The 142,988-nt window shown below is 47.6% G+C and overlaps 3 protein-coding genes across 3 annotated transcripts; 2 read left to right on the top strand and 1 right to left on the bottom strand.

Moving 5' to 3' along the window:
• Positions 1-26,547: 26,547 nt before the first annotated feature.
• On the top strand, positions 26,548-54,222 carry FAM53B (family with sequence similarity 53 member B; the record flags this gene model as incomplete). Its single annotated transcript, XM_080348012.1, has 4 exons — positions 26,548-26,616; positions 29,346-29,397; positions 37,463-38,190; positions 52,515-54,222. The coding sequence occupies 4 exons, from the start codon at positions 26,548-26,550 to the stop codon at positions 52,842-52,844; spliced, it is 1,179 nt and encodes a 392-aa protein (XP_080204138.1). The 3' UTR covers positions 52,845-54,222.
• A 4,470-nt stretch (positions 54,223-58,692) lies between these two features.
• LHPP (phospholysine phosphohistidine inorganic pyrophosphate phosphatase) lies at positions 58,693-134,863 on the bottom strand (the record flags this gene model as incomplete). Its single annotated transcript, XM_080347838.1, has 7 exons — positions 58,693-58,815; positions 110,139-110,230; positions 118,382-118,474; positions 119,621-119,684; positions 122,130-122,283; positions 122,645-122,832; positions 134,748-134,863. 7 exons carry the CDS (start codon positions 134,861-134,863, stop codon positions 58,725-58,727), a joined length of 798 nt encoding a protein of 265 aa, XP_080203964.1. The 3' UTR covers positions 58,693-58,724.
• Positions 134,864-138,783: 3,920 nt separating this feature from the next.
• On the top strand, positions 138,784-140,592 carry NKX1-2 (NK1 homeobox 2; the record flags this gene model as incomplete). Its single annotated transcript, XM_080347791.1, has 2 exons — positions 138,784-139,015; positions 140,018-140,592. 2 exons carry the CDS (start codon positions 138,784-138,786, stop codon positions 140,590-140,592), a joined length of 807 nt encoding a protein of 268 aa, XP_080203917.1.
• Positions 140,593-142,988: the final 2,396 nt, after the last annotated feature.

Below are 142,988 nucleotides of genomic sequence, written 5' to 3'. Positions count from 1 at the left end.
CAGAATACTACTATTGCTTGAAGGGTAGGGAAATGAAGTCTCTATATGCCTTGACAAACACATTGGCAGGTGACAATAAACTTGTTCTTTCATACATTGAGGAGGCCCTATTAGGCAATCAGGTTTTGTTTCACAGGTAAGGTCATGTTTGCTTATTAGAGAATTCCTTCTAGTTTCCTGGCTTCTCCTTGTTCCCAGGGTTCAGGAGATTATTAAGGGTTGAGAAATACTTCTGGTCCTTTCCCAGGATAGGAAATAAGACATTATTTGCACAGTGGCGAGTCCTCCCTCTGTGATCCATCTGGTGATGTCTTCAAGGTAGGAATCCTAAATTCTTCCCTTTTTTGGGGGGGATATACTGGTTCCATTGGCAGAATGGTCTTTCAGAGTGGTAAGAAGGTTTAGTTCCAGTGAACAGCTCTTTGCATATTAGGTCAAGCTTGGGTTCCTAACTCAAGCGTCAAGACCACGGTCTTGTTATCATTTGCGTAACTTAGTACAATTGGCTTCCAGCGGTGAAATGTGAGTGGTAATTCAGACAGGATGTTTTTTTGATGGAGTAGTACAAAGAATTCAAAGCACACCACTGATAACAACGTCAATAAAAAGACTACGACATTTTTGTAGGAAATTTGGCATCAGGTGGAGTTAATACAAGCAAATTTTAATTGGCAAGTATGCTGGCAGGATGTGTTTAGGGCATCTGTTTTATTCCCATCTGTAATTTTTGCTAATGAAAGCATGATATGTATTTAATCATGGAATGAAAATAAATTTATGGCCGTCATGGATTTTCTTTTAATCAATTAGGAGGAATTTAACTATTGACACTCCTTGTAAGGTTCAGGGCAAATATTGTTTCCTCCTCTTTGTATGATTGATTATTATTATTTTGTTCGCTAGGCAATACGTTTATATCAGTTGTAAAGCTAAAAATAAGCTTCCTAAAATGATTACAGATAAATTTCAGCATCAGAAATTGTGTAAGTGTATCATGCAATTGTATGATCAACCACTTTCAATTAATGTTTTTAGCAAGACATTTTGAAGCAATGATAGTAATTCACTATTTTTATATATATATGGTATTTTATTATATTAAAACCTGGTATTTTTTAAATAATGAAGTCCAGGTAACAGCTCTGAGACCAACTTAAGCAACAGCTCTTTACTGATGAGTAGGATTTGGAAATGACAATGTCAAAGAAGGTCCTTGATTTGGGCAGTTCACCTTGCTAGTGGTTCTTCCTGGAGCTGTGATCTCTAAATGTTGATGCTTTTCAGTGAAAAACCTCTTAAAAAGTAAGAGGCAGATGAATAAGCAGTGAGTTGGGAGGAGTGAGTCTTGGCTTGTGTTTTGGGGAGTGCTTCATGGAGGCTGGTACCATCATCTCTACACAATGGTTACTCCTGGTTTCAGCTGCAACAGGAGAATAAAACCAGCCTTCGAAATACGTTCCACTCCTATTTTGCTATCCAAAGACTCTGTATGTGATTTCACTGTCAAACGTGAGGTTTGTGTGTAGTAAAACTAACATGTTCCATGGATCTCAACAGCAGTTGAGCCCACAGACTTTTCCCGCGGTGCCGCGTTCAGGCTGGATGACGCTGCAGAGCCGGCGTTACCTTTCTGGATCTGGGTGTAGTTTTGCATAAGATGTAGGCAGAACAGAAAGGGTTTCTGTTCCCGTGTTGATCCACAACAAGCCAAGGGATGAAATTCTCTTAGTGCCAGTGAGCTTTGCACCTGGTGGTGTGAGCCCGATGCCAAAGTCCAGGAGATGCCTGGAGAGGGAAGGGAGGTGTTAGCCAGTGTGCTCCCGAGCCTGGCAATGATGTCTCTCCCTTTCTCCCGAAGCAATTCAACCTCAAGATCGGATGCAAGCGAGATCTCATATTCTCAGTCAGGTGTTTTCAGTGGTAGTCTGTGCAACTCCAGTGATATTACACACGAACTGCTTGCAACTGGTAAAGATGGACGATGGCTTTTAGCACATCGACCCTAAAAAGCAGCATCTCCACCAATGTTTGTGTTTGATGCAGCTCCGACATCCCATACCCGACTCCTGGTACCTGCTATTGCCAAGCAAACTGCATTTAGGCATTCTCTTTTTTGAGGTACTTGCTGGGAGAGGCTGTTGTATTTGTTGTGGGGCTTGTGCTACTGAATAAGCTTGCAGCATTTTACCCTGGGTTTTTATGGGGTGTATCGGGGGAGTGAACTGTCAGGCTGAAATATCTGAAAGAGGAGACCAAGTGAAATGAATGAAATCAGTATTGATTTCAGATGTCAGATCTAGGGGAGTTTCTACACATGGGTCTCTGCCAGAGTGGAGGGTAAATGGGTTCTCAAGACAAAAAGCCTTTGCTCTTCCAGCATCACAGTGCTTTCTCGATGTAAATACTTCTATCATCATGTTTATATAAATTAAAAAGTGAGAAATACCAGACATGAAAATCATGAGACAACTGAATGAACACAGAAAATTCAGAGGGAAGGATAATATTCACTTACTACTTGACTTTCCTTTTGGTGACCAACTTGTTATTTACAAGAAAGTGTGTTCATTGAACAGTCCTTAAGGAGCAGGAATAGCCAACTGCAGTGCTGTCTGTAGGCTGGTTTTTTAAATGCTAAGTTTTTTGGAAGGCTTAGAAAATATGGACTTAATATTCTGTTCTTGAACTTCGGTATAATTTTGTGGCCTAAAATGAAGAAATTCTGGGAGCTACAATTTTTTTTGAAGAGCTGTTGGGTTACCTCAGAAACACTAACAGAATTATGGCAGCTGCTCTGCCAGACAGGGCCAGCAATGATGAAACATGTAATTACAGGCTTTCTGTCCCATCAGGAGGATATTTCTTCAAATCCTTATCGAGAGCATCAGGTTGAAATAACTGTTTGCATTACGGGCTCACCCTCTCAATTTCAAAACCAATGTTGCAGCACTATTTCTGAACCCAGGAATGGCAATAGCTGCCTTATTGTATCAGAGGATTTGGGGTATTTTATACCTATAGTAAAAGGAGACTCAGCTATTCTACTTCTTATTTTTTCAAAACATTTTTTAAAAGGAGCTTTCAGCTGTTTGGGTTTTTAATCCTGCTGTTGCTCTCTATGGGACAGCTGCTTGTACCCGAGTTAAGAAGCACATGTCCCACCATGCTGGTCTCAGAACAGCAAATAAGGAACCCAAGAAACAGTGCTGTGAGCAGACTGCCCCACACATTCGGCACAATAATACGGTGTTTCAAAGCCCAGCCAGAGGATACTGGTGTGGAAGCTGTGCCTGCAGGACCGGATTTGCTGTACAGAACCTGCGCACTCTCATCTGCACTGACATCTTCACTGGGTTTGCATTATCCTCATAAAAGATCCTTGTCTGAGGGAGCATGTCCATGGCTAGAAGTTGAGATGTTCTCTCATATCATTCCTATCCAAACTGTTTCAGTTCAGCACAGGTTTCTGGTGCAGGCCGTGATGTTTGTAGGGCCAAAGGGTTGAGGGCCTGAATGGGCAAATGAACCGAAGCCAGTCACTTGAAACAACTGGGCTTTGTGTCCAGGTGTACAAGGTGAAGCCACGTGTGCATGCCACATAGATACCCGTGAAGGGCCAAAGATGGGCTGACACTGATCTTGGAAGCTTCTTTGGAGTGACTTTTATATAAGGATGAATTCTTGACTAGCTTTTCTGGTACATTAGGCACAGCACGCTTTTCTTCATTGCTGATGCTGGCTCCCATGTATTTCCATGTTCCAGGAATGCACTGGCAGCACTGTAGCCTTTGTAAGGAAAATCTGTGTATGTCTACTCTGCTATGTCCATTCTACTGTGTTCCAGAGCGCCTGGTAAAAGACTGCCAAAAAAATATGCTATTTCATACTAGACCAAATCTTTAAGCATGGTATTTAGCAACATACAGCAACATTTTCAGCGTTTTGGCACTCAGATCGCTTTCCTGATCTTGGCATGCTGAAAGGTAAAGAACACGACTCGCAACAACACTAACTGCTTTATTTTATAGGCCCTCTAAGCATTTTAACATATCGTCTCCTGTAAAATATGTGGAGAGCAAATATAGAAAATAAACGGGCCAGGACTTTGCATCGCCTTTGCGTTCCTAATCCTCGCTGCTTTTTCTGGGGTGGGAGTGGACATTACCTGCCCCTTGGCTTGAAGGGGTGGTGGGGACACCTCTATCTTGGCTGGAAGCACCTTGAGTGCAACTTAACCCTCGTGAGTAGCAGCTAAATTGAAGAACAATTAACACCCAGGGCTTTAGGTGAAAGGGGATGAGGTGCTATAACCTCAAGACAAAGGAGGAAAAGGAACGCTGGTGTGTTTTATTTGACACAAATAAGGGAAAAGCTAACCCGTGGCTTAATTTCCATTTGTTAGGTAAGAGTATAGCTTGAAATGAATGTGTTTTTAGGTTACTGGAAATGAAACTGAGTGCTGTCCGGCAAACAAATGATGTAGCCGCAAGGTAACATATAAATTCTGGATAATCACAAGTGCATATGCCTGTGCTGGAGAGACAGAACTAATAAACACCACTGAAATGAACCTCTGCACAGTCACTCCAGCGGCCAAGTATTCATGGACAGTGTCACGTGTCAAGCAGAGATGGGAAGAATGTGCATTATATCGAGTAATTTGAAACGTCGATAGGGTCGCGAACTGAAACCTCTCATTAGCAGCAGGGACGTGCACGCCTGGTGCGATAAACCTGCACCCAGCCTGAAACACTGACCAAAAAAAGGCAGGCTGAAGGTTTGCCAGTTAGATTTTCTGCGAAGCTTCCCCTAAAGCACGAGTTGGTGTTTCGAGCAGAAGGATCTATGCTCTTTCGTGCCAATTTGCAGTAGTGATTAGCCTCGCTGACTGCTGCCCTACCCCAGGGCACCCACACTGCGTTTCTGCTTGTCCAACGTGCTGCTTTTGGGCACGTCCACGGTCGTCTTGGGTTTTATGAATGACAGACAAACTCTTGGCTTATTTTAAGCCGATTCAGACGCAAACATGGCTGACAAAGTGATTAGCGCATTCAAGCGAGAGGAAGGCTCACATATGTATTTCATGGTCTATTTATTTTATCCGTCGACTGTTTCCATCGCACCCAGACTGGGGCTCGGCAGCCGTGCGCTCTCCCAAGGTGGGGAGGGAGGCAGCAGCAAATAACCTGTGAAATAAAAGGATGATTTTTAGGTTTGGTGCAAACCCCATTGTATGCCAAATGTAGTAAATACTACGCTCCTCATTACAACCCTGTCTGCACAGTGATGCTTCACTTGTTTAGAGTATCAGGTCTCCTTAACTCAGGTACTCCTTGACCTAGAACACACCGCTCGTATTACAGAGATGTGCTTGTTCCCTGGCTATGAAATATTGGTTAAAATTCTGCTGGCTGTTATTTAGATTCTGTGAATTTCAGGATTTCCCCTGAAACTGGAGTGTGGGTTCTGAAACTGGTCTCCACTTTGTGCCGTTAGAGACCTTCAGCAAAGCCAAGATGTCCCTGTGAGTACATGGTACCCAGTGCAGCTGGGACATCAGCCCGCGACTGGGACATTCCACCTCTGTGCCCGTCCCTGGCTGAGTCCCTTACCTGGCGAGAGAAGCAGAAGGACAAAACCACAAATAACTGGGATTACTCAGGTGCTCAGAACAGCGCAGAGTTGTAGGTCATCGCGAAAAGGACGCTTCTGAAATTATTAGCAACCGCGGCGCGTATGACTTGAATAACAACAAACTGGAGCAGATAGCGAAGCGTTAGGCTGCACAGAATGCAACCACATCCTGTGCACTGGAAGGGAATAGTGTTTATCCCCAGTGCTTAGCACTGTAACATCTAAATGTTTTAATGACTTGGACCCCAGTATAATTTGAGAAGGATTATGGGGATCGTTAGCTTTTTTCCACTTTCTGTCTCCATAAGGAAGGCTCCTTGTCAGTGGGGAGCAAAGGTGCTGACATCCGAGACAAAAACACAAATCAGCGCAGAATTAACTGAATGAGTTTTCTATCCACAATGACTCAAGCACAGCTCTTCAAAGCTTTATAGCGATTTCCGTCTTTTTCCCTTCTGACAAAGGTTTTTTACGCTGTCACCAGCGCAGGGACGTTTGGCCAGCCTTTACATTTAAACGTTGCTGAAAATACTATCTGTGCAAAACAGGTTTATGCTTTGGCGAGAGGCTTCCACGCATGCTGGTAACGCACCACAGCCAACTCATCTGTTGGAAAGCACAGTATGAGAGATAAAAACCGCCGGGTTTGGACGGAGCTGCAGACGCAGACAGAAAGCAACCTTCATGTGGTTCTTGGAGCCCAAGCCTGCACTGCATGAGGCTGCCACGGGAACGGAATCAATCCCGCTGCAGGCTTTCTTACTGAAATATTCAGCTGGGAAACCATAAGAAAACCTTTTCGAACTCGATTCCCAAAGTTCTGGAAAAGGATTTTGCAAGTGTTTTATTGCTATCCGTGATTTGTGATAAGAAAAGCAAACACTGAGTGGGATGGAAGCTTGATGCAAAAGCCCCTTCACATCACCAAGTCCCCTTTCCTGCTTGTATCCTCCTCATAGTGGTCGCTCCTGCCTGATTTTATACACACCGAGTATGAAGCCACTTTTGTTGAGATCAGCCCTCACTACACTGGCAGCAGCTGCTCCCTTGTTAAATTTTCTCCTGCTGCTTCTGCTTACTTAGATCCTTTCCCCTTTATTACATGAGATACTGATTGTCTTCCTCAACATTTATTTGGTGTCTTGGGCTGTGCAGAGGGACAGGACATCTGAAGCGCTGCCGGGTCACACAGCTAAAGCCTCCCGTGCCTGTCAGGGCACACGTGCCCTTTTCTCCCACTCGCCATCCCCAGCAGCATACATGCATGAAATTTAGCCTCAGATTCATTCCTGATGACATCGGCGTTGCCTGCTTACATAATGTCAAGATTAATGTTTAGGCTCTATTTTGCACTGAGTTCTAAATCTTCCTTTTAGCTGTCACAGAGTTTCCTCGTTCGCTAATTACGCTGGCTCGCAGAAGAAGCCTACGTGCTGCGTGCAGTTCAGCTGGGAGGGATGGAAAATGTTATTGTTGGAGCCGATTGCTTCTAAAGGCCACTTCCCAAGTGAAGCCAAGCAGATGTGTCTTTGAATAGTGCAGAGGACCCAAGGCCGCATCCAGCCGGGCAGTATTTTGCTGAGCTTGTGTTCTGCCAAATGCCTCGTCCCAAAAGAAATCACAGAATGGTTTGGGTTGAAGGGACCTTTAAAGATCATCTAGTCCAACTCCTGCCCTGAGCAGGGACATCTTCACCAGCTCAGGTTGCTCAGAGCCCCGTCCAGCCTGGCCTGGGATGTCTCCAGGGATGGTTCATCCACCACCTCTCTGGCCAACCTGGGCCAGGCTCTCACCACCCTAAATACTGGAAAAATGGAGGAAAATTAAACAGTGGGATTTTTTTCCCGAATCCCACCTGCGTGCACCGTGTTTTCTATCTGTGATGTATTAAAACTTCAGCGCTACTTCTTATCGGGGGGAGGCTCCCAGAGCTGCGCAGGGCTCATCGGCTCGGGCCGGCCGAGCCACCAGGAGTCACCCTCGGCCACCGAACGGGCCGCGGGACCCACGCGTGGCCGCTCCGCTCCAGGCCGGGCTGCGCGGCCGCTCCGCGGGCGCTGCCGCAGAGCGGTGCCGGTCACCGAGCCCGGGCTCCCCATCATCCAACACCTCGCCTTATTTTTCATTTAATTCCACCCCCCAGGTCTTCCTGGGCGATGTTTAACCCCCTCAGGGCGCCGCCTCCCCCCCGCCTTACCTCGCACCGACACCTCCAGTGCGCGGCTGCCCCCACCGCCGCCTCCCGCCCCGGGGCGGAGGCTCCGCCGCGCTCCGCAGGTGCGGGCCGGGCCCTGGCTCCGCCGGCCCCGCTCAGGAAGTGACAAGCGCATTTCCTCCTCCTTCCCTCCCTCCTTCCCTCCGCCCGCCCCGCCCGCAGCACGGCGGCGGCGGCGGCGGCCGAGGGAGCGCGGCTCGGAGCGGTACCCACAGCCGGCCCGGCCCGGGCCGCGCCGCCGCCACCACGGTAAGAACCCGCGGGGCGAGCCCTGCGCGGAGCGTAGCCGCGCTGCGCTGTCACCCGCGGCGTGTGCGTGCGTGGGGGTCCCGCCGTGCGCTCCCCGGGAGAGATGGGGGGGGTGGCGGACAAAGGGTGGCGGTGCGCCCCGTCCTGCGCTGCCCGGGGTGCGACGGGGGGCAGCGGTGCCCCCTGCGGGGGTGGGACCCCCCTCGCCCAGCGCTGCGCATCCCCGCTCCGCCCGGGCGGAGTGGGCTGGGGGCTGCCCCCGCCTTTGTGCCGCCGGCTCCGCGCTCCCCCCGCCGGCGCTGCGCCCCCGGGGACGCGCAGGTCGCGCTCAGGGCACCCCCGGTCCTGCGCGGTTCGGCCGCGGGAGGAGCCGCCTCGAACGTGCGGAGGGAGCGCGGTGCGGCCGGGGTGTCTGCGGGCGTGGGGCCGGGGGCTGCGTGCGGGATGCGGGGCGCTCCTGCCGCCGGAGAAACGCGTTTCGGGACCGTCTCGGGTCGCCTCTCCAAAGCTCAGTGTGCGGGGAGCAAGCGTCCTTCTGCTCCTCAGGTTACTCTGCCTCTGTAATTCCTTCCTCCAAATGGATCAACACGTGCTTTCCTTTCTCTGCAACGGGAGTGATATTTAGTGAGGTTGAAACTTTGGCTGTCGGTGGGCTCGGTACAGAACTCCCCAAGTTTGGGGTCTGACGGGGGGGCTGCAGCCCAGGGGAGCAGTGGACGTGGTTGAGCATCGCTGCTGAGATGCTGTCCAGCCATCTCACACGCTCCCCACCGTGCCCTGCCGCGGTTTTCACACCTGGCACACACAAGGTGATGAGCGAGGGCTGCGAGCATGTGCTGTGGGGCTTTGCCAGCCACCCTGTGCCCCCCGCGGGGATCTCCAGCACCGACCGCTGCCGCAGCGAGGGTCAGCATCTCCTTGTGTGCGACGCACCCGGGCAGCTTAGTTGTCCTAGAAAGTCTGCAAACCCGTTTCTCCGTTCAGCAACGTCAGGTTGTTGAAATTATACGGCACATGAAGATTTCATGTGTGGCTGTATGCGAAGATTTCATGAATAAGGGTATTCTCCTCAGTGATTTTAAGATTTAATTTACTTGTCAGCGAGAGCGGGTTTGCAGCAGCGCAGTGCCTGTCTTGGGCTGGTGCCGCCGCCTCTCTCCGTGCCGTGCGGTCTCCACAGACGCTGGTGTACCTTGGCAGCGCGTCCCCTCCTTAGGAAATCCTCTGGAGTAAAAAGTAAGCATAATTTGTTATGAAATAGGCTGATAGACCCAACTCCACTTTGCGATTGAAACCAGATGTGCATATTTTCCTTTTGAATCCTCAAACAATAATAAAAGTCTGTTTTGACAGATTAAAAACTACTTGCAAATTGCAGAGGTAGCAGTGTCTTGCAATAATGTTGTAAAAACAGGGGGGAGCTGGGAGCATCTCTGCTCGCCTCTCACCGATATCGGGTATCTCCGAAAGCAGGAGCTGTGTTCCCTCTGATGGAAGAGCACAGATTTCTTCAATCTGCCTCCGGTGAGGGCAGAAATATTTACCAGGGCTTGGCTGAGGGCTGAAAATAGAAATAAAGAAACCCCAAAACAATGCAGATAATGTTTCTAGAGAAAATATTTGGGGTGGGTCACGCAACAGATTAATTAGAGTGATAGTAAAAAACCTGAATTTCAGAGTAGTTTGCTCTGTTCTTACCTGTCGTGGCTCTTTGTAGGTCTGAAGAGAGCTTCTGATTTATTTCTTTGTTTCTAAAAGTCCTCCGCAGGCTGAGGATGCTTGTGGTGGTGGGTGTGTTAGACCCGGGTTTAGCGAGGCTGAGCTCCGGGGTGCAAGATTAGGGCTGTGCTGGACGCAGCCTCCTCGCTTTCAAAGGTGGAGGGGGGGAAAACCCAACCAGAAAAACCCAACCAAAACAACCTGCCGTGGAATGATTTCCTTCTCTCCACTTCAAAGGGGAGGAGGATGTCCCGTGGAGCACGGCCACGCGTGCCGGCGGTTTTGCAGCCTGATCCCTGCATCCAGATTTTCTCGCTTCCAGCTTAAACCCAGAGGAGGGAGGGAAACTTTTGCGACTTCCAGCTCCCCACAGGGCCAAGGTCTCCAGGAACCGCTGCAGTTATAGAAAGCAGATGGGCCTTCGGGAGGAAGAGCGGTAAAAGCTCAGGCTGACAAATCCAGAACTTTGCATGTAAAATCAAGGCAAATCGATTGAGTAGATAAGTGATTTCTGTGGGTGAGATCCAGTTTCTTATGTACGGAGATCAAGCAGACTGTGGGACAGAGCCAGCACCGATGTAGGTTCGTTTCCAGTTATGGATACCCACATATATAAATACATGTGCATGAATATGCACGTGTGCAAATAGGTAAATATATACCAATATAAATCGCTATATCTGCTTTGGTTAATTACATTTAATTATTTTTTCTTAGTATCAAAGGCTTACTTCACTTTTGGCAAAGGTGTGGGTAGAATGAGACATACAACTTTTTGCTGAAACACCTGTATTTCTGTGCAGAACAAACGGACTGTGTCCTGAGCGGGGATAGAGAAGGGACAAGGTTTATCACATTTGTCCATGTTATTATTACGGGTCGACTTCAACTCAAATGACAGCTGCATGCTTTGAGGCTGTTCTTCCTTTCTATTGCTTTCTTGCAGTCTTGTTTAGAGGTATTTTTCCTGATCTTCGCTGGGATGGAGTTAGGTTATTGCCTTGTAATATCTCAGGTAGAAAAGAGGACACCCCAGGTCGAAAGGGCTGAGTGTGGTTTTGTTCGCTTCCCCCTCCCATCTTAGATGATTTGTGGAATGATTTTGCTGGGAATAGTCTTAATATTAATCCATGGCATAGCGGACTTTGGACCAACAGGCTGGGACAGGACGAGGTGCCAGAGATGCTCTTGGCAGAGGGGAAGCAGAACCTTTGCATCAGGTCTGTTCTCCCCCAAACTTGGCTTGAAATAGTTGAAAATACCTCCAGAAAGACAATCTCACACTTTATTCCCAGCAGAGGAGCCAGGGAGGCTGCTCCTCAAGCAAGTTCTCTTAGTGGCTGACTTTCTTCTTTTTGCTTTCTCTCCCAAAACGGGGTGGAGGAGGAAGAGGAAGCAAGGCTGCTGACTCAGGGAAACAGAACAAATAAAGAAGTCCGATGGGTAGCGGAGGGCTGCGACTGTCGGAGGTCTCACGTGTCTGGCCCGATGTTCTGGTGGCAGCGATAGCGGCTTCTTGGCAGCCTCCCCGACACGCGGCCGCTCGCCTCGCGGGGGTCCCGTACAAAAAATATCACCAAAACAACAGCTCCTCCAGCACGTCTGCTCCCCGGAGAGCTAAATATAAACTGATCGGGCGAAGAGAAGGGAATTTTCCACCGTGCTACTCATCCGCGAGCCTGGAGAGTCATTATAGCCTGTTCCCCCCGGGGAACCCCCTTTGCTCCCCATTGACTCTCTTTAGAGACAAGACCTTCCATCAATTCCTCAAAAGTGGTGGGCGCAGCGGCAGACCTGAGCCCCCCGAGCTCTGGTTTTGCGCGGCCACGTTATAATTATGAAAAAGGAGTTTTCCAAGGTCACGCTACGTGTCCGCAGTCACAGCTATTTGCTTAGAGCAGCAATGCAGAACGTGGCTCTGGTGACAGCGAACCGGGGAGCAGATCCTCAGGCTGTTTTGTTTTTCCGAACTTTTACGAGCTGGCTGCCTTTAGAGGGACAAGAATTCCCAGGCAAGCGCTTGTTTTTGAAGCTCTGCCAAGCTGGTGCGAGCTCTGATAGTACAGGCTGTGGATGCGCGAGCTTTTGCTCATCAACAGGTGAAGTGGGTATTGAAAATTAGGAAGTGTCACAATGCAATTAATTTACAGCCAGCATTTCGTCTGGTTTCAGGTGGTTGATCCGTGAGTTGTGAAGCCAGTGACGTCTGACACGTTGCAGATGTCAGATATCGCGTCTTGCGCAGCTGATATACGCTATGTAAGATAAATAAGGTTTGATGTGTTAGAAGTTTCTGTTGAAATGCACGGAAGGAAGGAACTGCATTAAAGTGAGGAGCAGCAGCACCGCAGGCTGGGGGGCCCTGCACAGGCAGGTGGGGTCACCCAGGTGAGTTTGGCTCCATAATCACTGTATTTGGGTAATATTGTAAGAACCGGTTGAGTGAATGCAAAAGATCTGGTGTATTGAGTTTCTATACCTCCCTCCTAAAAAAAAATGCCCAAGGGTGACTTGGTCACGGTTTTTGCTTTTAGAGGATTAAATATAGCAGCATCGTTGGTGTCACTCCTCCGTAGCCCATTTGAAGCATCCCTTGGGCTGTATCATTCTCTGTATTTGTGGAACCTGGCCATAGATCTTGCTTTCAGCAGCCAAAACTCAGGTTTTACCCCATGCGGTAGGTGCGGGGTCGTAGTGGAAGAAGAGTTTTACTCTGTGGGTGTTTTGTGCTTGTATATCATTACATCTCCTAGGGTTTGTAAAGAAAATGCAATGTGGCAGACTTTGATCTGGTAACTGGAAAACCTGCCCTCCATCTCTGCTCAAAACCAGCCCTTGAAGGGAAGGACCCAAAGTCCTTTCCTTGGGGGAGGAGAAATGGGGCTTGGGGGTGATGGAGCAGAACGACGCTGCTGTCGAGGTGCATCAGCAACTTGTTTTGGGCTCAGCCCCTAGTCTGGATGGGGGGATTAAGGAGATGTACCCCTCATCCTGCTCCTAAATCCACGGACAAGTTAAAGCACTCACTTGCATTGAAGAAACTGCTTTTTTGTCCTTGTCCCCATGATGACTCTCTCAGGGGCCCTAGAGCAGCCTTCGTACTCCCAGTTGTACAACCATTGTCATCTATTCCTCTGCACCGCTGGGAGTAAGGAAGGAAAACAGCGCTAAAGAGGATGAGTAGTTTTATCTCTGGTTAGGCCAGACTCACAGCCCAGTTAGGCAAGACTCACAGCCCAGTTAGGCTAGGTGGTGGTAGCAATTTTTCTTTTCAAGTGATGTAGGAAAGGCACAATAAGTCTGAATTTTGTAGTTGTATGCTTACCTTAACATTACTGAAAATACCTTCCTCCTGTGCTGGGTAATAGCTGTTGATGCTATAAAATTACTCCCATTATATATATTATTAACCCCACTATTGCACCCCTTTTTGTGTGTGTGTGTCCCCCAGCTATTACAAATGAATATTGTATAATATTTTTGAAAGGACACGTCCAATGCCAAAAGCTGTGTGCAGAAGCTGAAGATGCCTTACAATTATGAAGTTACAGAAAGCGTTAAAAATATCCACATTTGGTCTTTGTAGCCTCTCTGTTGAATCACAAAAAGATTATCTCTTTGTTGGGCTATCAGTTGTGCTATAATTGAAATACAATGCGATGGATGGTGCTTCTCGGAGCACAAGCATTGTGGTTAATGAAGATTTACGGTTACCGATAGCTTCGTTTAGAAACTATCACCCCCGGTTTCAGTTGCGCATGGTTGATGTTGCTGGTAGAAGATTACTTTTCCCCTGGAGGTTTTGGGTGAATTGTGAAGTATTTTAAACTTGATTTAAAAACAAAATAAAATTCCAAATCACCAGGTTTAGTAGTTTTCTGAATTATTTCTTGCTGGAGAAAAGCCATCCAGAGCAGAGATAAAAATGCATTTGCTGATTGAGAACCCACCACAGTTGTTTATTATGCTGGTAATTTATTGCGATGATTATTGTCCATGCTGTTCAGGATAAAAATTGCACTTTGCCCTGACTCTGAATCTGCGTAATTTCGACTTCTCGTGGTGTTGGGGGTGTTGTGCTGCTGTTCTGTTCCATCTGAAGGACCTGCTGAGCACCTGGGGAAGGGGCTGGAGCACAAGTGTGATGGGAGCGGCTGAGGGACCTGGGGGGTTCAGCTGGAGAACAGGAGCTGAGGGGAGACCTTCTGATCTCTGAACTGCCTGAAAGGAGCTTGGAGCATGGAGGGGTTGGTCTCTGCTCCCAAGTGGCAAGTGATGGGACAAGAGGAAATGGCCTCAAATTGCACCAAGGGAGGTCGAGGTTGGATATTGGGAACAATTTCTTCCCAGAAAGGGCTGTCGGGCATTGGAACAGGCAGTGGTCACCATTCCTGGAGAGGTTTAAAAGACACATAGATGAGGTTCTTAGGGACATGCTTTAGTTAGGTTATGGTTGGACTTGATGATCTTGAGAGTCTTTTCCAAGCAAAATGATTCCATCTCCTTCCCTCTCTGAAGGTGATCAGGACATTCCTCAGCAGTTACCACTCCATGTTCTCCCATCTTGCACTGTATCCGTGTCTTCAAGTCCCTCACTTAATCCTGGGGTCTTCTCCAGACCTTACTCAGACATGGCAGGAGGCTCCAGATGCCCGTGGTGGTTGTGGAGTGCAGAGCACAGAGCCAGGACCGTGTCTTCTTCTGGAGATCCCAAATTTATCCAGCCCATGGCTATATCTCCCACGTGCCTTGGTGATGCAGTGCAGGAGCCTGGGGACATGTCCTTGCCTTCCAAGCAAAATGTCTTTTAAGCAATTTATTTTGTTAAGGCTTATCTTAACATCTCAGTCAAACCCTGTGGTGGTTGCTTCTCTGTTTGGTATTGTCAAGTTGCTCTTCTTTGTATTTAGTGCTCTGCCAGTCTTGAGTCACTTGCACAGCACTTTTTTTTTTTCCTGTTTTCCTCCCAATTAGCACCAGAAATGTTACCTGTCATAAGGTGAAAGGCAAGTTCCTGTTGAAGCCAATATTGCCCGTTTATTTGCGGGTCTGTTTGAGACATGTCAGCTAAATATTTATTGATAACTGTCACCCATTCCTCTACGCTTCAATGAAGTCTGTTTGACCAGAGCTCCCTTTCACCGGCACAAAGATGTTGAGTGAGATGAGAGCTCTTTTCTCACTGTTATTTGTGTTTCCTGACCGAAACCTGAGCTTTGGAGGCTCATTTTCTTGGGGCCATCCCAATGACCACGCTGGCTTGTGCCTGTCCCAGCAGCATCGGCGGTGGTGGCTCAGAAGACTTTTTGACGCGATCTCATAAAAGCCATAGGTGTAAATTACTTGGAGCTGTCGTTTAAGAAAGATCTATATTTATTGCCTGCTGTTTAATATCATCCCAGATTACTCCTGACAAAAGACTTTATTATATCATTTTACTTTCGCATTTAAGGATGTATTGACCATTTCTCCCTTTTCTGCATCATTCTGCTGTATTGTTGTCAGTGGGACTTCTTGTTGTCCTTAATATCTATAAAAAAACCTGTATCTTGTTTTCTAACAGAGCCTGATATCTAACTTGCAGTCTTATGCATTTTAAGGTGGTTTCATTCTTTTAGGGACTTCATAATGATTGTCAAATTCTAGGATTCATTCATTCCTGCACTCATTAGTTGATACATATTTTTCCATGTGATGTGGACGATTTTGCTGCTCTGTTTGTACTGGGCAATCCTTCATATTTGCGCACTGACAAAATACCTGGTGCGATACCCTTCCTGGTGTCCCGCTGGCAGCGCTGGAGCCGGAATGGGATGCACATGGAGGTCGGTTCTCCTTGGGATGCTGATTTGGGAGGGCACTTGGTGGTTCACACCATGCTGGGACCGACCCCTCTGTCCTTTGCGCTTTCACGGCACAGAGAAATCTGTTTCTCCTGATTTTCACTTGTGGGGTGGGAGGAAGAGGGATATATGGAGAATACCCAGAGACAGAGACTAAAATGCAGATTTCCTTTATTTTCCCCTTTTACTGCATGTTCACACTGTCATAAATGAGCTCGAGGCAGGCTGGGCAAGATGGTGATTCTGCCAGCCCAAATAAAAGCAGGGACTGTTCTCATTTCCACTTTTTAAAATTTCCTTTTCTTTTCTTGTCTCCGAAAGAGGCTGCAAAATCTGGGCTTTTGTGAGTGCCAAGCTCTAGTGGGGCTCATCCCGCCCCGCTTCAGCTACATGGGAACTGGGCATCTCTAGGGGTTGGAGCATCCCAATGCTGGGGGAATTATTGTTTGTCTAGGTGATTGTGTGAATGGGATCCCTCGCTTTGGGACAACAAGAACCAGCTCTCTGGAGCTGTACCCCAGCTCTCTGGAGCTGTACCCATGGTTTGCAGTGCTGTGGGGGGAACATTTTGTTTCCTGGCCCTTGGGGAGCCCCCGAAGGAGCCAAATCTGCAGGAGGTTTGGGCTGTACGTGCTGCTGACACCTTGCAGGAGCTGTGAGCATGTTATAGCAACAGATTCTGTATTATTCCAGCCTCGCAAGCGTCGCCCTGCGATATTAAAAACGCCGGCTGAAGCCCAAGTCCAGCCTCTCAATGAATGACTCCGTGGAAATGCTGTCGGGCGCGTTTTGGTGGTGCTTGGCTTTGATTTAAATGGGTAAATACGGTGAGTGGGTGTTTGCTTTGACTTCTTCCTTGTAGCGAAAGGATTCCTCGGGGGGAAGGTGAAGCCTCCGGTGCTGTTCCCCATCACAGCATCACAGCGTTCTGCCCATGGCTTGGTGTTGGCGATGCCGTCCGTGCTGCCTGATTTGCCCAGCAGCTGTGGGAACCCCAAATTTCCCTGGGTACGGGGGATGCCTTGTGCCCAGGGCTTTGCTTACGGGTATGAATAACCCTCAAAGAGCCTGGGTTTGGGGACAGACTTTTCAGCAGGGCCTGTTGCAATAGGATAAGGGTGATGGTTTTAAATGAAAGGAAGGAGATTCAGGCTGGACATGAGGAAGAAAGTTTTGCCCCTGAGGGTGGTGAGAGCCTGGCCCAGGTTGGCCAGAGAGGTGGTGGATGAACCATCCCTGGAGACATCCCAGGCCAGGCTGGACGGGGCTCTGAGCAACCTGAGCTGGTGAAGATGTCCCTGCTCATGGCAGGGGTTGGACTAGATGATCCCTTCCCACCCAAACCATTCTGTGAATCTCCATCTGAATGCAGCGTGGTCATCCCACCCAGCTGGGATGATGCTGCAGGACACCCTTGGCTTTTGAAGGCATCTCCCCATGCTCTTAAACTCCGTGCCCCATAAAACTTCCTAAAATCACCTCCAGCTTTGACTGCACCAGGTTTATGTGTTGGAAATAGCCTTGCCATGCAGTGGGCTTTGCTGGAGGACACAAGGTGGTCGCAACCCATTGTCTCCTTGCCCTGCTGCTTAATTAAGAGCCTATTCTCCTTCCCTCACATTCCCCCATCTCCACCAGAGCTATCAAAACCAGCTCCTTGGCAGCCTGTGCACGTAGGAACTGTCTTCTGGTAACAGATTGTTATGTATTTAATGAACCCGAGGAAAACAAGAAATTTGAAAGCTGCGGGGCGATACAAGTTTGCTGTTCAGTCTGCCAAATTCACGCTAATTCAGACAACTCACAGATGTTTGGCTCCTTGTTCGTTTTAAGAGATTTATGTGAGATGCAGGGCTCTGAAATGTATTCCTGGCGTGTGGGCGAGACGGAGGTGGCAGCGTGGGCAAAGGTTTCCCAGCCCCGGAGGATTCCTCCCCTATCTCTGCGGATGCGCTGGGGCTGGACCTTCCTCTTGCCAGCGCAATGTTGATGGCAACAGATGGACAAACAACAGGGAAATGTGCCTTTCAGTCGCTAGGAGGATTCATAAAGGCTCCAGGTTCATCTTTCAGGAGCCAAGGAGCTCTTTGAAAGCTATTTCTCAGCTGAGGAATGAAACCCCAGAGATTGCCCAAGAGCAAAAGTACTTTGTTCTAATGCAAACAGTGGGCTTGTAGGGTTTGCAGGTGAGGGTGGGTACGCGTGGTGCCTTGTGTGGGCACAGAAACCGTCTACTGAAAGCATTTGAAACTCTTAATATGTTGCCTGCTTAGTTCAGGTAGGAGATTGCAAATTTTGGAAGGTTCTAAGTCATCATTTTGCTGGGCTTCATGTGAGGTTCTGCAATCTCAGGGTATTTATCCATAAAGGGAATGTGTTAGGGATGATGTGAAGCCTGCAATTGATGCATACATCCAATATTTCCCTGATTTAAATTCAGATATTTCTTTAGAGGACATCGGCCTCTACCGATTCTCCAGCTCAGCCTTGAAAAAGGGAGAAATCTGACTTGCAGGCAGGATCCAAATCTGTTCATAGAGCGATGATGGTGCTCTGGTGCTTGACAAGCTTTCCTCAATTACACTACAAGATGACCCATATCTTGCTTGTTCTTGGTCCGTGTGGTGATTTTTTTGGTGGTCACTGATGAGTTTAAAGCGTTACGGTCGGCATTGCAACACTGAGCTCGCTTTGCAGCTCTGAGATGTGCTTCTCGTGGAGACCCCAAGAGTTGTGAGCGAGCAAGGAAGCTGGCCAAGAAGCCTCCTTAACCCTCAGAGCATTATTATCTGGCTGTAAGTAGGTGGATGCCGTGTTAGAGGTGGGTATTATTTTAATATGCTGTTATTATATGTGCTATTTGAAGTCAGTTTTGCTTGAGAAGTGAGTCTGTAGAAATGGCATGGTGGGGCGGTGTTTACCGTCTCTGTCTTAGACATCTTAGGTTGTATATGGGAAAACAATATAAGGAAGAAACAAGAATTGTTTTTTGTGTCTGTTTACTAGAGCAGCACGCTCTGAGCGGTAATTAAAAGTAAACCTGGACTCTGCTGGCTCGTTCAGCATCCCTGGTTGTTGAGATTAAGCAGCCAAAGCAATTCTCAATTCAGCAATTCCTCAGCTTTTGGGAGCGTGGCCAACACTCACAGTGTCTCACAGACCATTGCAAATTCTTGTAATAAATCTCACGACTGGGGAAAAAAGCAAAAAAAGCAGAAAGGTGAGATGGTTTGTTGGCCCAGCGGGTTGAACTGCTGCTGCTGCTTCAGCTGTTCTTCTCCAGAGACAGCCCTTGGGCAAGTATTTCCAATATTCCTTCGAAGTAGTTTTCCTTGGGAGTAATATTTCCAATAATCCTTGGAAATATTACTCAGAATTAGCAGCAGTCCCCTAATGAGTGGATTAGGCAATGATTACATGTTTGCTTGAAGAGGATGTGCCATTTCTGGAGTCATTGGGACTAAGAGCATCCTATAGGATGTGTCAGTACGATCCACGTGATGCTCTACAGAGATATTGGTGGTGTCTGTCCCCAAACCAGTATGGCTGTGTTCTTGGGGACAGTCCTGCTGGGGATGAGGACGCTGGTCTTGTAGGGCTGAGCTCTGCCACGTGTGACTTTGGGCTTAGCTGGCCCTGGAGTTGCTCCATGGCAGAGCGATGTGCTGGAGATGCACCCTCATCATCCTACAATGTTCTGATGCTGGTCCTCCACAAAAAATGACGTACAGGCTGGATGTGCAACCAAAAGATATTTAAGACCCAATGTCAATGCTCCAAATGTGTGTGCTCTTCTCTTTAACTACCGCACATGAGATTTTGTGCAGTGAGCTGGGTCACTTTGCACATCAAATTGACCAGCAGCCTCCTCGCTTGCCGGTCGCTGTTTTGCAGTTACTAATTTTGCTCTCTTCTTTTCCTTTTCAGTTGCCAGGGAGGAAAAGGCAAAGTCACTGCCAGCACCATTTTCTTCGAGCTAAGATGTTGAGACAACGCACCTCTGTCCCTGCCCTGTCCTTTCGGTCCCTCTCCGCCGCTCGTGTGTACGGGAGTTGTTCCCCTGTCACTCCTATTCCTTGAGAGCACGGGGGCAATAAACCTGATGTGGTTATTCAACTAGGTGGTGTGTAACTTTCCTCAGTTGCCCTTATTTCTTTTTGGTGAGAGCTTGCCTGCAGACGAGGTCCAACCAAACGTGTAGATCTGCGTGTGAGCTTGGACTTCAGGCTCTTTTTAGAGGCTGGGGGTGTTTGGATGTGTGTTTTGGGGCTCAGGGTGCTGGGGACACTCTGCCGTGCGTGATTTTGGCGTCAGGTTGAGGCAGGACCCAGGCACTAGGAGCAAGAGATCGGATTGAAATAATAGATTTTTATTTGCTTAGTAATTAATTTATGGTTGTGGGCAAGACCCTGGTACATCTGTTGCTCTTGGTAGCGAGCGTTCATCTCGGATCTCTGTAAGCCAGGTGGCCGTCCGTGGTGGCTGCGCGTTGTATTTTCTGTTCCTACCACAGTCCCTCGAGATGGGTGATGTTGCGGTAAACCTCAAGCTCCTTTTGGCCGTCATTTGGTTAGCGTGGCTGTAGAGGTTGGCTCCGTCCCGGCTGTCCCGTGCCGGAAGCTCCGCGGCACCCGCGAGCGCTGGGCTGCCTTGCTGAGAACCTCCGTTCCTGTGTGAATCTGTTGGCCGTGAGCACCGAGGTGATGTGGTTCTCAAAGCCGTGCAGACGTACGGGAGCGATGCTCGTCCTAAACACAACCCATTACTGCTTTCCCCTTTGCTATGCTAGCCTTTAAAAATGTTAAGCGTAGGCAAGCCTTTCATGTATTAATTAATGCTGAAACTGTGTCTTTATGGTGGAAAAGTCTAGTCTAGCTGCAAGCAGGAGGTGGAGGAGGACATGTCTGTCTGCTTTTCTTTGGCTGGTAATTACCAAGTACCTGGAGCTTGGAGTTGGGCACCATGTGGGACGTGTGTTCTCCTGCATCGGACCCTTCTCCTGCCTCTCGCCCTTCCCGGAGCAGGAGGAGGTGACCGGAGGCTCAGGGTCAGACGGAGCAGCGCTCCAGCCATTCTGGGCAGCCCGGGGCAGCTCTTTCCTCTCGATGGAGTCCCAGGGGATGATCCCGACGCCGCTGCATCCGTGGAAATTCTGTCCTTTGAAGTCACGTGCGCTGACTCATGATCCTGTTTACTCAGGACTTAGTCCGCGGGGCATTTTGAGAGCGTAAAGGCTTCTTCTCAGGCCCTGAATGGCATCTTTCACATTTATTGGAGGTTTTTACCCCATAATAAAATCAGTGTTTGCTAATGACATGGAAGAGCACTCATGCAAGGGGAGCAAGCTGCCCAGAGCTCAGCATCTGTCAGCCCTGCTGCAGAAGGCAAGTTATTGCCCAAGTGCAGAAATGAGCCCACGTTTAGCTACATGCAAATGATAGCCTTCAAGCATTTTTCCCAAATTAGTAATGCAATAAATTAACAAATTGAAGAGGTACCCCTTGGTATTGTCCAAAGCACTGCAGGTGAGTCAGGCTGTGCAACAAGGAGACTTGATGCAGCCCCAAATCCCTCCTAAGAAGTGGAGGGATGGGGTGGGGGGATATGGTTTTGAGTCTGGATAAAAACTGCAATGTGATAGCCTGTAGAAAGCCTTAAACACCACAATTTTCAATAGCAGTAACCAGTTTTGGCTGTCTCTGCCAATTCTTTCTAAATCACCTGTAGCGTTTGGAGGGGGTTGGCTGGATGTGATGTGCCCGGGCTCCGCAGCAGTCTGTCCTCATGGAGAAATAGGGATCTGCGCAGCAAGAAGGGAATTTCTGTCTAATTAGTGGGAAGAGGAGGGTGTTTAAGCCTTTGAAACATGCTCAGGGTATGGCCTGGAGGGATTAGGTTTGTTCTTCAGACATGTGGGTCTAAACTGTTAAATAAACTTTGTGATCAGAGTGGCTCTTTGCTCAGCTCATTTTCTGCTCAGAGGAGGCGAGGTTGACTTTTTCCACTGCCAAGTTACATGTTCTGCTTTTCCTCTCGGAGAGCCATTTATATCAAACTGCTGCCTCTGTCCTTACTCGGATTCGTTGCTCCTTTGGTGGCATTCACAACTTCTGAACCGGTGTTATTGAGCCTGCCCTGGTATGAACCAGTGGCTCCAGCAGATGCGCTCAGCTGGGGGGCTTGGCTTGCTCCAGCCTTGCTCCTGAAGCACCTTATACCTTTGGGTAGCATTTTCTTTGTTGGTTCTCCAGAGACAGTGAGCCAGAATTTGGCGATGGGAATATTTTTCTGCTGAGCCAGAGCTTGCTGTCAGTTGCATTGTAGCATTTTGGAATGATGCTGCTGGTACCGGTGGAGCCAAGTCCTCAGCTACGCCGAGGACAGAGCCTGGCGTTGGGTGTTTGTCCTTCCTCTGTTTTCATGGAGTTTGGGAGCGAGTTGGAAGTGGCTGGAAATCCTCTGCCCGGAGAGGGTTTCATTCGGAAAGTTAAGGTCAGCACTGCTTCGCCTTTTCCTCTTGCAAGGGATTTAAGAAAACTTTCTGGGTAGTCAAAAGGGAGCCTGGATGCTTCTCCATGCACAGCACAGGGTGCTGGGGTAGCACACAGGGTCCTGTGTCGCTTGTTGCTTTTCCTAAAAAATTCTGCAGAGGTGAGTGATTTATATTACAGCAGTGATCCACTGTGCAAGGTGTATGAGTGTGCAAGATACGGCTCCAGCTCCTCGTTCCCGTGTCCTTTTCTGCTTGTAAATAGGTTTGATGTCAGATTATGTGTCCAGGGATGGATTATTTGGGCTGGACGGGGGCTGAATGTTTTCTGGACGGAGGGTGATGGTCTCACAGCAAGTTGAAATCTTGTGATGCTGATCCTCAGTCGTCTTCATGAAGAGTTCTGCTAGAGGCCGGATATATAGAATCATAGAATCATTTGAGGATCATTGAGTCCAACCGTAACCTAACTCTAGCACTAAAGATGAGCAGCTCTAGGGCTGTATTCCTTGCTGGCACATTTTATGGAGCATATTTGTTCACAGGCATTACCTTTCAAGTCCGTGGATGAAAAGTTGAATCATCTGACTTACTCTTCTTTTGCAGTGTAATTGTTTTCCAAGCCCAACACTCAGTTGCTGTGATACTGTCCACAAAGCGGCTCTAAGAGAAACCTCTCCCCACCTCCGCAACTACAAAGATCACAGAAACTTCTGCTCGGTCTGTGTTTTGAAGCAATACCCACGGAAAAAGCAAGATTTGCTCAAATTTGAGGGTTTCCATGCACTAATGCTGCTTATGGGTGCTCTGTGCAGCTCAGGAGATTGAGTTCATCCCAGTGGCGGTGCCTCAAGTCTAAACTTAACCTTGACGGAGGGATGAAGATACTTGCTTTATCTGATTCAAAAGAGGAAATACATGTCTTAAAATAATTAATGGTCCCTGAAGAGTATCTTTTTATTGGCATGTGTGTGCGTGAAAGCCTCCAGTCTATAAATACACAGTAGTTTCCTCCTCGGAGTCAATAGGGAGAAAGTCCTGGATCTGCAGAAGTGTTTCTGTCTCCCACTTGTTTGCATGCAGAGGACATGCCGAGGCAGGACTGCACTGGGTCACACCGTGCGTCAGGAGCCCGGTGAGGCAGGATGAGGAGCCAAAGATCACATTTCACTGGAAAGCTGATTTTTTTTCCTTTTTATTGCAGTCGCTTCATGGGGACTATTTCAAAATAAAAATACCCCAGACCCGAACATCTGGGACTTGATGCAGGGTGATGCTGGCTTGCAGCATGGGCAGTGTTTGCTTGCGTTCTCGTTAGGGTTGTGTTCATTGCAGGAGATGCAGCGGGGAGGTGCGAGGTGTCCGGCTCGAGCTGGGAGCCTCTGCCTGTACTTGCCTGGGTGCGGGTAGGAGCCTGCCGCAGCAACATTAATCATTACCTTAGGGAAAGATAATTATTCGGGGAGAAATCATACCCTATTAACGAGGAACCATGCTTAACTGCTTTCATGCTGCTCTGAACGCTTGTTTGATCTTGGCTTCCCATGCTGTCGCCTTGCTGGCGATGGCCCCGGAGTCCAGCCCTGTGGCAAGCATTGCTATCTCTGCATTGGGATCAGGGACAACCGAGGTTGTGGCAGATAAAAATATAATCCTGCATGTTTTTTAGTCCTTGTCGTGTGCTTTACCCATCTATAATATGGTGCAGGAGGGCACCACCAGTTCTACTCCGGGGGTTACCCCAGCGCTGCAGGGAGGCTGGAGTCTCCCAGATTGCCTTCTGCTCCTCATCCTTGAGCAGGACATTAAACCCGGCTTAGTTCCCCAGCTCGGAGGCACGCACTGGGGTCTAAGTACCTCTTGTCCACTGGGCATGCCAGTCTCTGGGAGGCTGTTGGCCCTGCAAGTTTGGCAGGAGGGGATTTTTCCTTGGTGAATGGGACCTCTGATCTGGCAGATCTGGGCTCGGACACCAGCGAGAGCAGCCGCTGCCCTGCTCCTCATCCTTGGTCTGTGGCTCAACCACAGTAGCTGGTGGGGCTAAAATTGCTGTCTTCATTTGGTCCTTGCTTCTATGCATCTTTTTGTTGTCCCCATCTGTCCTGAGCTATGTGCTGGTGTCACCGGCAGCCCTTTTTTGGGGAGTATCCCCTCGCTTCGTGTTTGTTCAGAGTCTGACATAAACAGCCATCCCTCCTGAACAGGATCTCTGGGTTTTGCTGCATACCAGTAAATTGGATGGAAGGACTGTCAAAATGCAGAAATGTAAAACTCTCGTGGAGGTTATTAATGACTGTACAGTGCCTCTTTCTGCTTGGAAAACAGCCCAATGTCCCCAAGTTGTCCCCAGCACAGGGCTTGGGGAGCCTCCTGAGTGTAACCCGGGGGATCTATGTGCTGTAACAAAGGTGTCTGAGCTGCCTCCAGGATCACTGGGGGTTTTGCAGCCCCACCGTGATGGGGACAAGTTGCTGTGTTTGCCAACTGGTCCTCCAGCCACCCCATCCTCCTATACATTGTGCTCTGCTCACGTAAATCTCGGCTATCCATAGTACAACTATATGATCTGCACTTGCAAATTATGTTTCATTTTGATGGTCTGAAATACTTTGCTTTTCTACTTGACAGTTTCTATTTGGTCATTGGGTTGCCCAGAGGTTTATGATGGAGCTATCATTAAATTGTATATTATAAGCCCATCAGTGTCCTATAAGAAGCTGGAGACTGTACCACGTGCCCTTGGGAACAGTAAATCTTTGGAAAATGTATTGATTTCCCCATCCTGGCTTTGCACTCTGGATGAACTTTGTCCTCACAAAATAATAGAAGGTGATTTTTCTTTACCAGCCAGCTGGCCTTCAAATGAGCTACTCATAACACCATTGCGAGCTCCGATCCAGGTGAACATGGAAAAGACTATTTACAAGCTGGAAAGAGGGGCTGTATCACTTCCTAATGAGGTTTAACACTTCGTGGCATTTTCGCAAACATTGTCCTTAAATATCACAGTTGGGTTTTGACTGCGTCTTACAAGATCGGTGTTTTATGCTCTTTGGATCGTGCAAGTGATGGTTTTGTTGTTTGCATCAGCTGCAAGGCAAGGAAATAGCGAAACAGGATTAGAGGAGTGGTTTGGGGAAAACACTGATTTCTCTAATCAGATTTGAATTGCAATCTGTCTGCTTTTACGTGAGAGTAAGTTTATTGGAGAGGTTGCCAGGAGGTGAGGCAGACAAACTGGGCAAACACTCGTGCTCAGGTCTGTGCGGTGCTCTATCAGTCTGGCGTGCAGCTTGTTTTTTTAATACACGTTCCTCTTTGTGCCCACTTTAGCTTTTCCTACCTAAAACTACCTAAGAAACAGGTAAGGATCAAGATGGATAGTGTGGCCCTTAGGATTTCAGGGCAGGGAGCTCTCTCCTTCCTTGCAGGCAACTCTTTGCCTTGTTTATTCCCCAAAAAGCTCTTCACAGGTTGGAAATTGGGAAGTAGCTGGGGTGGGATAGGGTCATCCAAGGGATTTCACAGCCTTAATGATGCTGAAGAGGCTTTTTCTGCTGGACATCTGCTCCCTGTTGGTCTGGGGGCAAGGACTTGTGTGAGATCAACCCTGGGGCTTTAACTAGCCTTTCCTTCAAAGCCTCGATAGCTTTGGTATAGGAGATGTGAGTTCCCTTTTTCAAAGGAAGAATTCAGAGGAGACTCTACTTACCTGTTTATTTCTCAGTTTATTAATTAATTTATTTATTCATTATTTATCTATTTATTTACTTATTTATTTTCCTGGTGTACTTCTGTCCCTCCAGATCGCCTTGTGTACCTTACGTGCTTCCAACAGTTCGTGCGAGTGCCTGTCCCGCGAAACACCTTCGCGCTGATGGGCTGCAGGGGCCCACCAACAATATTTAAGACCCTAAAATAAATAATTCCCTGGAGTAACCACCGTTGGGGTGTTTTTCAGGCAGTGCTCGCCCATTGCCCACCTTCACCCTGCCATAGAATCATGGAATGGTTTGGGTTGAAGGGACCTTCCGAGCTCATGCAACCCCAACATCTTCACCAGCTCAGGGTGCTCAGAGCCCCGTCCAGCCTGGCCTGGGATGTCTCCAGGGATGGTTCATCCACCACCTCTCTGGCCAACCTGGGCCAGGCTCTCACCACCCTCAGGGGCAACAATTTGTCTCTCCCCCTCTCAGGTGAGTCCATTAACACTGTTTCTCTCTGTGTGCACAGGGAGTTTTCCGTGCTCGGAGGCTGTTCCTGTACATCCCCCCAGGAGCCGGCGGGGCTGAGCCTTTCCCAGGGGAACATGCACTGACAGAGGAGCTTCCCCAGACCTTGGCTGCCGGCACCCTTGGCCTGGGCCCTGATGGACTCCGAGGCAGGACTGCGTTACCATGGTGATGATCTTAACCAAAACTTGGGAAAACAAAGGTGCTGACTCCATAACATGCAGGACTGAGCTGGTAAGCTTTGAGAAATCTTCGTTCAAAACTTATTTGCTGCTGAGAGCTTTGCTGTAGTGTTATAATATGAGTGTTTTTCAGGGCCAGATCTTTAGATGGTTTATATCGCTGATTTCTACCAAGCTGCATTAATATCCAAGGCGCAGGCGACTGGAGTGCTGTTGGTTTTGCATATGTGAATTTCAGTGAGCACGCAATGGAATAAAGAGCGGAAAAAAAAATCAGTGCCGTGAATAACACAAGCGAGAAGTTGCTTCACCAACAGTGAACAGATGCTCATCATTAATAGGAGGATGAGCAAGTGGGGAGCAGGATTAGGTGGGAAATGGCGAAGGGCAGTGCTGTGGTACTTAAGGGCCTCCCTGGCAGCCTGGAGGGATGCAAATCCAACCACGCTGAATGAGCAGGCAGTCAACAGACAGAAAAACAAATTAGGGGCAGCAAACAGCCAAAATGATGCTGCAAGGGGTGAGTGAGGCTGTGGGGCTGAGGTAGTGTGACATGAGGGGCAATGTATTGTCTGAGGACGGTGTCAGAACCGGCGAGGATGGGGAGTAGGAGTTATGGGATGATGGAGAGTGATCTGAGAAAGCCCAGAGCAAGGCTGGTTGTGGATGTTTTCTCCTCTGTCTTCTGGGAGAGATGGTCATAGTCTGAGAAGACATTAGACCGAAAGGCTCTTCCTCGCAGGGTGCGCTGAGAGCCTCAGATAAGGGCGTGCAGGAACAGGGCAGGAAGCATCTGGCAAGATTAGCCATAAATGGGCATTTTGAGCATAAAAAGAAATATAAACGCCTAAGTTTGCTGAGGATGATGGACTGACTGTCCAGGCTTCCCAGGCAGATAACTCAGCATGCCGGGGCAAAGGCAGGCTGACCCAGCACAGTGTGCGGCAGAGAAGGAGAGCAAGCCATGGGTGCTGTTAAATCCTGCCTTAAAAGGGTAATATTTGGGAAGGAAGGATATTGATAAATTAGAAAGTCATCCTTGTTTTAGTATCGGCTGCTGCCAGGAAGCAGCATCTCCTGTGGCTGCTGCTCAGTGTGGCAAGGGGGCGAGCCTGAGCATCCCACACCAGCTGTACCCCAGGAGGTGAAGGGGAACTTACTACGGAGAGGTGGACGAGGAGTAGTTTCTTCTACTACTGCGGGAAGGGATGGGCAGCCTGGATTTCCGATGGCAGGCACTGAGGTGAGGAGCTGTAACGCGAAACTTTGCCCTCACGTGTTTGCCAAGCGCCTCCCGCAGCCCTGGGGCTGGGTCAGTGCTGCAGTGATCATCCTGGTTATTGACTCGAGTGGCTGTTTGTCCAGGCTGTTAAGTTGGGGCAGGTGTTCACAAGGAGACTGATCCACCAAAGAAAGCAAGAACTTTTCAGTTGACTTCGTGGAAAAAGCCAAAAAGCAAAACCTAAAGGAAATAAATGTCTGAGCAGTGGGACAGTATCACCTACCAACACCTGATGGGCTCATTTGGTTCAGTTCCCAGTTTGGCAGTAGGCGAAACTCTTAGGAAACGGTAATTGTACTCAATATGAGACGTATGTCATCTAAAGATGTTCCTCTGAGTCCCACACTTGCAAGCAGTAGCTGGTCTCTGGGGCTTGTCCCACTTCCATCTTTGCTCCACTTGGGCCACTCTTTGGAGACAGTTGCCCATCCTCGCTGTCTTCTGAATAATTCTACCTGCTGCTTCATCGGGGGGGCCTGACAGATAGAAACAGCCTTGCTTACCTAGAAAAGTGCCAACATGCTCTGGAGAAGGTGACCAACCCTTATTTACCTTGTTTCCATCTGCACCCCATCATTGTTTTCTGCCTCCACATCCCTCTATATTCAACATCTACAATATTCTGTGTATGAAGTGAGATCCTTTTATTGGATTGCTCTGTGCAGGGAGGTGTCAGCCATTGTTATACCATCATTATTATTATTATTATTATTATTATTATTAGTGAGCAGGCAACCTGTAAAACATGGATCAGGAAAGAAGGTGCAAATGTGATGGCCGAAGGCCAGATAAAATACAGCTATAGCAGCACAGATGAATGGGGAGGTCATGCTGATGCTTCCCCCATGTAATGTAAAGCCTCGGTCAAGACGGGCCGACGTTGCCAGGAGAGAAACTTCAGAAGCAGAATATGGGTATTTTTGTGGATAATAAAATAAGAATTAGTATGGAAGTGTGTTTTTGCAGACATAGCTGAAATGGCATGAGGCTGCAGATGACATATTGATTTATTGTATATAAAACTGTCCATGCCCATTTTTAGAAGTCTGATGATGTCTCTTACGCTGTCAAGAGAGAAATTCTTGGGGAAAAAAAAAAAAAAAGAGTGTAAAAAAAGCATCCAGGATTATTTTGTATCCATATAGCGGCATTTTTCCCTATTTTTAGCACAAATTAGCACAATCCAAACACTGACTTCCCAGAAGTCCTGGGATGAGGGTGCCTTGCCTTAGAAACACACTATATGTTAAAAAAGAACAAAAGCTGCTTTGTACCTAGACAGGAGACTTTAATGGGCTTGGGTGGGGGTCAGATAGCACTGATGCAGAATTACTGCTGAATTTTACCTCCAGGTTTAGTTTCACTGAGAGAAGGTGACGGGTCTGTCCCCTGTTCCTGCCCTAAGGGGACGGTCGCGGGTGGCTGAGGCTGGAGCAGGGTGGTTTCTGGTGCCACGGTTGAGTCTGTGAGAAGTGAATAGCTTTTCTGGTTGTTTGCAGCACACTCCAAAGATGAGTCAAGGACCTACCCTCTTCTCTTGTGGCGTGATGGGTAAGTAACAGAAACTTCTGTCTGTATTTACCCCGCCTCCGCTCCCACTTCCTTATAGTGATGGGTGGGAAGATGACTTGCTGGATCCCTCCAAAAAACGTTCCCCGTGCCACCCGCCTTCCCAGAGGAGTTTGTCCTGCCCTGTTGCCATTGCCAAGTGAATTGCTTATCTCCTTTCCCCTCCCCTTTGATATATCTGCTTATTTTTAGAGTAACTCATACAGCTGAGGCTATAAGCATTTTGGGTCTGAAATAGTGTTTGAGTATCCAGTCCATGACCATGGCTTTTTATGTGGCAATAAATATCAGTATTATCACTGAAATATTCTGCCACTTTGCACAAAGTGTTTGGACAGGCCTCAAACAATAAGGAAAATGTCTTTTTTTTTTTGCCTTAAATGATAACCGTGGTATAGGATGTTTAATACCTATCATGTCATGGGTTTGCAATTAATTTTTATGCTGAGCAGCCACCAAAATTGATGGGAGATTGGTGCCTTGGCCGGTGATTCTGAAAAGCAGATAGTGCTGGAGGATGTGCTGTTATATTGCGCTCTTTGGGTTTTGTAGGGGGGAGCCATTCACTAGGCAAAGTCTCAAAACCCAATTAAAATTGTAGGTCAAGTTTGAGCCAAGCTACTTGGTATGAAAGCCAATACTTTATAGACAAAGAGGCTGCCCCTTTTCTTCGTGGACACAACTCTCATTAGCGTTAATGGGACCTGAGCACATTCATTGAGAGGAGATATTTCCCAAGCTCTCTGATAACTCCGGTCGTTTGGAGCGGTGGGGGAAGATGGAAAGCGTTTGGATTTTTTTCAGGTGAAAGTCACAAGCTTCCAAGTCAAGAAGGGATAGAGACAGCCTGTTCCCTTTCTCCTGCCTGTCAAACATGAGTGAGGAACAAAGAAACCCAATCAGATGGTTTTGTCTTGCGCTGGGGCACTGGCAGGCACTTCAGCAGATATGAAGAGTCTACTTGTAATTGAAAAGCAGCTTGTCATTAAGAGCTTTTACAAAGCCGCCTGTGTCTTTGTAGCACTGTGCTGGTCTTCCTTGGCTGCCAAATTATCCTCTTTCTGAGGGAACCAAATCTCATCTCCTTGACCACAGCTTCTTGCGTCATGGTCTTCATCAGTGTTGGGCCCCTTGGGGTACTGGAGCGAGTTGAGAGAAGGGAATGGAGCTGGTGAGGGGCTGGAGCACAAGTGTGATGGGAGCGGCTGAGGGACCTGGGGGTTCAGCTGGAGAACAGGAGCTGAGGGGAGACCTTCTGATCTCTGAACTGCCTGAAAGGAGCTTGGAGCATGGAGGAGGTTGGTCTCTTCTCCCAAGTAACAAGCGACAGGACATGGCCTCAAATTGTGCCAGGGGAGGTTGAGGTTGGATATTGGGAATAATTTCTTCCCCAAAGGGCTGTCGGGCATTGGAACAGGCTGCCCAGGGCAGTGCTGGAGTCACCATCCCTGGAGGGGTTAAAAGACATGGAGATGAGGTTCATAGGGACATGGTTTAGAGGTGGACTTGACAGTGCTGGGTTAATGGTTGGACTTGATGATCTTAAAGGTCTTTTCCAACCAAAGCAGTTCTATGATTCTATGCACAGTCAAGAGGAGCCAGGCTCTCCAGCATGCAAGGACGTTGGTTTGCTTGGGTTTAATTTTAGGCATCTTTCCCAAATGCTCTTTTCAGTGTCTTCAAACGTGGGCCATGATCACAGAGCAATCCAGCATCAAAACTTGCATAATGTTTTAAATAAGTCCTGTGGTTATAATGGCACCAAATGTGAAACTGGGGGAATATTTCAGGTCAAAGGACCAAGTCCCTGTTGGTGGAGATCACTGAGATAAATAAATACAGTGAAGTTTGGACTGGCAGTGGAGCTGATGTGAGGCAAAAAGTCGTCATCCCATGGACAGTGTCAGGGGGATGAAGGGAAGTTGGCTGAATTTTCTCAAGGAAGGAAAAGGAAGAAGTTGGGTTAAAGTCCCAATGGATGCATAATGGACCATGACCAAGAAACCCATCTGGCCCAGGAGAGCGAGCCTGTGGTCCTGCTTACCCATGGCATAACGTGGGGAAAAAGAGTAAACTAAAACCCATGTATTTCACATGTAAATATCTCATAAGGTACTAAACATCACGAGAATCTGAAAATCAATTCTAGATTGTAACAGAACTCAATACATGAGTAAACGTTATTAAAGACTTGGTATGTAGGATGACACATGTTAGATCTACTTCTCAAGGTGAACTAAATAATATTTTGATTTTTAGATTTGTGAGAAATACTCCTGACAGTGATATATTAATATTACTGAAAAGATTGGTCTTGTCGTTAATCTTCACAGCAAAGGGCTATATAAAGATGAAATGCATAAAACCATAAATTCAACAATTTTGTTTTTTCTCTTCTGCTTGATGGGCCCTTAAAACACCTGGAAGTATAAGGATTGTCTAATTGTTGGATAGGGTGTTTTCCCCTTTTTTCCACTTTCTTGCTCCACAGTCTCCATCATATGCCCCCAGTGAAAATATCGGTGACTGTGTTAGAGGAAGGAGGCGGCATAGTAGAAAGTTGGGGCGTTACTTTTGACTTCGTATATTGAAATGTTTCAGGCTTTGGGTGGACGGCAGAAGAAAATGTATGCTATTTTAACAAGGCCCTGGCAGCATCGCCTAATCTCCCCTTAGCAGGTATTTATGTGTCTCCCATCCCTGGAGACATCCCAGGCCAGGCTGGACGGGGCTCTGAGCAGCCTGAGCTGGTGAAGATGTCCCTGCTCATGGCAGGGGTGGCACTGGGTGGGCTTTGAAGGTCCCTTCAACCCAAAGTATTCTGTGATTCTTTGATGGATGAAGCATGCAGGTCAGCTCATTCGTCCTTTGGCGCAGTTGGGCAACGCCAGTGGTCCAAGAGGTGATGGTGCTGGTGGGGTTGCAGCCTTGGGTCTCATCATGGCACACCTGCCTGGAAAATGACTTTTCACACCGTGTGGGTGATGGAGAAAAGCCAAGAAGCCCAAAGGAAATCCAGCTGGGGGGTGATGCCCTTCGATCGCATCCCGAAAGCGCCCACCTACTGCTCTGCCTCCCAATACAGGGCTCGCACACTTTCTGCTTCAGAACCGGGATTTCCTGGGGTTTCAGGGATTATTTTTTTGGAAAGCCACCAGTGTAGAAAAGCATCTTGGTGCACGTTCAAGCACAGTCGATTTGCAAAGAGAAAAAGCCGGGCAGGGAAAGCCAACAAGGCACAGCTGGAGCGAGGAGACCTCGCCAGACGATTGTGTTGAGGTGCAGGGCACGTTCTGCCATCGAGGTGGGGAATTTCCCTCCCCCGTGCAGGCTGTTGGCACAAGCAGCCCACAGCCCACTGATGTGTTTATTCTCCGGTGGTAGATTTGGGGCCCGCTGTTTTATTTCCCATTGAAGCACAACTCCACGCATCATATTTTAATCTTATTTCTGCCGTGGGAAGGCTCTATGGCACTGCCATCAGCTTATTATGACCATTAAATTTGTTCCACGTTTAGAAATCATCTCTCAAACATAAGCAGGGGACAGTGGAAAATGCAGACTGCTTTCTTCCTCGTGCACAGAGACTGAGAGACTGAAATTCGGCTTGAACAACATGGGGAAAAAGGGAATTGGATGCACACCCGTGTGAAGAGAAATGTTTGGGTTAGGATCCAAACAGAATTTATCTGCCAAAAAGGAGAAGAAAAATTGATTGAAACCTGTAATTGCTTTACAAGTTGCCGTAATAAATTATGTATTAATGTAAATTATTTCACGGGAAAAGAACGTAGAGGAAACTTGAGCAGAAGGATCATGCATTATGTATAAAAAGGAGCTGTAAAAATATTACAGCAGCCCATTTGTGTTGCTGTAGTTAAAGTTGTGTCAGCGTTTTGGTTTTACACCCTTCCCTGTGGTTATGCATGTGGTCATTAAAGTTGACTCTGTCACCAGAGGAGCACGGCAGTCGTTTGAAAAGCCTGCGACCGTCCCGAAGCTCCAAGGTACCTGGCACGTCCCTTCACTGCTCCTGCAAAACCTGGAGCTCAGCGTTTGGAAACGTGGCTGTGATGCTGCGAGGATGGAGCCTGTTCTCCGTGGGGCTGTGCAAAGCCCTCAGAGATATTTGGAGGACAGCACCTTGATTTTGGGATGTGATTTCAGCTTGTGAGTGCACTGGACCACTGGGCTTGTTTGATATGGTGAAGGTTGCACCAGAGAACAGATGGATGTTGTTCATGAGTTCAGAGAAGGGAATGGAGCTGGGGAAGGGGCTGGAGCACAAGTGCTGAGGGACCTGGGGGGTTCAGCTGGAGAACTGGAGCTGAGGGGAGACCTTCTGATCTCTGAACTGCCTGAAAGGAGCTTGGAGCCAGGGGGGGTTGGTCTCTTCTCCCAAGTAACAAGTGACAGGACAAGAGGAAATGGCCTCAAGTTGCGCCAGGGGAGGTTGAGGTAGGATCTGGGGAACAATTTCTTCCCCAAAGGGCTGTTGGGCATTGGAACAGGCTGCCCAGGGCAGTGCTGGAGTCACCATCCCTGGAGGGGTTTAGAAGACACATAGATGAGGTTCATAGGGACATGGTTTAGAGGTGGACTTGGCAGTGTTGGATTAATGGTTGGACTCGATGATCTTTATGGTCTTTTCCATCCAGATGGTTCTTTGAATCTGTGTTCACTCCCAGCAGTCAAGGTCTTTTTTGCCTAAATGGAAGAGATAATGGTGCTGATGGTGTTGGAGCATGCTGTCGATGGCACCAGGGCAGGTTTTGCTATGCTTGCATACAGGTGGCTTCTGCTTGTCTCTGAAAATAGGAGAGAGGGGCAAATAGAATAAACCAGGTGAGGATCACCTGGCGGGCAGAGCCTGGGGCTTGCTGGGGCTTGTCGCCGCTTGCCCAGCCCGGCGAGTCCCACCACATCCCTGGGCCAACGGCTTTGCCACCAAACTGTCTCTGGGGCTAAATCAGAGCCAACTATCTCAGCCTTGCTTTGGAAAGCAGAAATAATTTGGGTTTGGGTCCTCCAGAGGATGGGCAGCCTGGGAGCTCGCAGCTGTAACCTGAATTTAACACTGCTTTGTGCTGGTCTGAATTTCTCGCTGCTCCATGCGTGGTTTGCAGGAGGGCTCAGGCTGCTGCTGCCGTGGCCAGAGAGGGCAGGACGAGAAATTCGGTCCTCCCCAGGCTGCCGATAACACCCCTCTGTGTCTTGGGAGCTGGAAAGCTGTTTCACAACCAAAGAGATGCCAGAAAATTCACTTAGTGTTGCCTCGCCCTGGAAATGCAGGTTTGCAGATCAAAATGTCTCGAAAGTAATTTGCTGGACGTGCTGATTAAGTGACTTGAAGTGTTTATTTTTGCAGTTTTAAGTTAAAATCCAAAAGCAAGACGGTATTTCAGCCAAGTACACTCAGAGCCGTGAAAGACCTGTGTAATCAGGAGTAGAGCTCCTCGTGCCACACTTACATCATTCTATGGTTGTAAATATGCTCCTATCATTTTTCCAATAGGCAAAGGAGAGTTTTCCAGCAAAGCAGCTCACTTGTGAACTGAGGGGTTCTCATGGTGGGTTTTATCCTGGAACAAATTACTGCCTGGGGGTAAACCGAGCTGGGGTTTGTAATGTAAGAAAATTAATACATGTTTAACTGCAGCAGTATTAGTGGCTCCACTGCAATTATTGTTATCAGCGTGCTCAGGATGTGAATCTTAGTCTTAAAAAAATTGAACAGAAAACCAGCTGTTTTTCCTCAATAAGGCTTTCCCAAGTCATTGAATTACACCCTCATCCCATGGACTACTCCCTTTTCAATTTAAGGGTGAACAGTTTTCTGTTTGCACTTAAAAAACCCCTATTTTCTGGGTTATTTGGTAGTTTGGGACCAATTACGGGGGCTTGGGGGCCCATGCTGTGCCAGGGTCTCTTCCTGGGGTGCTCTGACCCCTACCAAAAAAAACCCCAGCTCCCACAGGACAAGGGGAAAAGCAAATAACCCCAAGCTGGTGCTGGGATAACGGTGCGATTACCAGGCTCTTTGCAAAGTTTTGAAGATTTATAGCTGTTTGTGCTGAAGCAGGGGTGAAAGAGGAAGGTGTCCCGTATCCTCCTCACCCAGGCCTTTTGTACAGTGCGACATCTCCGGCCGGAGGTTCGTGGCAGCTTGCCATGAAAAAATCAGCTTCTATTTCTGTTTCTTTTGTCTGCTGACCTGACCCGAGAAATCTCTCTGCTGGCAACATAATGCAGAGGGGGAAAATAATAAAGATCTAAACATAGATGTAGTTGTTTAGCACAGGTTTCTCACTTTTCATTGTGTTTGTTAAAATGAGGCCAGCGATGGTTAAAATGCCGTGTGTTTATTGAGGGCAGGGCCAGGCTGGTTGTGGCTGGAGCTGTTACGGCGGCATCTGGACACAGGGAGAAATGGGAAAACTGGCCAAGAGTGGTGTGAGGAGGCTCCAAATCTCACCTCCTGACTTGAAACTCAGCCTTGGTCACAAACATTTTGCACCGTTGCACCATCCCTGTCAGGCTGGTACCTCCAGCTGCGGGCTGGGTACGGCTTTGAATTCATCCTTTGGAGTGGAAAAACCCCTAAACCCCTAAAAAAATAGTGCATGATTTAGATACGATCACACGAAACTTGGCAGCAACGGTTAGCGAGCACGATTTGCCTCTGTTTGCAGCAGCCGATGACAAAAACAGTCACCAGAGGTCTGGCGGGTGATGACTTTTTTCCATTGCAGCAACCGATGGGGTTGTCCTACCATGGTTTTCCTGTTGAGCTTCAACCACGTAGCTGCAGAGAGCCTGCGCCGGGGAGCCAGACCGTGATGATGCTTTGCTTCCTTCTTTTATCATCAGTGGGATGTGTGCAGAAATTAAATCATCACCTTTAATCCTCTCTTTCGACACGGTCACCAGGGGGGATTAATGGATATTGTAGCTGGGTTTGCTGCCTGTAGTTGTCCACGCTTCAGCCCACGGACTTTGAAGGTGCAGGTTTCTCAGAGGTTTATCGAGGGATCGCAAAACCCATCTGATAAAAGGAATAATTTTATAATGACCCCAAAACCATGCAACAGGTCACCACCGTCTTTTGCTGTGCTGCGTTGGAAGACTGTTAATGCAAGGCAGATTTGCAGGAGTTAAAAATTCCCCTGTAAACAAGCGGAATGAAAGAGGGAGAAAATGTAAAAAAAAAAAGTGAACCTATTAAGCAATTTATTCCTTTAAATAGATGCTTCAGTGTTATGTTTGTTACAGAAATGCAAACAAGTGGCTGTGCTAGGTACAACTGGGATTTTCAAGGCAGTCCTGAAGAGATGCTAAGCCCAGGTTGCTGCAGAAGAGTAGGAGGGTGTGGGTACCTGGTGCTGTGGGCACCAGATTTTGGGGACGATGGGGAGAGGGGTGATGAGCCTTACAACATGCACCTAAGAACAGCAACTTGCAAAGAACCACTGGAGGTTTATTGTCTGTTATAGCATCAGACATCTTAGAGGTTTTTATGTTTACCGACTTTAGTTAAACTCAGTATCTTTGAGTTGGTTTGGAAGAGATGCTCAGAGCCCCAGTGGGAATACAGTGTTTTGTCCATCTCACCCAGCAGTGCCACAGCTTTATGCTCTTCATGTCCAGTTTTTGGGAACCTCTTGGGCAATTGTGGAGCCCAGGACAAACCACACGCATCTCAGACACGACTTAACACAGCGATAAGGCAATGGCCATGTCGTTTCATAACACTGAATTTCCCTTAGCTAGTGCAACGTGGATATTCAAAGGCATGTTTTTATCTTCTTTAGCAGTTTTGCTCCTGCTGCGATTATCATTTTCTCCCTCCATCTACGCCGCAGCGACCGTTCTGCTGGCAGTTTGGAAAACCATATTCCACGAGTTAATTAATTTGTACTGGAAAACGCCCCATATGCTACTCTTTTTGTTTATGGACGTCGAAAGCGAATCACAGAATTAATTAACACTAATGCCTGTGCATGTGTGGGTTTGTTGTTTTTTGGTTTTTTTTTTCTTTCTGAACCAGAAAATGACAGATGGAGGGATCTCAGCAGGAAATGTCCACTTCAGCTCGAGCAGCCGGGCACCAACATCTGGGACTGCCTGTCGGACAAGGGCGAGGAGAGCTTGCGCTGGCCGAGGGACACGACCAGCACCTGTTCTGTCACCAACCTGATCAAAGACCTCAGCCTCAGCGACCCCCACGGCAACCCCTCGGCACCCCCTAGCAAGCGCCAGTGCCGCTCGCTCTCGTTTTCGGATGAAATGTCCAGCTGTGGGACCTCCTGGAGACCTTTAGGCTCGAAGGTTTGGACCCCGGTGGAGAAACGGAGATGTTACAGCGGGGGCAGTGTCCAACGCTACTCCAACGGCTTTGCCACCATGCAGAGGAGCTCCAGCTTCAGCCTGCCCTCGCGCTCCAACCCGCTCTCCAGCGAGCATCCCGCCCTCGGCGGCCGCCTGGGATGCCAGGCCAGGAAATTGGCCGCTGGCGGGCGCGGGGGGGACCGGGTGGACATGCAGAGGTCCCTCTCCTGCTCACATGACCACTTCTCCTCCTCCTCGGAGTACTGCGGGCCCTCGGCCAGCAGCACGCCCGCCTCCACGCCGGAGCTGGGGCGCCGCGCCGGGGGGCTCTCCCGAAGCCGCTCGCAGCCCTGCGTCCTCAATGACAAGAAGGTCGGGGTCAAGCGGCGGAGACCGGAGGAGGTTCAGGAGCAACGGCCCTCGCTGGACCTCGCCAAGATGACCCAGGTAAGAGGCAGCGGTGCCATCCCTGCGAGCTGGGCTCAGCGGGGAGGTGATGGTTTAGCTAAAAAAGCTCTGCTCTAAAGCCTTCAGCATCCTCCCGAGGCACCTCTGCGGCACGCAGGGTCACACGGGCGTTGTGGGCAAGCGCGTTCTGTGCGAGCAGAAAACCCGTTCACCTCCAAATGGATTCCTTTCATAAAACCCTGCACTGATTTTTGCACGCTGAGTCCGCCGTGGTGTTTCCTTCTGCCACGTGTTTTAAGAAGGAATATGGTAAACGCCACATTCTTGAGTTCAGGAGAGAGGAACCCCAAGCCTACCGTGAGCAGGTGAAGGCAGCACCCTGAGGCACCTGCCCCTGGCTCCGTTAGGAGCCAAATTTGTACCACTACGGGCTTTACTTGCTCTTTGCCTCTGTAATTTTCCGCTCTGGAGATGTTATCACATTTCATTTTCAGTTACAAACACAAAAAACAACCTCCCTCTTCAATCTGCCGCACAAAAGCCAGATTACAGATCTGAAATGCGAATTGGGGAGGATTTTGCTCCCAAGTCCTCACCCTGCAAGACCGGGTGATGGGACTTTAGTGAGAGCCAAAGTGACACTGGCACTGATCTCCCTTGCTCTCCAAGGATGCTGTGGGGCAAAGCCAGTTTCTCCGTCATGCCAGATCAAGGGGGAAAGTTTTTGGCTGGGAAGCAAAGGGCTTGGCCAGGGAGATGCCCGAGAAGTCAGCAGGAGCTTCCCTTTCCCTCTGGTGGATGCTGAGCCCAGGCTCACATTAATACTTTGGGTAGCCATGGCTTTGGTGTAGGGAAGTGACCCAAGGATGACAAAAATTGAATCGTTCATACATCTGAAAGCAGCTCAGTTAATGTTCCTGGAAAAACTTAAGGAATGGTTGTATTTTCTCTGGCTACTGTCCTCCACATCAAAAAAATCCTGCAAAGTGAGAAAGCGACGCCTGAGCATCCTGCGTTTCTTGGCTGCCCTTAAGCATGAGATTAGACAAAAATAGTTGTTGGGGTGGTTCGTTCTCTGCAAGAACTGATATGATAAGGGAAGGATCCCAAAGCTCCAAGCACTGTAGGAATAGGGAAGGGGTTGCCTGGGTGCAGCATCTCCCCAGTGCCGGTGATGGGGACCTCCCTTCTCGCCCCCTGCTCCAGGCTGGGTGGTTGGGGCTGCTGCCAAACACCCAGGTTGCTGGTGCAACCATCCAACACCACCATCACCAAGGAACTCCACAACCGGGACCCAGCCCAAGGCACGTGCCGTGGAGCATCCCTGGTTCCCAGGGAGGAATCCCAGCCGGGTTTGAGTGCCCACAGTGGCCGGTGCATCCCTGATGCAGGGATGTGCTGCTGGGACCGGAGCAGAGTGGGAAGAAAGCGAAGCCTGGAGCTGTGTGAGGGCCAGGGTTTTCGTAGCTGCTCAGTTATGAAAAGCAGCCCTGGCAGGCTGCTCTCTGCGTGGGAGGACTGGCACAGAGGGACGAGCAGGATTAGGCAAGTTCTGGGGAGCATTCTTGCCTTTGGTGGGGCGTGGGACATGGCCAGAGCCCTCCCTGGGATGAGAAGGCGGTGAAAACCAATGGATTCCTCGTGGGCAGTGGGAGACGGGGAATAAATGTGCTCAAGAAAACCCTGCAGCTTTGGTTATTCCCTGAGGCTGCTTTTAAAGCTTCTCTGGGAAGGAGACTGGAAAGCAGGTGCTTTCAGGTGAAGAGCTGAATTAACGGCGAGGTGTCTATGTGGCTGGCTTTGTATGGGGTAGAAACAGCTTGTGTGCAATGGTCTTTGTGATACGAAACAAAGGAAAAACCAAAGTGTGCTTTCCACTAGATCTCAAGGCATTCACTTTACAGATGGGGAAACTGAGGCACAGGGCATGCTGAGAGTCCCTGGGGGGACCAGACCAGGGGTACTGGGTGCTGGATCAGCATCCAACTCTGGCAGTAGATTGTTAATTTTGGCTTATGCTGGTAAGCACATGTGTTACAGGCCTGAAACCCTGTACCGTAATCAAAAATAATTTGACTTGAAAGCAATGTTTTCTACATACCAGTAGGGATATGTAGGCCAGGCAGGAGAGGAGGGAGCTGCTCCTGGAAGCAATTACATGGCTACATAACTAGGCTAATTAAGAAAGAGACCTAAATGTTAAAGTTCTTCTGGGAGGGAGAATACTTGGGAAAATATTGCCTTTAATTCCTCAAAATCCCGTTTCTGTCTCTTCTCTGCAATTCCCATAGCTCAGACAGGGACGGTGAGCCCATATCACTCCCCTTCTTATTTACTTAGATGATACCAAAGCAGAGTGTGTCTTTAACTTCGGGCAGAAACCAAACCGTGAATGCCGTTGTTTTTGAAATAGCGACAATGTTTGAAAGCCGCAGCGCTGCATAAATCCTTCAGCTCTTTTTAAACGCACGCCAACGCTCTGCTGTGTGCTGCTGTGCCTTCGAACTGGGTGAAAACCCGTCGGGTCGTGCTCAGGCACATGGGTGACGATGATGTGTCATTTAATGATCCCCAGTGTCCGGAGGCAGGTGAGATGCGAAGAGGCCGGTTTCTGTCCTTCACTCCACGCAAGTTGGGTTTTGGGTACTGGGTGAGCTGCCTGGCATCTCCAGCCACCCTTGTGCCCCTTAAAACAAGGACATCAACCATACTCTCATTTTGGTGCAAGGCTTGGGCTTGCTTTCCACCTTCCATGTGAAGCACAAGCCCAAGGAGGACAACATCCCACCTCCGAAATCCCAGCAGTTCATAGAATCACAGGATGGTTTGGGTTGAAGGGCCCTTCCCAGCTCCCCCAGTGCCCCCCCTGCCCTGAGCAGGGACATCTTCACCAGCTCAGGTTGCTCAGAGCCCCGTCCAGCCTGGCCTGGGATGTCTCCAGGGATGGTTCATCCACCACCTCTCTGGCCAACCTGGGCCAGGCTCTCACCACCCTCACTGTCAAAAATTCCTTCCTCAGTTGTTCTGACAGCACATTAATTAATCTCGTGGCAGCGAGCTCTCCTTTCCTAGGCGCAGTCTCGATTCACAGCTCTGGGGACCGTGTCCGTACTGGCAGGCTGGGACCAGGAATGGTTGGGATCAGATTTTTCTGTGAATTGGTAGGTTTCTCAAAAAGCTGGTTTTATTTTGTTGATGCGTGTGTGTGCCTAAAGTATATGGTAGACGAGCGATGTCACGAGGGTGGCAGGATCCCTACTAGGACACTGGGACCCCATCTGTCCTGCCTGGTGGGCTCATTTTTGCAGGAACAGGTGGTTTCACCTTTTGCAAGGTGTATTAAGTGAGAAAACCGGATTTTTCTAAAAATACAGAGTCTGCCAGAGATGCTGTGTAGTATAGAGAGCTGTGTGGTTTTCCTCTCCCATAGACTGGTGTGGTTCTTCTCCAAAGGCGCCTCACTGCGCTGGTGACATGGGGACTTGCCATCTCCCATCTCTGCGTCCGCTGCTTTTCAGCGTCTCGGTGTTGATGTTTCCTGCAGGATTTGGGGCGCTGCATGCTGAAACGCCTCATGAAACACCAAACACAGGGTTTGGTGGCTTGGTTGAGTCATTTAGGAGAAGCCAAGCCATGGGCCAGCGTGTGTGCTGGCGGAGCACATTGCTTCCCTTCACATGGGAGCTGCAAGGGACACGTGGCACATCTGTGACACCGACCACGGCCACCCCGAATGAGAATTTGCAGTCATCCCCATCAGTGGCAAAACGAGCCCTCGCTATCTCTTGCCCGTTCTGTTTCCTGCCTTGTAAAATTCTGATACAGTTGGTACTGAGACATTTTAATTTCTGTTAATGCATTTCCCAACTCAGCTATCCCTTGTGCACATTTTTTTAAGTGAATCATTTATATATATGTTTATAGATACGATGAGGTTCTTAGTGCCAGAGTTAGGTTAATGGTTGGAGTCATTGATCTTGAAGGTCTCTTCCAAACAAATGATTCTATTATTCTATTTTATATATATATATATATATATATATATATATAATTGTGGGTGCCTTAAAAATGGGGGAAGAGCAATGTATATGTGTGTGTGCCTGGCCTGGGTAAACCCTTTGACAGGACAAGGGGTGATGGTTTTAAACTAAAAGAGGGGAGATTAAGGCTGGACCTGAGGAAGAAATTGTTGGCCCTGAGGGTAGTGAGAGCCTGGCCCAGGTTGGCCAGAGAGGTGGTGGATGAACCATCCCTGGAGACATCCCAGGCCAGGCTGGACGGGGCTCTGAGCAACCTGAGCTGGTGAAGATGTCCCTGCTCATGGCAGGGGGGGCACTGAGGAGCTGGGAAGGTCCCTCCAACCCAAACCATCCCATGATCCTATGATACTCTGAAGCACTGAGTGTGCTTGAGAAGGAAGAGTTCTAGAGAAGACTTTGTACCTGAAAGACACAAAGTTATGGGGAGGATGCTGAGATGTTGGAGGTGGATACAATGGGACTATTTGCGTGCCATTCATGGGGTGACTTGACTGTCCTCTGAGGAGCAAATGCCTTTACAGGATGGAGTCATCCTCACCGGGAATCACAAGAAATGCAGGCATGTGGTTCTTGGTGTTTTTCAGGATGAAAACCAGTTTCAGCCTGGGCTGGAGATGCAGGGGAGCTGAGTGTGTAATGGTCTGGATGGTTGGGGGCCAGGCTGTCCCCTGCCTTGTTGTCCCCTCCAAATTAAGGAATAATGGCAGTTTATATGTGGATCCATGCCGGAGGAGCCCGGACGCTCCCAAAGCTGAAGTAAACATCTCACCAGCTTGGAAATGTGTTAGGCTGGTCTTGACTCTGTGTGGGGGCAAGTTTTAACCTGCAGGATGGGAGAAGTGACTTCTCTGGTCACCCAGCTCTTTCCTCCAGGGGTAAAATTCTCTAAATTTCCACTTGAGAAGATTTTCTGCTTAAATTCAGGCAGCTTTCAGGCTCGTCAGTGGGGGCAGGAGGGGCGGCACCCATCTCAGTTGGCGTCAGCGCCCACTCGAGCTGGTGGCAAATATTGCCAAAAGGTAGTGACAGGGGAAGAAACTGGACGTTTTAAATTCCAGTCGTATCCCAGGAAATAGTTTGCTATTGATGTAACTTCTGAGACAGATTCCAGCTTCCAAGCCCCAGTGTTCTTTAAATAAACACGAACTAAGGGAGCTTGCAAAGGTCAATTTGTGGCTTGGTGGGAAAAAGCCGTCAGTTCGGGATCAAAAGAAAATAACTCGGTTCGGAGGGTGCAAAGGACCTCAGAAGCCAGTTGGATTTAACTTTGGTCAGACTATTCCACGTGCCACCATTGTTATTCGTTGCCCTGGTTTTTGTCTTTTTATTTAAAAAATACGAGTAGTTGAAAGAAATTCAAGTCAATATTGGAAATTAGGTTCATAATGATGTTTATTCCTGGCATGAACTGTTAACGTGGGTTTTTTTTTACTTACCTGCTCCTTTGAGAAACAAATCTCTATATTTGCTGAATTAGAGGAAACCTCCCCTTGGCTGGTGGCCACTGCGGCAGGGTGGACCAGTGGTCCCCATTGAGGTTGCCTGCTGGCACAAGCCCGTGTTGCCGCCATCCTCTGCCTGCCATGCCAGGGAGAATGCTCGTCCGCTGCGAGGAGCTTCACCCCTGAAATATTTCTGTTGCTTTCTGAGATGTTTTGCATCAGTTTTTCCCTGTGCTGCGCTAAAAATATAAGCTTTTTTTGGGCCATCATAGATTGTCCTGGTCTAAGAGTTTTAACAGATCCAAGTGCATGGTTTTTAATGTGTACAGGGCAAAATGTTTGAGAGGAGAGGATGTTTTTGAAGTTACAGCAATGGACTGGATCTCATATGCATTAGCTCCGTTTCTGCCTCTTCTGCAAATGTCCTTTGAGCAGAGTTTTGCTGCCTCAGTTTCCCAAATGGAAAAATGAAGGCAATGCATTTTCTTCACCTACCTCTGTCCGTAAGCTCCTGAGGCTGTGCCGGCTTGGGCAGGATGTAATTTGGGTGCTCCCCACAGCAATAAAACCTTGCTCTTGGGTACTGAGTCATATCGCTGCCAGAAGTAGCACCCCAAAAAGTTGCATCTCCTTAGAAAGGGCTGATTTGTTGTTGTGGCTTTGGAGTGACCATTTCAGGCAAGGTACTTTGGTACAGTCAGAGGATGCTTGTAGGAGATGATTTATTGTAGCAGCTCTTATTTTAGTCACCCGACAGAGCTTTTAATAGCAATAATGTATAATGCAATGACATCTATTGTTTTGATTTTACAGTCAAAACGGTCCCATCTGCCCCAGTTATAAATTGGTGACTCACCAAACACAATGGGCTGAAAATAACTGCAGCTGTGGAAGCAGAAGCGGGCTGTGCCACTATTCCTGCCACAAAATCGCTTTTCCAGCGTGGGCTGGGACTTGTGTGCGTGGGACGGGCTCCTCCAGCAGCATCCTTCATCCGTGCAAGGGGTGTCTGAGTGCCAAAGGGCCCCGTGGTACCCAGGCACCGTGTCCTGCCACCATCTCCTGCTCCTGCTCCATCCCATTGCAAGGTCCAGGGGTGCGGGGTTGGGTATTGGACCCTATTTCACATTCCCAGGGCTGGAAACACAAGCAGAGCTTGGCAGTGCCTGTCCCAAACACACACAAATCTGATTGTATCCCCAAGACACGCATCTGACTCACCACTTGCTATTTAACCCTCTGGTCTCCAGGCTCTTGCACTACATGGAACCAAAGAGCAGCTTTTATAGAGCAGAGATTCATCTTTGAATGAATTGGCATGCTCAAAAGTGGCAGCCAAAAGCGATTGTTCACACTGTTTTTAAAAACACCCAAACCCTGGCATTCTGGGAGATTTCCAGGCTTGCTTCTCCCTCCCACGGCGCCGGTGGATGCAGCGGTGGCAGGATTTGCAGATGGTGGTTGAGTTTTAGTCCCCTCAAAGGTGCTTCATCCATCACACCTTGTTCCAGAGGATTTCGGAGGCGCTGGAAGGCTGGTGCAAGGTGCAGGTTTTGGATCTGTGTCTAAGCCCAGTGCAGCAGTGGGAATGGCTCCTTTGGGCACAAGGCAACGTGGCCTTTCGGGCAGATGGTGGTTTTTTTTGTAGAAAATATTTTTCCAATGCAAAATTTTAGTAGTGATGGTCGAAAGTTACTTGAGAGTCTCTTGCCTTGCGTAACTCCCGCAGTGTTTCAGGAAGCAGCGCTAAATAAACCAGGAGGGCAGCTGAGTTTTATTTTCAAGAGAAAGATGCTCAGGGTTAGTCTGGAATGGAGACTGGGTCAGAAAATGATGTGTCCTTCAAGTCTGCAGTTGATTTGCAGGAGGCCATGGAGCTGGGTATGGAGGTGGGTGTGGGTGCCCCGGGAGCATCTTTAGGGACATGACTCCACATTGCTTCCTCCCCTTGCCTTTTTAATCCAACCCAACATTAATTTGATGCCTGGGGAAAAGCAGGCTGTGATTATCACCTTAAATTACTCACCGTGTGCTAAGCCTGCTCTGTTTATGTTGCGGGAGGTGAGAGGTTGGCGCGGGGAGGTGTTTGGGATTAGGTGTACCCTCGCACCTCCTGCCTCACGTTTGTTGTCCCAGGTTTACACCTTTCCATAAATTCTGGATTTATGGTGAGCCACAACATTATTTTTTTTCCCTTTACTCACTGTTAGTTTCTTTAATGGTGGTGTCAATGAGGTGACGCTGTCCCTGTGCTGGTGACAAGATTGGTGTGGGGTGTAATGCCGGGCACACTTTGGTGCCTCTGTGTGAATTAAACCTGCAGAAATCAGGTGGAAGTGTTCAACTGGAGCAGGTTTCCACTGATAGGGGCCGATTCAGGGAGATGAGAGCGCTTCAGAAAGCATTTTGTTAAAGGAAGTGGTTGATTTATTCTTGGAAGTTTGATTTTAACTTCTATAAGGTAATTTAGGGCATGAAGTAAGGCCACAATAGCAGAATAGAGCTATTACTTCTGTATTGAAATGATGCAATAATATCAAAACGGAATAGGGCTGAGATTCTCAAAAAATATGTTTAAAAACATTTCTATATTAATGATGTTTCATCCTATCTTGTAACAAGACATCTCCCCACAGATAAGCCCCTCCAAACCCTCAGGTTTTGCCAGCTCTTGGGACAAGTCGGGTTCCAGCTCACCATTGCTCATGCCAGAACCATTCCAGTTAGATCCATGACATTGCAATAGCATCACTGGGAGATCAGACTGGCCCTGATGGTCTCTGCTCCGAGCTGTGGGATGCTATGGGATGCTCTGGGATGCTGCAGGATGCTGTGGGAAGCTGCGGGATGCTGTGGGATGCTCTGGGGTGCTGCAGGAAGCTGCACGATGCTGTGGGATGCTGTGGGAAGCTGCAGGATGCTCTGGGATGCTGCACGATGCTGTGGGATGCTGTGGGCTGGTGCGCCCAGGTGGGACAATCAAGCCCCAGAGAGCATCCCCGCTCTCTGGTTCCATGCATAGCCATGCCTGCTGGATTTCTCTGTAATTTCTGGGATTCCTCTCTCCAGCATCTCCCTGGGACTCTCTGGCACCAGGAGGATCCCTGTGGGCAGGTCATGTAACAGCTTTTTGTTTTGCATTTGGGGAAACCCACTGTCATTGGGGCAGCTAGAGAGAGAGGTCCAAAGACAAGAGCAAAACTGCGAGTAAAATCAAATTAACTCCACAGGATCCAAACACAGCACTAATATTAATGACTTAAAGCCTCTTTCTTTTTTGTTTGTTTAATACTGTGGTGCGAAGTGACTTGGTAGGATAATAGATATTTCTGAGCCTGCTCGTGAAAGCTGTTTTTCACACCAAACAGAATACAAGCAAAATTATGTGCTAAAGCTGTAGACTTCCAGTGCACCGTCTAAGTACTGGTGCCTGCTATTGCAAAATTGGGATTGGGGCTGTGTAAACACTATGTAAATATTCCTCTTGGTTGGCGGCTGAGAAGGGGAAGAGTGGAGAAGGCAGATCCTGAAAACAAGGGTGGCATCGTGGTACCCGCGGGGATGCTGCTGCAGAACCGCTCCATGGCACGTCAGCCTGAGAAGGGTGTAGGGGTGCCTGCAAATTTCTCAATGCCTCCATAGATAAAATTTTAAAAAATATATAGAATAGCAGATGAGTCTGAGCTCCCTGACGTGGCACCGCTGAGTGTATAACCCAGCTCCAGCTCCGCACCAGGCACATGAGCTCTGTTTGCATTTCACGTACCCCATAACTGCCTCCTGTGTTTGCCTTCCTCAGGTATTTCAGTCATTTCTTTCCCGACACTTCATCCATTGCTCAGAGGCTCTTTCTGTGGGAGGACAGGGTCGGTGTCAGACCCACGGCCCCCCCTTCATGGCAATGTTGATCTTGGCAGCTGCTGAGCTGCCTGCAGCAACTTGGGGATGGAGCTGGAGAAGATTGTGGGTGCCTTAAAAATGGGGGAGAGCAATGTGTGTGTGCCTGGCCTGGATAGAACAAGGAGTGATGGTTTTAAACTAAAGGAGGGGAGATTCAGGCTGGACATGAGGAAGGAATTGTTGCCCCTGAGGGTGGTGAGAGCCTGGCCCAGGTTGGCCAGAGAGGTGGTGGATGAACCATCCCTGGAGACATCCCAGGCCAGGCTGGACGGGGCTCTGAGCAACCTGAGCTGGTGAAGATGTCCCTGCTCATGGCAGGGGGGGCACTGAATGGGCTTTGAAGGTCCCTCCAACCCAAACCATCCTGTGATCCTGTGATTCTCTGAAGCACTGAACGTGCTTGAGAAGAAAGAGCTCTAGAGAAGCCCCCAATGGAAATGACTTTGCTGGATGGAGAGGGCTGGCAGAGCTGCATCGTCCCCACATGGAGCAGCACCGCTCACATCCCCCTTTCCTTCTGGCACCGGGTTATTTTCAGCTTTATGAAGCAACTGTAGCCCAGTGTGCGAACGGGAGGTGATGACAGCTCGGGAGGTCGGGCCGGTGGTGCTGACAGCTCGTAGCGTTACACCTTCCCCGGGAAAATCGCAGCAATCACCTGGCAGGGTGGGGAAAAAAAACCCAAACCGTGTTTACGCAGAAGCCACGATCACCACAGGGATCATGGTCCTGCTAATATTTGTTCTAGCAGATCCACCGTGTTTACAGAGGTGTGTTTCAGGGAAAAACTCAGAGCTGGCTGTTTTATGAGGGGGAGAGTTATATGAAGAAATGTTGCTGAGGGATTTCTCCGGCTTGCTCGCTGTTTGGGCTGCCAGCCCCTGTTCCCCATGCTCAAGGGGAAGAAAAACCTCTGGAAAAGGATGGATGTGGGGCTGAGTCAGCTCCTGCAACCTCCCCGGCTTTTAGCTTTGGTCTGTGCATGGTGCAGAGCACCGTGAGAGCCCCGTGGGAAGTAGATTCACCCTGAGCTTGGTTACCACCACTCGGCTCATTCCAAGTAGCCAAGGATTTCTGATTTGTATTTTTAAATTATTTTTTGGGGGGTTTGCTTTAGTAACGTCTCATTTTCTTCCTCTCCTGGAGAGATCACCCAGTGTGCTCCCTGGGCAGCTGGTTTGGGGAGAGCCGGGGGATGAAAACCCAACACTTCAAATGGTCAGAAATGGGTCATAGTGGCTGTGAGTGAAGGTGTTTTGGGTGGAAGGTACATGACAGATGCTCGCTGGGTGAAGGCAGGGTGGCCACAAACATCTCCCGAAAGCCACCCATGTCAGATTCAGGTGGGTGTCAGGATTCCCCATTGTTTCTTTGAGACCAGCAGTGTTTTTGGTGCCTGATGCCCCTTTGGCGCTGAAGGACGAGGTTGTGAGAGGCTCGGAGGGGGCCCGGGGCTGCCTGGTCGTGGAGAACAGGCACCACATTGTGCCACCAAAACTGCTCTTTGGCTGCTATCAATGGGGGACTTGACTGCCCGCTTTTGCCAGCTCAGCACTTCAGCACGCGCTAAATTCACCCAATAAATAAAGAACGAGTAGAAAAGCTCCCGAAGGGTTGAGAACAGATGTTGTATTGATGGTGGTGGCTGATCCACCACTGCTCCATGGCCAGCACAGGCGATGCTCGCTTGGTTTTCCCCATCTTGGGGGGACCCTTCTCCAAAATGTTCATCCCCCACTGGGAAGGGATTTTTCAGCAGCTGGTGCCTGTGAAAACTTGCTTTCTGAGCCAAACTCTGGCAAACCCGGGTCAGAGGGAGTTCCTTTCTCCACGAGCAGTCGCTGCCTTGCTGGAAGCTGCAGGACCATCAGAAGGGTTTTTCCATCCCGTTACAGGGAAGGTGAAAATATTACCCGGAACGACTCAAGGCAGTTCGTGGAAAATGTTGGGTTGCAGCATGTGTGGATTTGAGCAGGGAAATGAGGCCGCTGGCTCGGTTATCTTGCCAAAGTCCCATAAAATGCAAAATTTCCCTGAAAGTCAAGTACATTCACGGCTGTTCTTGGAGATGTTTCCAACCTTGGAAACACTTGTAATTTGGATGGGAAGAGTGCGCCTTGGACCTGTTTAGTTGCTCTCCAGGTTGCATCCTTCTTCATTCATCATTACAGGCATCACCCATCTCTTTCTCTGAAGCTTTGCAGAGCATCTTCCACCCTCTGAGGATGCTCTGGCCCACCTGTATCAGCCCGACATGCTCACACCTGGGTACTGAGCCCCGGGAAGCGTCGCAGCCCGGAGATGAGCTTGATTAGCAGAAGAAAAATCAACATTCTCTGAATTGCCAGCTTTTTGTTTGTAGAAAGGATTTGCACTTCTGAGACGGCTGTTGACTTTCAGGAGACTCAGGCTTTCAAGTACCTAAACCGCTTTTGGAAATACGCTTGCAAATTTTTGTAAGTACTTAGAGAATATTTCTCCTGTGTCCTCAGGGCTTCTCCAAGAGCAGCGGTAATTACAAGTTGTCCATTAACCACAATGTGCAGATCTCTGCTTGAAGCTGTTAGAAGACAGACCGCATGGAAAGGCACAGCTTGGATTTAAAGAAAGCAGGAGAAGGATGACGTGGGGATTGGGTGCAGTTGGGTTTTTAGAGGACAAACGCTTGGTTTTTCACATGGACTTGTGGGTTTTTGGAAGGTTTCAGAGACTGAAGGCCACGTGAAATGGAGTTTGGGCAGCAGCAGCTTCTCCTTTCAGATACAACAGCCCTTGCATCATCTCCTGCTACAGCTCGTTTTACCTTTATGCGTTGTTTAGCCTGGTGGCCAAAGACTCTAAACAACATGTGGTCAGTGGGTACAAATTCAGCACAAGTACTTGGGATTTCTTAAGAAATTATTGGAATGCAAAATAGCTGGGGCTTTGACCTGCGTCCCTCAGGGGGGATATGTAAAGGGATGATTTTTGCTTCATTTAGAGCCTGGGGTAAGTTATTTCGGTGGAGTTACTTCCAGCTTGGATTTGAAAGGAAAAACACAACTAACCCTCAAGTAAATGTGCATTAATGACTCGGGCGTGTCTGGGGGGATGTTTGGACACCCATGTTAGTTTAGTGACATTTGCCTGACCTGTATTAACAGGTTCTGGTGATGAGGTTTCAGAAATTCGTAGCCATGCTCTGTGTTGGAAGCACAGTACACCCTCCTACACATCCCTGCTTGCTGTCTCCAGCCTAAACCCCCTTCAGAGAATCATAGAATCACAGAACTGTTTGGGTTGAAGGGATCTTGCAAGCTCATCCAACCCCTGCCCTGAGCAGGGACATCTTCACCAGCTCAGGGTGCTCAGAGCCCCGTCCAGCCTGGCCTGGGATGTCTCCAGGGATGGTTCATCCACCACCTCTCTGGCCAAACTGGGCCAGGCTCTCACCACCCTCAGGGGCAACAATTCCTTCCTCATGTCCAGCCTGAATCTCCCTCCTTTAGTTTAAACCATCACCCCTTGTCCTTTCACACCAGGCCCTGTTAAAAAGTCCTTATTTGCCAGGTTTTTGCTGCTCCAGGCTCTCAAAGAGCTGCTGGTACCTGTGTTTGCAGATTTAACCCATCAAACAGCTTGTTTGAGAAAGTGCTGATTGATGCCAGGTGCTGGTGAAGCCTCAGGGGAATCCCACCTGATCCATATTTCCACCGAGCCATGAGCTGCCCTTAACTTCTCATGGAGTTTTCCTCCTTTAGAGTAGATTTTCTTCATCTGCTATAGATAAAATTTAAGCCATGTACCCATGCTGCAGTCTCCTCATCACTGAGGTTTCTATTGACACTACATAAACCTCTCCCAAGAAGGGATTTTGAAAAGCCAAGAATCTCCTAAGCAGGAGTCCCAGCTCATTGTAAATATGCTTCAAGTTTCCTACTGCACGTAAACCCCACGTCAGGAAAAGCAGCTGTGAGGAGAAGGGGATTTGCGTGCTCATACCTATTTATTGGTGTGATTTTGGAGGATTTGGGATCAGGTGAGCATCTTCAGCCTGTGAGGGGGCTGCCTTCCCCCCGGGTATTTGTTGGATGCATGATCAGGCCCATGGGGTGGGATGTGGCCAGGACAGGTGTCTGTGAAGCGGGTTCACCATCGCACACGTGTTTTGCACGCTGTCTGTTGTGAGAAGCTTGCACGAATTGCTGAGATGCTCCACGCTCTTCTGCTCAGAGCACACCAGCAGGATGGCCACCTTATTTCCATTGGCATTCGCTAATTAGGATTTTGTTTACTCCTATAAAAAACAACCCAGGTAGAAGGCATGCCCTGTCAGGTAAGCACGCTTGTGGTCACACAGCATCTCCAAGAGGTTGTGTCTGCTCTGGAGGGGTTTGAATGCCTGTGAGCTCCTTATTGCTGGAAATTGAAACTGTTTTGAAGATGTGATGGTACATCAACTAAATCAAGTTTCTGGCCAAGGCAACCAGCTGTGGGCCCTTTTCATTAGAGAGACAAGGGACAGAGAACTGACCTGCATGGTCTTTAATGAGGGAGGACACCCATCACAAAAGAGGGTTGAGCAGCACACAAGCTCCAGCTGCTTAAAGAAGGGGCTGGAGTTTCTTGTAGCTGGTTTAGTACATGGGGTTGTTGGAAACACTCATTTATTTTGGGGAGAACAGCTCTGTACTGCCTTCCATGTGCAACTGGGAGGAGCATGGGGTGCAGGTGGTGGTGGAATCATAGAATGGAGGAGCTGATCTGGACCGGGGTGGGCCTGGATTGGATATTGCAGGCGTGGGAGAAGCGCAGGAGCTGCCATGGGGAGGCCGGGTTTTGCTGCAGCTGCCCAGCTCCTGGAGTTGGATGTTTCAGCTCATCTGCTGGGATGGGGGGGTTGCAGGTTTGGGGGACTCTCGCCTCATCTGAGGCAGCCTCAGGATTCCCTCTGGTCTCTGTCCCCGCACGTCTCAGCTGTTTTCCCCCCTTGTCTTTGCAGAACCGCCAGACTTTCAACAGCCTCACCTGCCTTAGCGCCGCGGCCGAGGACGGTTCCCAGCGCCTCCCCGGCCCCCAGCCCTGGACCGCGGCGCCCCGCTCCCCGGAGGTGATGCCAGGCAGGACCCCCGCCTGCACCCCGGTCCCGGAGCCGCCGCGCTCGCGGGCCGACGAGCACCGGGCCAGCAGGGACGACCTCTCCTGCGAGGAGGAGGAGGATGGCGGCAGGAAGGAGGAAGACGGGGTGGCGTGGCGGAGCGGCGGGGCGGGCGCCGAGAGCCTCTTCCAGCTGGATGGCGAGATAGATATTGAGCAGATTGAAAACAACTGAGGAGGGAGCGGGTCCCCTCGGCCCGGGCTGGGGGGCTGCCAGCAGAGCCACAGGGCTCCCCGCGGGGTCTGGCGGGTCCTGTCACCGCTCCCCTCCCGCCGGCTGGAGGGGACGAAGCAGCTTTGCCAAAATTTCATCAGGTATTCCGAGCAATTTGCGTGCGTGTGCGAACCTTGAAATTCTTTGTAACTACTGTAGCCAGACATCAGCTAGTCAGGAGAAACCACCTGCCCGACTGGGGAAACCGGGCACAGGGACCGCCAAAAAGTCGCATTTAGCGAGTAAATGGCTTTTGCCGACTTTGTATTGGAGACGATGGGGTTGTCCATGTTCCCCCGGTTCCCACCTGTGCTTGTTTCTTAGGGGATGCACAAGGAGAAACCAACACCCATGGGACTGGAAAAAGTGGGGGAAAACCAGAATATTGAGATTTGCAAACCAAGCGCTGGCTGGTGGCTGCAGGGCCGGCTGCGGCGCCTCTTCCCCGGCTGTGTCCCAGCAGCATCCCTGGCAGTGCCATGAGAAGGAAATGGCAAGCGAAGTGTTTTGCTTAAATTTAATAATGGTAAGAGCTGGATTTTTACTTTTTTTTCTTAATTTTATTTTCCTGATGAGGAATTAAAGGGACCCACTGGCCCCGCACAGCTCCAACGCGGAGCAGCATCCGCAGCAGCGCTCGGCGGGCGCTGCCCGAGGATGCTCAAATCATCCCTCTATTTTTCCATACCAACCCCTTCTTTGAAACCCATCAGGAAAAGGCCCGATGGGGCTCGGTGCCACCCTATCTCGGGTTCCCAACACCCGATTTTGAGCGGGGCTGGGCTGTTTACCCAATTCCCAGCGGCTGTGCCCTCTTTGCTACCTGAGGCACAGCTGCCACCCTCTTTTTCTTTTCCCTCTGTCTTACTGTGAAGGGGCTGCACGCCCGAGACGCCGCGGGGTTACTTGACAAAAAATCAGCTGGCAAAAAGGCTGAAAATCCAGGTAGCAGCACTGAAAGCTTTTCCTCTTCCTGTGCCTTTTTTAAGCACAGATCAAGTGGTGACCATTACGTTTGTACGTTAGGAATTCTCTTTGGTAAAAAATAAGCTGTCTGCTTGCTAACAGGTTTAGAAGGACATGTATTTTTATTTTCTCCCTCTTTTTTTTTGTATGTGTTTGTCTAAAGCTCTAGGAAAGCTGTACAAGTGGCTTCCAGCATTCTCTCAGGCTCAGGGTTTACTTCCCGAGCTCTGCAAAAGCAAGAAAGGAAAAGAAAAAGGTCATCTACACCAACAGTAATTGAAGAAGTACCATTTTTAACAGGGTTCGGCACCATCTGTAGGAGTCCGTAAATCAGGAGGGGCTGAGAGCCACTGGTACAGGTGTTATTCATAGTTTCTGGTTATGTTAGTGCACTTTTTTCCTGCGGTGGTTCGGGATGTGTCTCCCATCCCAGCAGAACCCATCCGCTGTTCTATAGCTTTATCCCCCTCCTGGCACCGCAGAGGTTTAGTCTGCTCCCCCTAGGCCAGGCTTTGGTAGGCAGCGCCAGTCCCAAATAGTCCGGGAGGGGACAACAGGGATGTCTTTTCATTTCGGGGAACCCTCCAGCTCTTTTAAAGTGTTGCTTGAGGCATCATCTGGAAGAAAACACATCTTGGCTTCATTTTTAGCCCTCCTGTTACGGAAAGCGCTGCCCGTCTCAGACGTTTTAGGAGGGTCAATCACGACACGATTCTCGGCTTTGAGTCTTCCTGATGCTCGATACCCCCGACACGTCCCCGCTTTCGGGGTACACGCCTCCCACTGGCACCTCCTGCCTGACGGAAAAAAGGGCAAATTCACCCCAAATCCATGTCCTGCTGCAGCCGCAGGGTTCCAGGTGCATCACCGGGGCTGTAATTCCCAAGGGCTCCTGTTTTCTTTCCAAGGGCTGTGACCGGTGCCATGCGACCCCCGCCCCCAGGCAGGATGGTGACCCATGGACCACTACCCAGCTGTAGTCGCTGTAGCGTTCAGTTTACACACAGCACAACCCGTTTGCCTTACTAAAGACGCTTCTCCAATGAGTCATGGCCTTATCCTGGGCTGCACAGGCTGCAGGTAGCGATGGTTTGGGGGCCAGAGTGGTGTTCTGTTGGGTTATTTTGTTGTTGGGTTTGTATGATTTCATGTACTTAGTTTAAGAAAGCCTTACTTTTAAATTTTTTTTCTCTCTCTCTGTAGAGGTTAAAAAAAAGAAACCATTTGCGGATTTATATATATATAAATATATATATAAATAAAATAATTAAAAAATATTAAATATAATATAGTATGTGCCTCAGAGTCAGGGGGACATCCTGTTGATTGTAAAGTCCGAAGTGGTTTTGCTCCCTGGTGTTGGGAGCTCTGGACCCTGCGACCATCGCCCCAGGGGAAGGGTCTTGCTCGTGGTTTTTAAAGGACTTTATTACACAGATGCTTCGGTAACCTCCCCCAGCAAATTCCTGCCGGCTGCCAGAATGTGATATTAAAGTAATATACAGGCAATGGATGTTACAAAACAGGCTCAATATTGTGAAGAGACTCGGTGGCTTGTCCAAGGTGCGACCCAGGATGAGCGAGCTGGTGTTGGCAGCACTAAGGCACAAGTCCTGAATAAAAGGAGTTTAATAAGAAAAGTCTTAGCAGGTGCATGGGGGGTTTGTGTGTGTGCAGATACAGCTCTTCGAGCCTGTCCTATGAAAGTTTATATCTTCAAAAAGAGACAGAAGTATTTGTAAAATAGATTGTAATTTTTCCACGTTATAGCGTAGCCCGTTCGGCCCATAAAGTCGCCTTTCAAGTGCATTGTTGAAAAAGCTCCTGGCTGAACCAGGAGCTGCCAGACCGAACGTAGGATGTTAGAGGATTGTAGCGGTGCTTTTCATGGGTTTGATGTTCCAGAAATCAAAAGGAGAGGATGGCCAAAAAATAAGTAAAAAAATGTAAAAAAAATTAAAAGAAAAAGCCTTCTGAAGCTCTGACCTGTAGTAGCCAAGTCTCGCTGCAGTTGCACAAGCGCAGCGGGACGTGCGTGTCCCCGGGGAGGGGCTGCCCACTCGTCCCCCCTCCGTGACTTGATATTGCACTAGAGCAGCTCAGTCTCAGGAAATTGCTTGTTACTTTTACTGTGTAAATAAAGCTTCCTGGTTCAATAAGCCCCGGCTGGCGTCTCGCCTCTCTCTGTGTTGTCCCTGGGGCCGGGTGGTGCTGCTGTGGGGTTGGGGACATTGGGGATGGGGGTCACAAAAATTGATGTGGGTTAGGAAAGCCCCCCCCAGTTGGGACCCTGCATTTGGGTGTCTGGGTTAGAAATGGTAAAGGGTGTCCCAGCCTTGGCTTGCACCAGAAAAATGGGGATTTTGTGATGTTACGGCTGTTGTTTAGCTGCAAATCAACATTTCAGTGCAAAGTAGCACCTTATGCTATTGTTTAAGGACAAAGATAATTAAAGAATAAGAGAATTGTTTTGGTTGGAAAGGACCTTTAGGATCATCAAGTCCAACCATTAACCCAACACTGCCAAGTCCGTTACTGACCCATGTCCCTAAGAACATCATCTACACGTCTGTCCAACCCCTCCAGGGATGGTGACTCCAGCACTGCCCTGGGCAGCCTGTTCCAATGCCCAACAGCCCTTTCTTTAATGAAATTTTTCCAAATATCCAATCTAAACCTCCCCTGGTGCAACTTGAGGCTGTTTTCTCTTGTCCTACCGCTTGTTACTTTGGAGAAGAGACCAACACCCTCCTTGCCCCTTAAAATCTAAACCCGAGCAAAGCAAGAGTCCAGAGCAGGGCAAGAGCACATGGGGTATTAAATCAATTCTTGGGGAAACAGGGTAATTAATATCTCCCTGCAGCCTTTGTAAACCAGAAAGGAAAACGTCTGTGTTTCTCTGAGTAAGCAAACAGTTTAAAAAGTTTCATGACAGATGGCAGGATGTTTATCTGCCTAAACTTAATCAGATTGAAGTGATAAGCTTAGTATAATAGAACAAAAAGGAAGAATTATAGGATAAAAAAGAAATTCGCAGTGATCTGTCAAAGCCCCAACATTCAAGCACCATTTCACGTGCACATGGATGCACACAGTGCTGTACACTTTGGCTGAACCGCTACCCAGAGGATAAAAAAAGATACTAAAACAGATTAAAAAAATTGCACTAAGGTCATTTTCCCAGATGTGGTTTGTTTTACCATAGTTTAATTCCTAGTCCTCTCTCCCTCGCTGTCCCCGAGGGCTGGTAGCTCTGAAAAACAAGCTTCCAACACACACAGGCTGCTCCAGAAACATGGAGCATCACTTGGGTGTCCCTCAGGGTCACCTTCAGGGGCTGGGAGTGCTGGAAACGTAGCTGCAATTATTATTTACCTCCCGCTTGCAAACGCAAAGAGCGGTAGCTGAATGCCGGGCAGCCAGAGCACACTGCCCCAGTGCATGTATAGATAAATATATGTAACACATGCATTATTTCTTACCTTTCCATCGTCCCGTGGGAGGTCTGAAGCAGGTTAAAGCCCAAACAGTGCACCTGTGCGGTTTGGGTATCCAAGGGAATTGGAAGAAAGTTTAGCAATTATTACTCAGAAGTTAAAAAAAGGAAGTGGCTGAATGTTTCCACATAATATATATAAAGCAGAATTTGTAGTCATGGCAGGAGAATTGAGAATGGAGCTGGTGCTTTACAGAGACTGGAAACTTAAAGCCAGGAGCACCAGCACCGGGCAGAACCAAGTTGCCTTCGTGGCAGAGCCAAAGCCACATCTGCCACAGGATTCCCCTGAGAGAGAAGGAAAAGCCCATCGGTCCCACAGCCCTCGCCAGCTTATTCCAAACAGGGATAAAGCATTTTAGATCACAGAATACCAGAATGTCAGGGGTTGGAAGGGATCTGGAAAGCTCATCCAGTGCAATCCCCCCATGGAGCAGGAACACCCAGATGAGGTTACACAGGAAGGTGTCCAGGCGGGTTGGAATGTCTGCACAGAAGGAGACTCCACAACCCCCTGGGCAGCCTGGGCCAGGCTCTGCCACCCTCACCATGAAGAAGTTTCTTCTCATATTTAAGTGGAACCTCCTGTGTTCCAGTTTGAACCCATTACCCCTTGTCCTACCGCTGGTTGTCACAATCACATCCTCTGAGCATCCCCTCCAGCAAGGACGGGACTGAACACAACAACAAACAGATCCACAGGACAGAGTTTATTCCTGACAGTGCGGTTATTCCATAACATGTGACAGCATTACCACGTTCCCGAGCCCTAACCCAGGGCAGTGCCCAACAGGCACTAATCATGGCAGGAACACAGTTACCGGTTTGCCACAGGCACAGGGGCTGGGCTGGTGCACCCAGGGCTTGGTGGCCTCCCTCACCCCCCAAGGACATCCCCCATCCCATCTCAGGCACCCCAAAAGGCACAGAAAGGGTGAGTTAAGCAGCCAAGCCTGTGAAGGAGTGTGAGGTCCCCCGTTTCCCACCTGGGCACCTCCGGGTTGGGTCCATGTGTGAGCGAAGAGTTAAATGGGGCAGAAACCCCAGCATCGGTGTGAGCCCTTCATCATCCTCAGGGCCCCCTGGGGCAGACAAGGCTCAGCGCAGCTAAGAAGAGCTGATTCCACCTGCGCTGGTGGGGACACAGCACCACGGGAAGGTGTTCCAGATGTGTCAGGGAACAGCAGGGCTGGTGTTTCCCTGATAATATCAGTAAATCATTTTAGTACCATTACGTGAAATGCTTCGGAACGCAGGCGCTTGGCACCCCGGGCAAGCCTGGGTCTGTCAGTGTCCGATGGAGGCTGGGGAGGACAAAGCAGCCTCGTGGAGGGGCTGTACGAGAGGTCACCTCCTCATTCCTTCCAGCCACCCCGGCTTTACATCTGCTGGAGGATCACGTCAACGGCTTCGGCAAGGTTGTTCACGTAGGCGTCAGGCTTCACGTGGGGGTGGTTTTCATCACTAGGCCTGCGAAGGAGACACGAAGGCACAGCTCAGCATGGACAAGCCCCCAAGCAGGTCCCATGTCCCCAGAGCCCAGGGCAGCACCAAACGGAGCATCCTCAGGTGAGCCCGCATCTCACATACCTCCATTTTCTGCTTTTTTGCCCCCATACCCAGGTCCTTCCTGGGTGCTACAGTACATCCCACATCCTTTTTGCAACTGGGCTGTGCAAAACTTTGTATGAAAGACAATCTACATCATTAACCCAAATTAACGCACTGTATTTTACACGGCACTTTTTCATTCAAGCAACAGCAGAATCCAACAGGGATCTCTGGGCGGACACTTCACTATGAGCCTAGGATCCTAAAAACTGCGCAAGTAATTATTCCCCTGTGCTTTGTCTCTAGAAATAGGTAAAGAAAATAACTCACTTCTGACCTAGAGATGTGGAAGGTCTGTTTGTAGCTTCAGATAACAGGAAGGCTCTGTCAGGGTTTAATTTTGCAGGCCCATCATCTTCTTGTCAGTCTAACAGTGGTGGTTTCAGACATGACCATGAAAAGGGCCAAACACCCTCAACTGCAAGTCACCATCCCAAAGCAGAGCAGCTTGAAGCCATTTGTTGCCAATGATTTAATTAGAGGTACTGGCCTAACGAGGCACAGATGCACAATCCGATTTGACTGACTCAGCAGCATTGCTGGTGGGGAAGACATCTCTTTAAACCTTGTGGTCCTGTTGTGACTTTTTGGGCTGGGAAACCCAACTGCTGCTGAGGAGAAAACATATGTATTTTATACGCTTAATGGCTTTTCTTTGGGAAAGAGATGAGAGCCCTCATGTCCACCTCCTATCTCTCTCACTCCCTGTTAAGGACAAACCTTTATTTAGCACAAGCCATTTTCTCAGTGGGGAAGATGCATTTCCCATCGGATGCATGGGAGGCAGAGAGATTATTACTATTATCTATGATGTGCAGAACTTGGGGAACACTTGCCTGCACAAGTACCAAATGATTTCTTCAGTTGCAGCACTGAAGCTCCTCAGGGCTATTTACTTTCTGTCTATTTTTCAGATCCAAGCACAAGAGCTCCTTGCAAAGGCCCATTCTCTTTCAGGAGCCCGTGATGCTTGAGGTTTTACTTGCTGTGAAGCTACAGTATGCAACAAGGTAAAATAAAAGACACTGATATTCAGCTTTCCTAGTGACACTTGCAAAGCCGTGTCTGCCACAAGGACCTGAAACAAGCCCTGAAACGGGCTCTACATTGGTGCTGCTTGTCATAAAAGCATCTTATTTAAAAGGTAGAAGGTTATTCCATGGGTCTTTATTTAATTATCCAAGGTTCATCTTGTTACAGGAGTTGGTTGCGATAAGAAAAGCAATTATAAGGGTTTTTAGGTTCTCCTGAACTGAAGAAGAATTTAGATTGCTGAAGTTAAAGCAAGTTATATTATAAAATGGAGAAAAGCCTTCAAATATAAAGCAAGTAAAAATCCAGTATGCGTCTATTCCTTAGGTGGCAATTATTGCTCTACCCCCTGATTTAACCAAGTGGCTTTTATGAATACAGAAATAGCTTTGGGGGTGTGTGTGGTAAAATACTTATTTCTTGGCACTAATTTGAACGAAGATCTAAAAAAAGCAATGAACAAGATTTCTTCCCATTTTGCACCCTGAAAAATGTTTCCTTCCTAGCTCATACATTAGGAGGAAATTTTAAGAACTGCTTGAAATGAGCACTTGAAGAAATTTTCAATGACACAGCACTCGATCTATGAAAAGCATTTTGCCATTGATATCGGTGCTGACTGCACAGAAATCCATCTGTAACTGAGCTGCTAAATACCAGTCATCGAGGAAATGCCCTGTATACACTTGATGTGTGCTGTGGAAGGGGTGGGTGTACATATATATATGTGTGTGTGTGTGTCTATATATATACTGCAGGAAAACAAATTAGGAAATAAGCTATTTTTACCCATACATCCAAAATACCGTCCTGCCACCCATGCTGCAGCGAACCAGCCTCACTCACAACAAATCCAACCATAAACTGGCACTAACCCATGTCCCTGAGAACCTCATCTAAACACCTTTGAAACCCCTCCAGGGATGGTGACTCCACCACTGCAATTCCAATGTCCGACAGCCCTTTCTAGGAAGAAATTTTTCCTAATATCCAACCTATCCATCCCTACCCCACGGCTGGAAAACATACTTCGTTTCAGCCCATGACACAATTTGGAGTTATATTTTTGAGACATATCATATATCTTACATTATCTATATGCTCATCACCGCTAAGGTGGGGGAAAATGCTGTCAATAAAACTGTCTGAGCGCTGTAGGAAAGCAGAGAACGGGAATAAAACCCACTTCCCTGCTCTCTCGCCTTTTCCCAGGGCCGTGCTTGGAGCTTTTATTCCTGTTAGTGCCACCCCAAGAGCTGTTTCATGTGGCCTCTTCCTTTGTCTCACGGAACGCTTTGTAGCTCACACAACTGCACACAAATAGCCAAGTGATGCTTTTTTTCCTTCCCCCCCCGCTTCCCCAGCTCAGTATTGCTCTTTTAAGCATCTGTCGGAAGGAAACTGCAAGCAATAATCCCCAAATACTAATGCCAAGAAGCGATGCTCCAAGCATAGCGCAACAAGCACAAGTCTGGGTGCCAGAAGCGAGTTCACAAAACCTCCGGGCAAACCCAAGATGATGCATGACGAGCCCTTTTTCTGCTGTCCGAGGGGAGCGGAGACCCATGTCCAGCCTTCCCCTGGGGGATTTGGGTTGTTTTCTAGGAGAAACCCCCAGTTACGGGGAGTTTTAAGGTACCCTTCAGTGGAGAACCGCTCTGGAGTTGGCCCCCATGTCCTGCGTGGAAACTTCAGCCAAGAGCAGATCTTTGCTCTCAAGGTTTCTCTCTTCCAGGCACAATGAGACTTTTTGCGTCGCACAACAGAAATCACCACAGCAGGTCTCAAAACTGGCAGTGGAGGTTACTTTTGTAGTACTTTTCTTTTTTATATTCCATAAATAAATAAAAAAAGCTAAAAATATATTTAATTCACTAGGTCAGCTGAAGAATAAACTGGCATTGAGATTTTAAGACAAACTCCTGGTTTTTTATATATATATATATATATATATATATATATATATATATATATTTTTTTTTACATGGGACTCTGGTTGCAGAGAAGAACATAAATCAAAATGACAGAAAACAATATGTAGCTGTCAGCAGTCTTGGCACAAACTTGCTTGTGAAAACCCAACTGCAGCCTTGGGGAAACTCTCTCTTCAGTAATTCAGGGCTCCTGGGAGCTGCTGGGCACCACAGCCCCGGTATGTGCAACAAAGAACATTTTCCAGCTCAAGTTGGCCAGGACAGCTGTGCAATGTGGCTCTCCGTTCCTACATCACAGAATCACAGAATGGACTGGGTTGGAAAAGGCCTCAGAGATCATCAAGTCCAACCCTTGGTCCAACTCCAGTCCATTGACTAGATCATGGCACTAAGTGCCATGTCCAATCTCAGTTTAAAAACCTCCATGGCCGGTGAGTCCAGCACCTCCCTGGGCAGCCATTCCAATGCCTGACCACCCTCTCTGCACAGAATTGCTTTCTAATCTCCAGCCTCAATTTCCCCTGGCAGAGTTGAAGCCCATGGCCCTTGTCCTATTGCTGACTGCCTGGGAGAAGAGCCCAATCCCCACCTGGCTAGAACTGCCCTTCAGGTAGTTCTAGAGAGTGCTGAGCTCAGCTCTAAGCCTCCTCTTCTCTAGACTAAACTACCCCAGCTCCCTCAGCCTCTCCCCATAGGTCTTGTGTTCAAACATTGCTTCTTATGGCCACCTCGCTGGTATATGAAGCGGTCAGGGAAAGAAGTGGCTTGGCCAACGGGACCCTCTGAAATCCAGGGTGGTCCTTGTTGGTCCTTATACATGATCTGCCCCTCTGTGCACAGGGCGATGTTAGAAGTGCATGATCTTCAAAAGAAAAAGCCGTCCAAGCTGATCTATACGTTACAACACATTAAAGATATGAAGTATCTTTAGCATGATACAACACGGACAAAGGTCTCGAGGCTCGGTAGTCACTCACGTCCATCAAACCACCCTCGGGAGATGACTAAACATCCTCCTCTCCCAGGGACCATCCATCACTGTCGCTGTTGCAGAAGCTGAGCAGATATCTCCACCCCACATGTTCTGAGCAAGATCCTGTGCCTGTACTAAACTGGTTAGTTCAGATCAGTGCTTTGGTCTGAGCCACCAAGGAAGCAGAAAACCAGTGCTGCAATTTTAGTTCTTCACTCAGTGCTAAGAGAAGCTCCAGCACAGTATCAGAGCCGAAAGGGATGGTTCCCTCCTGGTGAAGCACAAAAGCAAATCCCAGATCATGGGGGGCAGTGAAAAATCAGCTTCTGCAAAAATAAGAAGGTTCACTTACTATCTGGGTCAGATTCCCACTTGTGTAGGTCTTGTCTGGCAGCTAAATTCCCTGCCTAGACTCACTATCAGGAATCGCTCCAACCTGCTATGTAATTTTCTCAACAGCTCACCCAGATGCAGTTGAATATTTTTGATGGATGAAGAATCCACGCTGCACAGTCCTTCACAGGAACCAATACGAGTCTTTAAAAGTGAATGAAGCAAACACATGCAGAAGAGAGCATTGCTAAAAACAGACTTGGAGTTAACCCTTTCCTTTCTTGTATCGGTTGGGATGCTGGGTTTAATCTGTGCTTTGGGTGCTGTGCTGGGACTCTCCCAGGGGACCAGTTCTGCACAGGGAACTGGAGCGGCAGAACATCTACACCCACCAGGAGCAAGGAGGGGGTGTCTGAGCACCAAACCCTCCCGTCACGCTGCCCTAGGAAACTTCACGTCCCGGTTGGAATGACTTTCTCAGCGCCTCAGTGCTCATTTCCAATAAAACATATGGAGAACAAAAAGGAAACAGCTGGATTACAAAACATTTAGCAGATAAAAGTGGAGGTAGCCACAGAGATGGAAACAGCCCCAGAATCCAGCTCGACTCCAGATCTACCGGAACAGGAACAGATGGGGATTGATCAACACATGATGAGTATTGCAGGTTAAAATTAGCTTTCGCATAGTTCTTTAAAAATAGGGGTAGGTAGGAAAAACACCACGCAGGGCCAAAGCAAGGCACGGAAGTTAATTTGAAAAAGACAAACGATCTCACATTCCAGTGTAAGGAGTTGTGGTTGTTTGGCAAACCTGACCTGAAACGCCGTGTCCCACGGTCGCTGCCCTTTCCAGCAGCACAGCTTAATGCGCAAGAGCAAAACCCGGCCCACAAACCCTCTGTTTGCACAAGGGATCTCTCTGTGTCACCACATGGGCTTCCCACCAACTCCCCAATTAAACAGCATCTACTCCCACTGCATAACATCAGATACAAATCTTGAAACCATTTCTCCTGACAGCGTATTCTTCAGGGGCTCTTACCACGGCTGTAAAATATGTGAGAGAGAGTTTAACAAGATTTTCTTTATGAGGAATGTAAACAGACACTGTAACCTTTGCTGGTTTCTTTGGCCAGATGCAATAATTTCACTTGGTGCCACGGGTGTAACTCTCCTTTTTGTGAAACGTGCAATTTAATCAGTTTGGCACTGAACACCCAAATAAATCACAGTGACTGACAGCACACCGATGGGCGGCTGATGAGTGGCTGTGGAACACGTTTTCTGATGTTACAATCATAGAAAATGATGAGAGACAACTAGAAACACCAAAGTCACTAAACGCACCCAGTGCTGGAGCAGCTCCCAGAACTTCAGGGAATCCTGTAGCTGGACTCCATATCTCATATCATGCTCAGATCTCCCCCAGAAAAGAAAGAGAGGTTTTTGTGGTTAAAACACTAGATTTTGGAGAGCAGGTTTGCCCTCACGAAGCAGCTAGTACCTGCCTTTGCTTTGCTGCCATCATTTGGGAAGATGCTTGATGTTGATGGGCACCATCAACAGAAGCTTCTCACCACAAGCCACGCAGCCAAGGACGTCTCCTACATTGCTGCAGAAGCTGGTGGCCTCTAGAGATGACCTTCCCATGCCATCTCTTGGCCAACACGTCTGCAAGAGCTCCAGCAAAGCCAACCCGTGTCTGAGCAAACCAGCGTCTTCCACTGCTCCTCTCACCTCCCAGAACTGCACACGCAGCGAATTGTGTTTAATTGCAACTCACTTATATTCAAGCATCCGCAAACAGGCGGAAATTAAGAGCCAAATTGTTTGCTGACACCTGAAGGAAGCCTGTGGGCTTGCCTCTTAATCGCTCCCATTTATGTTAAACTGCTACAGTTTTACCTGGGCAGAATGAACCGGCTTAGGTACTAGACTTCTCCAGGCAACACACATGTAAATACTGACATGGAGGGGACAGGGAGTTATCTTCCTGCATAAATTAGATTAAAACAAAAGAGGTTTGGCAAATTGTAGCAAACATTGCCTAGATCTTTGTTTTTCTGCATTTCAAGGCACTTCCTGGGGTGAACACTTGTACTTTTCAAATGTACATGTGCTGAAAACTTAATTCAGAGTGGTGTGGCAATCTGGTTGTTTCTAATCAGCTGGCTGCATGATGATGCTCTAATGAGCTGAGATATGTAATTGCAGAAATAACTGCTTCAAAGAGGTTGCTGAGAGCATTGGACAGGCTGGAATAGGCGCACGGGGGAGCACTTGGTGTCCCTCCTGCAGTTTGCTCTACCAGGTCTTTTAAGAAGACACTCATAGCGCCAAGATCCAATGCAGGACATCACGAGGGGGAGCAGCGAGGAGGTTGGAAATGGTGATCCTAGTGGTAGGTATGAAGTGGTTCAAAGCAGGACAGATCACAAGCTGGACGCTGGCAGTGGCGAACTTCCATGGATATTCCGTGTAAAGCTTGGGAGAGGGTCAATACAAGTATTTCCAATACACCTCTTTGCAAGCACAACCTTTACTCACACCAGTTCTAAACTATCCCTCAAGCAATCCCAATTCCTGCCATTTTTGCAGGACACCAAGCAGCCACTGAACACGCATGGCTGGGGAAGTCAATGGATTTTCCTCTACTCAACCCTATTTATTTTCTCTAATACAGCACATGTGAACACGCGAGATTACGAGTTTTGGAGATTAAAAGTCCTGAAAGTCTTTGTTTGGGCTGTGGATAGGACACATACATGTTAATCCACATACTTGTTTAAGTAAAAAACAGGCATGAAGAAACTCAGGACGGCGATGGGGAGACGTGATGCGAAGTGCTGCCATCGGGACAGAGGGTACTTGTTGGCTAAAAGCTCTCATGTGATTACACCAGAGCATGAGGTTTTATTAGAAGTGAGTTCTTTCCCCCACCTCCAAAACCTCTCATGCAAAAATGCACCAGAGAAGTCAAGCTGGTTTGAACAAATATTTAAACAAGCAGAGCACCGGTGTTCAGGCATCTGGGCAGCAATTTTCCTTGTCAAAACTGGAGAATTTTCTCATCTTGTAAAGCAAAAGCAGTTCAGCAGGGGCCAGGCGTTAAAATCATCCGTACCAGCGTTACTGTGGAGGAGATGGGGCAGCACACACGCAATTGTTCTGGTCTTAAACTGGTTCCCTGAACACACATGGCCTGCAGACTGGTGGAACCTGGTGGCCATCAGGGTGGTAAGACACTCAAGTGTCCCCTTGTGCCACACGGGGCTCTGGTCCCTCCTCTGCCCGTGCTCAAGGCAGCATGCGGGCTCTGAGCTTGGACCTACTGCAGTCCCATCCAACCCCAAATCCAAAGGTTAAACCATCCTGGCTCAAAAGTCAGTCTTGCTCTGTGCTTGGGATGATGGAGACTTGACTGGGACTCCTCAGAGAAGACTCAAGTGGAGGGGGGAGGTCACCTGGGTTGTCCCCATCACGCTGGCCCAGACTCAATTCACCCAGCCTTGTCTGCCTATAACCAAGATGCTGTGCCCAGGCTGGTCAGCAGAACCTCTTCTGGAGCCTCCTCCTCGGGACAGACAGGTCCCTCCGAGTGGAAAGGGAAGGTGTTCATCCAGTTTTCATCTCATCTTCTTAGAGAACAAGCCTGGATAGGAAACATCCTCTGGAAGAGATATTCTTTCTTCCAACGGACTATTTAAAACAGATTATAGGCTCATACCCCAGAACCAGTTCGTCGACAGCCATGATTATGTGCAAAAAGCCTGGTCTAACTTTCAGATAAGTCTAGATAAAGTTAATGGAGATAAATCCTACCTCTTGCATTACTGCAGCCTGTGAGCACATGGGAGAAATGAACTGTATACGCCAGGTGTGTTTAAGTGCGATGGCCCCTGGGTTGGATGGGGTGGACTGGGGGATCAGAAGCTCTGCACTGGACATACGGATGCACCGACTGCTGCAAGGCAAGTCCAGCACAGCTGGTTTCAATCAAAGCAAGCCTCCCTCTCCCCCTCAAAAGTTAAATGCACATTCGCTGTTTGCTGAGAAAATCCGAGAACGGCCCCTGCTTTGCCAAACTATCCCGGCTAACAGGGTGTTTGCAAGCACCGTGAGACTCAGCTCTGCCCGCCTGGATTAATTATTGATGACCTGCATGGCTTTGCCAAATGACCTTACTCAATTCAGTAGAAAATAATTTTAAATGCCCCCGAGAAAGACTTTTCTTTGTGCATATATACAAACAGATGTGCATCTTAAAGGCAACTGATGCATTAGCTATTAATAAGACTTAATACTACATGAGGGTGGGAAAGATTCATTTCAAGGGCTGGATTTGAAGCTCAGTGGTGCTCAAGCATCTTACTCTGTTAGGCGCTTTTAAAAACCTTAACCTAAGAGAAGATTTTATTGCTTTCCTTTAATATGCTGCTTACAAAATCCATATGAAACGTGTAAAATGAATGCTGGCTTCTGCATTTGCAAAGCACTGCATGGACATTTAAGTCGCAGAACTCTGGTAGATCCAGATGCAAGTAAGAAAGAAGCTTTGCAGATCATAAAGGAAAGAAGTCTGTATTTCAGATTTCTAATGCTGTTTGCACAAGTTTAATTTTAAAAGTATTAGGCCAAAGTTGCACTGATAATGTAACTCTCTAAACAAGACACTCAAAGACACAGCATTACAAGACGGCTTCTCACCAAACAAGATGTTGAGCTAAAGAGAATAATATTTTTCTTCAGATGGCACTCAATAAATCAGCCTAAATTAAATGAGAATGAGGGTATGAGGCTATCTGTGTCATCCCAGGCCAATTCACCATGACCTCCCGCTGCAAAACCTCTCTCAAGTGAGAAGCCAAAATGCACCCACACTGGAAAATCAAGGCAGGCTCTACACCTGTAGCCGCAAAGTCGCTCAGCCTGGAGAAGACAAATAACATGGTCATGGCAGGACCTCTCCATGGGGTCTCTGTCTGGCTTCTCCTCCCAGACCAGACAGGAAGATTACATCCAATCTCGCTATGCACAAGGACAGAATCACAGAATAATTTTGGTTGGAGGAGACCCTGAAGATCACTGAGTTCAAACATTAACCTAACTCCATCACTAAACTGTTCCTGGATGTCAGGAACTCATCTGTTTCTAAATATGTTCGTGCTTTTAAGTGATGTGACAAAAAGGAATAAGTTCTTGAACTAACTGGCAAGAGTTGAGCCTATGTTTTGAGTTGGTGCATTATTTATGCAGATCCCACCCAAATAACTTAGGGGTGCTCCTCAGAAACCGCTGCCCCTTCTAAAGCACAAACTTTGCTACAGTTATTTCAAATTTTGGATCCTTTGCTGAAACCACCCTGTAAATTATATCCTCATAATCTGCAAGCTTGCATGCTGTGAATGTCTGCCTAGCTTCGCATCCATGTCCACAGTGCTGAGGAGGCTTCATCTGCCTAAGAAATATTTTTACCAATAGCTGCCAACCTGTTGACGTAGCCACATACAGCACTGTTTGCATTAGAGCTCCTAAATCCAACAGAAAACAGTACAATCCTGTATAGACCAGCAATAAGAAGCCCACATCGGATCCCTTTTCTTTTTTAATCAGCAATGGAGATCTTAGGTTAGGCTACCTCCCTCCAGAGAAACGCAGGATGTCCTCTGTTGATTAGGTTCACAAAGATGGGAAGCTGTTCAAAGAATGATGACATGCTGCACTTATGGACCCTGCTTCGTCCAAGTATCTGGAGATACTCCAAGAACCAAGAGAAGGCTCTGGGGAGCCTTTATTGTGGCCTTTCTGTACTAAGAAAGGGGCCGACAAGAAAGATGGGGACAGACTTTTCAGCAGGGCCTGTTGCGATAGGACAAGGGGTGATAGTGTTAAACTAAAAGAGAGGAGATTCAGGCTGGACATGAGGAAGAAATTGTTGCCCCTGAGGGTGGTGAGAGCCTGGCCCAGGTTGGCCAGAGAGGTGGTGGATGGACCATCCCTGGAGACATCCCAGGCCAGGCTGGACGGGGCTCTGAGCAACCTGAGCTGGTGAAGATGTCCCTGTCATGGCAAGGGGGGCACTGGATGGGCTCTGAAGGTCCTTTCCCCACCCAAACCATCTTGTGATTTTATGACCTGAATTAAGTTTCCCACCACCATGCCCCAGTGCAATGGTGAGCAGCCTTAGACCTAATGACCCCGGTGCAAACACCATCTGCTGCAAATTCCTCATCTTTTATATAGCTCCAAAGTTTTGTGAGATGCATGGATATCGTTCTCTCTCTTTTCTCCATGTGGATCCAGAGCAGTCCTCGAAGAAGGGAAAAATTATGACCACGACTCGCCAGCTGGTGTGAATTCTGTCCTCTCACTTACACTACGTAAGCCACAAAGACATGGCCACTGTGTGAGCTGGGAAGGTCCCTTCAACCCAAACCATTCTGTGGTTCTAAGATTTTGGAAGCACAGCAGGAACCGTGCGGCCCTGGAAAGCCGCTTCCCGCAGCCGCGCAGGCAGCCAGCGAGGAGGGACGTCTTCATCCTCCTCCTGGCACCGCGCAGGACACGGGAGGCAGCGCCGGGCTGAGGAAAGCCAGCTAGCACATTTTTCAAGGTGTCAAACCACATCTACGTTTGCGCCTAAGAATGGATTTTGGAAAGTATGCTAAGCTCACATTGTTAGTTTAAGGATTAAATCCTCGGCGCTCCTGGCGCTCAGCCCTTTGCTTGGGCCACGAGAATAGTCCGAGGTTTATACCCGCTTCCTTACAGCTTTGAGTTGCAGCTCCTCAGATGATGGCTGCTGGCATGTCCGATCTGCTGTGTGCTACAGCACACGTGTCGCGCAGACTCAGCACAAACCTCTGTCCCCACTGAAGTTTTCTAAGAGTCCTGTGAAGTTCCCAGCCCCACTCAAGTCAATGCGGACTTGACTTTATGTTGTCAAATAAATAATCCTGAATTTGAAACAACTGGCTGCTGAATACTCGTGTTTGAGCGGTGAAGCATTTGGGACGCTTGGTTCCAGCTCAGGTTGTTGCAGCCCATAAGTTCTGCAGAGGTCGGGTCTGCATCCTGCGCCGAACTTCCACAAACTCCAGCACCGTCTTCTCCATCGGTCCCTGGCTGCCACTTTCACAAATATAATGGTTAATAAAGACTGTGACGCCTCCAAACACCTTGGTTTCTGAGTCAGTTCTTCACAAGTTCTGAGACCCAGAAGCCAACGACTCAGTGCTCAGAAGAGTTGTGGATGAAAGGTGGAATGACAGCTCCACCTCCAGTGCAACGCACCATGCAAGATTTTCTCCACTGCAGGTACTGGAGCTCTCCCAATGGAAAACTGAAGGAGTCTGCAAGTAATGGGAGAGCACAAAACTGCACTTCTAGTTATGGCTTCAATGCAGCAGTAAGGCTATTGAAGCAGCTCGGTTTCATATGACCTGCTCAGTATTTCTTAGGATCAGACTGAGCTTGGTACATTTCGTAAATATTAAATCAATAAAAAGAATGTTAAAACAGAGGAGGAAACAAACCAAATAAATGACAACAGTGGCTTTGAGACTATTTCACCTTCTTGTTATCTGCAGATTTTGCTTTTATTATACTTAAAATATTTCAAGGGTCACTTTGTACTGGAGGGGGAACAGCCAAGATGACTGTATTCTCTGCACATATTGCTATATTCTTGCAAGGCATCTTAGGGTGGAGATATTTGTCTATAAAGTTAAGAACAACCAACAAGCCCCATCCCTTTCAAACTGCATCCAAGACAGCACACAGAAATCTACGGAGGACTAACCAGTCCTTTCTGCTGTTTTTACCCAGTACTACAACAAAGCAGTAGCTTGAAATGCAGGCTTGGTGTGTGTGCTATGTAAGTATATAATAAAGAAATTCTTGAAGGAAACTACTCAAGCCCTTGTGTGGGAAGGACTTTACTAGATCATAAAGAGGGAGACTTCATCTTCATTAAGTCAAACATTAAAGGAAATGTTCTAGCTTACAGCACTATACATGAATGCTCAGCAATGTCAGGGCTTTAATTGCCTGTTGCTTTCCCACCATAAATTACTACCTGCAGCTAATGGAAAACCTTTCTCCAGACCTGTTTATGCACCTCACTCCCATTTCATAAATTCATGCTGGATGGAAACAGCAGGGCAGCCTGGAGCGGCCCAAAGTCCATATAAATCTCTGCAGAGAGCAATGAATATCTAAGAATATGGCACGTGCTCAGTATAAGCTGTTTGAATAGCTCACGACATACGCAATACTCTGTAGCTTTTATGACTGAATATATCTGAATTTAATAATTAGCCAGTTCGGGTTAAAGATGCCCTGTAGTGACGTACTACAACAGGGGGACAGGATGTCTCCATTAACCCTCTTTGTTTGCAGCTGAACGATTTCCACATCCAAATACAGGCACACAAACGTTTCACTCCCAAACGCAAGGGGTTTCCTCCAACCTTCAAGTCCCACCTGCGCCTCCTTTCTCCATCCTCTTGCATTTTATAACGTTGCTTAAAAAAATTGCCCGAGAAAATGCGCACAAGCCCCCAGATCAGCTACAACCTGGTGCCTGCAGGGAGGCACGGGTGGGAGCATCTTTCCTCCACGTCCTCTTCAATTCCAAGGCCTGACCCATAAGAAAGATGAGCAACCAGAATCACTGCTCTGTAAAGTCAGGTGTCAAATCCACTTATGGGTCACAAGAGCAGGTAAATCCCAAGGACGAGAATTAACCCCAGCCCAAGCCCAAGAATCTCAGCGTGAAGAAAAAGCACTGAAAAAACACTGCCTAGGCGCCCGTTGGCTGCAAAACCTAACAAAATATTGATTCACCTTCCAAAGAGGAGGCGAAAACCCGCAGGCTGTGCAAATCCACAAACCCACAGGTCTGGCAGCTGACACCCCCGTGACCCGTCACTTTGGTCACGCTTCGAGAAGTCATTTTCCAACCTTCCCTTGCGGAGATCTACAACACTGAGGTGAAACCAAAGTAATAGCATCTGTATCTTAAAACAGCCCTTTGAAGTTGCCAAGAGGATAAGCTGAGTTTTCTCCAACATTTCAGAGGTCTCTCAGTTACTTTGGCTATTTTGGTGTAGGAATATTTTCCTGTGCCCTGCATGTACCTTCATTCTTTTGCTACCAACCCCCCTTTTTCATACTTTTTGCCCAATTTAATATCACTAAACCAAACTGGCCACTGATGTGGACTTCAGGCTTCCACAACTACGCTGCTCTCAGCCTGGAGATATTTGCCTCACTCTTCTCCCTCGGGCACTATTAGGTTGCCCCAGTTCCTGTGTGCCCCATAGGTAATTGCCACATGCCTGTCCTCAGAGCCCTGAATTTCTAGATAATGTGCTTTTGATACGGACTCTGCTACAATTTGGTTGGTGGTTACCTATACTTGATTATTCATTAATATTAAGTAAGATGAGGCAAGTGCCCAAGGCACCATGGGCAAGGACACTGGGGCAGGTGCCTGCAAGGTGAAGACAGGTTATTTATAGGAGAAAAATCTGGGTGGATGGCAACTAGGTTAGCATGAGCCAGCCTTAATATCTTACACAAAAAACCAAGCAAATTAACAATAAAAGGAAAAAATGGGTGTGTGTTTTAGGAGAGCAGCTGTCTGTGTTGTGCTCCGTGTTTTAACTAGTTATAAACAATGTGGGACACTCTGCACCATTAAAATTTCAAAGCATAACTACAGATAATTGCTAGAGGCAACCCGCAAACTCGGACTTTGAACGGCATCTGCCCAAGTCCTGGCTTCAGGGACTTCAATGTCACTTCCTAACTCTGGATGTCACTTGTCCAGCCTTTAGAAGTACAGTGACATGTTGGTGATGCTCCAGCCAGGTTTGCTGCAAGACTTTTATCTTCTGCTTAGGACTAAACACTTTGGAAAAGCTTCCCATCCAGTGTGTGGCCACTTCCCATTTCTAAAGCTAACTCTGTAATCTGATTTTTAAGTCATTAGCCTCTATGGCTAACGGTAGCTCAAATCCTATGGCAGGCTTTCAAACATCAGCACGCTGACTCCAGACAAAGCCTTTTCATGCTTTTGCAGCTAACCCAGCAAATACCACTCAGAGAATCCTGAAGCTCTGGAAATTCTGAGAACGCAGATAATATGAAAAAGGGCCTGAAAAATGTTTCATTAACATTTATGCGGGGTAGACTGGGGTTCTCAGGTAATCATCAGCAGATCGCAGTAAATACTAAGGTGAAATCGTGCTCTACTGAAAATGATTTGCTGATGAAGACAAGCCTTAAGTCAGTGCTAAGCCATGCTGCCATTCACACACATTATTTTAATAACAGCTGTTTCCTCCCCAAGCAAGGGGGGAAAAAGTTCAATAGAGTCATCTCTCCATCGCCGTGTAGCTAAAGCAACCCAGCTCATTCCTCTCCAAGCCTGGGAGGCTTCTACCTCTCACCTTCCATATGGTGCCGTATCTAGACTGTCCGCATGACGAAAAAACACGTGGAAAAACGAACATTTGGTATCTTCCTAAGCTAAATTCAACAGCCCCTTCCAAAAGCTGCCAATACATGTACAAAGACCTTCGCTTTCCAGTTGGCTATAGTCTGTGGGGGCATTTATACTATCTGCCCAGTAGCTATTACCATGCATTACTTCACAGGAAGAATAAAAGACTATTTAAGCTGGCCCACAGATTATTCATAGAGGCAGGTTTCAGAGGCTGGCAACAACACTTGGGATAATGGGGCAGGTCACTTGAGGGAGGAAGGAAAATTACCCATTGGAGAGATACAGAAATGCAAGGTGACATATGGACCCGAGTTTCACTACGAATCTGGGAGATGCTATTTACACACAAACCCAAACCAACAAGCCAGAATCCCAGCCGCTTTCCCAAAGGATTAATTAAGGCATCCTCCTCCCAGCCCCCATTCAGAAAATCTGGCTGGAAACTGAGTAACAACAACTGTTTACGCCATTAAAGCCATGCAGTACGGAATGACAGCCTCCTAGAGCTTCCCACAAATTCGGGCAAGATAAACATCTTTGTTATAAAGCATGAGCCTCTCCAGTTTTATTGACGGAAAGTGTTGGGAGCTGCTGAATCCAGCTTCTGATTAGCAATGAAACAGTTGGAGGAGGCAAGCCTCTGGGCAGCAATGCCCTCCCCGTTGAGCCACAGGAAAACCTTCTCACATAAATTAGGTTTTAATGCTGCGATATGTCCTTGACAAAGGAGCTCTGAGCGGCCACCAGCTCCAGCCTTGTCTGCTTGGAAATCTGGTGGGGTCCAGAGCGCTGGAGACAGATCCGTGTCCCTTTGTGCGGGATGAGCCCCTTTGGTTTGAGTTCCCTTATAAAAATAGCAAACATAGATCGGTTTTGCAAGAACGAGGGATTTGCAAGGCCCGCATGTGGATATCGTGGAGCTCCTTGGCTTCATTGTGCACCGAGAGCTGGGATCCAGCGACACCCACCTCGGCTGGTGATGCTGAGATTTAAACTGGTGGATGGATGTACAATCAGAATCGGGTATTTTCCATTTGAAAGGTATTACATAAAACCAAAGGGCTACTCACATCACTGGCCCATCTCCCTAATTAAAAGCTGCAAGACTCCGAGCTGGGTCAGAGCGAGCGATCAATCCCACAGAGACATTCGCAGAACACGTCTGACGCTGCCCAGGGTTTTGTTTCCCCTGCACCACCTTCCCCGAGCATAAAAAGCTGCAACTGAAAAGTCCTGGCCCTTGGAGGGAGTGCTGGTTTTTATCAGACAGTAACGATGAGTACATCATGAAATCATTTAATAGTTCTCATTAAATGCATTGCCAGAGAGCAGGCCTGATTTATGAACAGTATGCCGGGGGTATAACTAAGCTGCACTTTGCTTGTAACGCAGCTGGTCAAGAAAATTAATGTTTTGTTTTCCATAACCTTTGTACTCTCCCTTCCTCTGCTACTATGACAAAGCTCAAGGCGTGGAATCTGATGGTTCTCGGGGAGAGGACACGCATCCCAATGCTCAACCCAACAGAGTGAGGCAGGGTCCCCAAACGCAGCCCTGCACTCCAGCTTTCCCAATTCCACCACCCCTAGACGTGGATGCGCTGCCCTATTTCCAAACAAAACCCCTAAGCTCTTAGAAGCAGACTTGCTTTTGCATTTGTGCTGGAAGTGCTGCTGGAACAGTGTATCCTGGTAAGCTTAGGTCCAAGAAATACTGATATATTTAGCACTGCTGCATAACTTTCCGTCTCTAAAAGCCCAGTATTCCCTTTTTCTTTTGTGCCCAGGGAATAGGACAAAAGCCACTCAAACAGATGAACATCCGCCTTCAGAACAGAGAAAATATGAGGCCGTTGCAACACAGGACAGTGGCCAGAGACACTTTTTAATGCTTATATTAACCATGGCACCTAATCCTAAGCAAACACCTCATCAGTTGCATCATGTTTTTTTTCAAAAGACCTTTTAGTCCCAGCACAAGGTGTACACCGCGCACGTGATCGAGCACGGGGAAAACTGAACTTTCAGGGTAGACAGATGTTGAGGAGGCTTAGGAGACAGTTGATTTACACAAGGACAAGAGGGAAGGGCTTTGCAATCATCTGGTTCGCATCTGGGATTTACAGGCGTGCTAATTTTATAACCCTCTCCTTACGGTTTTGAAGCGACGTGATGTTCTCCCTCCCTTCCCAGCCTCGGCGACGTCCCATCGCTGCCGCAGGGACGGGGCTGCCGGGAGCATCCTCGGCCGTCTGAGCTGCATGTGGCTCCGGGACTGCACACCGTGCCGTAAAATAGGCAGCGGGGAGCTGGCAGAGCTGGCAAAGTGCACACGAGCATTTGCATTTCACTGGTATTAAAAATTCAAGTCTTAAAAATCAAAGAGGAAGACCCAGTTTCAGTTTACTTTTGCTCAAAGCAAACTCCCTTTATATCTCATTCACAGACCCTTCTGGTTGCTTTTATGGTATATATGAGGCTTTTTTTCATAAAAGCCTCTTTCTAGTGACTTGATAGATTTCTTTTCTGGTAGAAAGCAAGAAAGCTCTTACTCAACCAACCATTTTTCACGTGTGCATAATGCATGAGGCTATAAAATCACTGCAAGAAGATTCTCAGGCAGGAGGACACAAAACTGAGAGCTGAGAACAAAACAACCTGAAAATCACCTCCAACCATAGCAGGAAATGTGGAAAAAAGATTAATCTCTTCTAAGACTAATATTTTTAGATTGCCACAGACACAGGCCCAACACGGTCACAGCTGTGCACATATTCCATGTTCTAACTTAGTGTGTGGACTCACATCTGCCTAAAACCAAACCTTAGCTACCATCAGGCTTAGTTTAGCCACATATTTGGAATCTAAACCCGAAGAAATTAAGAGCATTTCCCTGGGAGGCAACACAGATTTTGGCAGCTGCTATTGCGTTTAAACATTTGAAAGTAATCGCTAATGCACAAAGAAACTGCAATCAAGGAGAACTTTCCCCAGGTTGGAGAGCAGTATTGGTCTCGACTCCAAATGCGACTGAGAAGTCAGTTAGTCTCAGTCTAACACGCTCTCTGCAGATGTCAGCACTATCCCCAAAACACAGACACACACAGACACGTGTATGCATTACCACTTATGTTACTCATTTTGAATGTCTGTTTCTCTGTGGATGAAGAAAATTCATATTCGATTACCTTCATTTCAAATGACACATAAAGCAGGAAGACAACTTATTTCCGTCGGAAAAAAATACTGGACTCATTTATAGGGTATACTTATTCATAGAACAAATTTTTGCTAGTCCTGGTGATGGATTAAGATGAATCTGACCTAAAGACTCTGGCTCTTCTCTCCTACTAGTTCCTGCCTCAATAATAAAGAGAGATTTAATTATTTCCTGGAGTTTAGTTATTCAAAAATATATCAGTTTTGTAGAGGTCATTAGCTCCAGGGTTTCCACTGAGCCACAGTGACTCCATGGTTGATCCTGAGCTGATACAGCTCCAAATCTCATTTTTCCTAGTATGGCCATGTGTTTCATTTTACTGCTAATCTGGTTTAGTAGTGCGGCTGGGAAAGGATGGGAGGACATGGAGAACCCATTCTTGCCTCTGACACTGGGCTGGTGCGTGACCTCAGGTACATGACTTCACCTTTTTATGTGTCACTCTCCCCATCTGCAATATGAGAACAACCATCCTCGGCTCCTTCATGTGAGCACTTTGACTTCATTAAGAAAAAGTCAGATATAGAAGAGTGAGGTGTTTCCAGTCCCTTTAAGATTAAGCGGTGATAAGACTCAGAGTGATGGATGAACCTATGTCCAAGCCCTAAGCAGGGACTGAAGGATGGATGAGTCAAAGTATTTGGGAGGATTCTCTGGCCAGCTCAGAGTCATAAATGGATTTTGATATCAACTTCAAGAATATCAGAGCTTCACCTTCTACGTCCCACGGCTTCATCCATAAACCACAAATAGCAAGACTTCTGTCTTTCCATTTCCTCTCCTCAGTACAGGCTTTGTGTTCTCCAGGCACATGCAGTGCCTTATCCGAACTGTTAAACTCGGTTTTGCTAAGAACCTGGAGGAATTACTGAAAAGCAATGAAATAATCCTATGAGCACCAAAACCAGCAATGAGAGGAAGAAGAAGAGTGAGAGAGCAGGAGGGAGAAGTTGTTTGTGAATCAGCACTGAGCACTTCAAGGCAGAAGCAGCCACCTCTGGGACATAAGGTCTGGGCACAGTAATTTCAGGGATCAATTTGTCCATAAAGTACGGGCCAAATTCTGGTCTCTGCCACCCATGAGGAGCTTCTATTGACTTGGGTAGGAACCATTCCCACACTGCTGAGAGCAGGATTTGTCCCTCTATGTGCAATATCTTCTACATGAACAAATGAGGGAGGAAGGGACCTCTTAGATAATCATCACAGAAATGATCTTGAACTTTCCAATACCAATGCCAAGGCTATAACTGATCAAAACCCCTAGAGCTGGTCTCTGCCTCGTGATTGGATTTCCGTGAGCAGAAATTTGGAAATGTGGGTCGTTTGCTCGTGTGCAAGGATGTTCCCTGCACAAAGTTTCCACTAAATGTACACAAGAAAGCAATGGCCTTCTTTCCTTCCAGTTCACCAAGTCTTGGCTCAGCAAAGCCACATCCCATCCATTAACTGCGGGGCTTTGTGTAGCAGCCCCATGATAGACACCGGAATCAAAACCAAAGACTTGTGTTTGTCACCCACGTTTAATGGTATCTTTGTGACCTTGCACAAATAAATTGATCTATATTGCAATTCCAACACGTACGAATCAGAGCAAAAATACCCAGCTTTCAACCACCAGAGACCTGGGCATGAAAGGCTGACAAAAAACATGTTCAAATACCACCTGTGCACACTCTAAGTCCCCTTTTCCCACCTAGATAACATTTGCATGTACTCTCAAGGCTCCGACGTGCTTTAGAGATGTCTGAAGCGTTAGGATTGCGATCACACAAACCGCTCTCCTTCCTTCTGGTTCACTCACTCCTGTGCAAACCCCCAGACCAGCAACAAACCATTTAGTTCTCCCCAGACAGGGAGATGGAAGCAGCTACTCCTGAGAGCAAGAACTTAGTCACTGCCCCCAAGGAACTGAGCTGCTGCCAGGAATTAAAGGTAGCCGGCCATTCCTTGCTTACCATAAATACTTTGCAGTCAGTAATTACAGCCTGTTTCAATCCTCCACCCTGGAAAAAGCTCGCTGTTCCTCAGGAAGGGACAATCAAAAAGACACCTCCAGCTTCCCTTTGGAGTCTTTCTGGAGATCCCCTTTCTCCAACCTCCCAAGGGCCATGACCAACAGTCCCTGAGGGAGGTGGTCACTTTGACAAGGGATGTCCAACCCACGCTCCAACACGCCAAGCCTCTTCTTGCCCGAAAAAGTGAATCACAACAAGCAGCCGCCTCATAAAGAGTTAAAAGGAAGAGCTCTGCTAACACTTAGGCGTTACAAATCTTCCCAGTTAAAATAAATTATTCAGGAGATGTTATCCTCCCATCAGCACCATCTGAGTTACATTTTTAATAGTTCTGAGCACTGAACATGTTCTGTTATAATATCAGCGATACCACGGCTATGAGATGAAGAAGGGGGAAATGCGAGCACACTGTGGAACATGAAAGACACAGCTGATTTCTCTTACTGGCCATGAAACATATGCAGCCCAAGGCAGACAAGAGATCTGAGGGGCTGGATACATAGCAGAGGAATAAAACAAGCAGAAACAATGCACTGACTTAGGAATCACAGGAGCCTCTTTATTTTCCCTCAAAACGACCATTCACCCACCACCTTCCACTGTCTTAGGTCTCATTTACTGCAAATGAATCCACACTGTAGCTCCACCAGATTTCTGCAGACATAAGCCAGAATCGGGATCTACCCTCAAGGTTGCACAGGTGTATAACTAAACAATGAAGAGTCTTCTGCTCCAGGTCTCTACACATTACAGTAAAAGAAAGGAGTGTTTCTCTTTGTCCCAGATGATAAAATAATCACCTATCTGCCCACTGACCCATATATTCATTTTTTTGTCCCAATCACATACCACATGCAGAAAACAAATGTAACCAAATAAGTTTACAAACAAGCAGATCTGAGCATAACATACAGGAGAATATTGTATGAGTTCAGCATTTGCGACGCCCAGATTGCCCATGTGCCTACAGAATGGACAATGACTATGATGATACTCCAGGACACGATGATGGACATTTTGCTTGCACTTGTAAATACACTAAGTTGAGAGGCATGAAATACAGTGGATGAGGCTGCTCCATCCCCATGACCCAAATTATCTTTCATGGTCAAACCTCTCTCCCCTCTCAGTGTAGGCTGAGAACATGAGTAAAGGATCCCTGATTGAGACAACTCATGATCTTTCCTTCTGGCCCTGCAGAGCTCCTACACACCCAAGTCATGTCCACCTGGCCAAACCTTCCTCCCTCCCATCCCAGAATACGGAGGACCAGGTTTCCCCTGGGGAAGCTGTTTGGGGCAAGGTAACCCCAAAAGAAGGTCATCTTGTCCTACCAGTCCAGCTGTTGTGGAGTGACCCCAGATTTCCATGCTTCTTATGGCTGAGAAGGAAAACAAGCTTGCCCTGTCTGCCCACAGCTTCACCTGGTTTAGGTTTTAACTAAATGAGAAGGAGATATAAGTAACTGCAAGGCTCTCACAAACAGGTGGGTCAGTAGGTCTGTTTTGCTCTTAGGTATAACTTGATAAGGTTAATTGTGGGTGTTTTGCTAGCTGGTGGTTCTCCTATGACAAAGAAGCAAGAGCTGGCTGTTCAGGTTACTATGGCAGCACATGGAGGATGGAAGAAAGGATCAAGATTTGGCAGGGGTTAGGGAAAAAATGCAGACTCTTGTTCATCACTCAGAGGTAAAGATGTGCACAAGGCATGAAAGTGCTCTGGATGCTCACAAACGCTCCCACTATTCACCCCGGCAACTCCTCAGGACTTGAAAGAATTCTGCAAAGCAAAAAAACCCCACATGCTGCGGTCAGTTCTGAGTGGACTCTGCGAGTGAAGAGCTAGCAAAGAAAACCCACTAGTGTCCAGGCTGGAATGAAGAGAATTCAAACACAAATATGCTGAAGTATTGCTTGCAGAAGTCAAGTCCCCTGGGGAGCGGCAGAATGGATGTTTGCACACACGGTGATTTCTGGGAGTTAAACACGTGCCCAAAGGAGAACTGAGCGATGCTGCCAAGCCCAGGGAGTGCAATAAGGGCACCAAAGCCTGAATGTACAACTGAACTACAAGCTTGGAGATGACAACACTCTCTACCATGTAAAAAAGAGAAAGACAGCATCCTGCAATAAAGCCAGAACTCCATCACTTTTTCCACTTTGATTTACACCTGCTTCCTCAGCTGTAAAATAGCTTAACTCCACTCACCTGTGGCAGATGATAGGTTTCATCTGCCATGGGTTCGTATCCCATAAACTTGGGTGGAAGGAGGATGAGCTGGCCATGTGGTTGGGACAACACACTTAGTAAAGGACAAGCAGCATCCTGGAGAGATGCCATCCTACAGTAATCCATCATTGGGAGTGCAAAGGATACACGTGTAGGCTGCAAGGCAGCTATTGTGCGGAGGCATTGACAGGGGAACATTCGGTGAAATAAGGGTAATGAGGAAAACAGGAAACCTGAGTCTGTTTGCCCAAGGACAGTGATTATAATAGTGTCTATCTTTATAGCACACAATGGACATTCCTGCAAGGCTGTCACGTGCCATGAGGAGGAACATCTGGAGACATATCCTGCTCTGGATACCTGGGAGGGTGAGGAACCCTCATTGCATCAATTGTGAGGTGAGAGAACCCCAGGATGGAGACGCCGAGCAAGGGTGAGGACAGGAGGGAGTGGGGAGAGCTGGCTGCTGGTTTTGGCAGCGATGCCACCTGAGGTATCGGGGGGTCACATCACTTCTGTGCCTCCCGTTCACCCCATGGAAAACCAGTTTGTTATCTGACATTCACAAAATAAACACCAGTCTTTCCCAGAAGTGTTGAGCAGTGGATCAGTACTGGGATGTACCACAAAGAATTAATTCTGTGCAGGTATTGTTCATGGTTATGATGCCTCCAACAGCAGGATTTGTGCTCTTTTAAATGAAATTTTTGCCAAGGATAAAACTAAGCCCCCGCAGTACTGATCTCCCTGTGGAAAGTGTGTTTCTGGGTGCCTTCCAGAAAGCTGCTCCTTTTTCTTTTCATATTACCACTCATCCATTCCCATGGTCCAGCTCCTTCCCCGGGAGGATGAACGCAGTTCTAGGTACTTCCAGACCCCATTGGTGTTAAATCAGACGCTGGAGGAAAGAAGAAACCCGACCACAGCGCAGAAGCCTGAGGTCTGAAAATGCAGCGACCTTGTGAATACTGAAGGCAGGCCCAACCCAGAGCAATTTGTTTTGTTTGGAGACACCCTGGCAGCGGCTGCACTAAGAATGTACGGCCTCTAATGCGGAACATGCGTTTGGTGAGAATAATAAAGCACCTGAGCCGGAAAGTCGGGTCTGTTGAGCCTCCTTCCCTCTCTTGGCAGCCTCCAATTGATTTATGACTTTGAAGGTGGGAGCACGATCAAACAGGTGAGCTGGGAGGCGCAGGGGTTTTATCTGGCCCCAGAAAGCACATGTCAAAAACAAAAACGATGGGTGGGAAACCGACTGGCAGTGATGGAAACAACAGGATTCTGAAACATCAGCGCAAAGCCTTTGTGCTGTGGAGCGGGACAAGTGATGCTGGGGTTCAGGTGATGCGGGAAGGGTCAAGGTAACCGCAGCCATAGGCTTGTTTACCCTGTGCATTACAGAGGGATAGTTTGCTTCCAACATGCTGATCGATATCTCCCAGCTGCCAGTTTAATCAGGATTAAGTGAGCAGCTATTAATTTTGCTCTTTTCCAACAACATTTAGCCAGTGTGTGAAAACGTTTCCTCTTTCACAAACTAATTAACCTTGATACCATCTATCCAGACACTTAAAAAAGAAAACCCCAAACCAAAACACTAACAAGAAGGGCCAAGATCAATGATCTGGCTTTAACTAGAAGTTTTACAGGAAGTGGCTCACACCTGAAGGACGAAGCAGCAGTGGGGGGTGTTTGCTCAGAGCTGGGTGTCAAGATGAAGGATGGATGGACACCTGCAAAGCCACCTTTGAAGTCTTCAGGTGTGCAAATACAGCACTGTGTGGGAGCGGGGAGCAGTAACTGGGTCTCCAAGGATCTTCCTTGGCCTATGGGAGCTCCAAGGACAATGTCAGAGCAGAGACACCTCCCTGGTCTGCTGGGACACAGCCAGACGCAGAGGTGGCCCCACGGCAGAAGAGGTTTGACTCCTCTGGCATGTTGTTTTACTGCTAAGGAGGCAAATCCTGCAGTCCTCGAGCGTCCACCCCTCCCAGCAAATCTCAGGAAATATTTCAACCTGCTGACTGGCACAGTTTGCACTGAATATTTATCTACGTGCAAACTGCTTCGCTCCCAAAACGCACCCAACTTTGGTGGGGGGTGGCGGGCTACGCACACTAACACGCCAAAGTGATTCCCTTTGGACTATGCTGGAGCTCTTTGGGATTAAACTCCCCGGGGCTAGAGATGACAGATGCTTGCAGATCCATGAACAAATGACCGCAGCACAACAGCTCGGCAGAGACAGCTTCTGCTGCTTTGTCCTCTTTGCCCTACAAAGTCTCTTGTTCTCATCCACAGGGGATTGTTCTTCATCCTAGGAAGAAGGGAAGTGGGATGCACAGAAGCCCAGCTCCCACATTTGTAAAAGCCCTTTCTCTTGGCTATTCTGCCCATTGTAAAGGCACCAGAAGTTGTCTGAAGAGAGGATGACAGACTGGGCTGGACTTGCTTTCCAGGCTTCCTCTGAAATCACACTTGGCAGAGCATCCCTGGCCTGTTGAAAGAGCATGGGAACGTGTGTGGCAAATGCTGCTCTCAGGTTGGAGCTCTCTGGGTGTTTCTAAGCCATCTGGGCTCTGATTTAGCTTGCAGAATAAGGGCTCATGAGTTCCAAATGAGAAGTCAGTTCCCAACCCAAGGGTTCAGCTTGGGGTTGATGATAGAGGAGTGTCTGAACGACACACTCATTAAGTCCTCCCAGTTAATGGCAGCAGGGAAAGGTCTTTGTCATAGCAAAGAAAAACTAACCCTATTATTTCCTGATCCTCAGACCCCCGAATCCATTGCCTCATCTAGTTGGAAAATTTCTGCTACTATTTCTCATCTGCAGGAAAAGAAGCAACAGACCCAGTGCAGGCAGAGCTGAGGCAGCTGACGAGTTTTCCAGCGCTGGGTTATACAACCTTCCTCTGGCCAGCACAGCAAAGCTGAGTTTGAAACGCTGGTGCCCTCCAGCTGTGTCTGAATCTGAAGTCCCACCTGGGACAGACTTTTCAGCAGGGCCTGTTGTGAAAGGACAAGGGATGATGGTCTTAAAATAAAGGAGATTCAGGCTGAACATGAGGATTAATTTTTTGGCCCTGAGGGTCGTAAGAGCCTGGCCCAGGTTGGCCAGAGAGGTGGTGGATGAACCATCCCTGGAGACATCCCAGGCCAGGCTGGACGGGGCTCTGAGCAACCTGAGCTGGTGCAGATGTCCCTGCTCACGGCAGGGGGGGCACTGGGGGAGCTTTTAAGGTCCCTTCCCACCCAAACCATGCTGTGATTTTATGACCTGAATTAAGTTTCCCACCACCACGCCCCAGTGCAATGGTGAGCAGCCTTAGACCGAATGACCCCGGTGCAAACACCATCTGCTGCAAATTCCTCATCTTTTATGTAGCTCCAAAGCTTTGTGAGATGCATGGACATCTCTCTCTCTCTTTTCTCCATGTGGATCTAGAGCAGCCCTCGAAGAAGGGAAAAATTATGACCACGACTCGCCAGCTGGTGTGAATTCTGTCTTCTCGCTTATGCTATGTAAGCCACAAAGACATGGCCACAGGGTGGGAGAGCATGTTGTGCTCGGTGATAAGTCTTTCCAGAGCAAACCTCAAAAGCCTCTGGTTGCAGAGCTCTGTAGTCTGCACAAACCACCTATGAATTGCAAAGCGACATGCGGCTCAGATTAACAGATGTGTGGCCCTGGGCCTCCACCCTCCCTGCTTATGTCAGGAATTGTGTTGATATAAATGAAACTGAAGAGCTGTTGTTTAAATCAGGCCAAATCAAGGCATAATTAGACCAGAAGAGCTGTGATTTGAGGGAGGCTGCCATGCAGCAGAGCAGCTTCTGAGGGCACTGAAGGCCAAGACAAAGCCGCTGGGGAAGCCTAAAAGCTTTTGGTACCAGGTAGGAATTATGCTAGAATTACGCTCTCCCAAGACTGGATACAATCCAGGTAACAGCCGTTACCCAGCGCTGCCTCTGGGAATGTTAGAATAAGACTTTGCACTCTTTCTTTGAAGATCTTAGAGAGTTTTACAAATGTTATGGAACTAAATCTCTCGGCACTCGCGGGGTGCAACACAAACTGGCTGGGATACCCACTGAGGCAGGTCTAAAAGTCCCAGCGATTCTTTCATTTATCAGATTAAAGTATTACAAGGTTGATCCTCTTCCAGACGGCTTGGTTGGCTGCATTATGTTTCAACGCTTGGATTTTTCCCACAATAAACACCACCAGTATATTGCAGAAATTGGACCATACGCCTGCATGTGCTTACACACACAGCGCCTTGAAAATAGCAATACCAAATAAGTATTTCCCACAAAAATTCCCTTTGAGTATTAAAGCTGTTAGATAAAATATATACTTACTACTGCATAATTAAAAAAGCCTCTGCAACTTTAATGCATATTGCCCTTGATCATGTGGAAGCAAGAAAGAACAAAATCATTAGGAGCTAAATTATTCTAGTAGCCTATTATCATAGTGTAATCTTATTAAAGAAAATTCACGCTGGTATAGCCTCTTATCTTCTCCACTTACAGAAGAGCCATGTGGTGTATTTCTGAGTGCACAGAGATAATAAAATTATAGTGAATTATGCAGCCCGCATATGGAAAAAGGAGGGTAATTCTGTCCCTTCGAGGAGGGACGCTGATTTTTCTCAGGAAGGCCAAACCGGCACTACCCAGTTACTAAGTATAAAGGGACTATTCATTATTATCTGTAGACAAGCAATTTTGGAGAAGATCTAGGAGCTGCCGGTGCAGAAAGGCACAGCTTGCTGCTGCGGCTCGGCCAACAGCCAGTGCTGCTTGCTGGCTTCAATGCCTTCCATCGCATTGCTCTGTGTGGGTGTCTGTACCTGCACACCCAACGATGCCTGGAACCCCGTGCCACCAAGCTGGGTACCACCGGGGTGTCCCCGACACAGTGACACAGGCTGGCATTGTGTTCTCCCCTTGGTGATGCCTTCCCTGCGTGGCTGGTCCCCAGCTGATGAAACATTTCGGTGCATCACATGGAGAGCTCCCTCTCCTTGAACGTCCCTGTGATGGATCCCACTTGGCTGACGGCACTAATTGAATTCAGAGTGGTGTGAGCTCAGGCTAATTGGCAGGGAGGATAGTGTCCACCTTCCCGCCATGGCTGTCCCTTTGCATGTGCCACACTGGGATGCTGCACCAAAGCGGGGCATGGAAATCCCAGTTGGGTCGGGGCGATGATGAGGGTAAGGGATGCCCCAGAAGCCCGGGTGTGATAAAAAGCCAAAGCAAGACGGGAGGGCGAGCAGACCTGGTCCTACAGCTCCACTTTCCACAAAAAAAACGCTGTGCATATCTGGCCAGAGCTGACCACGCTGTCATGGTCTGGACCAGTTCGCCATGATGCTCATACAGCCCCATCCAGCTGCTTGTGGAGAGGACATGCCCCATCATGAAGCCCTCAGGGTTCTGGTGTCCTTGGGCCTTTCCTTTCCTAACCTGCTTTTATGAATGGAGTTTAGCTGGTCACGAGTTAGGGACACACAATATAGAGCTTGTAACCTGATTTAAACATGAGCAAGGGAGAAAGACCTGGCTCCCCTCATCACCTGCTGTGAAGGACAAGCATGCAATTAAAAGTTTTCTGTAAATGTTAATTACAGTGGACTTACTTAGCTAATGACCAATTGATCTTTTGATTGCATTAAGTTTATAAGTGTAATGAACTTAACTGAAGTATGGATTACAATCTTGTTCTAATTAAAACAAAAACATGTAACGTATATTAGCCATCAGAAAGAGTTTTAATGGCTGTCTGGGGTCAAATTGGTGAAAACACTCATGTGTTGTCCAAAGCCCGCAGCACTTAATTAGCTTCTTCATCCAAGTGGGATTCATGTTCCTTTAAATGATGCACTCAGATAAGATTTCCTTGTGCACTCAGAAATAGCTGTGACATAAATCTGGCCTGTTACTTCCATGCTACCCCTCCTCTGCCCTCCAGTTATAAATCCTGATTTCCTCCGTCCCCTCTCATCCAGCACATGGGGAAGAGATGAGCAAAGCTCTTATTTCTGAACCACTCGCTGCAAATACATTTTGCACATCACTGAAGAAGGAGCTGCCCCATTTGCTACCCTGCTCTTTGGTGCAAAAGTGTAGACGGGAGGTCATTATTATTTTGCAGCAGATAATTAGAGAGCAAACAACACAGCAGTCACGGGGAAAAGGTGTTTAGTGTTTGTATATCAGCACTGGGCAAGCAAAGCTCTGATCAGAAAAGTAAAGCAGAGCTCAAGAGAGCACAGGGTTGAAGTGCCAGGAGTCCTGGGTTTGCATCTCTTTGCACCGTGCTGCAGCTCCAGCTCTTGTCTTTAGGAGGAACTGACCTTATTATTCCAACTTATTATGCCAAATAAAGAGGGGATTGGAAACATGACATTCTCCCTGGAAAGCACTGGACTTAATTTCTTCTGCTCCTTTGGCAGCACCTGTTTCTGCCCTTCTCTAACACAAAACACACAGCCCTTTCCTTTTCCCTGGATGCTACCCAAGGCAGAATGCTGTTTGCTGTAGGTGATGTCTCCACCCAGTCCCTACCAGAAGCGACATGTTTGCAAAGTCAAAAAGTCACCGCTCCCGAGGCCTCTCCAACCACCAAAAAACCCCTGTGCAACCCTTCAGGTCTCCTGGTCATGAGGAGGAGCAGAGAGGTTCTGCAAGAGCAGCCGTTGCTCAAAGACAGGGCTGGGGATGACAACGTGTGAGCTCAGGAAGAGCTTGTGGTTATGAGTCGAGGCGTCACCAAGCAGCATGCGAGGTGACACTTAGACCAGCCTGAAATAAAGTCTTCCTGCCATCAAAATACCTCATTTGGGTCACACTTGAATCAAACCGCGCTCAGCCACACAGCAACACCTCGCTTCCAACAGGCGACGGAGATGTAGGGCTTGTTGCAACAAGTCTGATGGTGCAAACCCTTCTGGTCTTGGTACAACAGCACCCACAACAGCACCCCCACAACCATACCCGTACATCTGCCCCCAGTTTATTAGTATTTTTATGACAACTCTGGACACCTCTTTCAACTCAAATCACTGCCTGAATGGGGAGATTGGGATAGCAGAGCCCTTCTCAACCCGCCCTGCCACAGAGGTGTCACAACATCTGTGAGCTTCGCAGTTCCAGGATAACCTCATTTTAAACAGCCTTAACTGGCCATGTTAACCCAGTTAGTAACTGGTGTTTACCCAGTATATTGAGTCCTTGATTGTTCACACCTGGGTGTGGCCTTCACTAATAGACGGAGGAGAATTTACACTAGAATTTGGATGCTGATTTGGACAATGGACAAGTCCATGGTGTGGGTTTATGAGCAAGGCAGGGAGGGTCTGAGCCCAGCAAGGGCTGCGTTGCAACTATCGCCTCTGAGAAGAGAGACACCCAACCGACCAAGCACAGAGGGGGGAAATACTGCAGGGACTAAACTTAATTACATGCCTATTAGGTTGCCAAGAGCTGGAGGGACAGAAGATGCTATAAGGCGAACACATTAGATAACATCACTCACGCTGGCAGCCCCAGCAAGGAGCGAGCCCGCAGCCAGAAGTAGCCGTGTCCAAACAACTAAACGCCCAGCAAATCCATCCAGAAGTAAAGACGAGGTTAAGGAGATGATTCAATCAAATTCAAAGCCAAAGACAGGACTTTGGGATAACAACAGCCTGAAATAGAAATGCCCGGCATCTGTTAGGAACTCCCGAATGCTGGGTTCAGAGGTTGTACTCGAGTACTCAGGCACCGGCAAATGACCCAACACAGGTGAGAAAAAGCAAACATCAGTTTAACAACAGAGACACTTTCAACATTTCCCTTTTGCTGGGCTTGTTTGCTTGTGGGATATAAAAGGAGAAGCCTCAAATGCACACGAGTCCTTATTTCTGTGTACACAAATAATGCCAAATAACTCTGGCGTGAGCTAGGGAAGTTATTGGGCACACAACCACAGGAGCACGCTGCAACTAAACAACATGAAGTGACGTGATTTACTGAGAAAACTAAGCTATACGTTCCTCCAAAAGCCGCGGATTTTGCTCCTGAGGTTTCTATGCAATAAATCCCATTAGCGATAGGATTTACATGTTGAGATGAGGGGAGGCAAAGCAGCGTTAAGAAAAAGATAACAGATGCTGCATCACCAGCCCCAGCTGATTTTCATGCAATTCTGGTTTTAGATAAAGAGCCTTCCATCGGTTTTTGTGCAAGACCAGTAACACAGGGGATTGAGAAGGGCTGTAATACATCATTTTGTGGGTGAAGCCACCCGCTTTCTGAACATGCATCCTCATGGAGCACAGCAGGGAGCACAGACCTACGTTCAACAACTCGCCTACCAGACTCAATCTCTTCCCCAGACCTTTCTCAGCTCCAGCTTTGGGGCAGATGATGGGCCAAAATTAATTTGAGTGAAGCCCTTACTTGCTAATTGCATTTTGTACTATCAATGGATTCTGCTGAGAACAAATTTATACTGTTATTATGGCTATTTCAGGGAGATACAGTAAATGCTGAACCCCACACGATTCAGCAAATCTTTCCAACAACATACTTGAACTTGTCCTTACCTTAAGGGACAAGATTAAGGCTTTGTTAAAGCTGAGCACTTGCTTAAGTGCTTCACTGAAAACAGACGAGCTGAGAAATATCTTAGAGTGTTTAACACAACTGGAGTAACCATGGATGGCTCTTTTCACTGCCCAATAAACTACACATTAAAAAAAAGGAAAATAAAAACAAAACAAAGGAAATCCACTTTAGCTGAGATAAACTGAACCTGGACACATGCACATACCCCAAAAAGCAACTACAGCCGTCTCACAAGCTAAAACAAGCTCCTCTTTCCCAAGAGTGTCAAGTATCTGTGAAGGAGGAATGTGAGCTGCTGTTTCTTGTACTAAAAGGATGAAATTAAATGCTATTTTGGAAAAGTTTACATAAAGCTGAGCGAGCAGGATAATCCCAGCCCATAACAAAAAACCTCTGGCGTTTTATAACACACACAAGAAGGGAGATGTAACCTCTCTGAGCACAGCTCTGACATGACTCTGTCCTCAAGTGTCCTTGTCCCTCGGATGGCCTCTGTGAAATCCGAAATGTAAGTCAGGTTCCTCAAATGAGTTTGTAAAGCAGCATCCTCCCAGGGCACAGCGCTCCAGCCAGGTATTGTGCCACCTTCGCTGAAACAAGAAGGTGAATTTTCCAGATTTGCCCAAAATCGGTGGTCAAAGCTACAGAACACGAGAGGTGAGCCCTGTCAGTCCGTGAAACAGCAGCCGAATCATTTTCTGAGACAAATACCAGCCTCTCTTGCTGCCCCTGCGTCGCCTCAGCACGAAAACAAGCCCTTCTGGCCTTTGTGTTCATACACTTATGAGCGATGTGGAAGCCAGACGAGAAGAACTCAAAATGGAGCTGCTGTTGGACGCCTTCCCTGTGGCTTTTGCAGAGGAAAAGAAAGATTAAGGCTTTTCCCATCAGACAGACTTTGCCCCGTGCCTGGGATCCCCTCTCCTTGCCCGCAGCTCTCTGCAAACCAGAATGCAGGATTTTGTTGCGTGACTATAAATGGTGAATTGCATAGGCCCAGGAAGGATTATTTATTTATTCGTTCATTCCTCGGTGGGTACAAAGCCAAATTCTGCCCGTCTCCTGGGACCGGAGGCGAGAGCTGAGGGACGCGGACCGTGAAGTCCCCAGGTATTGTTGAGTGGGTTGTTTTATTGTGCAAATAAACCTTCCTCAAGCTCCAAATGTGGAATACGCTTGGGACAGAGGGTTTAATATCACACAGCAGCGTGCCCACCTGTCCCTTCTCAAAAAATACCAATCCAGAGATTTCTTGTGCCTGCCAAGTTGTTACGTGGCATGTTATAAAGTGTCACATGGAGAGGTCGCCCTTATCTCCCATTTCAAGCACCCTTCTCAGCTTTTCAGCTCTTGTAACCAAGGATAACACCTGAATGGTCCCAGGCGTGCTGACCTGTTCTTGGAAAGCATCAGGTTGGTTTGCTTTCAACTTCATTCCTCTATTCCCTCTTCTCCCCAGAACGCTTGTTCCTCAAACGTCTCATTCCCAGGGAACCGGGTAACCGGTAACAAAATGACCGGTACCTTTCATCATTTTAAGGTTCAGCTACTTTAAGGAGTTTGTTCTTTTTAAGGAACGGCTGTTGGGAAATGGGAGTGTGGGGATGGGGGAGCCAGGTTGGGCAGAGGAACTCGATGTCTTTGATGCCATCTACTGGAAAGGTACCTGGGACCTGCCGCTCTGCTGGAGACCAAAAAAATTAGGGCTTTCTCCTATGGGGATGGATGCTGCAAGCGGGATGCAGGCTCGGAAAGGCTGCCCGGACACAGTGATGCTCCTCAGGATTCACAGATGCTGTGGGACTTCAGAGTGCCAACGAGGTTTTCCGAAATGCGGTGTGTTGTTCCTGCGAGCCCGTAAATGTCCAGAAAAACCGGGCAGGAAGGCAGAGCCCAAGGAATGAGGACGGAGGGCAGGGGAGAGGGAGCCCCTGGCTGTAAGGTTCAACCAACAGGAGATTATGGACCTCCCGGAAGGGGACAGGAGGGACAGAGCTGCCATCTAAAGGAGGAAGGGGCTCCAGCTACAGCCCAGTGCTGGTCCTGGTCTCTGAAACCAGACAAAGCTGGGCTGTTGCCTGTGAATGACAAGAGAACCGAGATTTGGACGGTATGTCTGAAACCCCTGGGATTTTCCCATGAGGATGGACCAGACTTCATCAAGTCACTCCATGACACCAACTCGGTTTTCCTCCCCACCCACGTGCTTTTCAGTGCACCAGACAGGCTTATTATAGGCAAAGTGAGGCTGATTTATCTGCTTATTTTACATCTGAATTTTTCTGATGCCGACACTGTTTCCCCCCTAAAACACTGGTCAGACACCACACTCTGCAACAGCCCAGCACTGTCTGCAGTACCCAAATTACTGGAAGATGCTTTATGCAAACACCCTGCAAGACACAGAAAAAACACTGCGGTGGTTCTTTGAGTCCTAGCTATTTTAGGAAGGTGTTAAATACCATATTTAATCTCGTCAGAGGTTTTTTGTGCCTTTTCTTTAAGAATCCCAGCAGATAAGACCAAGTCTGGCGCATGGTTGTGGGTTTTTTTCCTGTCTCAGTAATTACGATTTGCAGATAGGAAATCCCTGCCAAGTGTTCCAGCTACATGGCATGTGCTGGCACTGGATGTGACGCCAGCATTGACTTGGAAAGCTGGCAGAGCGATCTCAGTATAAAGGACATTTATCCCACGTTGTCTCCTGAAACGAGCTTGGACAATATAGAGACAGCCACGTGTCTTTCTGGAGACAGTGACCCATCTTCTCCGCAAGCCTCTGGCCTCTTTAGGGACTATATATCCTGCCCTGCATCCTCCTGTGGTTTTACAGTCACATAGTGCTGTGCGTTTGGAAAGGTCCTCCTTCATCCTGTTGTGTGAAACATCCAGAAAATAAATAAAGAAGAAGACGGGGAAGCAGTAAAAGTGACGGCAAACAACATGCAAACTCAGAACAGATAAACCAAGAGAACAAACTTTTCTCAAACCTCCTGTAATCACACAAAACTTCCATGTTATTTGTAAGGGCAGCAAGCCCAACAAGAGAGAGGAGAGGCCTAAGCTGCCAGCAGATCTTCATATTTCCATGTTGCCTGGATCTCCAGTCCAATAAATACACAGCCCAACCGGCTGGCCCGTGCATTTCCATGCCAATAGGTTGTTTTTTATCGCTATTTGTTGCTTGCACACAGCTTGAACATACAGCAGAACGAAGGGAATAATAAACATGCCTGAAAATGTCGCTTATTTGGTAATAAAACCCCTTAAAACAATACGGATGGCTAGGAACTCATCTGGGGTTTGTGTGACAAGCGAAGGAAAAAACTTGAGGGAAATGAAAAGATGAGTAAAGACTGCATGTGGCTGAGATGTAATAAGGGGAGGGGTTGGCTGGGTTAAAAAAAAGGGCAAACGCGGTGTATTCTGCCCACAGGGCCACACATATATTGGTTTAACAGGTTATGCAGCCTCCAGAGTTCCCTGAGCATCCGCCACAGACATCTGGGCTGACTCTCCACACAAACAAATGGGATTGATTAAATTCTATCACACTCTCAAGGATTTCTATAGGCATATGTCCTATATATTTACAGCGCGGAGATCTGGCCAAATTCCCCGCAGAGCAATTGCGATAGAACACTGTTGTTTTACTGCCTAGTCAATCTTCCAGGAGTTTCCTATAAAGATAGCAGCTCCTGGATTTACTTGGCAATCAGCCGCTTCCCAGATGATGGTCACCTGGGATGAAGTTAGTTTGCTAACCAGTCGAGACAGCACTGAATATGATGCGGTTTGTGCTCAATCCAGCCCCAGCCAAGTACTGTATCGCAGCCCGCACATCCAGTACGGAAATATTTGGGCAAGGCAGTAACATTCTCGGTTGCTTTTCGTTTCTTGCTGCCTCCTGCCAGTTTAGTGGCTGGTCCCGTCAACGCTGCCTGCCAGGCTGGCATGGAGGAGAAGATGCGCCAGTAATTGAGTTAAGAGAGTGTGGAAAAAGTCATAAAATCACAGGATGGTTTGGGTTGAAGGGACCTTCAAAGCTGATCCAGTGCCCCCCCTGCCATGAGCAGGGACATCTTCACCAGCTCAGGTTGCTCAGAGCCCCGTCCAGCCTGGCCTGGGATGTCTCCAGGGATGGTTCATCCACCACCTCTCTGGCCAACCTGGGCCAGGCTCTCACCACCCTCAGGGGCAACAATTTCCTCCTCATGTCCAGCCTGAGTCTCCCCGCTTTTAATTTAAAACCATCACCCCTTGTCCTTTCACAACAAGCCCTGCTCAAAAGTCTGTCCCCATCTTTCTTATCAACCTCTTTTAAGTAAAGAAAGGCTGCAATAAGGTCTCCCCGGAGCTTCTCTTCTCCAGACTGAACACCCCAACTCTCTCAGCCTGTCCTCATAGGAGAGCGGCTCCAGCTCTCTGAACATATTGGTGGCCTTCTCTGGAGCCACTCCAACAGATCCATGTGTTTCCTGCGCTGAAGTCAGGCAGAAGCAAGCAGGACATCGCCAGTTATTCTCATATATCGGTTATTTCACGTCTCCCCTGCTTGCAGTGCCCTTGCAGAGGGCTGTGAGATGGGGTTTCTCTCCAGACACTCTCACAGGCCCGTGGACTCTTCTATTCAGAAAACACGAGTATACGTGAGCTGGAATGAGTGCTGTGGCTTTCCTGTACATTTTCCCTTGAGCATTTTTCTCTCGGATAAAACCCACCTGGCCGTGTGCGTGGGTTTTGCTGGGAGCGTAGCGAGGCCCTGGAGCACAGGCTGGGGTGCCTGGCATTCTGCTTTTAGTCCCAGATCCCTCTCCACCAAAGGAACCCAGTGATCATTTGCTTTGCTTTTCCCCAAAACCTCTCCCTACATCTTCCCCTCAAGTCTTCAATCCAGTCTTGCTCCTCAGACCAAGTCAGGAGAGCCAGTAGAGCTCATTATCACTGTGGGGATGCCTGGCTTTTGCTGGGAGGGAACACTTGCTAGATGTCCCCACACCATCCCAAGGGGATCGAATGGGAACAGCTCAGCCTTCAGCAGCCGGGAGGTCCCTGCTCAGCAACTTCAACCTGTGCAGAAGACAATCTGAGAAGGAAAGCAGAAGAAGTGCATGTGTGGGCGCAACCCCAGCATCAGAAAGGGGACTGAGGGAAGTTTTTGGTTGCCCTGTTTTGCCCAGAGATGATTTCTGTCCCCCCAATACAAGGACATAGGATGCTGGGTGCTGCCAGGTGTCCAGACCTCTCAGCAAACCAGGATTTGGGCTGCTCACGAACCCCCTCGAGCCTCCCGACAGAGCCACCCTGCGTGACAGCGCAGTGACCCGGGCAGGGACAGTCGCTGGGACGACACTGGGGAGCTGCAGGAACCGGGAGCTGCAAAGCTGTTTATCCATTCCCATCAGACCCAGTTGCTCCTTTCGATCCAGGAAGCATCTGTCTGCATGAAACGATGCTTTGCATTATTATTCAGCGTGGGCAAGTTTTAAACATTTATATGGCAAACTTCACCGCTTCCTCTTAATCGTATTTTTCTTTTGGTAACCGGCTCTGCTTTAACGGGGAAAAAGCCCTTGAGAATCGCTGTATTAATACACAAGTGTGTGTGAGGAGGGTGCCGGGAGAAGCAACTTTGAGCTAAATAATGAACACTGTAGCTGGAATGGAGGGTCTAAAGCACCACACAGAGGCAAGGAGGTTATTCCACCCCCTCCACGACCATCCTATTTAACATCTCCTGTAACACGCTGCCCAAAACTTTCCAAGAGCCTCTTAGAACCACTTCTGGGAAACCCCGTGTTTACACGACATGAGAACACTCTCCCCAGACACGGCGCAAATATTGCCACGGCGTTCTTTTTGCAGCTGAAAGCGATCCCAGGTCAGGATTTCAAGAACGCCTCCGCCTCTTGTGACTGGGGTGCGCAATGTTTTAAAAGTAATATAAAAAAAACCAGGAAGGAAGCGAAACGTAGTGTTTGCAAGACCTTTTTCAGCTCTTTGGGAGTGATGGGAAAGGCTCCCACCAGCTTCAGCCGGAGAGGGACCAGACCTGGATGTGGTTCTCTAGCCTGGTGAGGCTACCACATATGGATGGCACGTTCCATCGTCCATGGCCACACCAGAGATGTTGCACAGCCGGCATCCCAAGCCACAAGCCACCCCTAAACCTGCTTCCCACCGCCAGATGCCCCTCACTTGTATAGTTTTTGCCCACACCGCAGCGAGAAACCAGTGGGATATAAAGATCACGACAAGTCACTTTGATTTCCTATCGCTTGGAGCAGCTGTCGGCTCTCAGGTCCAACGAGCTGCCTACAAAAGGCACGTGGAGCAGAGCTGGCATGGAGGGTCCTACCTCTGTTCTGGACATTTTGTGTTGCTGTCCCACCATTCTCTAAAGCACGTGCACAGATTTCTCCCTTCGTTTCACGCAGCACAACCATTTTGCAGCTCTCACGCTGAAAAGCACTGATGGTTTCCTTATAAACCACCAATCCCACACCATTCGGCACCTTACCCAAATTCTTTAAGACTTGCATGTACAAAAGAACATCACCAAGGTGATGTGCAGCCAGGGATGGGGAGCACAGCACTGTAAAGCCACCGCTTCAGCAACCAGGGCAAGGAGGCTTCCTCATAAACCTGAAAATACACATTCAAATGCCCCTTCCCCTCCTGTCTCCCTGATTTCCCAACCCATTTGGAGCTTGTGGCCTTCCCGGTGACAATGCCGTAGTACGGGTGACAACACAGCCCTCCTGCACATTCACATGGGAAGGTGCAGCACATGAGAGCCAACGCGCCAGTTCAGACAGGCAGCCCGATCTAATTGTGCCTTCTGCTTTCAACAGTGGCCAGTTCCTGACAGCGCTTTAGGAAAACGTAGCAGATTTTATATTAGAATTTGTGCCCCGAAGGAAAAATGCCTTTTAAATTTTATTAGCGAGGATTTGGCTCGTGTCTTGAAGCGCAAAGGCTTACAGTGCTACCGAACCCCTTGGACTAAAACGCTGGCTCGGAAGGAGTCAAAGGAAATTTTCCTTGTGTCTTCTTTGGACCATTATTTTCATCTGTCAGGGTTTGTTCTTTGGGGTTTTGTGTGTGTGCTTGTAAAGACTCTAAAATCCCACAGTGCTTTAGAGTTGAATGGGAAATCAAGGTTAAGCATTTCAAGCCCTGTAAGGCGTGTTGGACTGGAAAAGATGCTTGCTTTCATGGTAAGAAAAGAGTAAATATTCAGCCAAAAGCTCATAAACCCACACATGCAGGCAGGCCTAGCAATTACAAAATTGCTACAAGAAAGACCAGCAACAATTATTAAACCCCAATCCAGGAATTTTCATTTAATATTAAATGATGGCAACAAAAGGGCTTCCAGGCCCACAGCTCTGCTCCTTCATTTTCATGGATTCTGGATAACCTCTCCTCTTCGTTAATAAAGCCTCTGCCGCACCAAAGGGATTTTCCATCTCGTTCGTGCTGCTATTGCTGCTCCTAGCAGAGGTTTTTGGTTTTGCTAAGGCTTGGGGACAGACAGGTGACATCCACGGCTTGTCACAAGTGGAAGAAGAGTGTTCCGAGTGACCCCAGCTGATTTTTTGCCTGTGCATCCCTGCATTCCTGGTTCCCACGGCCTCCGAGTGGTGACAGTGACAACAACCAGAGCAGCCCAGATCAACTCCCAAGTATTTAGATTACTAAACTGCACCTCCATAAATCTAGCTGATCTTCTGCCGCAGGAAAGAGTCCGCTGTGTTAAATAAATAGACTGTAAATTTCAGAGGGTTTGGTAAAATTAGGATTGTCGTTACTTTTCCATTCCAAGAAGACTAATCTTGGTTATAATTATCACAGCTACACCCAGTCTTTTCAATAGCTTGTACACAGATAAATGAAGCGTTCACTCTCACAAATGCCTCTCCTTCCCCTGATGTATGCAATGTGTTCCAGATGGATGGAGAAACCAGATTTTTCTCTTACATTTGCTGAGCTATTTCCAGGCACCCAGTGGGCCAGAGCAGGTGTAAATCAGCACAGCTCTGCCTGTTTACTCCAGGTGAGAATCTAGCCCCCTATTTCTAAACTTAAAACAGTGTACATAGGTGATTTTCCCTGAGCAATGCCCCACAAACAAGTGCTATAAGAACAAACCCCACCAGACACACACAAAAGACGATAATTGCACAAATCACTTTGGGCAGGCAACGCAGCGTGCCTGCCAGCTCCTGGAAAAAGACACTTTAATTAGGCTGATTTAAATGCAGACAGGTTTGGTTCTGGTTGCTTTTTCTTTTTTCCTCTCATCTGCTTTGGAGGAACAGGAGTCAGTCTTGGAGTCCTCACCAAAAATTGTCCTTTCGCTCCACTAACGGGAGCCGGGACAGTGGGAAGAGCCCATGCGTGCCAGCCCAAAGGAGACCAGCACCTCCACCGCCTGATAAAGGCAAACAGAGACGCTTTTGGCAGGCAGTGCCGCCTTGCAGAAGAGCATATTCCCCCTCTGCCCAGCCGTGACGTTCCCCCGTGACGCCCAGGCTTTTGTCTCTGGGCACAGTGATTTTCCGAGCTCATCTGCAGCAGGGCTGAGCCCGCACAGATGCCCCCGCGGCAGCTGCGAGCGGCATTTCCAACACATGTTTATATGCGATGCTCAAGTACTTTCCAACCAAGCCTGCGAGCAATTGACCCTGCGACCGGCGTTAGTTTTAACCTCTGTGGCTCTCATCCGTGCGTGCACAGTTAAGGCAGGATCTCGAAGCTCCGCTCTGGAAATGAATGTATTAATGTTTGTATTTAACTGCCAGAAAGACAAGGTTAAAAGGAAACCAGTGACTGGCAATGCAAAAAGGTTGCTCTGTAAGTCCTAGGACATTCAAAGCCGTATCTGCTCTGTGCAATGGGGAATTAGCACTGGAACAGGCTCCCTAAGGACATGTCATGGCCCCAAGCCTGACAGTGTTCAAGAACAGACTGGACAACGTCCTCAGACACACGGGGTGACCTGTGGGGTGTCCTGTGCAGGGACAGACGTTGGACTCCATGATCCTTGAGGGTCCCTCCCAGCTCAGGACATTATATGAGTCTATGAGGAGCTGGCATGGAGATGGGGATGGGAGTGTTTCACTAAGGACTGCTCCTCAGAGCAAACACACAATGTGGTTGAATTCATGCTGTAATGATAGTTTAACACATGGTATCTTTATCCAAATATTATTTAACAGCTTGCGTTACATGGAGCAGCGCTGGTCATCACCGTGTGTCCACCAGCTCCTCTGGCCACTGTCCCGTAGCCCCCGAATTGCTCCTTCTTCCCGAGAAAATCCTCTCCAACCCCGTGTGTGAAACCACAGGATGGCTAGCTAAGGAGGTGTCTTCAAAGAGATGCAGCTTTAAAAGCCTGTGTGCACAGAAATACAGCTTTGTACAAAACTACCGTATCGCGAAGCTCAGGGAGTGTTGAGAGGAGGCTGATCAGTCACGCCAAAAACTGCAGGAAGGGACTTTTCAAAGCAAAAGTCCGTTTGCTTTGGTAAAAGCCAACTCCCCACCTCTCTACATAGTTTAAAGATGACATGGAAGCTGAGTGTTTGCTAGAACGTCTCAACCAGCAAGGAAAAATAAAGAGTTCTGTCTGCAAGAATAAAAGCCAGCTCTTCCAGCGTGTGCCTCGCTTTCTTGTATGTCAGCTCCATTAACGCTGCGTGAAATGAGGGGTCTGTAACGGAGCAGCTGACCTGCAGCGGGACTGGCACTCACCGCTGGCCTACAGGAGATTTATTCCAGCTGTTTAGGTTTAGGTCCTTGCCTTTCACATGGTTATTCCAGTTAGGCTGTACTTAATAAATAAGTATCAGAGATAAAAAGAAGTTTCACAGTCTAGTTGCAAAGGGAGATTCATCTCTCAGGCAAAGAGGCTTCGAGCTTTCATATAAAAAGTAGGTAAAACATGGAAAAACTGTCCAAGCAGCTCGTCTGTGCCTGGTTTTGTGGCAGATTATAAAGTGGCCGGTCCGCAGAAGAGTTTCACTGCTGTGATGATCTAAGCATGAAAATCCCAAGAAGGGCTGGCACGCCTGAACACTCTTCTCAGTCTGTAACCAAATCAATTGGTTTCATATTAGATTAGACACTGATACGGTAAAACCCTTCCCCTCTTTTCATGATGATTGTTGGTGAAAAATGCCCAGCAGTATCCACGAAATCAGCTCTTGACATCATGTTTACACAGCAACAGCAGTTTTTTTCAGCTTCATTTGGGACTCGGAGACCAAACACTGCCCATGGTTGTGCTTTAGGCATCTTTGCTATAACAGCATTATAAATATGTAATGAGAATTTAAAAGGTAGAAGGAAAACAGATAATGGAGACACCCTGTCTAAACAGCACACTGAGCTCTCACCATCTGAGAAGAGCTACAGGTTCCAGAGTGAACTCAGCAACACGGAGGTAAAGCTGTGGTTGTTAGAGGATGAGCACAGGAGTTGCAGAGGAAATCTGCCCACCGCCTTGTTTTATACACACCATCATTTTTAAAGAAGACAAAGAAGCTTAGCACAGAAATATGAGGAACTCGGTTCAAGCAGTTTGGATTTAAAACAACAGCAAGGGCATCCATGCTGCGTGGGCACAGATCGTGATCAAATCCCTGAAGGTCAGCTCGGACAAAGCTGCTTTCAGATATCAGAGAGCAGAAACCAAGGGAGGTCATTCAGTACCTGGACATCTCAGGTGCTTCCACGGTCACCATGAGTGGTCTAAATTGTGCAGACTCAAACGACAACTGCGACTGATATCACCAGATATCGACAGTAGCTCAATACCTTTTAGCTCACCTAAAAGGAAACAAAACTCTCGTATTTATGGAACAGTCTCTTCCTGAATGGGATCTTTTTTGCTCCTATCATTTCCCCACAGACAACACTCACAAAACCCTTTTCCAACATGTGGCTCCAATCCTTCTCCTCCATCTTCAGGTATTTTCTTCCCCATTCCCACCTTCCCTAATTCACGGCCATGACAAATGTGCCGCCTGATTATCCGCCGACACAAGTATTTAGTGCTCCTACGCGGAAAGCAACAAATTTGGAAGCTTTTCCAACTTCCCCTCCAGATGATGTCACCTTGGGCGGGCGCCAGCCTGGGTTATGAGTGAAAATCCTTCACTTCAGGGTCAGCCATCCTCCTATTTTTAGGCTGATTTCAGTGTCCCGCAGCCAAAAGCTGAGCTGAACAGTTCATGTTATTCAAGTGCAAACGCCTGCGGGGCTGGAACAAAGCTGGGCTTTGTGGCAGGTGAAGGGGTCCTGCGGCACAGGAGCCCCTTTTAAAGGCAGGCGGCAGCTGCTTTGCTCGGCACGGTGCTCCGGCAGCTCACGCCAAGATGAAAATGGCTTCGAGCTCCTTCCATCCACAAACTGCAGCTGTAAATCCAAACCTGGGGTCTGAATTTGATCTGGCGCTGTGGAGCGCTGCCGGCCACGTCCTGCCCCACGTAGCGCTCTGGAAATCCGCGCTGTGAGAAACCCAGTTCTTCCAGTACAAACTGGGAGCGGGCTGGGGAAGAAGGGCCTTGTGGCCACAGCATGTAAAGTGCAGGAATTGTGCTAACATACAAACCGCTCGGCCCTGCTGACTCCATCACCCAGCTGGGACCCCCCCCGACCTCTCCAAATTCTTGTTAGTGGTGAAATAACGCTTTGCAGGCAGGTCTGAATGTCTGCAGAAAAGGAGACTCCACAACCCCCTGGGCAGCCTGGGCCAGGCTCTGCCACCCTCACCATGAAGAAGTTTTTTCTCATCTTTAAGTGGAACCTCCTGTGTTCCAGTTTGTACCCATTGCCCCCTGTCCTGTCACTGGTTGTCACCGAGAAGAGCCTGGCTCCATCCTCCTGACACTCCCCCTTTCCATATTGATCCCCAGGAATGAGTCCCCCCTCAGTGTCCTCTTGTCCAGCTCCAGAGCCCCAGCTCCCTCAGCCTTTCCTCACACGGGAGATGCTCCGCTCCCTTCATCTTTGTGGGTCTGCGCCATGTTGTGCTTTGGTCATTTAAGCAAGTGATGTGTTGCTGTAGGTACAACTGGTCCACACCAATCATAGCAATACATACATAGCAATCATACCAATACAGCAGTTTGGGTTGAAGGGAACTTCCAAGCCCATCCATTCCCACCCCTGCCATGAGCAGGGACATCTTCAGCAGCTCAGGTTGCTCAGAGCCCCGTCCAGCCTGGCCTGGGATGTCTCCAGGGATGGTTCATCCACCACCTCTCTGGCCAACCTGGGCCAGGCTCTCACCACCCTCAGTGTCAAACACTTCTTCCTCATGAATAAAATGAATCGCGCCTCCTTTAGTTTAAAATCATCAGAACGAGCTGCAGGTTGATACAAAGAGTGATAGCGTGTGCAGCAGCTCCAGCCATGGGCCAGCTGGGGCTCCCTGGCCCCGCTCCCCGCAGCCCAAGGCCCATCGCTGCTTTTAGGGTGGCTGGTGGCTCAAGTTTGAAGACTCGACACAGGACACGGACCCAATGCAGCAGCACCAGCCCTGTGTGCTGAGTGAGCTCATCTTTCGGCAACCTGTGAGCGCGCAGGGCTGAGCCGTAACCGTATGCGCTGTTGACAATGACTGAAAACCACAGACATGTACAAATCGTAATCGTTTCAGGGCAAAGTGTGAACATGAGTCACGTCCCAGCGCCAGCTGCAAGCTGTCCCCATAACCAGCAAAGAGCAACGCCCGGCACTGGCCAGGGAGCGCTGCTCTTCACCACAACCCCTTTCTTACATTACATTCCTACTCCTGCCACAGTATGTGAGCGCTCACATATGGAGTCATCAGAGTTTCCCAGCGCTTGCAGAAGACCTAAAGCTGGCACTGCCGGCTGCTTTATTTTGAACTCTGGACAAGTCCCATCATGTCTCCTGATGGGGAAGGGAACCAGCCACCGGCCCAAGCACAGCAGAAGCAGCCGCGGGAGCAGCAGTCCCTGTGTCTCAGCAGGCTGGCAGCCCTGCTCCCACAAACACCCATGGTGATGGTTTTAAACTGAAAGAAGGGAGATTCAGGCTGGGCATAAGGAAGAAATCTTTTTACATCGAGGGCGGTGAGAGCCTGGCCCAGGTTGGCCAGAGAGGTGGTGGATGAACCATCCCTGGAGACATCCCAGGCCAGGCTGGACGGGGCTCTGAGCAACCTGAGCTGCTGAAGATGTCCCTGCTCATGGCAGGGGGGGAACTGGGGGAGCTGGGAAGGTCCCTTCAACCCAAACCAACCTGTGATTCTATAAGCCTCAAGGTGACCCTCCAGGATCAGCAGGGCATGTAGCACAGTGTTAAATCATGAATATTTGGCTATTCATGTGTGCAGGGTGCCAGCACAAGGTGCTGCTCCAGCACCACAGCTCCCAAGCATGTTTACAGCACAAGCAAGAGCCCAAGCCAGGAGATTACATTTCAGATACTGAGCCATTTGCTCCAAAGGAGTTACATCAGCAGCTGCCTTGGCCTGCCTCTCTCTTGTTTGCTTCTCTCTCCCTTTGAAAACAACACTCTGCTTTGGTTTTATCAATCAGAGCAGTCTCCCCTTCTGCCATGCTCCCCATGCTGCTCGCTGAGAGGACTCCATACACCAAGCAAGCCAGGATGACATTTAACTACAGGAAAAATAAATGCAGAGAAGAGGAACCTGCGTTTTAAAAAAAGGAAATCCCTAGTGAAACCACAATTATGCAGCTGTCCCATCTCTGCCACTTCTGCAGCATGTTTCAACACGCTCATTAGCATTTTTACGGAAATAAAGTAGTTAGCGATTGGTATGGTATTCATCATCGCTGTCAAATGTTGAACAAGCTAATACAGCTCGGCATTCTGCAAGTGACAAGTGTTGAGAAACACCACTGCGCTCAGCCGGCTCCCAGGGCTGCTTCGCTGGGGAAATTTGCTACTCAAGCCTTAACGCTGGCGCTGAGAAAAGGCTCCTAAAGATAAAAATAAGCAAGGACCTGCTCCATGTCCCACCTTTTTAGCTGCATTTCTTGGGCTTGTCGCTGGGAGGGAGGCTGGAGATGGACCTGCCTGCCCTGGAGCCTGCAGGTCCCCACAGACTGGCAGCCCCTGGGGGGTGATGGGTGTCTGCAGTGACAGCGGGTGCTGAGCAGGAGATGAACACGCTCTGTGGAACCTTGGGAAGCCCCTGAGCTGCCTCCTTTCAGGCAGTCCAGCCAGCAGCACCTCAGCTCATGAATTATGTATCTGTGGAGAAGAGAGAAACACAAACACGCCGGACAAGCAGCTGCCAAGGGCTCTGGTGTTACTCGCACCATGGCCACGTCGGGTACAGGACGGCTGCCAGCCCAGGCTGAAACAGCACGTGCTACCGAGACATCGAGGCACCAGAGCAAAAGAGAACGAAAGCAAAACAGCCATTAGCTTTGGATGCTGTTCAGAGTAGGGTCTGGAAGTGCTTTAGTCCCACACATCAAGCCCACCTGGTCCTACTGGCTCTTGCTCCTCGTAGCTAACACTGACGCCATCTCCTCTTTCAGCCCTTCATTTATCAGCTTCGGAAGAGGAGAAATGGAAACTTTAAGGCGGCTGCTTCTGCTACTTCACGCGTTGTGTGGATGTGAAGCAAGAGGGGAAGTAAAACTGCAGCACAGGCTGACGCGGTCACCACCACTTTGATTTGCAAAATGCAAATCGCTTCCTTTCCTAAGTGTTTCAGATGTGGCAGCAGATCAGAGCAGGACTGCTAAGGAAAAGTCGGTCCTTGGACAGGTAGAGAGCAGAACTGGCAAGACTGCTGGGTAATATTGCATTTCCTCACTGGCCTGATACATTCCTCCCTTATTTATCCTTGCCTTTACTCCCATCACAGACTGATCTCTTTGCTGATACTCATACTAATTTTTTCACAACAGCACACAAGCATTTGTATGGCAACCACCATGGCTGTGTCTGGAGCACACTCTGCTTCCTCCAGGTTTACTATGGTACCAACAAATAAATCAACCTGCTAATAAAAAAACAAACAAACAACTCTCCCATTTCTCTTCTAGACTGAAGATAATTATATTTACACATTAGCTGTAATGTAGCAGAACTACCTGCTCCCCTTTTCTACATTCAGTTGTGCTTTAGCTCAGGTATAATCTGGATTTGGAATGGAATGGAATGGAATGGAATGGAATGGAATGGAATGGAATGGAATGGAGTGGGATGGAATGGAGTGGAATGGAGTGGAATGGAATGGAGTGGAGTGGAATGGAATGGAATCGAGTGGAGTGGAGTGGAGTGGAATGGAATGGAATGGAATAGAACAGAACAGAACAGAACAGAACAGAATAGAATAGAATAGAATAGAATAGAATAGAATAGAATAGAATAGAATAGAATAGAATAGAATAATAGAATAATTCAGTTGGAAGGGACCTACAATGATCACCTAATCCAACTGGTATTTCTCATATCAAACAGTAACCTTACAGGAAAGCAAACACTTGGTTATGTTCACTTAAAGAAACAGAAATACTCAAGACACACAAAAGATGATCCTTTAGACTCGGAGGGTAAAATCTTCTGCTTGCCAAGGTCACCACTTGCAGTTCAACAATAACATATTTCCAATGCAATTTGTTATTTTGCATCAGAATTGGCTATACCCTGCACTGAAAAATGGATGGCTGGATGGATTATAACAGCAGCAAAAACTTCATCCTTCTCACAGGCCACTCATTCCTAAAGCACCGGATCCTAAAGCTGTAATTTCTGTGCCTGGACATTTGAACGTACCAGGAAAATTTAAGGCTGTAGTCAGATGGGTGTGTTTATGCTAAGGCACTGCAGTATTTACTCTGAACTTCCTTTACAAAGCTGATTCAAAGATTATGGTAACCAAATTGTGGTCAAGAAATGGGTCAACACATGTGAAGATTCTCACAGGGACAGAGAAAACTGTGATTTGAATATGCAATAAATGGTGAATAAGCCTATGCCTTAGGATTGACTGCGATCAGCTATCGCGCTAAAATGAAAAGCAACTTGCTGGCACCAGGTTTTAATAAACATTGCTTAAGACGTTAACTAATAGGAATTATAATACAACTTCTTACAGTGTAAATATGGGCTGGAAGTCTTTAGTACTTGAAACAGGCTTAATGATCAGACTGTGAGGCCACCAGAATGGCTCTGGTTCTATTTCAGCACACAGGGAGCGTCTCTGCCTGTTCGTCCTCGTTCTGCACTTCTGCTACGCTCCACCAGGACCCACGAGATGTGAATAAACTAATAAAACGTTCATCCTGACTGTGGTTAGTGATGAGCTGAGCAAGAAAACGAGGGTGGAGGGATGAGCAAGAAAATGAGGGTGGAGGGATGAGCAAGAAAACGAGGGTGGAGGGATGCTGCTTCTCGGCAGAGCAGTAAGATGTGATGATTTCTTCACAAAAGGTGTCATGAACTTTCATTTACTATCACAGTGACAGCTAAGAACTTATCTATATTTATCTATTTATCTATTTTTTAATACAATAATCTCATAACTTCATTTAGGAGGTTACTACAAATATCCACCCTGTTTTTCTCAGTCCCTAATCAGCCGACAAGAGACCTTTCCTCTGTCCTAACCTTTGTCTCAATCACTTCTGGATTTTTCTCCTGGCAAGCTAATTGCCTATAAATCTGTACAAATTCTATATGTTTTGTTCCATCAGATAAGAGGAACAGATCACAAGCCACTTTATTAAGAAAGCCGGGATCATTATTCCCAGAGGATAATTATAAAGTGGGGAAACATGAAGTAACTTGACCCAGTTCTCCTGGAGAACAGTGGCAGAGCTGGAGAGGGACGGCAGCTCTCGCGGGCCCCGATCCTTTTATCCTCCATCCCTGGGGTGTCCTTTATGTCCGTAACGAGACAGCTCAGCATTGTCACAGTGAGATAAATCCCTAATCAAACCCAGAAAAATCTCACGTGGGCACTGAAGGGGACGAACCCACTATTTTGGAGTGGGTACCACTGCCAGGATTATCCCTGCTCACCAGTGATGGAAAGTTCTTTACTTACAAATCAAGACCTATAAATAACAACAAGGAGAAAAGAGTAAGTAATTCTCCCACCATGCCAAGAACTACCTGCAATTTGGTGCATTGACGCACCTGAAAAGCTGTTTCTGATTTTACAGGGCGACAGTTGGGAAAGCCTCAAAGTAAATCTCTGCTCTAACTTGCATGCTACAAAGAGGAATGAGGATATTACGCAGTATTGCAGAATCAATAGCTATTGTGGAAATTATTAGTTTGATGCCAAGGCCAATTAGCTGCAAGTGGAATTAGCACATACCCTGTGCGGGAAGACAAGTACATGTTCTTCCCTAGATGGGAAAGATGTTGGTTACAAAGTGTCTTCACACCGGAGTGCACAGAAACTTCAACATTAATCTCAGATTCCCCAATCTAACAGCAGACAAGAGTCTGCAGAATTATCTGATCTGTCCTGTAGATGGGACAAAGTGAGAAAGGACAAACCTGGAGACCAGACTGACCATCTAGATTTTACACCAAACAAAGGCCACACTTGGCCAGCCCAGCTACTCACCCATGTTGGAGAATCGTGCTGGTCGAGATCAACTCAAAACACACATCTTATCCCTACACCTTTCCATTATTGCCCTGACTTGTGCCAACACAAATGGAAATAAGGAGAGCTGCCCCCATGCACACTCATGCACCAGAGGTGACAACGTCTGCTGGTCGGGGACAGCATTTAGGTGAGGATGGAGGGGTACAGCCGCACCCCTCCAACCTACAGAATGACATGCAAAATGCCTTCACTGGTATAGCCTGTGAAAATAACATCATTCCCACTCACCAAGCTCTATGTTGTGAAATGCACCTGCAACAATTCCTCGGGATAGTTCCTCTGTTATTCTTCTTTTAGTCTCGAATCAGCTCGGCACCTGTTTTGCTGAAGTGAGGCACCACTGCGGTGGAAATGGAGAAAACTGCTCACGGTTGTAGCAATACAGAGACAACTCAACTGGGCTGATCACCCACGTCCCGAGCTGCACGACCCTCGTAACTGAAATCTGTGGAAATTCCACACTCAGCAATAAAACCCTGAAGCGTTTGTGCTTTACACTTCTGCAAAAACAGCTTGAGATGCTGGGGAGGTGCCAGAGCTGTGGCTGATACTGAACGTACTAACGGTGCCATCCAGAGGTACGTGGGTGTAGCACACAGCTCTGTGTCACCAAGGACTTCCATACAGTGAAAGAGAGGACCTATGCATCACCTTATATATCAGACTTTAATCTAAACTGCCATAAAATAATTACATTTTGTGTTATTTTTAATTTATCTTGCCCATCAGCTTTCCTTCGCTTTATTTTTCCACCTCTCTCAATACTCGCTGTGTGGTTTGATTTTCCTTGTGTACTAAATCATTCTTAAAAATATATACATCCCCAACCTCTCTTTGCAAAGAGGAGCTTTTTCATTTTACTCACAATTGCTAACAACAGGACTGGCACCACAGACACAGTATTTCACTGCCATACAACAGTGTATGATTTCACATAACAGCATCCACACACTCAAACAGGCAACATAACAGTGAAGAATAATCTTCTTTCCCCCTCTAGAACAGCTGATGACGCCCTTTCAGCTGTGAAATCATGACTCAAGCTTGATACAAGGAAATGTTTTCCTGCCACATGATTATACATATTTATACGTGTATGTGTGTATATATAGTTTATGGAAGTTGCCTGAACGCTTTGGATCCAGCATCACCTGTGGCACATGTTCTGATGGGCAAAGATGTCACGGGAGGTATTTGTTCACCAGCAAATGTCTAATTTACCTCTGTGTGCAGAGAAACCTCCTTCACTGGGACCCGTATCTGGGTGACATTACAATGTGTATTCACAAAGTGATCCCATTAATATCCCGTTAAAATAAACCACGGAATCCTTATTTTCTCCTTCGGGAAGTTAATGGGATTACACAGATTACAGACAAATATCCCAATAGCACAAACTATACACCCACTTTTTGAATCACTAGGATTTTTGGAGCGTTATTCAGGAAGATAACTGACTTTGAGATGCTCTATCTTAAAGATGCAAAAATACCTAACTACGCTACACTTGTATCTGTCCTTTTTTTTCTCAGAAATCACCACCTACTGGTCCTTTAGAATTAAGGCACCAGGTGTTATTTTGTCAGTTTATAGAAACTAAAAGGAAAATTGAGCAACAGATTGCCTTGAAAACTAGCAAGAAAACTTTTCGGCCTATAGCAAGCACCGTTCTCACTTGCTGCATCCCTCCCCGAAAAAAAAGCATCCTTCTTCTACAGTCTCGGTGTTTGAAAATAAAGAAAAGCTGTAAAAATATAAATTATCACAGAATCACAGAATCAACTGGGTTGGAAAAGACCTCAGAGATCATCGAGTCCAACCCTTGGTCCAACTCCAGTCTGTTTACTAGATCATGGCACTAAGTGCCACGTCCAACCTCACTTTAAAAACCTCCAGGGATGGTGAGTCCAGCACCTCCCTGGGCAGCCATTCCAATGCCTGACCACTCTCTCTGTAAAGAATTTCTTCCTAATATCCAGCCTAAATTTCCCCCGGCAGAGTTGAAGCCCATGCCCCCTTGTCCTATTGCTGATGCCTGGGAGAAGAGCCCAATCCCCACCTGGCTAGAACTTCCCTTCAAGTAGTTATAGAGAGTGATGAGGTCACCTCTAAGCCTCCTCTTCTCCAGACTAAACAAGCCCAGCTCCCTCAGCCTCTCCCCATAGGTCTTATGTTCAAGTCCCTTCACCAGCTGTGTTGCTATTATGTTAAATGATAGATAGAATCACAGGATGGTTTGGGTTGAAGGGACCTTCCAAGCTGATCCAGTTCCCCCCCTGCCATGAGCAGGGACATCTTCACCAGCTCAGGTTGCTCAGAGCCCCGTCCAGCCTGGCCTGGGATGTCTCCAGGGATGGTTCATCCACCACTTCTCTGGCCAACCTGGGCCAGGCTCTCACCACCCTCAGGGCCAACAATTTCTTCCTCAGGTCCAGCCTTAATCTCCCCTCTTTTAGTTTAAAACCATCACCCCTTGTCCTATCGCAAGAGTCCCTGCTAAAAAGTCCGTCCCCATCTTTCTTATCAGCCCTGTTTAAGTATGAAACTCAGAACGCAGCATCTTTGGCAGAAAGGTAAATTAAAAAAATCATCATCTATGGTTATTTCCCCTCTTTCCATGCTTGTCCATAAGGAATAGGGGGTGCAGGGGGAGCACTGACCTGTACTTGCCCGTCCGCACTTGCACACCTCTCATTCCGCACCACTGGGCGCCCCCGACGTCGTTCACAATATCATCCCCGATCATGATGGCCTGTCAAAGCAATGAAATACGGAAAAGCTGTAAGGCATCAAGCGGATTTTATTCCTGCCATACGTCACGCTCCTTTGACATAACAAACAGCTTGATTTGATGTTTTATACTGCCATCAGACAAATTAAACAAGATAATATTGTCATCGTATTGATTAAAAGTCATCCTACCTTGAATGTAATTCATGCTATAGCTCCTTGAGTAATGTACTGGTGCGCTATACATCTGTACAATTTGTAATCCATCTCAAAAATCAAAGTGATTTGGCACACAGCTCAAAGAAAACATTGAATTTTATAGAGTTAGGCCTACTCTGTTCCTATCAATCCACCTATGTTATGCTCCAAACAATTTAAACTAAGTTTAACTTGTAAAGAACTTCCTTAAAATAGGTATTCTAAAAGCTAGTCAAAAGCTTAAGCTTGTGACTGCTGAGATATGTAACTTCACAGAGCTTAATTCCAACACATTCTCAGGTTGATACAGAAATTTGGGAAATCACATTAAAATCTAATTTATTTGTTTTTGCACAATGTGAGACGACAGGTCCAGGCCTGGCACGGTTTGTGTTACGGTCAGCTCAAGCTTATGCAAATTGTAATAAACTCGATTGAGTAGGTTACCTAAAATATAAACGAGGAAAGACCTTCTGGTTGTGGTAAGATTTGTCTGAGCATCTGATGAAAACACGTAGCTCATGTTGCCTTCCTCGCTTAGAATAGATCTTAAAAAGATCTATTTTAAATTAAATCTCGGGATCTTTTTCATTGACAGCCACACCTACAAAATTTCACGTGCTTATTATCATCCTGCATCAAAAAATTATTGCATTTCTTTTAATCGTCAAATTTAAAAACGGTTGGAGGGGGTGCATTTTATAGTTTCAACAAAAAACGGCACATACACAAAACAGTAATCTTCAATTAATAAGCAAAAAATCAGTTTTCAACCTTCCAAAACCATTCTGGATTATTCTGAGGGGAACGGAGGCAGCACCTAAAACTGGGGAAACACACCAGCTTTGAAAGTCCATAATCTAGTTTATCTATTAGATTTCAAAGCATGATTTTGCATCTTCTGTATCAAGGTTGAATTTAATCTACAGTATATTAACTAGTTGTATCTTCAACCACTTGCTCTTTATCTTGTTGAATTATCCTCCTACTTCATTAATGTAACTGTCAGGCTTTCACAACCAGGGCACCTTGCAACGCTCTGGAAATTCCTGCCTCAATTTCCCTTCCTTCCATGTACTTTTGATTATTTTCACACCTGCACATCAGATGAGCGGAGTCATTATGGAAATCATTTCTTTTCTTACTAAAGAAACTGCTCTTGTGTTTTGTGCGGTTTGAGTTTATCCTAAGGTCTGTCATGACAGGTCCTTGTCCCACACACAGGGCTTGGGGGGTTAAAAGGCACGTTTGGAGGGGACCAGGATTGTTCTGTGTGGTGGCTGGGGACACACAGAAAGCAAATCCAGCATTTTTCCATCTATGGAAAACTGGTAAATAGTCAGAAAGCTCATGGAACGAGGCACAGGCGGCAGAAGCAGCGACTGGCTTCTCCAGAAGGGTCAATCCAAAGGGAACGCTGAGTCTTCCATTCAGCTGGCTGCAGCTTTAAGGACAAAAATAACTAGAAAGGCTGTGTTGTAGGTGCCATCCTGGTTACCGGTTCTGCCTAATAGAAAATTCTCTTCTTCCTTCGCCTTCCTACGGAAGCAGCTCTTTGTTTTCACACAACGCACAAGAGCCAGCGCATCGTCTGTGTCACCCACACGTCAGGTCCCCGTCTGTGAGCAATCACAGGGCAGGACTAAATCATACATAACGAAGTCTAAAAATACTAAAGCTCCAGACCTATTTTTATTAATCATCTAATTACAAGAGAACCTTCTCCCCTTTATGAACTAAAAAATCTCAGGACAGACCTAAAGCCCGAGCTGAACAGAAGATTTTCCGAGAGCGTTCATGAACCAAGCTGAGCTATGAACACGTATCTCTGAACAGCCTCAGCTGATAATAAAACAAACCCACTTCTGCGTAACGCACCCGGTGCAGGTGCAAGATTATATATAGTAGTTACCAGCCCAGTCTATCTTCTGTGTTGTTTTTAAACGCTGTGCACATAAGGGATGATCATCATCCCTCGGGAGATGGGATGTAATAGGACGCCCTCTTGAGTCAAGGCTCATTTGCCCAGTTCCACATTGAAGTAGTTTATTTTGAAGCAGTTTATATACATCCACCCTTGCTTCGTTCTGCCTAGAAGTGTCTCCACTATGGCCAGGCCCTGAGAGCGGCTTTAAGGAGCAGAGAGACATGACTTGTGACAAAGGGGTCACAGCTGGGGAAAACACACCCATAGGGACAGAGCAGCAGCCGAATTAGGGACAGGTAGCTCTGCCTTTCCATCCCTCTGCTCACAAACTGCTTCAACGCCACCAGATGCTGGAGGGCTCAGTCTTTTTCCCCTCATTATTAGACCATTTCCCTTATCCGCTCTGCTCATGGAAATGTGTGTGGTCCTAGTAAGATGCCTTCCCCTGTAGATCATTCACCTTTCCTTATGGCTCTTCCAAACAAGCAATCCAGCAAGAAATGGGGAGAAAATGATGGGTTAATTTTAAGCATTTAGTAAAGAAAAGCACATATACACAGACGAGGGAAACAAAATAATCCCACTGTTATGTGCAGAGCTGCAAAGAACCTGGCGGCACCACTCCCAGCCAACCACCGGTACCAATTTCCCCCCAAGCTGCTTTGAGATGTTTAATCATTCTCAACCACTGCCTTTAATAGCTTCTAATCCTCTCTTCTTATATAAGTCCTCCCAATGCCTCCCCGAGGGGGACAGGGAAGGGCTGTGGGGTGGAACCCCAAAGAGTTCGCCCTGACCTCTGCCACCCACACACCATGAGATTCCTGGAATAAAGGCAATTTCAGCCCTGTTTCCTCTAAACTCTAAAACTGAATTTCCCCTGGAAAAGCAAAAGGGCAGAGCGGGGCAGCCCAGCGAGCACTCACTCGCTTGCCAGGGCTGTATTTTACCCCATCCAGCAAGTTTTCCCCCCAAAATACCCATCAGCTCTGCGAGTGCAGCTGCAGATGAGCAGCGATGCCTGTCCAGGCCAGCTTGTGGCATACGCATACAAAAATGTACTCCAGCCCCCGGGGATTTCACAGATTTACTATCGGTGAAGGGCAATAATCACTAAAGGAGGAGCAATTATTCCCAAATCATTTAGGATTTAAAAAATCATTGGCAAGAAGATGGAGGTCAAAAGGTGCACTGTCAAGGGAAATAAAAAAACTCTACCTGTCAAATCTGGGTTTAACTTCCTCCCTGGCTGCAATATGGTAAGAAAAGAGAGAAAGATATAAAACTGAAAGGTCACATACCCACTGAAAGCAAGAATTAAAAGATCCCCATTCGTGTTCACATTTTACACAGGGATCACACCATTAATCTGTTCTATTATTCTGCGGAAGTTACTTTTTTTTAGATCAGCTACAAATTTACTACAAAGAGCAAAAATGCAGTGAAACAATCTCTCCAGTTTTACGACAAGTCATTGAAGAATTCATTTATATTTTCCTAAACCGTATGGCTGGTGAGAGATGGTGTGTGTGGTTGTACGCATGTAGTAAATAAAACCCATGTGTGCCAAAGCTGACCGAAGCCACCACTCTTGAGCAAACTCAACCCAGATCGGCATGATGATGGAGATGAACATGACCTCCAAGAATTCGGGGGTAGGAAGACACAATATAATCCCCGCTGGATAAACGTGTGTGGCACAGGAATCCCCATCACGGTCAGTTATTTTAGGGGTGGTGTCTGGTCACAAAACCAGAGCTGAGTGGAGGTGGGGACTGGTTGTCAGGCATTGGAACAGGCTGTCCAGGGCAGTGGTGGAGTCACCATCCCTGGAGGGGTTTAAAAGGCGTTTAGTCGAGGTTCTTAGGGACGTGGGTTAGTGCTAGAATTAAGTTATGGTTGGACTCGATGATCCTAAGGGTCTCTCCCAACTGAAATGATACTAATTCTATGATTTTATGACTGACTCCTCTTGCCCACAGGAGCAGCCAACACTAGTGATTCTCCAGAGATGCTGGTAGGGTGGTGAATGGGAACCCCGCGTACCTTTTGACTGCAAACAGAGCTTCGGCATTCACTAAAACCACAGAAAAATGTTTAATTAGGAACAGAACTATGGAGTAAGATAATGAATGAGGCAGAAAGACAATTTCCATCCTACGCAGCCATGCCCGTGTTGCAGTGCAGTCTTTACTAGGCCAAGCTCAGGTGTGGTACTTTGGAGGCTGGAGCTTATGGAGGATGCGAATGAAGAGGTGCACAGAAGGAAGTGTGCAAACTTCAACAGGATATTTAACCAGTTAGTGTTTCTAGAGTCAAATATATTTATGCCTACGCTTAATTACTTTAATCAAGCTAAATGTGCCAGAGACATAAGGAAATAAAGCTTATACGTAAAATCTTGATCAATGTATGAAACCACTTTACACAAGAAATACGAGGCATTTACTTCTGTCCCTATTCTCCTTGGCGCAACTGATAATCCTTTAAGCTTCAGGAATATGATATTCCTGTTAATTATGTTTCTGTCTTGGAACCACTACCTGAGCAAACACATCGCACGTGGCCCCTGGCCTGGGAGAAGCCGCACAACAAGGCAGGTGGAACAAAGAAACAGGTTAAACCTCCAGGGCAGATTTCCAAAGCTTGGAACTTGGCTTGGCCGCTTCGGAGGGGCCATCGGCGTGGTGGCAGGTCCGGGGTGACCTCCCTCTGCTCTCACGCGTCACTAACTCCCACCTGAGACTTGCAGGTGGCAGAAATGGGAATTGGTTTAACTACCAGTAGTTTATGCACTCCGGTATGACCTGCCATAACTCCCATTAAAGCAGGACAATTTGCTACAGAGAGAACTTTTTTTATGGTTATATAAAACCAGTGGAACCTTAACATTATTTAGGTTTTATTGTAAAGCTGTAAAAATCATCCGCTGTTACGGCTGCCTTAAAACATATGAATTAGGTATTTCAGTAACCTTTAAGATGTGTTATTCTTTGTCATATTACCGAATCATAAGATAGGTCTGGTTACCTCTAAGAGGTTTAAATTTCCAATCTATTAAAGTAATACCTGCAATCTGTTATTTCTAGGCCATTGAGGAAAGGTTAAAATGAAAATTGGACTTTGGGGAGTTGCTCCTGTTCTAAGTGCAGGTTGAAAACATCTCGGCAGCAGAAGGCAAAGTCAGGGTCTCGGTGAGAAGCAGTTATCAAGGGAAACGACTGGTGATAACTTTATTGATTAAAGCAGCTTGAGAAATTTCAGGTTTGCCACTGTCTAGCATTAGCGTGGTGAGACAGCTTTATTAAAAAGGTATTTTTCATTAAAAGTCAGGTGAAAGAAAACTGTAATACGTTTTCATAAGCACAGCTCACCTACAATGGTTTAATGCTGGGATGGATTAAATGCATTCCACAGGTGGAATAAATTATTGGCAAACATTTATAAAAATAAAGGCAAGTAAAACCAGTCCTTGTCATGTCATTACAAATGCAGGGAAGCATTGCTCATTCAGGAGAAAGATTAAAACGTGACACAGTGCATTACTAAGGAACTTATTGAGCTGCATATACTGAGTTTTTGTTATTATGTCTGTCTAACTAAACCAACCTGCAAATCCTTCTCAAAAGAACATTAAAGTTGCAAGGTCAAGTGCTCAAAAGTTAGGAAAGTATGTTAGAATTCCAGTAGTTTGCTCTGCTGTAATTTTTTGCTCTTATGCATGTGCGTCATGATCGGGGTCTAGAAAAAAGTCTGTGTCAAAATATGAATTTAGTCACTAATAGCACTATGAATATCTGGCAAAGAGTGGATAAATAGTAGTGTCTGCTGGCGACTATTACAGCTTTTCCATGCCCAAAACAAATCCTCCTGAAGCCGATGGGAACCACTCACTGAGGCTCACCCTATGGAACCATTTTTTGCCAGCTTGGTGATGCATTAAATCAGATTTTGTTCCCTGAAGCAAAGTTTCTGAGGCAGGAGTTGCGGTGTCCTGCCGCATCCCTGTAACAACAGCCTCCCTCGGTGCCAGGGGCTGACAAGATCTCGATATAATGTGAAAAACAACGTCTGAGGACAACCACACCGTCCTGCCTATGGAAACAGCAATGCCCCTACACTTAAAACCCCAAAAAGAGCTTTTCCCTCCTACTCCTGCACACTGTTTGAAACACAAACCTTAGTGCATCTCACTCAGACAAACAGTATCCAAGGGCTGAGCTCAGTGAGTTTTGGTTTCTTCCTCTGCTCTTTTTTCCCAGCTACTTTTTCCCCAAATGCCATTCCGTGTCTGAAATGGATTTTTTGGTTTGATGGTTGGATTGAATAATTGCTGTGGCTGTACCTGGGATCCCGTGTTCGGGCTGAGCCACCTGTGACTGGGAAAATAGCAACACGCTGAAGGGAGCACAGAGAAGAGGAGCTGGGAGGCAGAGGGACCGAATCCCAGGGGATGCTGCTGAGACCTAAACACACAGTTTTACTCAGAGAAAACTACTGTAATGACAACAATTCCGCAGGTAATCGGAGGGAGGAAACATCCAGGGAGACAAGCAATTATTTTGGTTGTTACCTGGAGTAGAAGTAGCAACAAGGAGACGCAGTTTACAAAAGAAGCATCCCCACAAATCTCCGAACAAGCTGCCTGTGCCACGAGATCCACTCGCTGTGAACACCGTCCCCATGGTACTTACAGAACCCCAGTTGTGTGGCTCACTGAAAACTACTCCGGACAAAACATTAATAAACGTGGAGCGGGGAACACTCCTACAGGGAAGAAGATGGATTAGATGGCCTGCTAGGTCTTTTCCATCTCCCCATTCTATAATAAAGTCAAACCCAAGCACATACTGAATTACAGGGCCATAATTTCATCTCCAAGCCCTGGGGACCTACAAGCCACCCAAACTTCATTCCTGTTGTTTATAATGTCACCAAACCCCCCTGATGGAATTATTACGTTGTCATTCACTGCTGTCTGTGAGTCATCTCATACTCATCCCTGTGTCCTGTGTGACATAACAACAAATCAATAAAAAGGATCTGGGCACAACTACAGAGAGGGGAAAAAACGGGCTGTACTAAGCAAGTAGGGAGCATCACACAGTCAGTGTGTTTCTGGAAAATGTAATGAATCCGATAACACAGGAGGAGTTTGGGGTCAGTCAGCGCTTCCCATTCACTGAAATTAGAAAATATCTTACTTCTGCCTTTCCCTTTTGCTAAAAAAAGGTAGGCACGGTGACACTAAATGTCATAAATAACATTTTGGCACCGTGCTGCAGCCTCCAGTCACCAAGGGGACTGCCAGGCATTGGGGCACCTCTCATCTTGCGAGGCACATCTTTCATAATTTATTGGGAAAACTAACTTGTATTCTTTTGTAGTGCTTTCTTTAGCCTCCAAATAAAGGAATTTCACAAGAAACGTGTGTTTTGAACTATATGGTTTGTTTTCAACTATATGGTTTAGGAGGAAGGCAAATAAGAAAGCACAACACAAGTGCAAGAAATGGCGGTGGAGAATCAAGGGATGGATGGAAGAGTCTAAATTGGGTAGAGGAATGGATGGCACGAGTCACAGCAATGAGAGACAGATGGGAATGAAAAGGGAAATAACAGGCAGTCAGAAAGAACCCTCAATAAACAGAGAAAACAATGTCCTGCTGTTCAGGTGGGTAACAAGTACGCACAGAGCAGAAGAAACTCAACAAGTCAGCATTTACCCTCTTGGCTGCCGGTCCACTTTTGTCTACTTTGCATGACTTGATAGAATAGGCAAAAATGAGGGGTTTCCCCTCTGAAGCATTTTGTTCATGTTTGTTTGTTTCAATAACTCATAGGAAGATCCCAAACACAAATATTTCTCTGCACACTGGCTCTGAAACAAAATATTTGCACATCCACCAGACTTTATCATGTTGTCCTGACCACATTCCCTTCAACTTCAGCTGTAACTTTCCATGAATGACAGCAAACCACAACCAAAACAGCAGCAGTGGGTGTAAGCACACGGCACAGCCAGTGGTCACGGCATCAGGAACCTCACCTGCTGGGCTGGAACTCCCATTTCTGCTAAGGCTGATTCAAAGAACATTCCTGCTGGTTTCCCCACTACCTCAGCTTCAATATCACAAGCATACTGGAAAAGAAAAGAGACACACGAAAGATGCTGATCAGAAAAGGATTTGTTCAATTCTGTAACTCCAGTCAATTGCATAAAAATTATGTGGTTGTTGATTTTTACCCTTAAATGCCACAATGGAACAGCAAGCGAAGGCGCATGTCAGAGAATTTGGATAACACAAGTGTTTGATGCTCTCTGGAGGACAAAGTCCTCCTGAAACATCTCAAGTTACAAACCTGTTACATTTTCCATCACGAGAACATTCTTCACGCTTGGGCCCAGTATCACCCATTTTTGTAAGAGCATCACTCGTAAAGAAACAGCAAATACCCTTCACACAAAATGATCAAAAGCATTAAAAGATGTAGAGGGTTTCTTCAACCACCAGGCATATTAGTAATGATTCAAGTGACCAGCCAGATATGAAAACTTATTTTCCTGCGACTGAATATCAGTACTATGCTGAAAAAAGACGTGTTTCTAGCTTATTCCTAGATAACTAGAAGCCTGAACTTAATTGGGAGGCAAAAACTCTCCTCAAAACTCACATAGATATAAATAAATGTGCTGCAAGCATGCATTATATCCACTATCTTCTCTGCTTGTATACCACCTTACTTTGCTTTATTCTCTGTATTCACTGTGTATTTTTTAGTCTCTCTGCAAGCCTATAAAAGGGATAATAATGATTCTCTCCTTCTCTCACCCTTAGTCTGGGTTCCCGTTGTGTACAGAATTAATCAGGCTTAAAACCAGGATTGCACTAAAGTATCTTGCTGAATAAGAGCCTTTTGCTGTAAACTGTGGAGGGCAAGGGCTGTGTTAACAGCACCACACCAAACATAAGACGGACCTTCGGTTTTTCTGGGTATCTTGCATAAAATTTTCCAGGTTTTTCTTTTCTGACTCATTCATTGAAGGGCTTCACTTCCAACAAAGGCACCATGATGGCAAAAGTTCACATTTTAAACACGGAAAAAAATGAACAAAGCCAGAAAAGAAAATGAATCCGCTCGTCTTTAGACTGCACCAAATGATTTGCAATCTGTGGAAAGTTCCTCCACCAAGGTGAGTAATTATGGAAGATGACCCATCTTTATACCAGTTACTCTTTTAACAAGGTGCACAGAGCGAGTAAGCAAAATGCAGGCTATAAAATACCTCTAATGCCTTCATATATGCTCCGACATCAAGTTTCAGACCATCGGTTTCTTTATAGTAGCGTCTGGAAATGAAAGTGATAAAGTTCCAATGAAACGGCAGTTAAATAGAAAGAAACCATGTTTTATTATTTCTGTGCCTATACAGATGTCCATATGGCTGCAACAAAAAGTCAAGTCATCAGAAACTCATGAGCCTCAATTTAATGCCAGGAATTAAGTAAAGGACGGGCCGGGTATCGCGCAACGCGGGGGAAAAGATCTCGGACCAGATGCCCATCTGGGACACAACTCCCCTGCTTCAAAGGGATTTCAATGCCCTCATATCGGGGATAAACTTGGCCTGTGTTTTATCACAGGGAGTAAAGAACAGCAGTTACGTTGCTCCTCCTTTAATCCGAGATGGAGATCCCTTGGCAGATAGGAGAGGAGCGCTGGCACCAACCAGCAAGGGGCCCCGAGCTTGCTATGGAGACCATAAAATCACTGTTTTTACGGTGGTTTTCTTCGACTAGCAACTCACACTAATGCAGGTTTTCCAAGCTCTCCTGATCAGGGCAAAGACACGTTTCCATATGACAGGGTAAAAAGGATGAGCAGTCAGATACGGTTTTATGCCTTATCCTTCTGCCATTTTCGATTATTCAGCACAGCCTCCCTTTAAAATGACCACTTGACCTTTGCTAGAACAGCCATTAACCTTCTATAGCCTAGCGTAAACAGCTTAATTTTCTGACAGTGGCATGACAGAAGAAATTACAAAGCCAATTCCCACTCTCAGCCCAAAACAGATGCTAAATGTAAATCACTCCATTTTCAGGAGGAGGGCATTCTGCTTCAGTGACTCTGACACTTTGGGTTTCTATGGAATGAACTAAAACTTCAACCAAGATCAACCTACTTGTAGGCATTGTGTTAAGGTCCACCCAGTTACACCGATGCTGCACGTTAAAAACGAAGCTGGACTTTATATATGGCCCTTTGCACCAACAAGGCTTCTCTAGTTAGGTGAACAATTAATCCAATTTATTATCTCCTCTCTTCGAGCCAGAGAACTTACCTACCAGTGTAACTCATTCAGAACTCACATTCATGTTACTTAAATGATCAGTCAAAATGTGCTCGTGGTGAAAACTGAGTTCAGAATATCCCAAAATCTACGCTTTCTAATGAAAAATAACATTTCAAAACAATAACGGCAGGTCTGGTTTAGAGCTGCCTACACCAATGAGTGGTAAATGAAATATATGCTTTTAAATACAGAGGGTACAGAGGCATTTTTGCATTGATCATGTTGCAAATCTCAAACAAAGGTTGATTCTGTATTTCATTTTGAAAGGTGGCACTACCTAACGCAAAAGCTGGTTATTTTATGTACAGTTGCCATTCTGCTGTTGGCTCAACATTTTCTCCTCGTCTTTCTAACTGAGAAACTATAAGGATTTTTCACTCATGTTGCAGAATCAGAGGGCGAGTGTCAGGTACAACAACACAATGGATTTAACTGCTCCTTCCCGCTGACAAGTTCTACCAGTCTGGATCAATAACCCGCAAACTAAGAAGGGTTTTCATGCCCATTACGGTCTGTTGAACCACAGAAAAAAAGCTGTCGCTACAGTTTCCTCAAGCTAAACATACAGAGTCCCTTTTAAGCCCATATATTGCACAACACATAAGAATAACTCCTTCAAGACTGTAGGGATTTGTAATTACTCAGCGCTGACATTAATAATCTCCTGTTTAAAATCTCCAAATACATCTAAGTGAATGGTTTTAAGGAAACATCCAAATTCGCTGGCAGGATATTTCCTGCACGTGAACACAGGAGGTTAAAATTTACCTTTACTGTTCAGAGAATAACTAAAAATATCTTTTGATATTTGAACTATCAAAGCAATTGATCTGTCAGATGAAAAGCACAGGTGCTTTTGCAGGTCTTTGCCATACACACCAGCCCAACTACTTCTTAGCACATCCTTGGGTTCCCCCCTTATGTCTTCTCGGCCACCACACTCTGCTCACAATCTGAGAACATCTACCCCCATCTCCAACATAGTTGGGGTGGAGTGCGTGCAGCGCAGCTACTTCCATAAAGTGATAGGGTAAAATGAGAGGGTTTCTATATTAGCAACTAAATTTTGGCTTCTCACTCCTCATGTATAGCAATTCTCAAGCCACCAACATAAAAGTGCTTCATTGTGTATGACATTTTCATACATATGCTCAACCTGCAGAGATGCTAACGCCAAGTTTCAGAGACAGCATCTTTAAGTACCACTCCAACAGAAAAGAGTCATTTATGTCATATAAATCAATAGCCACATCCAATGTCAAGTCTCAACCACTACAAATGGAAGAAGAAACCTGGCTGACTGTTGCCTGAAACTGAGGATTTTTTAAAGTTGGTGGTGTGAATGCCCACATCGATATCCGGCCTTTGTTATGTACAAAAATACTCGGCAAAATTAACTATAGAGACTAGAGGCAGAAACAAACAGTGCTTCACTCACCCTCTGCCAAGGGAGATCAAAACAGGCTTCTCCATCCCAATCAGAACTCGGAAAGCTTCATTCAGGTTTGCATAGGTGAAGTTTTCTGCTGCGTCTCCGATAACCACGCAGTTTGGGTTTGCTTTATCGATCCCAGCAAATTCAGGGACGAGATCTGCAGAAGGAGGAAAAAAACTAAGTAAAATCCACAAATCCTTTACCATTTCAGCTCCCATTGGAACCGATGGTTTCCCCCCAGATGTGTGTTTGCTTTCATTCGTTCATCAACACATTAAAATTAAAAAAACAGAATCCAAGTTTGATCTGAATCAACTGTTCTTCAGACCCCTTCTACTCCTGCTTGGATCCTGCTGTATTTTAGTGTCTCAGGACTAAGGAAAAGCTTTTCCCTGTAGGAAAACAACAGCGGGGAGCTCTTCCCCCCACCCAAGCTATGGGAATTCAGTGCTCTATGGCAAAGCCCACGTCTCTCTGGGGTGTCCCCGTGTCCCAGCACTGCTGCAGTGTTGTCCCACCGTCGTGCACGAGCAAGTGCGGCCTCAGGTTCCGCTCCTTCAAGATGCGACAGGCTGCGGGGGCCGGGGCCGTGACTTCGGCCACCGAGATGTCAAAGCCCAAGCCCTGGAGCTTCTTCACAAACTGCTCCCGCGTCGCTTGGGTCTCGTTAGTGCAGAACCGCAGCTTCAGGCCAGACGCTTTGATCCTGTCGAGGAAAAGCCACAGAGGGTTAAGTGGGTAGAGAAAAGGAATTAAGAGTATCAGCTTTGCTGTTCTACACATAAGTTGCATAACATGCAATAAAAATGCAAAGACGAAATGCCAAAATAGGGGCAGGATGCCTTGCCAGGATGAAGATATACCTAAACATAATGATTATGGGCACTAGAGATGCAGTTTTCATGTGCAGAGCCCTTCCTATAGCATGTAAATGTCCTTCTGGAGCTGAGGTGGCAGCAGATGCGATGCCCACCATCCCCGGACACCAGTCAATCACACACATGCTCCCTCCACACACCAAAAACCCCCAAATCCAGTTCCTTTTCTTTAAACCGGTCCACAGGTGTAAGACACGCATGACCTGAGGGCGCTGCACAGCTGTGAGTGCTGGTTTTTAGCATTTTAACTGGGATTTGCACCTTTCCACCCATCAGTCACGGGCTGCAGGGATCTGTTGGAGGTACCAGCGAGGCTTTGCACTTCTGCACACCCCAGGTAAGAAGCCAGAGATGATGCTTATAGCAACACCGTGGTGGCTGCAGTTACATTTATCACTTAATCTCTCATCAAACACCTGTGCTGCTACTTGGTGGGTAATCCTGAGAAATATGGCACTCAACCGATTCACCAATAAAAGTTTGCATGTTTATAAATTCATATTAAAATATTATTACATTTCTCTGCATTAGGATGAAATTGGACTTTTCTATTAGGAAAGCCCCTGCATCGACTCTCAAGACAACAGAACGTGGTGGGTTCCTTTTCTAGGGAAGATGATCACAGCCGGTTGGTGTAAACACTGAAACCACCTCAAGGCAACGCATCCGATGATGAACTTTCCACCAAACGATTCTTAGAAATCTGGTCCTGACCCAGAGAGCCCCTTCCACCCATTCAAACCGCACGCCAGCATCTCCTTCAATAGCTCAGGTGATTCATTTCTTTCTTATTATTTGTCTTTCCTAATCATAGGTATGTGAATTATCAATTACACTTAGTGGTTAATTGCCCTTCATAAAGATAGCTTTTCTATTTTAAATTAGGCAGTTAATATATTGTAACTAATAGCATCCACTTGTACGTTATAAATATATCTTCATTGATTGGAGCAGTGAATGTGAGATTCGCTCACAAGTTAATGAAGCAATTGAGTGAAGAAGTGCAGGGTGTACCCAGGGAATAATTATTGTTAATGAATTATGATGTGACCTTCTCAGAACAATGAACAATTGGTGTGACAGTGGGATGACAGTATTCCACATCTGTTATTCGGAACACGGTTTCAGCTGTAGTTAAAAAGCAAAGGGGTGTAATTTGGATACACAACGAACTTTAACAGAGCGCACCATGGTTAAAAAATACTTTATTGTAAATGCAAAGCTTATCTGCCCACTCTTAGGAAAACAACCCTGTGATTCATAGCTGCCTGGAAGCAGACATTTGTTGAATAAGAATCCATCCTTTCTCTTCCTAAAGGTCAATGAAATGAATCCATGATCAACACAATTCGCACAGATCATCGCGCACCATCACTGGTCAGCTTGGTGAAAGCAAAGACTCCATTTTCCTACACTACAAATTTAACTTCCTTCTCAGAATTTTAGAGGAAAAACAAGAGTTACCGCTTCTGAAAGGTCTGACCAAAGCAGAAGGAGTCTGGACACATCCTGGACGGCTTCACGCCTTTGTGGCCATCAGCAATCACCACGTCAACAAATGAGCTCAGTAAATGCTCAGGATGAGGTGGGGTCTACAAAGGGTGAGGCCAACATGGTCAGAAGATGGGGAGTCCTCTGGTGAAACATGGAAAGGACTCTCAAAAAATACTCTAGAACACTGTACAAAAGAAAAATCACCGAGAACTCCAAATAAGACATCTCTCAAAAATACCTTTTCAATGAAACGCCACCTTTTCCTTCAAAGTCAGCATCTCCAAAGAGATCCTCTGCTCACTCTCTGCAGCAAACAATAATTAACTCAGAGCTTAAATAACAAGGGAGAGCTTTTAACACCACAGGGGAATCCTGGCTCTGCTCGTGCTTCCAGCAAAACTCCCCTTCAGTTTTCATGACCAGGTTTTGCAGCAGGAGGAGCTAAAAGAGACGACTGAAAGGTCTGATGGAGGCGAGAGGCTTCGCACAGCGAGCCAGTGCGGTGCTGGGGACACCACTGATAAGATGGGCGGCTTAACTGGAAACCTCGAGCTACTGAGCTGACCCAGCGTTCACACTTCAAAACGCACGTGCAGAGCGAGTTACTGCGATTTCTAGCGCCGGCAAGCATGGGGATGTGAGAAGAATAAAGAACAAAATGAGCAATGTGACGTTTTATCAGATTAGAGAGGGAGGAGAGATCGGGAGATTATTAAAAGCAAGGGATTAGATACCTGCAAGTACAGAAGAATGAGGCAACACACACTTTATCAAGATCTCCAGCGTATTACAGATTTATCAGCACTGTATTAGAGATTTATCAGTGTCTACACTACAGAAGCCCAGGCACACCCAGGGAGCCACATCAATCAGGGCTGACTTCCATCCACCGCGCTCATGATAAAGATCCCAGTCAGATCCAGAAGCACCAGAAATCAATCCCGATTAGAGTAAAACCGAGCACGTGGACCGGCAGCACCAGCTCCAACACCGCGGTCCAGGTAGCTGTGGATGTCCCAAGGCCACCTCTCGCTCATCATCATGGCATCACCGCCAGATAAACCCGCTGTTTCCAACATGACTGCTCACACCAATCCTAACACCCGTGGGCAGGAATGAGGGAACTTGAACTTCACCTGCGTGCGTTGGAGCTGCACATGAAGCTTCTGATTTTTTGAGGTGTAACAAACGGTGAACTCGGCTAAAAGCATCTCTGTGGCAGAAGGAATATGTTGGATTCCCTTGCCGAGGGGATGGCGGAGAGTGCAGGGCAGCAGGGAGCAGAGCACAGCCCAGTTACAGCCCTCCAGTTGCGCACTGGTCATACTGGGACGGCAGGCACCGGCTGCCCGGGGAGCTGCCACCGCACACAGGCGCTGAACCCGAGGAAATACATCACAAAAGAAACTTCCAAGCCCAAAATTATAAGCAAAAAGATGAGCACCGAGCTACCGCACCAACAGGTGGGTAAGACTTTCTCTAAGCCTTACCAGAGGAGGGATTTAAACCCAATCCAGGTAGAAACAACCGCTCATTCGCACAAACAGTCCCTAAATCTAGAACCAGGGCACCCACCCGGCTCCGGGCACGCCATGAGCACGTGTATATGGGAGAGATGGAAATGAGGATGTTAATTTGAGCCCCGCGCTGCCCATCACGCTGCGGCGGCTCTTTGAACTGACCTTTACCTCGTTCTGCCAGAGCGGGACACGACGCTGAGTGACAATGTCCCACAATGCAATTACCGTGCGTCAGATGAGCCGGTCCCTTACAAATCACCTCGAACTTTACACATCTGCTGGCTGTCAGCATCTGCCAGGTTCACTCACCCGAAAATAATGAAAAAACTCTCATTATTGTTCCATAACAGGTAAAGCGTTAGGACAATTATTAGACATCCTGACTGACCTTGTGCGGACTCAACCAACTGCCCTTGCCAACCTCGACGGGCAGCTTTTGGGCATATAAAACACAAAAATTGCTCTTTTAGATGATGTAAATGTTATGACACCAGTAAGAAAAGAAGTGGCCCCGGGATCTAGGCTGGAAGCCAGCGCTTCTTAAATTCATATTGTCCTGCATGTGGCAGAAAGAAACTAAGGACGCAGTATAACGCTGAACTTCAGATTTCCCACCTTTGACCACACGCTTCTTGCAGTGACGGTTTCTCCTGACACAGGAGCAGAAGGAGAGTCCAGGGGGGCAGAAAGCAAAACCCTGGAAGAGGTAACAAGCCAGAGCTGGGCAACTGTCCAACACCACTTCAGAGGGGTTTAGAAGAGCGCTGGTGATGAGATTTCCAGAACTGGCTTTTTATTTTGGTTTTTCAAAGTGTGGGGTTTTTTTTTTGTTTGGTTTTGGTTTGATTTTTTAATTTAAAAGAAAAGGAAGCGTGCTAAACACTTAGGCTGAACTGGGCAGGGCTAATGTTTTCTTATTGCCTTCTGCAAGCACCACGGTGCTGGGGCTACAGGTAAAACATCTCCTGTCAAGAGATGAAACAGAGCAAGACCTGGACAGGCTGGCGAGTTGGGCAGGGAAAAATTTAATGCAATATAACAAGGGCAAGTGTAGAGTCTTGAATCTGGGCAGGAACAACCCCAGGTTCCAGTGTAAGTTGGGGAAAGAGCTGTTGGAGAGCAGCGTAGGGGAAAGGGACCTGGGGGTCCTGGGGACAGCAGGGTGACCATGAGCCAGCACTGGGCCCTTGTGGCCAGGAAGCCAATGGTACCTGGGGTGGGTTAGAAGGGGGTGGTCAGTAGGTCAGAGAGGTTCTCCTGCCCCTCTGCTCTGCCCTGGGGAGACCACACCTGGAATCTTGTGTCCAGTTGTGGCCCCTCAGTTCCAGCAGGACAGGGAACTGCTGCAGAGAGTCCAGCGCAGCCACCAAGATGCTGAAGGGAGTGGAGCATCTCCCGTGTGAGGAAAGGCTGAGGGAGCTGGGGCTCTGGAGCTGGACAAGAGGACACTGAGGGGGGACCTCATTAATGTTTATAAATATGGAAAGGATGAGTGTCAGGAGGATGGAGCCAGGCTCTTCTCAGTGACAACCAATGATAGGACAAGGGGCAATGGGTACAAACTGGAACACAAAAGGTTCCACTTAAGTATGAGAAGAAACTTGTTCCCGGTGAGGGTGGCAGAGCCTGGCCCAGGCTGCCCAGGGGGTTGTGGAGTCTCCTTCTCTGCAGACATTCCAACCCGCCTGGACACCTTCCTGTGTAACCTCATCTGGGTGTTCCTGCTCCACGGGGGGATTGCACTGGATGAGCTTTCCAGGTCCCTTCCAACCCCTGACATCTGTGATTCTGTGAAACTGAGCATAATGGTCAAAAGCAGCAATGACCTGTCTAGTTCCAATGTCAATAGAGACAAAAGAGTTTGAAAAGAGCAGAAATTATCCCAGTCCTTCAGCCTGCCTGGCTGATGGAGAACCAAGGGACATGATGTGGTTTTAGCCAGCGCCTAAAAAACACACTCAAAATGACAAATTAAAATGGGTTTTGCGACAAGACATCGGTGCCAGCCCTCAACAGCCTGCAAACGGTGGGTAAAATCTCATCCAGACCACAAAATGGTGAGTGATCAGGACAAGGGTAGGTATCAAATCCTCCTTCAGACACTGCTGACGAGCCGGCAATGGGATGGTTTTCCATTATGTGAGACATTTATCAATTAATGTAAATCCCAAGACTGATCTTGCAGGGTTTTTGCAGGTAAACCTCCCACCGCTGGAGCAGGACACGCACCTGAGGATGGAAAAGGGTTTTCTGGGGTCCAGCTGTGGAAATACCTGTGTGGGAGGAATACACTCGCTCTGCTTTATGTGCCCTCTGCTTAAAAAGCATATTTGTGCAAATAACGCGTTATACTTTCCCCGTGAACCCGCATTCATGCTATTTCAGTGGCTATTTCAGCAGCAAGCATTTTTCACCTTTCATTTCAGCTTCTGAAATGACACCAAGCAAACTGATTTTATTTCACAAGTCTGGAGGAGGCCAGCTGTAAATGCCCATCCTTAGTTCCTGTGGCTGGCTTTTACAGCAGGTCCTGATGTCCGCAGTTTTCCATTCCTCTGATTTCCCCCATCCTCACAGCACATCCAAACTGCTTAAACCTTGCTGTCACATTCCCCGATGCTCCTTTGTCCCCTCATCTCCTGGTGTTTCCATTCACTGATGTCCTGACATTGGTCCTGAGTACGGCCAAGCTCATTAAAACTCCCGTTCTCAGGTGGTCCAGCTTCCTGCTTTATATATTATTAGTAAGGAGCTGACAAATCCTTACGTACCGCACTTTTTGGCCCTGCTCCCCCTTGCATTCTTGTGTCTGAAACTCATCTGCCACCTCACGAGCACAATTTCCTCCCCAGCCCCATATGGCTCACCTTGCCCTATATATAGAAGCGGATAATTTGGAGGGGATCCAAAGGAGGGATTGCAAAAGGGATTAAAAAAAGCAATAGGAGGGCATTGCTTTTGAACAGGAATGAAGGCGAATTAAAAGGCACATATGAAGGAGCCACAAGAAAAGAGGCCAATGTTATTTAAGGGTGAAATAAGAAGGGGTACCATTGTAAAAGTAAAGACTCTGGAAACACAACTTTGAGACACTGTTTGGCAGCAAAAACTGACAAATCACTGAATTGTTGTTCGAAGTAAACTTTAAAAACATAGCAACACCTTTTATTTAGGTATTTTGACCATCCTGATTTTTTTTTTTTCAGAGACAGGAATAAATACTGGAACTTGCACATCAAAGCAAACACAAGGGCCGTCTTGTCCTGGATCTTCTACAAAGGCTGACCCTCCCTGACACACCGAAAACTGCTGCGTACCAGAATTACTGAACAAAACACCATCAATCATATTCCGCCTGTCTGAACACAACGGTGGACAACAGATTCATCTACAGATTTGTAGACAACAATAAGTCACAACACTGAAATCTAGAATTAAGTATTTTAAATAAAACAACACATGGCTTTGAAACCAATCTGCAGAAAGCAAGCACGAGGCAGAATATAAGAAAAATCTTTCCGGTCCATTGTGTTCAGTGACAAGACACATTTAATCTCTGCAGATTACCAAATTAGCTTAAAGTATTACACCTGGGAGCTCCAGACTTGAGCCACATTGCAAGGATTGAACCAGGGCTTCTCACCTCACCTTGTAGTGGCCAGATGGTTGTTACTCCACAGCAACACACCATTGAGTAGGGTTCGTTTGTAACAAAAGTAAACTCTGGTAGACTTTAAATATTTGGTAACTCCCCACTTTGGAGCTGTCAGGAAACAAAAAGCTGAACTTTGGGGATTCAGTTAACATGAACAGGTCTGGAATATATTTATTTGCATTAAGCAAAACATTTTTATGGACAATATAAGGAATCATACTCCAATAGCTTTCACTCTGTGATAAAAGCAGTTGGGTTTTTTGCCTCTGAAGCTACTAATTATGCCATTAATATTTCGGTCAAAGGCAAGTTATCTTTGTCACTGTAGAACTCTTACTTTGTATAGAAACAGCTCCTGTTTGTACACAATGCATTCTATTTCTGGAAAAAAAGAAAGTCAGTTGCCAAAAGCTTTCATTCAACCCATTTCATAGAGAAAGAATTTGCTCTCCCATGCTCTGCTCACCTTCTTTAGAAAGTACTGCACTGTTTCACCGCGGTATCTCGAAGACCAAGCTGTGTTCCAACAAACACAATGTGATTTTAATCTGGAAGCAACCGACTGCTCCCACAGCATCACTTGGAAAGCGAGCACAGAACCCGCACGACGATCCTGCTGAGGATACGTAAGGATTGGGCTCAATCATAACATTCCAAACTTAGTTCATCAGACATGAAAGATGGGAAAAAAGAATAGTGGTAAACTGAGACAAGTCTCATTTTGAAAGCACAGAACGAAGCAGAGCGCTGCTCATCAGCTTCAGGGGTTTATCAGTATTTACACAGGGTAGTGGATGAACAAGTACCCTTGGTAAGCATCACTGTAGTATCTTCTATTATTCTTCATTGGTAAATATTTGTACAGCTCATAATTGTGCTGATAGACAGCAAGTAGCTCAAGACCCTAAAGGTTAATGATGTTTAAATTCCAAAAGTGTAAGCACTTACTCATGCAATTTGTGCAGACAGCGCTCGCGGCACCCACAACTTCACTGACATGGATCTTTTTAAAACAGCAACCAGCATCGCTGATTAGGAAAGCAAACATGGGTTAGGAAGGTCCACAGCCAGTGTTAGAGACTGGAAAGGAGCTGTGACAACCCTGCACCCCTCAACATCGATTCCACTGAACAGCTACACCACTACTACATCTTTTTGTGGCTCTGCTGCTGCGGAAGGGGCAGGTTACAACAAAGATTTCCTACTCCTCGTCGTGCACACACGCTTTCAGACGGCTCTTTGTAAACTCACAACCGTCCCACCCCAACCCCTGCACGCTGAATTGCTTTACAGTTCAAATTCCACTTGTTCTCTTCGCAATCTTCCCCTTGTTAGGCTCTCCGGGTATTTTATGTTAACGCGACTGTCCAGCTGCTCCACAGCCTCCCCGCTCCCCAGATTTCCGTTGCTCTTTTAAAGGGCCCCGTGGAAAGTTGTGCCAACAGATGCACTATATGGACCAAACAACAGGATGTTGTAAATGTCCAACCACTGTGTGCTTTTCATATGGATATGCTAATGGGCACGCTATCAGCGCACAGCTGTAAATGCAAATAACAGAGCACGGCCCCGAGCATCTTTTATGGATGTTTAACCACCTTCTGTCTTGTAAGAGACCAGCTCCCCGCTATTTGGAAGATAAAAAGCGAATAGCTCACCTCGTGTCAACGCTGTGTAAATCAATTAAGGCAATAACAGCGCAGCACAGAGGAGCTGTTAAGGCCGGCTCCAGAAGAAGCCTTTAAGTCACCGACCGGCTTTCTCATCTTGTCCGTGGGCTTTCTGATCTGCTCCACAGCATCTGCCACTTCACCACAGACACTGGGAAAAGATGGGTTTTACCTGATTCTGTTATAAGGATTTCTTAAAAACATGAACGAACATACGGCACAGTAAACTAAACAATCAAGAAACATTATGGGTTAAAAGGTTTAAAGGGCCAAATTATCTGATCAAGCTGCTTTTGGATTTTGTAGGCGTTCAACACCCCAATATTCCCACCTAAAGTCGGATTTAATGACACTCTTGGCTCCTTTGCTTCTGGGTTAAACCAGGACTAAGGTCCTTAGGCACACGTGTGCCTGTCTGCTATAGTTCGGCCAAATAACAGACCCAGATTCACCTTATCATTATCGGATGCAGGAGGAGATCTGCTCTGCACAGCAAATATTCCTGCGGTTCATCCTTTCAGCCTCCGATTCACCAATTCCCTTGCAGCACACATTGAATCCTAAAATACTTAACAGGTAAAACTTATCAGAGACGCTGGCAAATTAGCAATAAATGAAGTTGTAACACTTAGCGCCTCATCACACGTTTGGAAAGTGACTCCTGATGCTTTCCTCAGGAGGGTCCCTACAGCACAGGGAACTGAGCACCATCTTGGTCAGGATGGTTCAGTGTCCGTCAGCTCCTCTGCTCATTTTTCTGCTCCATCTGCCTGTACTGTCAGCTTAAAACAAACAAGAGACCAGCACCCCCTTTGCAGGCATCAGAAATAGGAAACAGGCCAAATTCTGCCAGCATAAATTACACTGCTAGTCTTTCAAACACTAACCGAAATAACTGCATAGCAGAATTTGGCTGAAAACAAGAAAAATAATGCAGGAAAAATAGTTTTAGTGGAGTCAAAATGGTTTCAGCTATATGAAACCAACAGCAAACGAAGATGTTTAATTATGTTTTTATTGGTGTGTGCTATGTGTTGTTACACAAAGCTAATTGGTGTAACGGTGTGGGAGATGATGTAGCAAGACAACCTGAAGAGAATAGGTCAGTCTGATTATCAGAGCTCATATCTGTAGTATAAGTTATCAAAATGGTATTTAAGACTCCTATTGGACATACATATGCACTACAAGATTTTAGACATCTCTTTTAGGAAAAGATCGTATCGATTTGAACTAGTTATAAAGTTCCTAGCTATCTGCAATTATGACTTTTTAATTGATACAAAGAATAACTAATTTTAAAAAGCCACTTTTAGCTTTAATCCATCTGCTTTAAACCACCGAGCTGCACTACAATGCAGACACAAATATTAATGACCAACTGGCAACAGGGTAATGAGTCAATAAAGATTTCAAATGGTGTGAGCCAGAACAATTACCAGCCTAACAGGCAGATAAATAAGGCTACTTGACTTTACCCAAGGAAAATGATCATTCTTAACCACTTACACTGGCTGACCTGAACAAAATGTTTGGGTATATCTTCCTTCCTGGCGCTTTTCCACACTCAGTTCTGCCGTCCCCAATTTCCACGGCTCCATTGCTTATTGATATGAAACTTCTCGGAGCCCACATGTGCTAATAACAACCATCGCGTTCTCAACACACTCCCTAGGAAACCAGCCCCATGCACAGAGCTGCACAGAAGCCTCGCGGACACTTCCAGTATTTCAAGAGAAAGCCCCTAATATCTTACATTTAGCCCAAGGCTAGAATTGTACTGTTGTTTCATCAGCATATTTCTGACATAGCCATAAGTTAAATCACAGTTTACGTTGCCTCCATGCGGGAGATTTCAGCAAATGCAGTGGGAAAAGTCATTAAATAACAGCCTGCAACCTGACGGGAAATAAAGTTTACAAACCTAGGAGGAAATAAAAGTGTCATAAGCATCTGGAGAATGGCAATGTGGATATTATTGAACATGTCCTGGTTTTTAAAGGACTGATCTGATCTCCAACAGCAATTATACAGTTGTTAGTTAGGTTCGGTTTGGATGCGCCTGCTATGATCTGGGCTGCCCTGCACTACACGCTGCAATCCCAGCAGATATGATGGTCCCAGCAGAACATGCCAGTTGGCAAGAGAGGTTCAGGTTGGACATGAGGAAAAGGTTCTTCACCCAGAGGTGCTGGACACTGAACAGGCTCCCCAGGGAGGTGTCACGGCCCCAACCTGACAGTGTTCAAGAAGAGACTGGACAACGTCCTCAGACACACGGGGTGACATGTAGGGTGTCCTGTGCAGGGACAGGAGTTGTACTCCATGATCCTTGAGGGTCCCTTCCAGCTTGGGACATTCTATGAGTCTATGAAATGAGAGGAGGGTGGTAAGATGTTCTCCTGGAAGTTGGAGAGCAGAAGACTCTGGCCCTGGAGGACAGAAGCCACAGAGATGCTCGCCACACTGGCTGCCAACACACTGGCTCAGTATTTCAACATTTAAAACATCCCAAGCGGGGTCCGCGCAGCAGCACTCACTACATGAAATGGACCTGGATTCTCTGCAGCCGTTTAGTGAAACATCACACAGACCCAAAAGACTCTTCCAGAAACCCAGCGGGACAGACTCACAAATCAATATCTTTAAACAAAGAGGGTCCTGCAGGCATCACCCTCCTCTGGCCCCATCCTGCCCCTGTGGGCAAGCAAGGCTGAGACAGACACAAGTCAACCTAGTTAATTAAAGTCAGATAAGTTAAATAAATGGAATCACTGTCTGTTTAGCTGCAGTTACTTAGCTTGTGTTAACTGGATTACATTACCGAGCGAGAAGCGAGGGAGTTCACTACCTGCGGGCGCTGGCGAGTAACTCGCCACACCAATATTTTGCTTTAGAGTCTCTTATAAGCTGGGCAATCATTAACCGAAATCCTCCATTTCTGCTGGGCTGCAGGTTCTCTGCAAGAAATCTCAAGCTAATTCGACAGTAAAGCTCATCAACTTACAGAAGCACCACACCAGCACGGGTAATATTTTAAAAACCATTAATAGGGGATCATATATACTCCTATATACTGCTGGATCTTAATACATATGCGACTATGACAGTAAATACAAAATGAAGCTGCGCTGCTCCGGGCTCCTTCCCCAGCAGCTCGGGGTCAGCAGCTCCACAAATAAGCGTTAAAAACCACCAAAGTGACCCAAAACGTTCGCGGTTGTGTTCCTGTCCCGCTCAGCTTGGCACAGCAAACCAGAGGCTGCGCACCCAGGGTGGTTTTGAACCCCCGAACGGTCCTTGCGTGTGAGCCGCAAAGCGCAGGGCTGGGAGCACACTGTGTATTTTGGGGTCGTCCCGCCGTGTTCCGGGGTGCCCCCCCGGCCCGTCCCCCGGGCACCCACCTGCTCACGGCCTCCACCGAGCCGGCGATGGGCACCCCGCCGCCATCGCCGCTGTCGTACAGCACCCCGCTGACATCCAGCAGCAGCCCCCGCACCGCCCGTGCCCAGGCCGCCATCGCCGAGCCGAGCCCAGCCGAGCCGAGCCGAGCCCAGCCGAGCCGAGCCGAGCCCAGCCGAGCCCGGCCGAGCCGCGGGAGCTGCTGGGAAGTGTAGTCCAGGCAGGGAGGCCGCGGGGACACCCGCGCATCCGTTCCGCCCCCGCACCGCTTAAGTTGGATATTAAGACAAATTTCTCCCCGGAAAGGGCTGTCGGGCACTAGAACAGGCTGCCCGGGGCAGTGGTGGAGTCACCATCGCTGGAGGGGTTGAACAGGTGAGATTCTGGTGGACATGGTTTAGTGCTAGTGTTGGGTTAAGAGCTGGACTCGATGGTCTTAAAGACCTTTTCAAACCAAAATGATTTTATTATATATATATTTTATTCTTTTTTAAACACCTGAGGCAGGTTGGTGCACAGACCAAGTTTGGTTTTCCCTGTAGAGCACCTGGGCTGCCCGCTGCCAACCGGACGGCAAACAAACTGGCAATAGAAAACCAGCCCATCAAATCAATGAGTGCCAGGGCTCATCCCCTATCTCATGATAAACTCCCTCAGACATTGCTTTCCTGGGGAAAATCTTCCATCCTCTGAAATACACACATCACCTGAGTCAGATGCTGTTGAAATTAAAGGCAACATACGTGTTGTCCTAAAAATTAATACTGCTCTTGTCATTTCTGGGAGCACTCAGGACCACCAGCGATGCCTTTGCATGAGCACACCAGGTCTTGATTTGGGTCAGACTTTTCTGAAGTGCTGAGGATCTCGTTGTGTTTCCATCCCGCAGTTTCCCTTGGGAGCAGGAGCACGGTTGTGTGGCCACCGGTGCCAGGACACTGCAGAGCTCGGGTTTGCTGAGCACCCCGAAACACAGCCTGTGGGTCTGGGGAACTGACCTAGGGCAGGATTTGGCCCTTGGGGACCAAGGCACTGATCCAACAGCAGCAGAAGCCTCATGAGACCCACTTCAGCTGTGCCTTGCCCTGATGGCATCTTCTCATACATGCTCAGTGCTTCATATAGACGATCGAGAAAAAACCACTGGTTCATCATACAAAGAACTGAACCGATCCCCTCTGTTTTATAGTCACAGATAAGATTTTATCAACTCTGTTCCAGCTTTAAAGATAATATTGTTTTCTCCCTTGATAAAGTCCAAATATTTTCTTATTGCTAATACTATCAATAGCATGCCATGACTCCCAGAATACATAAAGAACTGTGGTGGAATTATAGCCCACTTTGTTTAAGAAAAACAGAGGAGCCTTGGCAGCATTGATTTGCATCACTGATCCTGGAATAGCCTCTGGCTTCTCCTTAAAGATAATATCTAAACTGTGAAATTCATTAAATAGACCCAGAAATGGATCAGGTTATTTAAAACAACATCACTAATGGTGCAATATCTCAGCTGTCTCCACCGATGGTGAACATTGTCTTGGATGGTGTTATCAGTCCAGGACACCCGCTATGAATATTGATCCGCAGCTTGTTACAGCCATCACTTGCCGTCAGGACAGGTCAGGGTTGAAACCCACCTAGCATCAAAGCAATTTAGAGACAGCACTCGGGCTGAATTTTAATGCTTCAGCTGGGAAACAGACCAACTTCAAACAGACTGCTAAAACTAATCCATGAACATCTGCTTTTTTTGTATGTGCCTTCCTACCTGCACGCATGTTTGCAGGTTGGTGTGCATGCACGTGTTAAAACGATATTTAAAGATGCGTGCTAGCTCATCAATTAACCACAAGGCTACAGTTTACTTTCTCAACTCCTGCAAACACAATAGTTCAAACAGAAGTATTTGCAGTCTCACATATAGGAGATAAGATTTTTCTTTCTTCCAAACATAAAAAATGTCTGGCACTGCCAAGGCTTGCAGGTATTCTCAAAAGAAAGTGACCCACGCACCTATTTACCATACCATAATACCTGTGATTTCTCCACGTAGTTTAAAACTGGTGTTGAGCCACAAAAAGAATCTTGTTTCAAAGACATTAATAGGATCTGCATTAAGGCTACAGATCCATTTTCTTTGTACCTCTCCCCTCCCTTCTCCTTCTTCTGCACCTCAAGGAACTTCAAATAAATAAGCAATACTTAACTAGCACACAGCAGTGTTTTCTCGTTCATCACCACCTTCATTTTCATGCAGGGTGCACCCCCAAAACTAAGCTTTATCAGTCGGTAGCTTCAGCAAGTGACGTTCTCAGGACAGAGCTCCCTTCTATTCTATGCACGGCTGGTATCTCATCCTAGAGTCCAGTGCCAAATTGACTCTTGGATGCTGCCACCACGTAATTAACAGCAACAATTACTTGCAATCACATTGCCCTGCACATCCTCATCTCGTCTTCCCGCTCTCCCGTCATCTTAAGGCTTTTGCAATGGCAAACAGAAAGGCCAGTTCTGCTGAGGCTGAGACACCTGTGAAGAGGAGGAGGATTCTGGTTTGTACTTCTTTCTAGGGATAAAAGCAGATTCCCACCAAGAAGTGCATCCCCTGGCCTCCTCCGGCTGAAGGGTGCCCCTTCATCTGCACCTTGGCCTCGTTCACAGAATAAACTAAATGAATCAACTTTAAAGAGAGAGGAAAGCATCCCCCTGAACAGATACAGATGTACAGAAATACATTGCTAGCAAGTTTTCTATAAGCTGGCTAGAAGTGGTCATGGTCATGAGACTGGTGCAGGCTTGACCTGCTGTGGCCTTTGTTGTCCCAATTACACGTGATCATTTCCACTCAAGTCAAGGGGGTTTGTCAGTGGGGCAGGTAGTCCCCCAGCATGGCCATGCCTCAGTTTCCCTGCCTATAAGCTGGGAATAGTGTGAACACCACAGGTGAGTTAGAGGAGTTAGGACCACCCCTTGGCCCAGAGTCTGACCTAGCCTGACCCTGAGCTAACCCAAAATGAGAAGCTGCTCATTTCTCCCTGTAGTTTCACATCTGAAACAGTGGCTGCTAGCAGGATTGCTTCAAGCCTGGAGCCTACTCAGTGCCACAGAGGGATGCAGGAGCCTGTCTCTCCTCTCTGGGTCCCTCTGAGACATGAAGCTTGCCCCGCTGGACCACTGCTGTTCCAAGGCATCTGCGGGTGGGTCAGCAGAAGGGACAGTGACGGCTGGGGGCTCTCCGGACGCCAGGGGAATCACAGAATGGGATTGGAAGGGACCTCGAAATCCCTCCACCGGAGCAGGAACACCCAGATGAGGTTACACAGGAAGGTGTCCAGGCGGGTTTGAACGTCTGCAGAGAAGGAGACTCCACAACCTCCCTGGGCAGCCTGGGCCAGTGTTCTGTCACCCTGACCATGAAGAAGTTTCTTCTCAAATTTAAATGGAATCTCCTGTGTTCCAGTTTGTACCCATTGCTCCTTGTCCTGTCACTGGTTGTCACCGAGAAGAGCCTGGCTCCATCCTCCTGACACTCATCCTTTATACATTTATAAACGTTAATGTGGTCAGTCTCCTCCAAGCTAAAGAGACCCAGCTCCTTCAGTCTTTCCTCATAAGCGAGGTGCTCCACTTGCTTAATCATCCTTGTGGCTGCCACATCCCATCGCATCTCCGCACTGGGGGAGCGCTCCCAGCCCACTTCGCTGCGCTTCCCCCCTCCCACCCCCAAACAGGGGCTGGCAGGTAACGGGAAAGCCCCATCCCCGGGAGTTTGGGCTGGAGGGATGGAGCCAGCTCGGCGGATGGGGTGGGGGGCTCGGAGGCGGCGTGCCAATGGCTGCGCTGCCCCCTCCTCTGCCCCCACCCCGTCGCCGGCCCCTCCGCCCTCCCCGCCCGACCCTCCTCCCCGCCGCTCACTCCGCGCCCAGGCGTGCGGCTCGGGAGGCGGCCCCGCTCCGCGCCCGGCGCAACCTCCGCCGGCTCCGCGCTCGGGAGCCAGCAGGTCTCCGGGAAAGCGCTGGAGGGTGAGGGGAGGGAATGCCGGAATGCCCGGACCGCGGGGCCAAGGCGGCCCCCATCCATCATAAAATCTCCTTCTCCGTCTTAGACATCCTGGATCCCCAGAAATTCAGCAAGAGACGCGAACCGGCCGCGGGGAGCTGGGGCAGCGCCCCTCGCTCGGGCGAGCGGGAGAAAAGTTTGGGAAGAGTTGAAGTAGGAAAGGACGCTACTGCTCCCGGCAGCGGGAGGAATAAACTAGAGGCACATGGTAGGAACGCGCTCGAGTTTCTCCGGCCGGCGCTGGCGGGGCGAGCAGGTGGAGGCGCCGGCAGACGGGGACCCCCGGCCCTCCCAATCCCCGCGGGGTGCGCGCCCCGTGCGGGGCTCCCGCAGGAAGATGGAACGGGGCAGCGCGGGGGAAGGGGGGGGCTGGATCTCTCTTTTAACTCTCGATGATGCAAGGGGAAAAGTTCTCGGTGTTTCCCTCCCACCCCCGGCCTCCCGGTGTGCGGAGCGTCCTCCGCCGCCCCAGGAGGACGGGGCATCCCAGGGCGTTTCACCGCCCCATCCCGACCCCAGACGGGCCGCGGCTCTTGCCAGGGCACCGTACGGGGTATTTTTCCCTCAGCACGGTGGCTCCCGGGCACCCCTTTCCTCGGGGTGGGAGGGGTCGGCTGCCCCGGCCCCCCGGCCGGCAGCGGGACGGGTAATTGCTCAGCCCGTCCCCACCAGAGGATGCCTGAGCTCCCGTTGATCGATATCCTATTACCGACTCCCGCCTATCTCCTGCCCGCAGCTTGCAGGTGCCCACTTCAAACCTCCTTCCCCCGGCCTGATCCTAATATTGTTCGATTAAAACTTACCTTTAATAGATGACATCTATCGATCTGGCCCTCGCAAATCTGAAACTCCATTAGCGCGGTGATGGGGAGGAGGGGAGGGGATTTATTTCGCTTCAGAAGGGGACTTTAATAACTTCTTTTTTAATTGGTAAGAAATCCATATCGACGCCCCCCCCGCTCCTTGCCGCAGATGCGATGGGAGCGCGGAGGGGCTCTCGCCCGACGGGAGAGTTGAGGTTTTTTGGTCTCTCCTTTATTGTATTGTAACGATTACCCTTATTTTCTCACGTTAGAGGGGGGGTGATGGAGAAGCAGCGCCGGGCTTCGAGGGGTGGCAGGTGCCTCGGCGCTGGGTGAGGGACGGGAGTAGGGTGCGCGGCCGCCTCCCCGACGTGTCCCTTCTGACGAGCGCCGCCATCTCCCCTCAGATGCGCACTCCCCGGCGGAGAGCGGCGCCGAGGCAGCGGGACAGGAGCCCGAGGACGGGACCGGGGACGGGACCGGAGGCCGGCCCGCCTCCCATCCGCCCGGTCCGGAGGAGCCAGGCTCGCCGCGGGGCGGCAGGCGGCGGCGGGCCGAGGCGGGATGCGGAAAACCTCGGCGTGCACGGACGGCTTTCACCTACGAGCAGCTGGTGGCCCTGGAGAACAAATTCCGAGCCACTCGGTACCTGTCGGTCTGCGAGCGCCTCAGCCTGGCGCTGTCGCTCAGCCTCACCGAGACGCAAGTGAAGATCTGGTTCCAGAACCGACGCACCAAATGGAAGAAGCAGCACCCGGGGGCCGACGGCGCGGCCACCGCCGCATCCTCCCCCGCGGCGGCGGCGTCGGGCGGCAGCCCCAGCCCGCCGGCTCCCGGCGCTTTGCCCTTCCAGACTTTCCCTTCCTACGCCGCCGCCAACGTCCTGGTCCCGCCGGCCGCCCCCTTCCCGCTGGGCGGCGGCGCCTTCGCTCCCTTCCTCGGCCCCGCGTACCTCGGCCCCTTCTACGCCCCGCACCTCTGAGGCGGACGGACCCCCCGTGTCCCCCCGGGAGCCAGACACGGTCCTTCTGCCCAAGCGGGGTGCGACGGCTTCTCTTCTGGTGGTTGCATGGCGATTTGAAGTGTAAGAAAGTCGATTTTTTTTTATTTTCCAGGCGTCACAGCAGCATGTTTAAGGTACATACTTTGTCAAAGAGAAACAAACCCCACTGTGACCACCGGATTTTATTAGCACGTTTGAGATGTAATTATAGGCGTTGGAGATGGGAAAAGTAAACCTCTTTACACATGGCTGACACTAATTCCCTCCAGATTCTTCTCCAAGTTCCTTTTTCAAACATTCCTTGTTGCCGTTCGGCTTGCCAGCACATGTCTCAAACCTCGAGAGCTCAGGAGCTGTGGCACTTGTTCCTGCTGCTGTTCTCCTGCTGATGGTACACACCAACGTTTCGAATCCCAGGGATGCTCGCCAGCGAAGTCCCCAGGCTCTGAATTTGCTCGTAGGACTGGGTCGTTCCCTGTTTGACCCATGTTTTATTGTCATTTCTGACTTCTGACCTGAAATCTGCAAGCTGTGTGCTCGGTACCCTACCTGGAGGAGGGTTTTTCTTTCTGCTTGAGAAGGTGTAGGAAACTGCAGCTCCGTGTCATCAGGCGACGAGCAGAAAATCTGCGCGGTCAGTGGGAAAATACTCAATTGCTGCTGATACCCATGTCCCTGCCGTCTTTTTCTGTTCATTCCCAGTGACTTCAGAGGTTTTGGATGAGATGACTAAAGATCATTCTTTTCGCAGAGAACAGTTGTTCTTATAATAACACAGCATTAGTGCCAAATGAGGCAGAAAAGAAAACATAAATCAGAGAAAATGATTACATTATTCATTTCCTTAAAAATGGGGCATTCGTGGTAGAAAATAAGTAAAATGCAGAATTTCCAGTATGCCGAGACTATTTTCCATAACAGAGAAACACATGCTTTTTGTTTTTTTGCTTTTTTTGATGCATTTGTTAGAAGGGAAAATCACATTTCATCTTCATCGTTACAAGCACCGGAATGCAAAGGAATTTTAGCTGGGGGCTTATCTGTCCCTGAACGGACGGGAAGTAATTGGTTTAAAAAAATCTGTCTCATGCGGTTTTACAAATTCTTACAACACGCTGTTCCAAGACTGTATCCCCGCGGTCTCTTGCAGCGCTTTAAAGTACGCATTGGCTCTCCAACCAAAAAACATAGCACATAAATCGTATCTAGCTCTTCTTGTGTTTGTCTAAATAAAAAGGTTTTTTTTAAATTATTCTGTGTTTAATTGTTTTTAATTGTACTCAAAGTAGCTGGGCTGCTTCCCCACTGGGTGTGGATCATCCTGCTTTACAGAAATCACCTTCCTGAACTCCAGATTTGCAGGGGTGAGACTTGCAAGGCCAGGCTTGGGGAACAGTGTCTGTCTGTGTCCTGTTAGGCCAGCGGGACCACTCACTGAAACTGTCTTTCCATGCAAAAGAGGAGTTATTCCGTGTCTTCTTAATTATTTCTGTAACTCGTAACAAAACACAAGGTTCGCCTCAGGTCATGGTGTTGGAAGTCATAACTACTGTGTGAATGTAGCTACTTGCAGGTTAATTGAAGTAACTTTTTAACCCTAATTTGACTCACATCTGACCCGGGTGTCTGGGCCATCAGGTTGCAACGCTGCCAGCAAACCAGCCATCCATTTCTGTCTGCCTGGAGTTAATTAATAAAGGTCTTCTAGCAGGCTTGTCTAGTCCATGGTCCCTGCCTCAAGTTAGGACTAGCCAGACCTGAACCCTCTTGACCAATTTGTGGCCTCCAACTTGTGATTGTCGTCACCGTGCGTGCAAAAACTGGTTCTTGATTTAATTTGGCTGTTGCTCTGAGGTGTTCTCAGAGCATGAAAGGGTTGGTCAGTGCACTGAAATCTCTGGTGGAAAAAAAAGGCTGGTGTGCTGTCATTTGTTGTATAATTAGTTCTCTTGCTTAAGTGTAAATCGCAGCGAAACCTAGGGAATGTTAGAAATCAAAATAATGCAAATAGTATAAATTGTCTCCTCTTTCGAGATGTGGTTTTGCTGCTCATAAACTTTTTCAAGGCTCCGTGGTTTGTCAGCAATTTTGCCTTTGGCAAAACAACATTAGTTTTATAGGAAATCTGAATACTCGATTAATACTTGATTCCTTAGCAAGAAATGCCAGCTCTTTTCTGTTTAGTCACTTCTATAGCCCCAGATTCACAAAGACATTTTACAGCTGATTTCAGAGAACATGTCGGTCACGGTTCCTGCTTTGCATGACCTTCACCTCTGTGCAGTGTTGGAAGGGTGACACGTAGCAATGGCACTGCAGATTTTGTGGCACTGTAGATTTTTGTGGCCACCAAAGCATTTCTGGCTAAATGCTTC

The sequence above is a fragment of the Nesoenas mayeri genome (genome assembly GCF_963082525.1).
Source record: "Nesoenas mayeri genome assembly, chromosome: 7".
NCBI classification, from domain to species: domain Eukaryota; kingdom Metazoa; phylum Chordata; class Aves; order Columbiformes; family Columbidae; genus Nesoenas; species Nesoenas mayeri.
The sequence above is the reverse complement of the archived record's forward strand: the minus strand, read 5'-3'. Positions and strand labels throughout refer to the sequence as shown.